The sequence below is a fragment of the Danio aesculapii genome, chromosome 4 (assembly GCF_903798145.1).
Source record: "Danio aesculapii chromosome 4, fDanAes4.1, whole genome shotgun sequence".
NCBI classification, from domain to species: domain Eukaryota; kingdom Metazoa; phylum Chordata; class Actinopteri; order Cypriniformes; family Danionidae; genus Danio; species Danio aesculapii.
The window spans coordinates 54,162,426-54,306,604 of NC_079438.1; the positions used below are offsets into that span (position 1 = coordinate 54,162,426).

The 144,179-nt window shown below is 35.5% G+C and overlaps 4 protein-coding genes across 4 annotated transcripts; 2 read left to right on the forward strand and 2 right to left on the reverse strand.

Moving 5' to 3' along the window:
* Nucleotides 1-278: 278 nt before the first annotated feature.
* On the reverse strand, nucleotides 279-62,281 carry ahcyl2b (adenosylhomocysteinase like 2b). Its single transcript, XM_056456105.1, has 17 exons — nucleotides 61,922-62,281; nucleotides 21,286-21,394; nucleotides 19,419-19,562; nucleotides 17,121-17,221; nucleotides 14,819-14,921; nucleotides 14,635-14,729; nucleotides 14,403-14,509; nucleotides 12,599-12,715; nucleotides 12,423-12,486; nucleotides 11,978-12,066; nucleotides 11,620-11,690; nucleotides 8,682-8,776; nucleotides 8,507-8,605; nucleotides 6,960-7,028; nucleotides 6,654-6,732; nucleotides 3,630-3,750; nucleotides 279-3,548 (listed from the first exon to the last, which is right to left on the reverse strand). The coding sequence occupies exons 1-17, from the start codon at nucleotides 62,225-62,227 to the stop codon at nucleotides 3,542-3,544; spliced, it is 1,776 nt and encodes a 591-aa protein (XP_056312080.1). The 5' UTR covers nucleotides 62,228-62,281; the 3' UTR covers nucleotides 279-3,541.
* A 1,304-nt stretch (nucleotides 62,282-63,585) lies between these two features.
* Nucleotides 63,586-75,880, reverse strand: tmem209 (transmembrane protein 209). Its single transcript, XM_056456106.1, has 15 exons — nucleotides 75,813-75,880; nucleotides 74,552-74,712; nucleotides 73,646-73,704; nucleotides 73,440-73,571; nucleotides 72,426-72,643; nucleotides 70,586-70,790; nucleotides 70,182-70,357; nucleotides 69,290-69,361; nucleotides 67,463-67,559; nucleotides 67,142-67,267; nucleotides 66,620-66,717; nucleotides 66,418-66,532; nucleotides 66,248-66,345; nucleotides 66,087-66,160; nucleotides 63,586-64,372 (listed from the first exon to the last, which is right to left on the reverse strand). The coding sequence occupies exons 2-15, from the start codon at nucleotides 74,686-74,688 to the stop codon at nucleotides 64,318-64,320; spliced, it is 1,662 nt and encodes a 553-aa protein (XP_056312081.1). The 5' UTR covers nucleotides 74,689-74,712; nucleotides 75,813-75,880; the 3' UTR covers nucleotides 63,586-64,317.
* Nucleotides 75,881-101,911: 26,031 nt separating this feature from the next.
* Nucleotides 101,912-118,201, forward strand: ccnd2b (cyclin D2, b). The gene is given in 7 exon segments (XM_056456129.1): nucleotides 101,912-102,126; nucleotides 102,129-102,359; nucleotides 103,261-103,476; nucleotides 104,173-104,175; nucleotides 107,146-107,302; nucleotides 113,416-113,564; nucleotides 117,571-118,201. Coding segments are annotated over 7 exon segments (1,002 nt in total). The 5' UTR covers nucleotides 101,912-102,051; the 3' UTR covers nucleotides 117,742-118,201.
* Nucleotides 118,202-122,674: 4,473 nt separating this feature from the next.
* Nucleotides 122,675-128,977, forward strand: tigarb (TP53 induced glycolysis regulatory phosphatase b). Its single transcript, XM_056456121.1, has 6 exons — nucleotides 122,675-122,807; nucleotides 125,546-125,583; nucleotides 125,658-125,779; nucleotides 126,056-126,133; nucleotides 126,221-126,331; nucleotides 128,321-128,977. Exons 1-6 carry the CDS (start codon nucleotides 122,776-122,778, stop codon nucleotides 128,711-128,713), a joined length of 774 nt encoding a protein of 257 aa, XP_056312096.1. The 5' UTR covers nucleotides 122,675-122,775; the 3' UTR covers nucleotides 128,714-128,977.
* The last annotated feature ends 15,202 nt before the right edge of the window (nucleotides 128,978-144,179 follow it).

Here is a 144,179-nt window from a genome sequence, read left to right on the forward strand (position 1 = left end):
AAGTTGAACATTACTCAGTTTGTTTAAATCCAACCTAACCCAAACCCATATACAACCTTTAAGTGTCCAGAAAAGCGCTAAATAAAGGTAAGGAATTACTATTAAAACATTTAAGTTGTCCAAATTAATGTCCAAGTAATTTGAACAAACAGCAAATGTCGTTTTTTATGAGTGTATGAGTCAATCAAGTCCAAACTAATAAATAAATAAATAAATAAATAAATAAAAAATCTGATTTCATGCAAAACAAAATTACTGCAGTCGGTAATACCTGCAAAAACTGTTTACACTGGTGGATTTTATTTGTATTTGTTCATCAAGATTACAGATTATTGCTCATCTACCATCACTTGCAATATTGAAACATCGTCGACAACTCATCATTGAAGACTTTCTTATTCGTAGTGAAGATTTACAACAATAAATATACACATGTTCTAGTTTCTTCATGTCCAGAGGTGCTGGTGTAGATCCCAATGCGCTCTATAAATCCATCCGGAAATATCCTCCACCCACTGTCGTCTGCTGCCACACAGCAGCAAACACACACTTTTCGTGTACAAGAGCCTCTTCAAACACACACAAACATACACCAAAAATTAAGACAATAAGTTGAACACATTTAAACAAGACGTACACAAACGGATGTGCTTCAGTACAGAGATCCTGCGTTCAACAGACACTGAATGAAGAATGTGATTACTGAGGAGATGTGGGGACTCAATACATTTACAGTTTTAATACTAATGTTGATGGATACCAAACTACGAGAGCAGGACAAACTAATAACAGAACCGTTTAACTCGCCTTGTGTTTGTAGGACGTCTGGGAGGAAATGTAACACTGTTATATGCCTTTAGGGGTTTTGCTATACACTGTTAAAAACACGCCACACAATTCCTTCATGTTGTCCCAACGCAAATCGATTAAGTTAATGCAACAAATTGAAGTGGATTGAACTTAAAACAATTAAGAACGGTGTTGAGTCAGCTCATTTTAAATCTTTTTTTGTGTAAGGGTGTACTCACACTAGGCACGGTTGTCTTGAACCGTGCCCAGCCGCAATTGTCCCCCCTGCCCTCTCCCCCTTGGCCCGCACTCACGTTGCATTTTTTGCCTTCCGAGCCCGAATATGTCATTAATAATGCGACTGTTCAGTTTAACAAAAGAGAAGCACTCTCGCTCAGTAGAATGGAGATTGCTTTAGTTATATTGTTTGGTATTATTTTAAGTGGTTTAATATGCAGTGACAGTCAAATCTTTTTCTGGACAGATCCACCACTTCTGACGCTCATAAATGTCCATGAAAGTCATGGTGCTGCATGTATTAGGAGGTTTGATGGTGGCAGCTGACGTGCAGTGAAGGGTTTGTATCTTTAGTCAACCATGACAGTTTGCGTTCATTGAAAAGTAAGAATGATTAATAAATACATATAAAACAGTCCCTTAAGAGACGTCTGGTCTTCAGTTTCGCGCTTTGCACTCACACTACAAATGTGTTAGTGAGGTCAGCAGGGAGGCGCTCAACCTGCGATCTGTGTGACATTACAGGTAGTGTTAGTGAGGCCAGCAGGGGGCGCTCAACCTGCGGTCTGTGTGACATTACAAGTGGTGTTAGTGAGGCCAACAGGGGGAGCTCAACCTGCGGTCTGTGTGACATTACAAGTGGTGTTAGTGAGGCCAGCAGGGGGAGCTCAACCTGCGGTCTGTGTGACATCACAAGTGGTGTTAGTGAGGCCAGCAGGGGGAGCTCAACCTGCGGTCTGTATGACACTACAAGTGTGTTAGTGAGGCCAGCAGGGGGCGCTCAACCTGCAGTCCGTGTGAGTCCTAATGCCCCAGTATAGTGAAAAAGACACTATACTATCAGTGAGTGTCATCTTTCGGATGTAACGCACCACGTCAAAGCCCAACCAAACCGCGTTCTGGCACACCTCTTCCAACCGGGCCAGGGCCAGCCAACTGAACCATGCCTGGGCCGGATTCAGAGTGCACACACTTGCCAAACGAACTGGAAAATGGAGGTCAAACGTGCGGATAGCCGGTTCGGATAGCCTAGTGTGAGTACACTCCAAGTAAAAGGAACTGCAATGATTGATTGTAAAATTTGACTTGTCACTAACTTACACCACACACACACACTTATCCATGTGAGACGGTCCTGAGGAAACGAAATGGACGCCACATTAAACAAGAAACGCACAGAGTCATTTTGATTCCCTTTATGACAAACACAGATGGCAAAGAGGAGATAAATATCTGCTTTTCAGAAGTATAGTAAAATAAAGGTCCCAATTTTATTAGATTTGAACATCCCAGTCACAAAGGCAGTTTTGCTCTACAGGCCTGCAAATAAAAACAAAACAAAAAGAAACTCCCCCAAAGCTTTCGATCCTCTGAAATAAGTACACACAGTTGGTCTTGACTTCAGTTTCAAGCCACATCTCTCACCCATTGTCTAAATCTGCAGAGGATCTGGAAAGAAACTCAGTACCGGATTAACTGTACATTTGGTATTTCATCGATATAGGCTCTACTTCACAGTATATAAAACAAGGGTTTCCTTAAAGTTCATATTATTACACTAGAGTATCTTAGAACATGTAATTGCTTATTTTCATAATGACAGAAGATGAGTTCATAGGAACAAAAGATGTCAGAAGAAACACATTTAAAAACAAAAAAGTTGTATAAATATCTTAATATACACCCCTGCGGTTACAGTTTCAGCGTGGATAGATTGGTAAAAATGCTCAACCGAGTTATTTCGATCTCAAACGGCAATACTTGCGTTTTTGGAAACTGTGGTTGTGAATCGGGGAATTTTTTTTAGATGCTAATGCCTCAGCCAATGAGCTTCCAGTCTGAGTGAACGAAGGGGATAAGCCCCGCCCCCCAAATCGTTCACAATCCAGTTCAATTTCAACAGCTTTTATTTGGAACCGAGAGAGAGAGTGTGTAAAGTGTTAAAATCTTTACTATAAAATTAATACAATAAAAAAACAACAATTAAAGAATAGTGTGATCAACTAAGAGCGATTTGAACCCAACCGTAATTCACTCCCACCCTTTTTTAATACATAAAACAAAATCACATGTAGAAAACAAGAGAACAGGACAACGTGGCATGTCCAAGACTAAATCATCAGGTATGATCAAACATTTCTCTTTTTTTTTGTTACTTTTTATCTTTCGATATTTTTTTTTTTAACTTAGAATAGTTAAACAATAAAAGTTCTCTAAATGGATTACGTACAACTAACACATGAAGCTAAGAAAAGATCATGGAAACGTCGCTAGGTTGCACCACTGGCAGTAGCAGCTCATAAAAAAATTAGCTATGTTATTCTAGCGTAAAATAAATAAACACTGCCGTAGCGCTGATTAGCCACGCCCCTTTTACCCTCGACCAATCAGATTAGGGATTCTCCCTCCTTTCCAATAGCAGGCTGCGACACACACACACACACAGCTCTGGCTCGCCTTAGTCTGTATGAAATATGGAGTCTTGGTGATTTCTTTAGTCTTCTTTAGTTTGGGTCTAGTACCTAAAACGAACACATTAATAAAGTATTAGTAAGATCGTTATTGATTTGAGGTCAAAATGCTCTGACTGAAAAGTGACTGACCTGTAGTAGTTTGGCTTAAAGGGTCCGTTTTTGTTGAGGCCGAGGTATTTGGCCTGTTCATCAGACAGTTCGGTCAGGTGTGCATCAAATGTAGGGAGATGAAGGCTGGCCACATATTCATCTGCAGAAATAAACATGAGACTGAGAACTAAGACAATTCTCATTATCTAGAAAAATGCACATTATTACTGCTCGGAAAAACAATTGGAGACTATTAGAAAGTTAGTTTCAGTTTTAAGGATTTTCTTTGGATTGAAACATTTAATTGTCTTTTATTTTATTTTATTTTAAGTTTTTGTATATTACAAGACTTTTTACTGCAATAATAATAATTCCTTACATTTATATAGCACTTTCCTGGACACTCAAAGTGCTTTACACATTTTTTGGGGGATCCTCATCCACATTTGCACATTTTTTAAGGGACTCTTCATCCACCACCAGTGTGCAGCATTCAACTGGTGACGGCAGCCATTTTGTGCCACAAACCAGCTCATTGGTGAAGAGGAGACAAAGTGATGAAGCCAATTATGATATGGGAATGGTTATGAGGCCATAATGGACATAAGGCAGTGGGCAAATTTGACCAGCATGCCAGGGTTAAACCCCTACCCTTTGTCAAAGACATCCTGGGATTTTTAATGACCACAGAGAATCAGGACCTCGATTTAACATCTCATCCATAAGACGGTGCTCACTGAGCAGAATAGAGACCCCCATCAATATACTGGGGCGTTAGGACCCACTCACACCGCAGGTTGAGTGCCCCCTGCTGGCCTCACTAACACCACTGGCAGCAACCTAGCTTTCGCATGTGGTCTCCCATCCAGGATTTGACTGCTTCGCTTCAGTGGGCGACCATGTGAGAGTAGCAGAGAGCTAGCTGCCGGCCAAAGTAAGGTTTAAGTAAAGTTTTTGAAAATGATTAGTTGTTTGGGACATCCTTTATACCAATGGATAATCGTTTATGCCAATTGAGTAAAAGCATATGTGTGATAAAACAAAAAGATGAGAAAATTGAGCCGCCGTCATGTGGCAAAACGTTCAAATAAAAAAAAAAAATTCACTGAAAATGGATCACTGACTGTTGAATAAAACTCAGACTATAGTGAGAATCTACATTTATATAATCTAGTTTCAAATTAACAGTGATATTTAGATATATATAACTAAAAAGTTATGTTCTTTGTTTTTTTTTATCTCATTTCATTCAAAAACTATAGCAGGCCAGGTGTTGAAGACATTTTATCCTATTGTCTTTGTGCACTTCCCGACTACCACGCAAGGTCTCAACAACTGTGCCTTTATCTATACTATACTAACTAACATGTCTAAATAAAGAAATTCTGTTTGTTTGAATCTCCTAGACTGGGTTCTCAATCATTTTTTCCAACACTATTCATGAAAAAGTAACAGATAATGGAGATATTTTAGTAATAAAATAACTGATGAAGTATAATAGAGTGAGACTTCATGATGACTGATCAACTAGTATCATCTTAGATAGATTTCAGGCTTCAGGCACGCAGAGTGAGATGATTTAAGCATTTTAACATATTCAAAATTAAATAAATACAAATTATTTGACAACGTTTTGTCCCAGCTTTGTCTGGATCCACTTTAGTTGAAAAATCTGCCAATATTTTGTCTAAATGACTGACTCAATGTTCGTTTCTCATTAGTTGAACTTAATAAATGAATAACCTCATTTACAATCACATAAACATAGTAATATTTGGAAAAATGTCTTAACTCATGAAAAATCACTTAATTTCATCATACTGTATTTTACAAATATGATATAAAGGAATTTCTCTGACTTTAATTATAAGGTCATTAAAGCTACACTGAAAAAAAAATCCATAAATTAACAAGTTTCTGTACATTGTGATGTTTTTATTATTATTTTTATTATTATTATCATTTATTTATGCATTTTAAATTCCATTGTGGGACCTCGATCTTTCATCGAACAACTTTTGACATTGAAAAGTCTGAAAAGTGATAGTTTTCATATATTGTACAGTTTGGTGTTGTAAATTTGGATACAAAAATTTGGTATTGAAGTACCAGTGTAAATTAGAAAGTTAGAAAGACTAACTTCAAGTAAATTAGAAAGACTGAATTCTCTATTATTTAGTATACAAAATATTGTTTCAATCCACTAAAACATTAGTAATAGTCACTTTGATATAACACACAGTTGGATGTTCATCATCAAAAGTCGACATCCCATAATACAACTCACAACCATGACTAAACAGAAACAAAAACAGAACACCGTGAAATATGGATGATCTTAATTAACAGATACATTTTTTACAGTGTACATTCCAATAGATTCCCAGTACTGGGTTGCACCTGGAAGGGCATCCGCTGTGTAAATATGCTGGATAAGTTTGCAGTTCATTCTGCTGTGGCGCCCTTAGATTAATAAAGGGACTGAGCCAAAAAGAAAATGAATGAATGAATAAATGAATGAATGAATATTCCAATAGGCTTCATCAAATCTGATTTAAATGACCAAAGACACCCTCTGTCCAATCAGAAAAGTGACAGGCCATTATTTACCTCTCTATGATAAGCTTCCATCTCTCCAGTCAGTCTTCTATTTGTACTGCATGTGTCTATGAGTGTGGCATGAACAGAAGAACGGCAGTGGAGCGGATGAGTGTTTGTGGAGGGAGCGGAGCAGAATGCTGCAGAGTCTGCAGTGAAAAGTGGCAGCCGTTTGTGACAGCGTGACCTATTTTCAGCTGTCTCCTGCTCTTCAGGCTCAATGCACGATCCCACATGGCTAAACTCACCACAACAGGCTGAAAACATCCGTGCATGGAGCAAACCAAACATATTGCGGCGATTAAACCCATAGGCGGCCACAATATTTACACATTTGAAGATCTAACTGCATTTGATGCTTGCTTAAGCTGAACATACGCAACTGCGGATCATGCAGAACCATTCATTTCGCTGGGTTTACACATAGCGTTTTAGTGTGTATGCATTTATAAGAAAATATCCCACCCATTTTCTTCGGCAACAGGTAGACGTCCTGTTTGTAGCGGCCCTCAGGAGCATTGTAGAGCTCTATCAGAGCCAGAGCCTGGGGAAAAAGGAGCAAGAAATCAGTCACCATGACAACAGCAGGACTGTGAGACACACATTAAAAGCCTGGGGTTCATACTCTCACACAGCAAATAGACTGGGAAAGCTATTCTCTGATTGAACTGTGAAGTCCAATTCTCTTGCATGCACACAAAAGCACATTAATAACTCGTTTAATAAAAGCTTTTGGTTTAGTTTTTCCATCATTTGTTCCTCTCTTCTCACCTGGGTTGTAGCAGTGATAGACAGCACAAAGGTAGGAACAGTGGAGCAGCTCAGGTTTAAGAGGCGACCCTGGAAATATATACAAATAAGTGATTAAAATGATTAAGAAATCGTATAAATTTGTTATTTTAGCATTAGACTGCTATTTTCATGACAAATCTAACAATATACATGTTAATAATTATAATAATGATAATAACTTAGCTAACCGTATACAATATTGATCAATAATATATAATAAAAAAGACACATAGCAGCAATAATGATGGCAATAACATCAATAACAATCAAAACAAGTCAGTAAATGATTAATTAGGCGACGCAGTGGCGCAGTAGGTAGTGCTGTCGGCTCACAGCAAGAAGGTCGCTGGTTTGAGCCTCGGCTGGGTCAGTTGGCGTTTCTGTGTGGAGTTTGCATGTTCTCCCAGCGTTCGCGTGGGTTTCCTCCGGGTGCTCCGGTTTCCCCCACAGTCCAAAGACATGCGGTACAGGTGAATTGGGTAGGCTAAATTGTCCGTAGTGTATGTGTGAGAATGAGTGTGTGTGTATGTTTCCCAGAGATGGGTTGCGGCTTGAAGGGCATCTGCTGCGTAAAAAAAAAAAACGTGCTGGATAAGTTGGCGGTTCATTCCACTGTGGCGACCACGGATTAATAAAGGGACTGAGCCGAAAAGAAAATGAATGAATGATTAATTGTAATAATTAATTGATTATAATGTGTGATAAGCACATTAACAAAATCTATCTTTCAATAAAATAGTACTTTTTGAAGAATTACATTTTGTACTGTCATCAGAAATGCCTTTTATATCATTTTAGTTGTTAAATAACAATAATAATAATAATAATAATAATAATAATAATAATAGTCAAAGTAACTCAGCAATACCATGTTTGTGTTATTGCATATATGGTGAATTAAGTATGCGCGAGCAGAATTTCGCAGATTTTTAGCCCATCATTGATTCATGATTGATGTGTGTAAATTCATATTTATTCAGTTTTTAAATTAATTTCAGTAGTATTATTGACTAATATGAAAATATTCATATAATTTATTTACAATCTAGCTTGTAAAGTAAAATTATCTGACTTTTAGTAGATATATTATATGAGAGACTTGCTTTGTTTACCAAATAAAGTGGACCTAACTGGATTTGCATTGTAAACATTAAATAAAAGTTAAAAAGGTATTACTTTTTATTTCATATTTTAAGGTTTTAGTTATGATACTACTGAAATCATTCCGCATAAATCTGCAGATTTTTACCAAAATTCTGCGCAGAAATATCAAAAAACGTCCGCAGATTCCGTCTGGGCCAAGCCATAACCCACGACACCGTACACACATATTTCATTACAACATTTTATGACCCAATATATAATCACACCCTTACAATACATCTAAAATTACACTTGTAGCCTTTAATAATAAGCTCTGGTTTCTTCATTAGCCTTTCTTTATTATTAACAAGAAGAAATGTATCTTTGGCTTCACAGCGTAATTACATCAACATCACATTTGCCACAAAAAAATCCCCTCAAACCTCTGCCAGCAGCACTATTCTCTTTCCGTCCGGCCAGATCACATGGTCCACCTGCGACCGTACACGCTCCCAGGTCAGTTCAGGAGTTCTCAGACTGGCCTGAAACATTTAAAGATGAATAACCCTGTAGAACACTTATTGATTTATGGATTACAGATGTTTTTTTTCCCCTCACCACATCAATCTCAGTGTTGGAGTGGCCCATGTTGCAGACGATACAGCCGTTCTTCATACGGTCCATGTACTCTCTTACTACCACATTTTTATTGCCTGCGGACAAAGAGTGAAAGGAATGCCAATGAGAAACTCTCAAAGAGTCTCGAAGGGAGCTTTGGGATTGATATTGATCTGAAGAGACTCAAAGTGCCTCGTCCTTTACCTGTTTTTCCCCAGAGAAAAACTCAATTGGCTAAAAATACAGTCAGAATCAGTGTTTGGTGTAATTACTTACAAAGTAACTGGTTACTTTAATTAAATTACTTTTCCACTGTAAAAAATAAGCGATTACTTTTCAGTTTTGGGTCATTTTACTTAGTTACTTGTAATATACCAGTCTTAAATGCAGTATATAAATTCAACAGTTCTACATAACTCAATTTAGAGAAGCACACATTACAAGAGAGTTTATCAAAGTAACTAGTTACTGTAATTAGATTACTTTTCTGCTAAAAAAGTAAGGGATTACTTTTCATTTTAAAAGAATTTACTTGGGTAATTTTAATTTACCAGCCGTAAATAGTGTAAATAAATGTAACAGTCTGGTATAAATACATTCAGAGAAGCAGAGGAATTGTGTTTTTTGTTATACATTATATAAGGGTGAGAAGAGATTACTTTTAACTTATACTTGGTTACTTTTGCTGTACCTGCTTGAAATACAGTAAATAAATTCAACAGTTCGGTATAAACACATTCAGAGAAGCAGAGAAATGGTGTTTTATTTTGTTATACATTTATATTTAGCTGAAAATGTTCAACTAAAGAGGTCACAATTACTAGGATTTATCCAAGTAACAAGTTCCTCTAATTAGATTACTTTTCTATGGAAAAAGTAAAGAGATTTTCTTTTTTAGGTAATTTAACTTAGTTACTTGGAATATACCGGCCTTAAATACTGTAAATAAATTCAACAGTTCTATATAGTCAATTCAGAGAAGCAGAAGAATAGTGTTTTTTGTTATACATTTATATATTGCTATAGAAGGTCACATTTATCAAGACAATTCATCAAGGTAACTAGTTACTGTAATCAGATTACTTTTCTGCTGAAAAAGTAGGGGATTACTTTTAATTTTTAATTAATTTTTTCTTAGTTACTTGTAATATACCAGTTTTAATTACTGTAAATAAAATCAACAGTTTTGGATAAATCAGTTCAGAGAAGCAGAGAAATTGTGGCGTTTTTTTGTTTTACATTTATATTTTACATAAAAAAATTTACTAAAGAAGATCATATGTATCATGACAATTAAAAAAATTAACTAGTTATTCTAATTAGATTACTTTAAAAATGTAGGTCATTTTACTTAGATGCTTGTAATATTAAACAGTTCTGTATATATCAATTCATAAAAGCAGAGGAATTGTTTTTTGTTATACATTTATATTTAACTAAATAAGTAACTTATCAAAGTAACTAGTTACCCTAATTAGATTATTTTTCTGCTGAAAATATAAAGTAATGGACTACTTTTTTATTTTCAGGTAATATACTTAGTTACTTTTACAGTACCTGTCTTTAATCCTGTAAATAAATTCAAGAGTTCTGTATAAATAATTCCAAGCAGGGGAATTGTGTTTTTCTGCTATACGTTTATATTTATATTAACTTTTATACATTTATATTTAACTAAAGAAGGTCACATTTATCAACAAAATTCATAAAAGTAACTAGTTACTCTAATTAGATTACTTTTCTGCTGAAACGGGATTAATTTTTTAGGTAATTTACTTAGTTACTTGTACTGTACTTGCCTTTAATACAGTAAATGAATTCAACAGTTTAGCATAAATCAACTGAGAGAAGCAGAGGAATTGTGTTTTTGTTTTGTAATTGTACATATACAAATATATTTAGCAGAACAAAAAATAAATTACTAAATAAGGCCACACTTATAAAGACGATTCAACATGTTTAAGGAACAATTATTTTAGTCAGAAATGTACACATCATCGAAATTGGCTCAAATGTACAAAATTAAGTATCATTTCTAATGTCTATGCACTGAGATTCATATGGATTATAGTGTTGAATAAAGTATTAAATAACTTTTCAGACATGGTAATTAAAAAAGAAATTAAAATACAATTTTAATGATGAAATTAGCAATTAATTACTTTTTTTTTAAGAGACTTACCCAACACTGGTCAGAATAAATAAATTATTTGTGTGTGGCATGTTAAACTGAATCAGGTTTGACTCTGGACCTGTTCATAATACAGTATGTCTTACAGATGTGGTTTAAATCCAGTCTATAATCAAAGCTGTTGTCAAAGCATGTTTAATTGAAATTCGAGACTTATTGCGACTAAGGCATAATTAGCTCAGGTGCATACGGGTCTCAGATGTAATTACCATTAGGAAGAGCAATCTATAACACAATCACTGAACTAATGACAAGTCCATTTGCATAGTGCTGTGCAGTTATACAGGCAATAAACTGTGCTCTGCTCATAACAGTCTATTAAAAAGTAGGAGACAACTTATACCAGCTGATAACTCAAAGAATTACCATTATATTGTTATTATTTACCATTAGGACTTCTGAATAAAATCCTAAACAAGTTATTACTTGCCATAAGCAAGATTGTTGGCGTGGGTTTCCTCCATGTGCGGTTTCCCCCACAGTCCAAAGACGTGCACTATAGGTGAACTGAATACACTAAATTGGCCGTAGTGTATGAGTGTGAATTAGTGTGTATGGGTGTTTCCCAGTACTGGGTTTCAGCTGGAAGAGCATCCGCTGTGTAAAACTTATGCTGGATAAGTTGGCGTTCATTCAGCTGTGGCGACATTTCTATCAGTTTTTTCCTCAGTAATAAGCCTGTAGCTAGCAGCATACATGCAGACTTAAGCATCTTCTAAATAACTCTCTAACAAACTTTAAAATGACCTGTGCAGGTGATGACGATGTCAACTTGTCGGATGACTTCACTGAGTTTTACCAGCCTGAATCCATCCATGCTGTGTGATGAAAAACACATTAGAGAGTAAAACAACAACAGATATCAAGCAGAATATGATGCAAGAACAATCAAGACCACTCATCATTTAGCATAGGAAACTAACTTGTGTGGCACTGATGTTATGAAAGCACTTTGCTAATCTGAATCAGTTGTGTCAAACTGCTGAAGGCACCATCTCTGAGAGCCATTCACAAATCAAACACTCAAATTAACTCCTGGCAGTTCAAGTAATTTGATGGCAGCGATAGCAAAGAGCTGATTCAGAGAAAGTGTCTGCGCGCTTACCAGGCCTGGAGGGCACAGATGGGGTCGATTTCGGTGACGTATACGATAGATCCCATCGCTTTGAGAGCAGCACAACAGCCTTTTCCCACCTAATATTGCACACAGAGAGATATATAGTAACTATTCAGAAATAAAATGCTAAATGTATCTGTGCAAAACACACAATGTGCACACAAACAGGGTATGATCGACAAAAAAATCTAGATGTGCTAATATTTCCTAGCGTGTTCTGCCCTCTAGTGGTCTCATCTGGTATTCGTTTCATAATATAGTAATGCAGCAATGCAGTGGATGTGGATTGACAGAGGAAATAAAAAAGAAGACCACTTCAAGTTTATTACACATTAAATAAATATGAAAGTGTAAAAAGCGTAATAAGACCCCTTCTGAGGATCTCATAGGAAAATATTATAAGCTTGCAACATTGACCACTAAATGATCTCACCTCTCCATATCCACACACCACCACCTGCTTCCCTCCAAACATCACATCTGTGGTCCTCTTTAGACTTGAACACAAAACACAAACATGCTTCGTGAAACCACAGGCCACGATAAAACACAATTCAGAAGCCTATAAACTGAAAAGACGTGTACTTTAAGCGCTTATAAGACACATACCCGTCCAAGATGGACTCCCGGCAGCAGTACAGGTTGTCAAACTTCTGCTTGGTCACTGAATCGTTCACATTCATCGCAGGCACACACAACTTGCCAGCTTTTGACAGCTGGTATAGCCTAGAAAAGTGTAAAAAATTATGATAATATGTGAATATATTTAAATGAATTCTAGATCTATAATAAAAATAAAAATAATATAAATTTAGATCTATAATACAACTTCTTAAACTTGTTTTACATTGATGCCATTTTATTTTATTTCTTATTATTTTGGTTTTCAATGTCTTTATTTTGTTTTATTATGCATTTACAGAATTAATTATGCATTTTTTAATGCATTTACTGCAGGGGTTCTCAACCTTTTTCACTTCGGGGCCACACTGCTTCTCCAAAAATGTTTTGAAGGCCCACGTCTGACATTTTTTCTTAAACTGATTGTCTAGAGAAAATGCTTATTTTAAACCTTTATTTATTAGCAAAACATTTCTTTTGCTTATACTTTTACTATCTTCTTTTTTTACAGCATTTTATAAAAAAAAAATAAATAAAAAAAATAAAAACGAAACGATATATATATATATATATATATATATATATATATATATATATATATATATATATATATATATATATATATATATATATATATATTTTTTTTTTTTTTTTTCACTCACAGATCTCTTGAATTCTTCAGGTATTTTTTACAGCTGCAGAATATTTGGGCCTTTTCTTTAATAAATGAACCTGTACAGGACACCAGACAACAAAAGCTGCTGCTTTGAATTGGACTGACCACTATTCATCTTTTGATTGATCCAATAAAAAAATAAAAAAGCTAGTAAAATACAGTAAAAACCCTCTGTCTGTTGAAACGCATCGATCAGAAGGTGGCTGGGTTTTTAGGATATTATTGGATTTCACTGACAGTAGTGAACAGCTGTTCACTCAAACACCACCAAGTCTCTCTAGATCCTCCTCTATGGGCGCAAGTCTGTTATAAAAGACTCGCACTCGCTTTATAAAACACTAATTTGGACAACTATGCTGATATTTTAAAGAGTTCACACAAAGAGAGCTCGAATAGTTTGTGAATCAACGGAGATGTGCGACTCTGATACGAGTCGAAGACGTGAGGAACGCGCAAACTAGTTATGACTCTAATCACCGTTACCTTTACATTTGCGTGACGGTTTGCTTAATACAGCTGATCATGTAGTCCTAGTTGACGTGCAGCGGCTGGAAGTGCAGCCATGGTTAATATGTTAAGTTTGTATTTTACAGTGAGGCTCTTTGCCAAAGTAATCAATAACATGTCATTACACCAATCATTTTTATATAAAACATATTTAATAACAAAATCAAATAATTAGAGTAAAATATTTAAGCTATCTCGCGGCCCACCTGCAGGATCGCTGAGGTCCATTAGTCGGCTGCGGCCCACTGGTTGAGAATCCCTGATTTACTGTGTACATTTCACATAACCCTTTACGATTAAGATGACATATTACCGATATTATCATTTATATAAGATGCTGCCTGGATTGAGCCAACAATGATTTCATTTTAATTTTGTTACAAAGACAACAAAAAACCTGATCAAACAACAGAGTTTTCTCTAAAGCCTGACATCTATCAGCATCACATATAACAGTTCCAAACCTTGCCACTAGATGGAGACAAAACCATTTGATATGAAAAGGTTTCCACGTTGTCGGGTCCTGCTTTATTAAAGCCAAAAGTTGACTTCATCCACACGAAATACCCCAAAATGGACTATTTTAATGCATTTAACAAAGTAAATCACCTGTGAACTCCGGTCACGCTCTCCTCTACAATGCCTTTGATCTTTTTGAACATGTTGGGATATTTCTTATAGATCCAGTGGGTCAAATCCCCTCCGTCATCTAAAATCTACAAGACATAAACTAATTAGACACCGTACAGTCGTAATATTTCAATGATTTAACTATATATATATATATATATATATATATATATATATATATATATATATATATATATATAGTAATACTCACCATATTGGGCTGCCAACCCTCAACGTTAACACAGCGATCGATACACCACCAGAAATCATCCTCTGATTCCCCCTTCCAAGCGAACACTGAGAAACCTGCCATAGAGCACACACAGCAGCACATCAGGACAGAAGAATGTAAGATAACACGATGGAAATGAGGATACGAAAGGGGAAATATTTACCTCCCTCTGCTAGAGCGGCTGCTACCTCGTTTTGGGTGGAGTAAATGTTACAGGCAGCCCACCGGCACTGAGCCCCCAGAGCAGAGAGAGTCTCCATTAACACCTACAAACACACACACAAAAGTTAAAGGAGTAGTTCATCCAAAACTAAAAATTCCGTCATTTACTTATCATTCACTTGTTTACTTGATCTTCTTTCTTCTGCTGAACACAAAAGAAGATACTTTGAAAAATGCTGAAAACCTGTAACCATTGACTTCCATACGCAAAACCTAATTCATACATTTAATCCAGAGTTTTCTTTAAAAACATCCTGCCGTTATCAGTGCACAATGAATCTTGGGATATTTGAGGCCACAATGAATCCTCCGGTTGTGTCCTTCATTATCTGGGAAACAAAAAACGCATTTTGATGCTACATTTGAAGGAGCATTTGAATTTTTTGGAAACGAGACAGCCTTCATCACGCCATGATGATGCAGCGCCCTTCGCATGCATCCTTCGGAGGATGCAGCCTCTGAAATAAGACACCGCTATAGTGTGAAAAACAAATACTATAGAAGTCAATGGTTACAAGCTTAGAACATTTTTCAAAATAGCTTCTTTTGTGATCAATAGAAGAAAAACACTCAAACTGGTCTGGAACTACATGAAGGTAAATAAATGTTTGGGTGAACAATGCCTTTAATTACAGTAATTAAAACTGATTTCAGTGATGTGAAAAACAGAATCAAGGACAAAAAGTGACACTTAATTTACAGTTTTACAAACTATGTCACCGAATCTGAATAAACTAAATGTTTTTATAAACATTTATCAATGCAGAAAATAAAGACTGCTACTTAAAATGTGTTTAAGACAAAAAAACATGAAGATTAAGCAGAATGTTTGATTAAAAAAAAGAAATGTCACTTTTTATTTTCATGTGGTAACATTTAATAATTCAATTGTTAATGTTTTATGTCTTTATTTGATTAACAATAGCAATTAAATTATGTTACAAATAATTATTAATAATAAAGTAATAAACATTATATCATATATTTTTATTTAACTCCATGTCAACAACTAAGGCTATTTTCATGCTATTTCATTAACGATATAAAATTAAAACCACAAACAAATGAATACATAATTTAGATAAGATTTTTAATGTTAATATTTTTATTTATTATTATTATTATTATTTACTTAATAGTATAGTATTATTTTTAAAAAAATGTAAGTTATTATAGGATAGAAAAAAAAACTTTTTCCTGGTGACACGTTGCTGAATATCTCCTAGAGTAAGTTTAATTATGTAATAAATAATAATAATAATAATAATAATAATAAGTAATAAAAAAAACACAGATTTCTAGAAAATAAAACCAAAACACAGATGTCAGTTTGTGGTTTAAAAAAAGAAACAGTTAATTGCAATCCAATTAAAATAGTTATTAATTAACCTCACATTGTATGCCTTCATTTGACTGAAAAGCATTGCAGGATGTCTGCATGCATTAAAAAAATAAGCAGTATTTCTGAAAACACCTTTAGTAAATACAGTACTATACTCATGTGGAGAACAAAAATGTTCCTAAATTGATCAAATAATGCCCCAAATGTAGGCCTGTCACTATGATAAATATATCGACTTATCGCACAACATATGGACATGAGCTCAATCATTTTTGGTGATGCAATATATATATATATATATATAAAAACATGTTCTAGCAACATTTAGGCTGATTTGGCAACCTCTTTATTAAAGCTGTCAGTGTCTGTACGGTTAATTTTTTTTACTATAAATTACTATAGTATATTTTCATGTGGGTGCCTGACAACTTAAAATAGATCTGGTGGCAGATATCACAGCCTCTGTTACTTTTAACCTTGCACTTTTTTTGTTAGCATTTATTATTATAATTTTATTTTAGGATGTGCGTTTCTCATTCTGATACCAATGACTAATTATTAAACTGTTAAAATGACTATAATTAAATAAAATATTCATTAGAATAAAATACGATGTGCTCTTTGGAAGAGTGTACTTGCATTGTGATGCTATTCTATTGTTATTCTGGCATTAACGAGTGGCATAAAATAGTCTTAAGATGACAATAATATAATTTAATCGCACTATATATTGGTGCAATATACCGTACAGCAAAAAAACAGATATTGTGACAGGCCTACCCAAATGGTGTTAAAATTATCGGGTAGGTGGAACTGCAGGGATAAAATGGTTGTAATTGCATTTAACTAGTTTAATCTAAAACACAACGGTGTATTTCTGTGCGTGTGTGCAGAAACTCACAGCGGTCTGTGCTGTGATGTGGGTGCAACCGACAATTTTGGCTCCAGCCAATGGCTTCTCTCCCTGAGCTCTCTTCCTCAAAGCCATGAGCGCAGGCATCTCTACAGTGCAAAACAAACACAACAAACATGAACAGATGCCCTAATTATTACAATGTTTTCACTCTAGCATCTCTGATTTATGCACTGGGGTAGTGTTCGACTAATACACCTATGGAATAAAATTGAGCCCACCTGGAAATTCTCTGTATTTATGATCTATAGTTATGCATCGAAGTCATTTTTGTTTTATTTTGTAAACTGCTGATGTCACTTCATCTCAATACTGTAATGCTTTAATCGCACATTGTGTTCATTTTTAGACCACACCGAAGCAATGTTTTAACTTGTAACTCCACATTTAAAAGAAATCCTTTCAGAGCTTTAGAGAATTAGACAAAGATGAAAATTATACTCAAACTCATTCCTAACAGATACAGTAAATCCAAGAAACTTGATTTCTTCCATAACCATATATTAGAGAAATTTGCCAGTAGTTTGCATTGCAGAATAAGCTTTTGTTACTTAGATTTTGTGTTGTTTTAGTCCAAATATATCAAAATTCTTAAATCAAGAAGCATTTTCTAGACGAGCAAAAATATGGACAAAAGAAAAATGTCAAAATTAAGTCAGTTTTTCCTCAAAACAAGCTAAATAATCTTATGTCAAATAAAAAACTGGATTATTTTGCTTACCCCATTGGCAGATTTGTTTGTTTGTTTATATCTGGGATAGAAACAACACAAAAAATCTAAGCAAGTAAAGCAATTTGCAGTGTGATAAGCTTTCTGTTTAGCATTTAAGGATCTAAAAGAGACTTTTATTTTGACAGCATGTAAAACGCAGCTTAATTTGCTTACTAACAGTAATACATTTGAAAACGAATTTATAGATACAAATGACAAAATTAAAGGTTTTATTTTCTCTGCCATTTTCAGCTGTTGTTTGATTACTATTATTACTATTAAAGTGAAAGTTTTTAAATGTTGTGATTCACTTTATAGTTTAAATAACTTTATTTGTCTCTTCAGAGTTATTTAATGAACCAGTGCTGCTTAAAAATACAAACATACATATACACATATTATTCTTATTCTTATTATTATTAGGCATTAGTCATTATTATTGGCCTATTATTAGGAATAATTATTGGGCATTATTATTATTATTATTATTATTATTAGGCAATAGCCATTATTATTGGGCCATTATAATAATAATAATAATACTACCACTAATAATAATAATAATAATAATAATAATAATAATTATTATTATTATTATTAGGCAATAGCCATTATTATTGGGCATTATTATTATTATTATTATTATTATTATTAGGCAATAGCCATTATTTTGGGCATTATAATAATAATTATTATAAATTTTATTACTATTATTATGCAATAGCCATTATTATTAGGCTTTTTTCTTCTTCTTCTTCTTCTTCTTCTTCTTCTTATTATTATTATTATTATTATTATGCAATAGCCATTATTATTATTATTATTATTATTAAGTAGCCATTATTATTGGGCATTATTATTATTATTATTATTAAATAGCCATTATTATTGGGCATTATTATTATTATTATTATTAAATAGCCATTAATATTGGGTATTTTTATTATTATTATTAGGTATTAGCAATAATATTGGGCTATTATTAGCCATTATTATTGGGCATTATTACTATTATTATGTTTATTATTAGCCATTATTATTGGGCATTATTACTATTATTATGCTTATTATTAGCCATTATTATTGGGCATTATTACTATTATTATGTTTATTATTAGCCATTTTTATTGGGTATTATTATTATTATGTTTATTATTATTATTATTATTATTAGGCATTAGCCATTATTAATGGGCATAATGCACTTTATGGAATTGAAAACTGTGTGCATATACAGCTTTACATTGTGCATCAGATACCCTGCTCTCTAATATATTGTCATCAGCAATTAAACTCTAGCAGAAACAGTTTTTAAGACCTCAGAAAGAGACAGTATGGCCATGTGGTAATGAGGGTCTGAAGGGGGCTTCCTGCTGTCTCTGAGCACACACTGAACATATGGCCCCTCAGCAGCACAGGAAAACACCAAAAACACACAAGCACACTTAAATGTCACACATAAACAAATGCTAACGGCTTGTTTTCTGGCCTGCGGGAAACACAAAGAGTTTGCGCAATCACTGTCACACTTGTAAAACCGTTATATAGCTTGCCGACACAAGGGCCTTTCCCACCTTGTTCTGCAATCTCGATCTCCCGGCGCCCGAAGTCGGCCTGTTTGATGTTCTTGATGCAGAAGTCGCCACTGCCTTTGGAGTTTTTCTGCTGCTTGTCGCGAGGAGAAGTTTCGTCATCCGAGCTGTCAGTGTATGAGGCGGCTGGAGAGGGGAATAATAAAGAAACAAGTCAGAATTATTAGTCCACCTGTATATTATTTCTGTTTAATGGAAAGAAACTTAATAATTTTAATAACTTTAATTTTCTAATAACTGATTTCTTTTATCTTTGCCATGATGACAGTACATAATATTTGACTAGACATTTTTTTAAGAGACTAGTATTCAGCTTAAAGTGACATTTAAAGGTTTAACTAGGTTAATTAGGTAAGTCAAAGTAATTAGGGAAGTCACTGTATAAAGCCTGGGTTATACTCGACGCATCCGCTAGTTCGCTTGAGTGCGTGCGGCGAATGTGACGTCATCGATGTCTTTGCAGAGGTTCGCTTTGGGTGCACGCGACATGATTTTGGCTGGAGAAGCGCATGATTTTTTTTTTTGAGTCTCGAGTGAACACTGTGCACAGCGACACATTTGATTTGAGCTGAACTTGACTGTACGGACACCTTTATGATGCGTGATCGTAGAGATAACCAGATGATCAATAATTCTTGGCAAAAATTGCAACAGCCGTGGGAAAGGAAGAACGTTTTGAAAAACCCGAGGGATAAGTTTGTTAAAGTCAAAAGAGGCCATGGCAAAAGAGACCCAGGTTCACAATTAGGTTAAAATAAAATATCCCAAGAACAACTATAAGTCGTTCAAAATGTTTTTTAGGTCTTTAGAAAAAAAATACAAGTATGTTTTCTCAAAATTCTTGCAATTTAGGACACAATTATATCAAGTGGGTTGGGGATCCTTCTGCTGTTTTACACCAGTTACAGAATGGAGAAACCTGAGGGAAAATCTTATGCAGTGTCTGCTTAGATAACTATAACCTATGCTGGGTTTAAAATTGAAATAAATTATGTCTTAGGTTAATTAAACATGCATGTACAGTTGAAGTCAGAATTATTAGCCCCTTTTGAATTCTTTTTTCATTTTTAAATATTTCCCAAATGATGTTTAACAGAGCAAGAACATTTTCACAGTATGTCTGATAATATTTTTTCTTCTAGAGAAAGTCTTATTTGTTTTATTTCGGCTAGATTAAAAGCAGTTTTAAATTTTTTAAAAGCCATTTTAAGGTCTAAATTATTAGCCTCTTTAAGCTATATTTGTTTTCGATAGTCTACAGAACAAACCATCGTTATACAATAATTTGCCTAATTCCCCTAACCTGCCTAGTTAACCTAATTAACCTAGTTAAGCCTTTAAATGTCACTTTAAGCTGTATAGAAGTGTCTTGAAAAATATCTAGTCAAATATTATTTACTGTCATCATAGCAAAGATAAAATTAATCAGTTATTAGAAATGAGTTATTAAAACTATTATGTTTAGAAATGTCTTGAATAAATCTTCTCTCCGTTAAACAGAAATTGGAGAAAAAATAAACAGGGAGGCTAATAATTCTGACTTCAACTGTATATTCTAAAGGCCTTCTTCCCAACTCACCGAATCTCTCTTTCTTGCTCTGTTAAACATAATTTGGGAAATGTATGAAAAAGAAAAAAAAACTCACAGGAGGGGACCTCAATTAATATAGTATCCTGTGAGAGCAACGTAGATTTTACTTCCCCTCCTGAAATCTGCTCTGCTTTATCAGTGTAATCCTCTTTAAAATCCTGCCACACAGGAAAGCCTTTGTTCACATGACTCCGCTGACACTCTACACCAGACCCCTGATGTATAGAAAAATGGTAGCATGTATGTATAATGGCATACCTGAGCTGTAACTGTCTGTTGAAGACTGTGAGATGGAGCGAGACAAAGACCTGCGGCCGATCTTGGTGGGACGTTTGTTGAACTCTTGCTTCTGGTCTGCAAACTGGATCTGTTGTGGAAAAAAAGAGAGAAAGTTTAGGGTGAGACTTCTTGAAGTGGCTAAATTTATTCATTAATTTTTTATTTTTCTTTGGCTTAGTCTCTGATTTAGGTCGCTACAGCGGAATGAACTGCCAACTATTCCAGCATATGTTTTACACAGCGGACGCCCTTCCAGCTGCAATAATATTATGATTCAAATCAAGGGCAGCACAGTGGCTCAGTGGTCAGCACTGTCGCCGCAGCGCAAGAAGGTCGCTGGTTTGAGTCCCAGCAGGGCAAGTTGGTATTTCTGTGTGGAGTTTGCATGTTCTCCCCATAGTCCAAACACATGCGCTAGAGGTGAATTGAGTAAACTAAATTGGCCGTAGTGTGTGTGTGTGTGTGTGTGAGAGAATGCGAGTGTATGGGTGTTTCCCAGTACTGGGTTGTGGATGGAAAAGCATCCGCTGCGTAAAAAATATGCTGGAATAGTTGGCGGTTCATTCCGCTGTGGCGACCCCTGATAAATAAGGGACTAAAGGCTGATTTATACTTCTGCATCGAGTGATCGGGGTGACCCACGGCGCCCGCCTTGCGGTTAGCGATGCAGTTACACATCTGCATGCTGTTTGTGTTGCTCTGCAATAACACTCGCGAAACGCTAGCTGGCAGTGAGGTATTTATGCTCCTTTGTTTCCTGTTTCTGTGCAGATGTTTTGTTTTTTTCTCAGTGCTATCTCAATGTACAACTAAAACACGCTCAGAGGCCGGAACTTGCAGGCGTACAACAACAAGGTGAACACAAAACCACAGGTTTGCGCGCCGTTTCCATTTAGAGCTACATTAGGAGACTTGACACTTGTAAACACTCACTCCAACAGGTTTGCGCGGCTCTCGGCCCTGCCCACATTGGTCACAGCTACCAAGCTGACCAATCACAGAGCTTGCGCTATACGTCGTTGCGACGTGCAGTTACATTTGAGAGGTGTGCGTCAGCCATGGCGAGGGATATGAGACCGTGTGAAGGCTGCGCCCGAGTATACACATGCGCTTGACGCAGAAGTATAAATCAGCCTTAAGCCAAAGGAAACAAATGATACTGATCACAATATTGTTACAATTGCATATTTTTTCAATGATTTTAAATTAAAACATGAATATTTCGCACCATTAGAAATGCTACTTTCACTGCCGAATAACTTTTAGCATTTAATTAATAAATAAAAAAAGTACAATAATATTGCTGTCATTTTGTTTTTACATTGTTTGAGACCTGTTTACATTCATTTTTAGACAGCAAAATATCAAGTTTCAATCACAACAAATGTGATTTTAAGAATAAAACAAATTCTCTAAAATAAAAACCTTTTTATTAGAAAATATGAATGAAACGTCACAGAAAAAAAACAAACAATAATTAACATTCTACCAAAACAGATACCTAATAAATCCAGAGAAACTTTGGAAACTTCAAGTGGTGTCTTGACACAGGCACACATACATGAAATAAAAACTGGCAATATATTTTAACAAGTTGTATTTTAAACCCCAAATGATCTTTGAACTGTTTTCGTGTACTACTCCGAGATAATGCTTAACAGTGTGCCTATGACCACAGGAAGTGTTAAACGAGTATGCAAACAATGACAAATCCCAACACAATGCTGCAATTCAAACATTAAGCTGAATTAGCCTTTACTCAGAAAGTGAGAAGGAAATCACTTAAACCAAGATCACGTACTAATCTTTAACAAAACCTGATCGGCCAGGGAGGCACTTCCTGTTTCATCCCAGTTGTGCGGGTTTAGTGTAATATTTCATTACCATAACCTCAACAGCACCAGCATAAGCGTACTTTAAAACCACTAAGCTTCATTGAAAGTCTGAAGAGTACCGATCATAGATTGTGTCGGTAAAATGCGCTACTATTAATGTCGCGGCAGCTGTTGCCTAGAGAGAAGAGCGCGCTGTGAGAAGCGTGAGAGGATTACGCCGCGGTGCAGTCATCCCCTGCTGACGTTATTATCTGAGTCAACAGCAAGGCTCAAATCCCCCCCGCTCCATCAGAGATTTTTTTAAAAGCATGACTATTACATAACCCTGTGCCATATCAGTGTGCAAATCAAGCATGTAGTGAGAGATCGCAGTGATTAATCTTTAAGTTAAAGCTATAAGAGGTGCTGTTTTCAGGATGGATGGATGGCTTTTGGACCATGAGTAAAACACGCAGTTGCACAGACGAGTGTGAGGCGGCCTGATTTACAGACCTTTACTCACACAGACTTATCATTGTGTCTGAAAGCACTTTAAAGGAGAAAAATAATCCCTTTTTTTAAGGTTGTGTGGCGATGGTGTGTGAATATAGCCAGCCTCTAATGGTAAATGTTTATTAATTCTGTTTTTTATAATCACACTTGATAAAAACAGTCTGCAGAAACACTTTGATTGACATTCTGCCTTTGTATGTGTCATCAGAGAGGGAAAGCACCGCCCATTAGTGATGATCTCAACCTCATTAGCATAAACAGCCCTGAGTGAGAAGCAGCCGGCCACCATTATGGCCCGTTTCCACTGAGTGGTACGATACGGTACAGTTCGGTACCCCTTTTATGGCCGTTTCCACTGTCAAATGGTATGTAAAAGCGAACCATACCATACCACTTTTTGGTCACCCTTTGCAAAGGGCAAAGCCTTCGTACCCTTTATTTCGGTATTCATTTTGTTCTGTTTATGTTACTGCAAATGGAAGATGATGTCGCTACCCTTCAACAAAAGGCTAAGAAACTGGAACAAACTGTTGAGACGTTAACCAACAAAATCAAAGATCTAGACGACATCGTTCAAATTTAAAGATGGTTGTGCAACCTGAAAAGGCAGAAGGAACAGACACCTGCACTTTTCTTGAGGACTGGCTCCCCAGATTGCTTTCCTACAACACTAAAGCTACATTTTCAGCATTTATGCCAAAGCCAAAGTTTAAAACTTGGTGAGCATTAAAGGTATAGTTCACCCAAAAAAAAACAACCACTCACTATGTACTCTCCCTCGAGTGGTTCCAAACTTTCATGAGTCTTTCTTCTGTTGAACACTAAAGAAGATATTTTGAAGCAAGCTAAAAAACTGTAATACACATTCCCCTGGTTTCACAAACAAGGTTTAAGGCTAGTCAAGATTAAATTGCATGTTTGAGCTGTCTCAACTCAAAATAACCTGCAGTGAGATGTCTTAAAATACATCAGTGTCATTTTTTTATCTTCAGGTGCATCCCAGTAACATATTTTTCTAAGGGCATTTTTATAAATTTGGCTTAAATAGCCTAATTTAACTAAGGCCTAGTCCTGGCTTAATCTAAGCCCCGTTTGTGAAACTGGGCCATTGAATTCCATAGTAGGCAAAACAAATACTATAGAGGTCAATGGTTCCGGGTTTTCTGGATGTTAAAAAACATCCTTTTTTGTGTTCAACAGAAGAAAGAAATGACCTTGTATTTTTGGGTGAACCATCCCATTAGGAAAAGAGCAATTCTGTGGAGAATTGATTCAGAATTCATATAAAAGAAAACTGCAGACCATTGCTTTAACGCAGGGACTTAAACAGCCGGAATGCTGCAGTTTTGTCGATGTTCAGTTTCTCAGAAAACATTTCAAAGCATGCCTGAAATGTGACACTAATGGATGTTTTTTGTTTACATGTTTCTTGAATGGTGCATGAGCGTGATCAAAAATATTACATTGCTTTCATAGTTGTACAGTTCAACTAACAAGTTAATACTGAACAATAAAAAAAACCCTCAAAACCATGCCAAGACAACATCTGAACGTCTCAGAACAACACTGTGGCATTTCATTCGCAAATGAATCTGCTTTTGAACTAATCATCTGAGTCAGTGGTTCAAGAATACATTCATGAAGACTGTCATTTGCTTTGTCTCTAAATGAATCATCGGTTTTGAATGAATCGCTTGAATGTCTGATTCATTGAATCATTAATTCAAGATAGCACCTTGCTGCCATTTATTGCTTGTTTAAGTGTCAATTATATTCATCCATACAAGAACACACATCAAAACATTGTTTAATATCACAAAGTCTAGAACAATATTAAAATTTGAGATTTTAAAATGAGCCGAGACACACACTGACATTATTTTAAATCAAATATTTCCCATTATAGATTGATGCAACTTGGACCGTTTTCTCGCCACAATCAAGCTGCGCCACAGTTTGGTGTCAGACTAATTATTTTCACCATCCATTTCTAAAGAAACCAAGCTATGAGAGAAAATGACATCCAAAATAAATGATCTGAATTTGCATTAGCCCAAAGCTGAAAGATCAAGTCCAACAGTAGTCAACGATGCTGGGAAGAGATTGCGCCGGACCCCCTCTTGCTCTGCAGAAGCCCCATGCTGTGCACACAGATGGCTTTGGACTATTTTCATTCCAGAAGGGTAAGCTTGCATCCCAAAGACCACCCTGTTGCTTTCTCCCCTCTTACCTTCCGAACCAAGGGCTCGGCGATCTCACCGTCCTTTTTTTTCTTCAGCATGACAGAGTAGCCAACAAAAGAAACTGAACACTAAAAGGAAAAACTGGTGTAGAGCACTTGCATGCTACCGTTACGCGCCACCAGCCTGAACTGATCCAATGGCTTGCGCCACACAATGCTAGACTGTTCCCTTTGTGCATCTCTCTTTTAATTGTTAATTGTTTCAAGGCTGGAAGAATTCTGGCTAGAAAACAAAAAAGTGTGTATCTGTGTGTTTGTGAAGGCTTTCGGGGTGGAGTTTTAGAAGGTGATTACTTTGTCTAATGCTCAGGATAATGAGACATGCCAAGGACACACATACTGCCACCGTATACCATTACAATCCACTCTGTGTTTTTTCCTGAGAAGACATGGGACAGAACGGATGTAACTTAGGGACACTTACACTGGAATGTTCTTCAGTTCTTTTACCCTTACCTTTAGAGCTAGAGTCAGTCTCATAATCTATACTTCAATCCAAAGATGCGAGTTACTGTGCGTTCACATTGAAAGCAGCGAGAGCACCAAGGTAGCTAGAAATCATAAATTTTCATATCATTTTTGCTGCAAAAGGAAAAGACACTGTGGGCCTTTTTTAGTAGATTATTTGAAGACAAAGTACAAAACACAATGAATGTGTGCTGTTTTTGAAGGAATGAGTTGCATTTTGGGAGCGCAGATGCTCAAGACAGTTCTGAAGGCAATAAAACTAGTCCACTTTGATGACAGACTTTGACTAAGGGATTTTAGATTGATCAAAACTACATTTCAGATGTTTTACAACGTACTCGCTCCATTGGTTTGTTCATTAACGCCATCCCATTGGCCCATTTTTGTAATCGCATGATCTGTTTAAACAAAATCCCATGACTTTTTGATGCTCATACAGGATTTTTCTAGGAAATGGGTTTCCTTCATAGTTTATGCACACAATTTCATACTACATCCATTTTTATTGTATCCTACCAAGTTGTGTGCATACGTTTAATTCGTAATTTCACTATTCCATAAAAATGGGTGGATGAAAACACAGCAGTCGCATTTATAGCTTGTTGATGATCAACTGCTCAATAGTTTTCAATTCATCTTTATTTCTATAGCGCTTTTACAATGTAGATGGTGTCAAAGCAGCTTAACATAGAAGTTCTAGTAAATTGAAACCGTGTCAATCTAGTGTTCAGATTTGAAATTCAGTTCAGTTCAGTGTGGTTTAATTTTCACTACTGAAAGTCCAAACAGCGAAAAGCGAATCCATCGATGCGCAGCTCCACAAGTCCCAAACCAAGCAAGCCAGTGGCGACAGTGGCAAGAAACAAAACTTCACCAATTGACAAATGTGAAGGAAAAAAAACTAGAGAGAAGCCAGGCTCAGTTGGGTATAACCATTTCTCCTATGTCCAAACGGCTTGTGCAGAGCTGCAGTTTAGGCACCAGAGGCTGGAGAACTGTTGACCTCTAACAAGTCAAATGTGCCAAGACTTTATAAACATTTCAATACTGGAAAGTAGGGATGTCAAAATTAATCGTTTCTTCGGTGCACCACGATGCAGATGGGGACAATTCGGTATCGGTTAAGTAATAGATCATAACTGTTATTACGTATCGACGTCATTTATCTCTTATGCGCGATGTCACAGTAGAACACTGTGGCGAAGGAGGCGAGAGAGAGTAAATAAATGCTCCTACTACTTAAAAGGTAGATAATTATGACAGTTCAACTGCTTGTGAGTTTGCTGGAAAGTTTTTCACTGACACTGAAGATGGCACATGAGATGCTATTTCACTACTAGGGAGAAATGCTGTAAAACTCCCATCTTTACCTCTCTCTCTCTCACTTTGGACATTTGACCCGCTGGCGTGTTCGTGAGGTAACTTTCCTCTCTTCTTGGCTGTTAAATCGATACTTGTGGATCCAGACACGAGTAGGCATGGGATGATAACCGTTTTTAAGGTATACCGCAGTTCTGTAAAATCGTACATAAGGTATGTGTAATATTTTTTATTTACATTTTTTGGGGTTTTTTAGGACAACAGTAACTTCAGCAGAAAAAAAATATCCAAAGATACTGTTTTAAATTGTAAACAAATCTGTGTTTTTTAAACAAATGAAGACAGCAGAAGTCAATGATTCATATGAATTATCTAGCCTGACATGTTTACTGCTCCAAAATATCTTAAATCTTTCAAAAATTAAAAAAATATTGTTTTCAAATGGGAAAAAAGTTACCCAGACACTTAAAAATAACTTATTGTAGAGCAGTGAGCACAATACTGTGATCCCGTGAAACAGTGATATTTTTATCCAAGGTTATCATACCGTCAGAATCTTATACCGGCCCAACATGAGTGCCTGAGGTGCAAAAAGAGTGTTTTTTTTAAACAGGTAAAATTGAAGGTACAGTACATATATCTTACTGCTTGCATTAAAGGACACAATTGTATTACAAATAATATATAAATATTAATATATTTATAGATTTTAATCCAAAAAATTCTTGTGTTGAAGTAAAAAAAAAATCAAATTATGTATGAAAAGCATCGTCAATGCACTGTGAAGCACCGATATATCAAATTGAACCGAATCGATGGCATGATAACCAAACTGAGACCAGTGTAGGTTCACATCTCTACTGGAAAGTATGACAGCTTCTTGATAGGTGTTTACTTTTAATGAGGACTCATTCATCCACAAGAAATCATTTGAAGACTGTTCTGTATTTATTCAGTGGTCCACATCCCATATTTCCTTATTTGTGAATTATTAGAGGTGTGGTTTACACCCTTTTTTTCCCAGTATGACTTCACACCTTTCCCATAGACCTGAATCACAGATCACTTTATCAAGGGAGTTTAGAAAGTCAAATATTTGAGAACTATTAGCTTTTGTGGGCTGCTGCACAGGATGAAAAATTTGCACAAGACTAATACTCTTATTAAAACCTAAACGGAGCTCAAACAGGAGACAAGTTACGTCAAGGTCATGGGTTTGATTCCCACGAAACTCTGATAACAACTGGTGAAATATTACAGTAAGGTTATTTTGGGTTCTTTATTCTCGCAGTGTGATCTGGAGCACAAGCAAATGTTGAGAAAATGAGAGTGAATCAGAAATGGGTTACATGATTTTCAAAATAAAAATGCTTATATATAGGCGTCAACATCATATATGTAGCATTCATACATTGCATCATCAATCATTTGATTGGTGTTTACTGATAATAAGTAACTATATTTCAACTTGTTCTTCTAACTAAGCCCTAACCAACCTTATTTCTCACTGGACAGTTGTTTTAATTCAACTAAATGTCTAAAGGGATCAAATAGAAAACTGTAAAAACATACTTCAAGGTTGATTTGGATCAAAAGCGGCTGTCAAATTCACTAATGTAAATGTCTATACTGTACGTTACACAAAACGCACTCAAGCACCCAAACACAGATGCAAATGTTTGACCTGCTTTGCAAATGTGTGGTTGAGTGAGTTTTACAAATGAAGCGTGTTACTTTTAAAATGTTTGTGGCGCTAAATTAAATGCGACTATTATTCAAGCAACTTGAGTCAATGTTAAAAGATGTTATTGTTAACATTAGTTTATGTGCTAATGTATTGCATTATACTGCTGTCCAAGACAATTTAAGCATACAAATAAACTCAGAATATATGTTTCACATTATTTTTGTTCCCATTCGGACACTGTATGCATTCATTTTAAAAGCTGCTTGTTTATAAAGGAGAACAAGTAAAAAGAAATTAGTAAAAAGTTTATAAACATTAAAGAAAAATCATCTAGAAGCTTACACAATATATCCAAAAAACAGGGACAATCATATCCTAAAACAAAGCCTTACAGTCCTCTTTAAATGACGCCAAACTGCCCCACACGAAAAACAAAAAAAAAGAGGTATTTAATATCTTTTAGAGGTTAATATGAATGGATTTATGTATTAAACCAGATGCAAAAAAAAAGCTTCATTTCAGAGTATGACAACACAAAAGCCGTATGTTACCGGAGGAGGGAATCAGGCCACATGAGCAGCACTTCCATGAAAAAAAGATCACTTATGTAAGAACGAGGAAAAAAGGACTACTAGACCCTCGCATCGCGTTAACGCTACATTTCAGACACACTGCGGCTGAGAGCTGATGATTAAAGAACAGGGCAGGGGAAAACGCTCATGTTTCCTGTAAACGGATGTCCGAGTGTTCGCAGCCCAGCTAAAGCATGTTTTTCACTGTGAGAGCTTCCGCAATGAACGCAAACACACAGCCGCTGAATCACTTTCCAATGTTACTCCAGGATAATCATTAGACCACAGCTCTGAACAAAACCCCAGTGAGCCGCCACAATGGTCATGATTAGGGCCAGACGAAATCTGCGGACGTTTTTTGCTATTTCTGCGGAGAATTTTGGTAAAAATCTGCGGATTTCTGCAGAATTATTTTGGGAGTATTACTAAAACCTTAATAACCTTAATAAAAAGTAATATCTTTTTAACTTTTATTTAATGTTTAAAATGCAAATCCAATTAGATCCTCATATAATATATCTACTAAAAGTCAGAAAATTTTACTTTACAAACTGTATTGTGAGTAAATCATATAAATATTTCCACATTAGTCAATAATATTACTGGAATTAATTTAAAAACTGAATAAATATAGATTTACACACATTTACACAACTAAATAAACAGAATTAATGATAGGCTAAAAATCTGCGGAAATCTGTACGCGCAGATTCTGTGTGGGCCTAGTCATGACTTGTGATGAAATGTTAACATTGCTGATACACTTCTGTCCATTGAACTTGCATCTTGTATAATCTGTGATTAATATACCATTGTTTTGATACCTTTATATTGCATGTACATGCATTTGTTTATTTATATACTTGTAATTATTACTTTTTTTTAAAATAATAATTTTGTGTTTAGTTTTCTTTAGTACACGTTTATAAAACGTTCTTAAAAATTAGTGAAAGACGTCGGCGCAATAGCCTAGTGGTTAGCACACCGACATATGGTGCCGTAGCACTTCAGGGCGTCCAGAGTTCGAATCCCAGCTCGAGGACATTTCCCTACCCCCTCTCTCTCTCTCCCATATCGCTTCCTGTCTGACTACTGTCCTATCTAATAAAAGGCAAAAGGACCAAAAATAAATCTTAAATTTTTTCTTTTTTTAATTAATGAAAGACAAATATGAAAAACAAATATGCTAGAAAAGAAAGACTTTTATTATGTATAGTCCAAATCAGATCATATGTATACATGATTGTAATCAAAGCTAAATGTTCCGATCTGATGTGTGTCCTTTAGTTTTACAGAATATCTGCTTTGGTTTCTATAAATATGACAGTGTGCTCAGGCAAAAACACAGCAACATGTTTTTTTAATATTGATGTTATTTTTTTATAACATTACATGTTGTCGTGTGATTACTAAATGCCAAATGATTCCATCTTGTCAGACAGTGGCAGATATGTTGAGGAAGCTGAAATATTTCAAACCAACCACACCAGACTAACAGAGTGACCTGCACTTCGCAACAACACAACTGTTTCTGGAAAAACCGTCTGCGTGTTTAATACAAAAACAGGTTCACTCTTTTGCGGCACGAGACTGTGACATAAGCAAAAAATAATCCTGTAAAAAAAAAATCTCATCAGAGTAGTCAGAATAAAATGAGCATAGCTTGACAGTGATTTACAAATAAAAGCGTGTTGTTTTGTTCCTTTCTTGTTTTGTTTTTTTGACATTCACATGTACATTAAGATCCCGGACCAAATTCCAATTGAATGTAGACAACTCACAAATTGAATAAGAGTTTATATATTGTGATATAGTATGTGACATTTTACCTAAATTACAATTAAAATATAATTTAAGAGCATTTTTGGTATATTTTATCAAATATTGGTGCAATTTCTGTCATTTTATATACATTTTTGCCAATATTTTAGCATCATTAGTGTCAATAGTCAACAACAAATTAAAACCTTTATTAAAATTTGTCAATTTCTGATAAATAAAATACAATATTTCTATGTTACTGTTGGAATAGATGGCACCAGACCTCCAATTCACCTTTACTTTTCAGTGTCACATGATGCATTAGCAGCTCAACAAAGTTCTTATAATCAATTATTACTTAACATTTTTAAGCACACCATAATCCATTTATTTCCTGCAGGTTCCAAAGAAAAGCATTTGATAGAAATAATGTCTTCACTGTCTAATCATTTGAATGGATTCTTGCTGAATAAAAGTACTTTTTTTTAATAGTAGTTTATGTAGGCAGCTTACTAAGCTTTGGAACAGAGCCGACAATTGAATACTGTCTGACTACGAGGCACAAAATCAATCAGAAATTACGTCCACATTTACCACAAATCACACTGAAAAATCTACCGCATATAGCAGAGATACTGATGATCATAAATGGGTATTATGGACTTAAAATGTATATTTTATTGTGATAATATTATTGGCAACAAATCATGTCCACTGAGAGACCAAAAAAGTCAAATATCTAAAGAGGAAAGTGTTCATTTTCATATTATACACAAAAAAATATCTTCAGTTCTGTTCCTGGATGCCTGCAGAGCTCAACCACATTAAAACCTATTAAAGCAGCATGATTTCTTCTTCACTCTGTTACATTAAAACATGTCTGGTCTCAAAAATGAGTACTTTTAAAAGGGTGGTCCACTATGATATCATATTTGAAACTTGACTTTAAATTTGATGTGTAATGTAGCCGTGCGAACATGAACAACATCTCTGAATGTAATGCGCTCCAAGTTTGATGCAAAGAGAAACTTTGGCTTTTACAGAGCTTAAAACTAAAAAGCCTACATCGACTGAAGTTTGGGGACTACAAAAAAATACATCCAGGTTAATGATATTATAAACCCTCCAGGTTATCCGCATACTAGGCATGGGACGATAACCGTTTTCAAGGTTTACCACAATTTGGAAAAGTCAAGTTTTAAAACCGTCAAAATTTTCTGCAATACCGTTCCTAAGGTATGTGTACGATTTTTTATCCACTTTTTCTTTTGCTTTTTAGGACAACAGTATCTCCAGCAGAAATGATATCAAAAGATGCCGTTTTACATTGTAAAAAAAATCTGTTATCATACCATCAGAATCTTATATCGGCCCATGTGTAACGCATACCCCCTGTGAAGGGGGATGGCCAGAGGCACTGTAACGTTATGGTAGAGAAAGCTAAAATGCCATCCAAGTGCTGCTATTTCCACAGAGCTGTTTCTGTATCTGGGCATCCAAAGGACATGACACAAAGGCTGCATTTACACTGCAGATCTTGATGGTCAATTCCGATTTTGTGACTGTATCCGATTATTTTGATGACCGGCTTACATCATCTTCTAAAAGTGACTCGTATCTGATCGTCTGCATTTACACAGCACACGGCAAAGGTGCAATGACCAGGAATGAAAAGAGCGGGCGCTGACTAACAGCTGATAATAAAAGAACGCTCTTTTCTCTATTCCTGTATGCAATCTGTTTGCAGCTTTTGACAATAATCTTTTGATATATAGGCTTTTTCAAACCAGTAGGCATCTTAATATCATGTCCATAGCATGATTTATGCATGTGGTGTATGCACAAGTTTTATATTAGTTTATATTGGTTGCGTGGAGGACATTGCGCTCTCTCGCTCTCGATAACATGCTTAAATGCCTGTGCTATAATGACAATATAAAAGTTTTACAAATTTTTGTCGTCGTGTATGAGATTTAAGGTTTGCGACACAGCTGAAGTCTTGTTCTGAAAAAAAAGTGTCAGACTTGATGTCATTCTCTATGGTTTTTAATGACGCGCGACTCGCATTGACAGGTGAAAATCCGATCTACCTGCTAGCACTGCAGACACACGGGCACAGATCCGATTCATATCGGCTAAATTTCCACATATGAACAAGGACTGAATCTGATTTGAGTAAATCGGAATCCATGTGATTTGTTCCTGCTTACACGTACATCTGATCGGTGCCACATGGGAGAAAAAAACTAATTCGGAATTGGGTCACTTGAACAGTGCAGTGTAAATGCGGCCAAAGAAAGAAGTGCTTACAATTTAGTTTTAAATTGATTCGCAAATCACAACACATTATGTTAGCTGACCAATCAGAGCCTGTTGAGGGCGGGCCTTTTGGAGAAACTAGGAAATATGATATTCGTTTTCATGTCAGCAGAGTAGCTGTATATAGTCAAAGATATATGAAAAATGATGTGATTTTCTACAAGTGTAGCATGATCAAACATTGCTTTGCATCTTATGAACAAAATCAAGCCTTAAAAATACACTCTGGACCACCCCTTTAAAAACTTGACTGGTGTTATAGAGTGAATTTCAGAAAGTTTGTCAGTAAATCGGTCTTCTAAACAGCCTCAAACACCCAAAAGTAATCGCACAGGTGTGTTTAGTGAAATATTAATGCATTTAGTGTGCTACTGAAATCATTGCACAGACAAATTCTAGGATTTATGGATATTACAATAAGATTTTTTTTACATGTATATTGGAAATGATAAAATATCACCCATCCCTAATCAGAATAGGTATAAACCTCTCTTCAGCCCCCATCCACATCATCTTACTGCTCTATACATTATGGATGTGTGCTAATTTAAGCAAATAAAAACTGAATAATGAATGCAAAGCGACAAGCAGTGATGGTTCATGTCGTCACCTAATTTAATGAAGTGTGGATGAGGAACAGAAGCCAAAATAGTCGCTGGCTCTCCCACAACCTCGCAGCGATTCCTGTCACAATGATGAAAGACATGACTGGTGTGCCAAGATATTGTTTAGACTTCAATTTGGTAATTGCGCTGGCAAAATAATGGCATTTACTTGGCGATGTTGACAGTGATGGTACAGGCACAGCAAGGCAAGAGGACGATAATAAGTTGGAGTAAATCTCAAAGACATCAAACGCTCAACTCTCAGCAGGATAGAGCTGCAAACAACAGTTCAAAAAGCTCCTATCGTCACGCCGAGTGCTGAGACAATAAACAAGGACACTTGTAATGGAAATTTTATGAGACATGATAGTCTGGAATTTACTCCAGGACAAAAGGTTGCACATGCGCATGCATTCTTACATAATCACACTACGAAGCAAGGACGTTTATCATGTCAGAACCGACGTAGTTCGACACAGAAACTGGTTTTACTGTTAAGTGGAAAACAACGTATGGGAAAAGAAAAACAATCAACTGTACAACACATAAATATTCTAATAACTACATCATGTGTAGTGGAAAATGTAAATACCTGACGTACTTCAATTCTGAGGACAAAATAATCTAAATTAACTCTTTTTTTTTTTTATAATTAAAAGACTTTTTTTTCCTCACAGCCTGAGCTTCTCATTACAGCAACATCAGCCTGAGGTCCAGAACATCTCCAGAGAATCATTCATTTGCTCTCTGGGGAAAGATGAGTTCCGTCAAACACCTGCATTGAGTGGTGCAGCAATAGAAAGCATTATAACATGCACAAACTAAAGCAATATAATGCAAAATAACACCATAATATTCATGAACTTAAAGAATGAACTACAAACTGCTTCTATAAACATGTTTGCATGCATAGTTATAATGATTTAGAAGTGTTTTTCTGACATGAATATGACAAATTGATGATGTCAACATTATATGCACTATAACAACTCAAACTCAGAAAGCAAAAATGGCATCACAGGATAGCAAAAAAAAAAAGTCAATACATTTTAGTTCAAACATACACTAGAGAGACTATGCTAATCAGTACTAAAATTATTTCTGAAGTATCATGTGGCAATAAAAACCGGGGTAATAATGCTGAAAATTCAGCTTTGCATCATAGGAATACATACATTTTTGCTAAACCTATTCAATCCAAGAACAGATATTTCTATATGTAACACTATATTACCGTGTTTTACTGTATTTTGAATGATAAATGCAACTTTCAAAACCTTTTAAAAAATCTTAAAATGCCAAAATGTTCATACACCTTTTCAAAGTGTTATTGCTTGCTAATAAAAAAAATTACTAGAAAATGGCTGGACGACAATCCTCCTACCAAAGAAGAGTGGATGGTAATTGTAAAAGATCGATTTGATACGTAGAAAACGACTTTTCGCTTAGACACACTATGGATAAATTCTATAAAACTTGGTCGAAATCATTATTGCATAAATGGCTAGTGTATAAGCAACCATTGAGTGTTTTGCAACGAGTAAGCCATGTTTCTTGTTTTCCTATATGTACAATATGTGAGGTATTCACTGAGCGTTTTGGACCCATATTTGCAGGTCCTGCTGGTCCTAGGCTGTTTCTCAATTCTAAGAACACAGAGAACGGACTTGCGTTCTTGTGAAGCTCGGTCTTGCCAAGTAACCTCGAAAGAACGAACTCGAGAGACCATGAAACTAGTCCTGTGAGAAATGAGATGCTGCGTTCCTCCCTGGCTCTTCCTGATGGTCACATGACCTTCACACGTTTGAATGGAAAATTATTGAAACTTTACAGCATTCATACAATGATTTATTGTTTTTCCCCTTTTCACAATATACAAAGACCTTACATATATACGTTACACAATACAAATAAAACTAATTTTAACAGGAATTTCAGCAAATAAACACCCTCAATGTGTTTATGCCTTTATTAACATTTTCTTGGTAACGTTTACTTTCACCGTCTCATTTAGGGAAACTCCAGAGATAAAGAAGTTATATCTCTGAACTTTAATAATAAATCTAAATAAAATGCTGTGCATCCCACCTCCTTTATTCAGCCGCAATGACTTCTGGGACTTCTCAAGCAAGTTTTGAGCTCAAGTCTGCATCGATGCATCCTCGATATCAAGAACGCATCCGGGAACTTTTACGCGTCCTCTGTTCTTGAGGTCTTGAGTTTTGGAACTGAACTTTGGCTGTCGATTATGACATTACACAAGAACAGTACACTGAAAAAAGTGCTGCATGCAAAACGGTTGCAAACAATTTATTTGTGTTGAATTTAAACAAACAAATTAAATTGAGCAATGTTCAACTTAATTTGTTCGTTTAAATTCAGCCTAAATAAATTGTTACAACCACTTAACATAAAAAAATGAGTAAATCCAAGGAATCATCTTTGAATCATTTTTTTCAGTGTAGGACGCTGAAGACACATATTGAGAAACAGCCCTATTTATTATACTTCCTTTATAAGCAGAAGAAAAAGATAAAAAATAAGAAAAATAATGCTTTTATCTAAAGATACATTATACTGTTATACTCATTTCTGAAGGAGAGGTGAGCAAAGGTATTGTAAATCCTATAAAGAACTATCATTAAACAACATAATAAACACTTGCTTCTGTTGTCCTGTTCTTTATTTATTTAACTTCTTGCTGTAAATTGTATTTTTTAGCGTACACTGAAAAAAGTGTTGCATGCAAAACTTTAGCAAACAATTTATTTGTGTTGAATTTAAACAAACAATTTAAAATTTAATAATGTTCAACTTAATTTGTTTGTTTAAATTCAGCCCAAATAAATTGTTTACAACCACTTAACGTAAAAAAAATTGAGTAAATCCAAGGAATCATCTTTGAATATTTTTTTCAGTGTATGTTAAAATAAATACAAAATAAAAGTCAAAAAATATATAAACAAAAATAACTTTTGACCGGCAATGCATGCTGGTAAATGTGTGCGTTTACAAATAAACATTGACATACTGGTGCAATTGAGAACATGTTTAAATAAAATAAACAAGTTTAAATACAATTTATATAAGCCGGATATTGATTTATTAAACATTACACACTAATGCACCCAAGATTACCTCTTGAAAAAGACCTATTAGCTTAGTGTATTGCTAACAAAAACAAATCTTGACTAACATTTGATGCCGTCACGCACCACCACACCATAACAAAAAAAGGTCTTAAGATGACACTCAATCTTTTATACATGCTTCAATTGTTTAGAGCCTGTTGCCTTTGGTGTGAGACAGATCTGCGGCTCTGTGCTTTTTTCTCTACAGGGAAGTTTTATGACTTCATAGATAGTCTCCGTCCTGACATTTTCACTCTTAAGCCACAAGCTTTACAAGCCATAAAGTGACTCAACTAGACTTTACAGTCAGAACAGAGAGGGTTTGGGTATGATGGGTATAGAGTGAGTAACGTGATACAACACGGCGGGTCGCTCTGACTAATGACGGCACCAGAAATGAGAGCGCTTCGGTGCAATAGACACCGAGGATCATCTCAGGGCACTTAACCGGAGAAAGAGCTTCTGCGACGGCCATTCACATGACTCGGATAATAAATCAAACGAATTAGCTCCTGGCTAAAGACAAAACACGATCCGCCCAGACAGTTGGGAATACTCTTCCATATATGTGTTTTCATTAACACACACTGTTAAAGGTAGAGCTCACTCAAACTGTTAGTCAGCATGTGACAGTGGATTAAAGGTAATGATAACAGGGATCCCATTCTACACTAAAAACTAATGATGGATATACTACATTTCTGTTAAGTTTAATGGTTGTAAACAATTTATATGGGTTGAATTTAAACAAAATAAGTTGAACATTACTAAACTGAATTCGTTTGTTTAATTCAGCCCATATAAATTGTTTGCAACCACCTTAAAAGAAATGTGGCTTACACAAAAAATGATTAGTTGGATATACTACATGTCAAATTCCTTCCAAATGACTTTTTCCATATTTTCACAGACTAAAAAGTTGAATTTCCATAACATATCCACTATATTTTTATATAAGTGTGATGTAGTGTTTGTTATTAAACGTCAAGACTTCTAGTCTCATTCACTTCCATTCACTGTAAAACAAAAAACCCAAAACAAAACAACTTATGCTGCTTGATCATGTAAAAAACGTGTATCAGGGCTGCATGATACTGGAAAAATTGCACATTGCAATATATATTGCGAAATGAACACAATTTTACTAGATGAGTTGAAAAAATGATTGTAAAGAATCTATCATTTTTGATTGATCTAGAAGATTCTGTAGGGGTTTCCAGCAGCTAGCTCTCTGCAACTCTCACATGTTCGTCCAGTGAAGCTAAACAGGGCTGCGCCTGGTCAGTATCTAGATGGGAGAGCACATGAGAAAGCTAGTTTGCTGCCGGAAGTGATGTTAGTGAGGCCAACAGGTGGCGCTCAACCTGCGTTCTGTGTGGATCCTAACAGCCCAGTACAGTGAAGTGGACTCTATACTGCCCAGTGAGTGCCATCTTTCAGATGAGACGTTAAACTGAGGTCCCGACTCTCTGTGGTCGTGGAAAAATCCCAGGATGTCCTTCAAAAAAAAAAAGTAGGAGTTTAACCCCGGCATCCAAATCTGCCCACTGGCCTCTGTCCATTATGTTCTCTTAACCGTCCACATTTCATAATTGGCTTCATCACTATCTCCTCTCCCCCAATCAGCCGATGAGTAATGTGCGGTCTGGCGCAATATGGCTGCTGTCGCGCCATCCAGGTGGATGCTACACAATGGAGGTGGATGACAAGATTCCACCCCAATGTGTAAAACTTTTAAGTGCCTGGAAAAACGCTATATAAATGTAAGGAATTATTATTACTATTATTACATTTATTGTATAGCACTTAAGCACAATAAGTCTTTTATAATAAGGATAATATTTAATATTTAAGGATAATATGCTTTTAAAACACTCACAGGCCTCAAAAAATACTTGCGAAATCATCAATTATAATCCAGACTCAACACTGCATATAATTGCGATGTGACTATTGTGAATGATCACATTGCAATATCGATGCTGAAACAATATATCGTGCAGCCCTGGTATATAATACATTATTAATATTTTAGTATATTTGATGGCAGGTTGACAAGCAAGAAAGGAATAAAATGGCACCAAAAAATTAAAACAACACTGTAAAAAACACTGTACAGTAAAATAAAATTTTAATAAAATGACAAACAAATATCCATGATATCCCATGATTTGGGCCAAATAAATATATATATATATATATATATATATATATATATATATATATATATATATATATATATATAAAAAACTCCCTGACATTCAATGTCTGGACTTAACCTTTTAAAAATTCCATGACCCATTTCAATTCACCACAGTTTAAGGGTATTCATTTTGTTTCGCCTTTATGCGTTTTTTGGACTATAAAAGTGCCATCGACTTGCATTTAATTAATAATATTCGTTTTAGCTTCTTTAATGTTCTGCTGAAGGACAAAAAGTCACCTCTGATAGTATGTCTGTGACAGCAAACTCATCTTTGGATGAACCACCACATTACATGCAGACCATCAATAATTCAAACACATTTCAAAGGGACGATCCAATGCTAGCAACTGTGTGCTGGAGAACACTGGAAGGTGTGACAGGCAATTTGCTTCTTTCTCGCATGACGGATCACATTGTGGTACATGCGCTCCAGTGTTTGGCGTCCAACACGTAACGCACCTGACAGATTTGATTACCATTTCTTGAAATTCAGCCCTTCCTTTTTTTCTTCGTATCCTTAAGTCAGAAAAATAATAGGATTGTATTCCTACAAGGGCAATATATCACTGGGCTTGGCAGGGAGTTCGACCTTTTTCTACAACAAAGTGTTGAAAAGCACTCGAGCGGTGCAAAGCGTCTGAACTTTGATGTGGATTTTTCCGCTCTGCAGAACAGAGGCTAGGCTTAGACGAAGGGTCTGTTCAAACTTTGCTAGTATTGGTAAACAAGTCAGTGGAAATCCAGCTTCAGACTATAAGATGTTTTCTGTCAGATGCAATTTGACTGCTTGATTTCAGTCTAATCTTTCTTTGTCACCTTCAGTTAATAGTGTATGGATTCCTTCGCCACGTATATTTACATCACAACATGCGTTCATTCTGTTTATTACTAGTCTTGACACTCTGCATTTGTTCTGGGAATGTATAAAAGCAATCCACCCACGCTGAGAGCTCAGCTGCGATGAGTTATTATGGGGTGGTCAGTCACCCCATAGCCAAATTCAGATTCTTCCTGGATTCAACATCACACCAACATGCTATAAAAAAAGATTTCTAAGTCAATAACCTTTGGGTATGAAGATTCAGAAGCACTAGAAAAGGAGAGAAAAAAAAGAGGGGAAAATTTCAGAAATGTCAATACTAGCCGACTAGATGTTCTCATGCCCTCTGCGATAGCCTAGATTCTTGAACACACACAAGCACCCACAGAGTGAAAGTTGTGGTTGTAATCGCAAACCTAAAAATGTGGCTGAGTGAACACACCCTGACAGACATGCGAAGGTAACGTAAACCCCAAGACACATGAAGATTGAAAACAATTTACAGACAACATTCTCACATTATTTGACAAATATTTTGAAAGTGGGAATATTTCATGCCAAAAATCAGACCAGTATAAATGACAATTAAGCAGATACAACTAGGGGGTATGCACACACGGATACTGTTTTTGGTGCATTATGAGGACTCTCATAAATCTTATAAATACCTTATTATCTCATTTAAACCCTTATTATATTCAACCTAACCATAACCCTCAAAGCAAACACGGGGCAAATTTTGAATGTGAAAAGCCCCTTTAAGCACGACTGGACCTTGTCTTCGTAAACCACCCCAATATTGTAATACCCATGTCATTATACATTACACATACACACAAACCAACACGCTAGTACACTACTTGACAAAAGTCTTGTCGCCTATTTAAGTTTTATAGGAACAACAAATATTAACTTGATTTCTAGTTGATCATTTGGAATCAGAAGTGGATCATATGAAAGGCAAAGGCCTCTACGCTTATTTTACCAAAATAAAATATGATCATGCCTCGATTTTTAATTATTTAATTAGGACAGTAAAGTCTGACTTTGCTTAGACAAAAGTCTTGTCACTGAACAGAAATAATGTCCAGTATAGAATATAAAGTAATGGTGCAGTGGAAACAGAATGAATATTGTGTCTGACTCCATCATGAGCTTTGAGGACTACATCCATACATCTCTGCAATGACTCCTCCATTTAACTCCAGACATGCTCAATAATGTTCATGTCTGGTGACTGGGATGGCCAATCCTGGAGCACCTTAACCTTCTTTGCTTTCGGGAACTTTAATGTGGAGGCTGAAGTATGAGAGTGCTATCTTGCTGAAGAATTTTCCCTCTCCTGTGGGTTAGAATATTGACTAATTTGTATTCATGTACTGTTTATATATCTGTAGAACTGTAACAGACTATTAGCTCTTAAAGGACTAATTATAATTTATGTCCAGTTTCAATATGCAAACGCATAAAAGTTGACAGCAAAACAGGGTCTATTAGTACTAGAACAAGGAAGAAGATAAAAGAGAATCATATCAAAAGCTCAGACTGGCCACTTGAAATACTCGCATTCAGGCGCATCCGACAGAGGCGATCCATTGGACTTTAAATGAAGCAGTCGCTTTCCCACCAGTATAAACCTGTTCATGCAGGCCCACTCTGGAAATTTCACTGTTCCACGAGCAGTGATGAGCAGCAATCATTGTCTAGAGGTCCTTGGATAAAAGGCTGCTATTTATGTGCCAGATGGTGTTCTTCTGACGAAGCACAAACAGAGAGAGCGAGTGCAATGTTCTCTCCGTTCTCTTCGTATTTGGGTTTAATGCTATACGTGCTCTTTCAGTGTGCTTCTTTTGAAGCAAAAAGAAAATCAACCCACATACTATACTAAAATGAAACTGCTGTGACTCTAGGTGGAAGGAGAAGGGTAGATCAAATCTCTAAATCTAAAGTGAGTTAGTTATGTTTCAATTACCAAGTTGTGATATTCAGTTTATTTGTGTATCTGTAAATCAACCCTAAAAAATCTAAAGCATCTATTGAAAATCAGGTCACCTCCAAGGCACTGTAAGAGTCCTCTAGAACATCTGGAATCTGGATGTTTACACTCAAACCAAGAGGTCAAGATCAGGCCAGCAATTTTCACCCCTTGCTGGGCATTTTTAAACACCATCATCTGGTTAATACACTACTCCAATGGGCTTGGATTTAGAAGAAATACTTTTTAAAGCAACACAAGTGACTAAATCATGTTATCTGAGGTCAGCAGCAAGGATGGCAGATATCAAATATTTGGAATATTTGTAACATTGCTGTTCTCCAGCCAAGCAACAACGAAGTGAACGGCAATGCCAAACTTCTCTAAGCAGCACAGTCCTGCTAGCTACAAATGTGTAACACTGAGAAAACCCAAACACACTTTATCTGTTATCCCTTATTTTGATTTTGCTGGTGCGGTATACCCTTGTAGCCCAAACACAGAATGTATATCAAGATATTTAACCATCCACAAACATAAACCACTATATTAATGCTATATCCTAAACATTATTAAAATTATTAGTGATGGAGATCAGTATTTTTGCTATCCACACTAACAGTAATGAATTCAATAAATAAAGGTTGCCTAGTCTACCATCAGCACACCCTTCAGAAGTCAATGGAAACAGTTTGGTGAACACAAACACAGATGCTCAAATCCTCTCTGAGCTTGTTGGATATTCCAGTTATCCTGTTAAACTTATCCTAAATCGAGTGCATCATTAACTACAGCGCAGGAGCAAGGAAAACCACCGCTCCACGACTGACTAGACACACATGATTGTGCAATATGATAATAAACTGAAATGGTTTATGGAATATATGCAGTCAACGCTGTAACATTAGATGCACAAAACCCTTATAAGGCCATGGCTTTTATCAGGAGAGCGGATATATAATAGCCAAGGCCAAACAGCAAAGGGTTTGAGTGACTTTTTCCATGAGCACATGGAATATTAGACATAACATATGATAATGGGGAAGAATAATGGGTGAAGAATGGCTTGAACATCAAAAGGATATACACCTAAAAACATTAAGACCACATCTACTTCAAACTTTAGGACAAAACAAGCTTAAAGATGTAATTTACTCACTGTTTACTTGATACTCACTGTTTTCATGAGTATCCATTTACTGCTAAGAACAAAGGAAGATATTCTGATGTAAGCTAAAAACCTGTAACCATTGACTTTCATACAAATACTTTGGAAGTCAATGGTTACAGGTTTTCTGAATATTTTAAAACATCCTCCGTGTATGTTTTCTTTACATGATTTATTATTTATTGATACAGTTCGAACTGCACTCTTGACCACAATCAAGCTGCTCCAGAGTTTGATGTCTGAAATGTTAGAAACCTGTAACCATTGACTTCAATCATAGGGAGAAAGCACTACTACAGAAGTCAATGGTTACAGGTTGCCAGAATGTTTCAAAATAACTTTGCTTGTGTTAAAAACAAAAAAGAAACTCAAACAGGTTTGAAACAAGAAAATGGAGAGTAATCAGGACCGACTTCTCAGTTTTGGGTGAACTATCCCTTTAATCGTGTCTATCAGCCAAAAGGAATTCAATATATTCCGATAAAGCTCATAGCAGTGTATCAGGGCACTCATCTTGCTAATTTTGGCTTGAGAGCAGATGGTAGCAGCCTTTTTAGAATCATCAATGTGCCCGACTCTCAATCATTCCCGTTGCTCCGCATGAGGAACAAACAGCAGCTCGCCATACAGAGACATGAGAATGAAAATAAGAAGGATCTTGTTACTCCAGCCGGTCACCAATCCCTAATTCATAAGAGGCAAGATTTAAAGAGAGAGCAAGACAACCCAAAGAAGGCCTCATCTCTCATCTTCAAATCCAAAATAGCAACATCAAAAATAAGCACTGAGACGTATGGTTAGTTTCATCACGAATGTTTACGCAAGCGTGCATTTCATTCAGACCCATTCATTTCATTATCTAATCTTGTCCTCTTGAAGAGGAAGAACACGTCTGATCTCCAGTGATGCAGAAGAGGAAGAAACTTCATTCAGTTTTATGTTGGCCAATGGATGAGCATGAAAACGCGACAAGAGCCTCAAGCAGAAATACTAGGAAAGCAATGGCCTGATTTATCAACTCTGGCATATGAGCAGTGCAAAAATTATAGGTCTTTGCTAACTGCTAACACTGGCATTTGACACGCAATAAAAACAAAAGTCTTGGTTCAGCATTAAAGAAATAGTTCTCCAATAAATAATACAATTCTTGTTCATTTGCTCAGGATTTTAAAGATGTAGGTGACTTGTTAGCTGAAATTGTGGTATTTGGTGATTTATACAATACAATTATATGGGTGGCAGCACGGTGGCTCAGTGGTTAGCACTGTTGCCTCACATTAAGAAGGTCGCTGGTTCGAGTCCCGGCTGTGTCAGTTGGCATTTCTGTGTAGAATTTCCATGTTTTTTCCATGTTGTCGTGGGCTTCCTCCGGGTGCTCCGGTTTCCCCCATATGGTCATGCGCTATAGGTGAATTGAATAAACTAAATTGGCTGTAGTGTATGTGTGTGAATGTGAGTGTATGGGTGTTTCCCGATACTGGGTTGCAACTGTAAAAAAATATGCTGGATAAGTTGGCAGTTTATTCCACTAAAATATGTGCTGGAATAGTTGGCGGTTCATTCTACTGTGGCGACCCCTGATGAATAAAGGGACTAAGCTGAAGGAAAATGAATGAATAAACGAATGAAATATACGGGTATTGGCACTTTAAAAGGTTATTTCACCCTAAAATTCATATGAAGTGTGAAGGTGAAAATAAAGAAAAATAAAATTCTGTAGAAGTTAAAGACTGCTGCTATCCAACATTCTTTAAACTATCTTCCTTTGTGTTCATCTGAAGAAAGAAACACAAACAGGTTATAATGACAATATTAATTTTAGCGTGAACTATCCCTTTAAGACACAGGCAAAGCTAAGTCAGTACCAGTGGCTCCTGATAATACACAGAGGTTTTTCTAAAGCGACAATCAGCCGAAAAGTAAAAGAGAAGCGTCTTAAAGGGGGCGGGGCATCTCAGACAATAGAGAGCATTTAATTGGTCGGAAGATTTGATGAGGAACTGAAGCATGAGGTAATGTAAAAACAATCGTTGATCCATTAATATGCAAGTGACAAACTGCAATTTTTTGATGATTATATTGTCTAAATGCTAATTTTGTCACTCTTTTGGTGCTTGTTAGCTTATAGATATCCTTAATACTGATGTTAACATCTAAAAAACTTTATTTTTATTTTACGACACCTTTAAAATAAATTGTTATGCTTCATTAGACCACGAATTAACAACCTCGTAATTCACATATTGGTCATATCATCAAAAATTTATTTCTCTATGGAGAAAATGAGTGATGTTTCAACCTCTGGAACCAAAACGTTGCACCCTCAGTGTGTGGAGCAGCGAAAAAGATGACAATATTCATTGTGATGGTCATTGAAAGGTCACCAAATCAACTACTCAATCGAGCCACACACTCAGCTCAGGAGAACTGTTCTGGGTCATGAGCCGATTGAAACGGTCTGCTCAAGCACATTCAGGCCAACAGTCACATGGACACACTGTGCAATCAGACGGAGCGCTCTGTCCCGTATTGTCAGGGATGTTCAGGAACACAAGTGTGACCTTGAAGAAAAGTATTTTCAACCCCACACAAGATCAGAAGAATTAAATACAAAAATCGGACTCCACTTGTTTGATCTGCAGAGGTGATTGTGGTCTGAAAGAAAACCGATGGCCTGCAATTTAGGAAAACATAGCCACTACAAAGACAGTCTAGGGTTTCCTGAAATTATAGGTTTATGTGGACCGGCTGCTGCAAATAGACATTTCACCCAACCAAATATGTAATTAAGAACACAACCCAATGCCATAAAGGTCGTTTTTAGGTTTGCCTTATTTCTGGCTCACTTTGAATTATTAAGAGAAAGAACAATTCCTTCACACTTAAGTTTTCAAAGACATTTAACTCCCCACTTTGTTCAAACTACTCATTTAAATTGAGCTGAAACAACACAATTCTTTGTGTTTGAGTTTTTTTTGGGGGGACAACTTAATTATTTTATGTTCAATTCACTTAAATTCGCAAAAGTTAACTTAATTCCTTCATGTTGTCCTAACACAAATCGATTGTGTGGAACCCAGCACTTCTTACAGTGCAATTTGAGAGACAGGGTTCATACACATTTTTACTACTAAAATTCTATGAGTTTTCCAGGACTTTCAAGTATATTCTCATGACCTAATGTTTCATGTAATGTCTACGTATACGTGGTAAATAACAAGAAAAACAATGCATGTTCACAGTTATTACAGCATATCATAAAACATGCAACAATCTATTTCAGGGTTTCAGCAGGTATCATTAAGTCAAATTTAAGACTTTTTGAGACCCGTATGAATGAAATTGTAGACTTACACAAGGCTAAACAATAATGATTATTTCTAATGGCCCAGTTGGGCCAATTGATTTTTTTTTTTTGCTGGCCACCAAACGTAATTATTTATTAGCACCATACTTTAATGTGTCAAAACAAGAAAACTCTCATTGTATACACATTTTTCAACATAATATTTTGTTTTGATAAAAAAAAATGACAAGTTTAACATTGTTAAAAGTATATTTATTGTGGAGACCATTACAAAAATAATCAAAAATATATATATTTGTTGGCTTTTGGTCCAAATTGATTTGACTACAACTTCCATTCAACTTAATGTGTTTCTGTGATAAATCCTTAAGTGTTATGTCTATTTATAAATATTAGGTCTACTCCCCCTTACTTCTGTGAAGAGTTTTTGTATGAATGGAAAATAATGTGAATGGATAAATTGCTCAGTTATTTTCATGAGGAACTGTGTTATTGTTTTTAGATGTTTTCCCTGGGAATTGGGGAATTCATTTGGAGGAATTACTGTGAAATATTTCTAACAGCTACTGTAAATTGCATCTCTTTGCAATAAACATAAATATAAACTTAAAAAATTTTTTAAAGGTTTTATTAAGATGGATTGTTGGTGATAGGAGGGATGTCGACCTGATTGTGTAGCTTTACTTGGGCAGAGGAAAATTAAAAACTAAAAAGTGCTTTAAGACACATAACACAATATTTCAGTGAATTTAAGACTTTAAGACCCTGCGGACAACCTGTCACTTAGTTTAAATTAATCTTTATATATACAGAATTTTTTTTTAGATAATGCTAACGCAGTACTAATAATGTGAGAGCATGAGTTTGGCCATGGACAAAAAAGAAGTAAAGACAACTAACCCATATTTAAGTATCGAAATATTTTAAGCTAATTTCCATGACTTTTCCAAACCTTTGTGAGTTTTTCAGATTTTCCAAAACTTTTCCAGGCCTGGAAAATACCATGTCTAAATTCCATGACTTTTCCAGGTTTTTCTTGACCGTATAAACCCTGGAGAGACTAAAAAGGCACGTTTTAAGCAAGTGTTCAAGTAAATCTGCAAAGTTAAAAGGAAAAAATATCCAAACTGATGACTGAATTGCAAGAACAAAAAGGTAATTGCTGCATCAGTCCATTCCATCTTGTTTTTTAAATTTCGATGCTTAAACGATATCTAAAAAGCACAGACTGACTACACAAACTAGCGAAAAGCACTAAATTCAAGGTAATGTGTACTAAAATGCACCAATGCATGTCCACAGCTGTGGTCTGGGGTCTGTAGTAGGTATTTTTGTGCTAGCAGAAAGAAAAAGGAAGAGAAATGATGGTGGCTTTTCTTACCCCTTTGTGGGAGTCTTTTGTGATGCAGCAGTTTTTGAACACAATGAAGGTTCTTTGTGAGGGGCTGATTCAGGGGTCTATAGTACATTCCTCAGCCGTGGAGTCCAGGTCAGGGTTAACTCATTTAAAACCCGAAACCCTTCACACGGCAGGCTGACATGAACGGCATCAGAAATCATCCACTTCATATCAAGCAGCATAAATCCATTGACTTCTCACTTTTTGTCAATGGAAAAGCTTGTTTCATTCAGTCAGCAGCACAGTTCTGGCTAACGTTTGACCAGGGGTTTAATCTTTCGCTTGCACAATTGATGCGAATTCACTCCTTCATTCAACAACTTCTCAAATATGAATTTATTCAGTGAGCAAATGCATAAACCAATGGGATTAACATGTTCTCTTGGGATTTTATTTCACAATCTCTCTAAAGCCAAAGAGCAAGAATAAATAACCGACTGCCATGTAGAGAGCTTGGACTTGGTGTTCCTGTTTCATACGTCCACCCATACAATCCGATAATAGCTGGCTGTCTCAACAGATTTGCATCTGGGATGCCTATTTTGACTTTTCTAGCCCTGACATTAAAAAGCTTACTCGTGAAAAAAAAAACAGGACATGCAAGTAACAGATTGCTCTCCGCCAGCTTATCAAATGATTGTACGGAAACATCTCTTGCGCAGGTTTTTGGAAAATGGAAGCAACATATGGCAACACATCCTGTCGAAATGAAAGAAATCAAATTTGATGTCAAATAAAACTGTAGCCTAACATGTGAAGAACAAAAACAATATTGAAAGTTTGAGTAGAGCCAGGCTTCTGAAATCAAGGTTGAACTCACAAACAAGCCATGCATTTCAACAGCTGTGTTCTACAAGCACAAACTGTAAATCTACTATTTTCTAACTGAAACCAATACTGACACAGTTTTGCATGCATAAAACAATCTGCCCTATAAATGTAATAGAAATAAAATGTAACTTAATTAACTGGAATGCCAAACTGCAGTGCTTATGGATGCGTAAACATATCTGCATAACTATGATCAGATACTTTCATTCTATTCATTCACGCCAAAGTGGTTCCTCACCTTCATGAGTTTCTTTTGCCAAATGGAAATTCTTCCATCATTTACTCCCTCTTTACTTCGCCCAAACCGGTTTGATTTTCTTTATTTCTGTTTGACAATGAATTAGAAATTGGTAGCCATTGATATCCATAGTTAGTTTAGTTTTAGTTCAATTCATAGAGCATACAAGTAGCCTTTAGTGAAATTTACAAATACATACATATATTCAATTCAATTCACCTTTATTTGTATAGCGCTTATACAATGTAGATTGTGTCAAAGCAGCTTCACATAAAAGGTCACAGTAAATAGGAACAGTGTAGTTAAGTTTGTAGTGTTTAAGTTCAGTTCAGTTGAGCTCAGTTCAGTGTGGTTTAATAATCACTACTGAGAGTCCAAATATTGAGGGCAAATCCAACGATGCGCAGCTCTACAGATCCCGAACCATGCAAGCCAGTGGCGACAGCGGAGAGGGAAAAAAAAAAACTTCACTAATGGCGGAAGTGAAGAAAAAAAAAACCTTGAGAGAAACCAGGCTCAGTTGGGCACGATCATTTTAATTTCTCCGCTGGCCAAACGTCTTGTGCAGAGCTGCAGTCTCAGTGGCGGAGGCTGGAAGCTGGCCTCAGCGAAGACTCGTCTGTATATATACACATTTACACACATATACATATGTAAACCTCTGCATACGTATACATATGTACAATATGTTAGAAACAACATATTCTGGATGTCAATGGCTACCAGTTTCTAACGTTACACAAAATAATTCCCTCTTTTTCTTTTTGGGGAAAGTGGAAGGTGAGCAAGTTATGACCGAAATCTCATTTCTGTTTGAACTATGCGTTTAATTTTAGTTTTCTCACTGATGTACTTTAAATTGTAAGTTGAATTTGCTTATTGAGAGAAAAGAAACACTCGGAAACACAATATTTGCTAATGCTAAAGGGATAGTTCATCCAAAATTGAAAATACCATCCTCATTTACTCTCTCATTACTTGTTTTTAAACCTTTGAGTACGAGTCTCTTTCTTCTGTTGAACACAAAAGAAGTTATTTTGACTTGGAACCATTGACTTCCATAGAATTTAATTACCTACTAAGACAATGGACACAGGTTTTCAGAAATGTATTAAGGTTTGAAACCACTTGAGAGCAAGTACATTTTCATTTTTGGGTGAACTATCCCTTTAAGACAATATGAAGGAGTGGTCTGTCGCACATCCACTTGACTGAACAGCAGTGAGCTGGCACATTTGTGTTTGTTTGGCTGGCTTGCTATTAAGCCGCTGGAAAAGAAGACTCTGGGTGATTTCAGGTGAGCGAGTCCTGCCGCCTGTGGGAAAGAGAAATCTCAGCTGTGCCCTTTAAAGTGTTAGCTGGTCCCGGTTGAAGTGCACCATTAGGGTTGCTGCCAAGGACACGGAGTCATGAATGAGTGTTTGAGAGCAAGTGAAGATGATTCAGAAAGCGTACTGCTATCGGTTGGTGGCTATAAAGTACAAAATGTGCAGTTCAGTGTAGAGCGATATGACAAAAATACATCATGGTACAAGTCATGTCATATCCTGATATAATGATATACACTCAATGGCCACTTTATTAGGTACACCTTACTAGTACCAGGTTGGACCCCCTCTGCCATCAGACTACCTTAAATCGCTTTGTGGCGTAGATTCAACAAGGTACTGGAAAAATTCCTCAGAGATTTTGCTCCATATTGACATGATAGCATCACGCAGTTGCTGCAGATTTGTCGGCTGCACATCCATGATGCGAATCTCCCGTTCCACCACATCCCAAAGGTGCTCTATTGGATTGAGTTCTGGTGACTGTGGAGGCCATTTGAATACAGTAAACTCATTGTCATGTTCAAGAAACTAGTCTGAGATGAATCACGCTTTATGACATGGTGTGTTATCCTGCTGGAAGTAGTCATCAGAAGATGAGTACACTGTGGTTATAAAGGGATGGACATGGTCAGCTAACAATACTCAGGTAGGCTGTGGCGTTGACACAATGCTCAATTGGTACTAATGGGCCCAAAGTGTGCTAAGAAAATACCCCTCACACCATTACAGCACCATCACCACCAACCTGAACCGTTGATACAAGGCAGGATGGATCCGAGCTTTCATGTTGTTGATGCCAAATTCTGACCCTACCATCTGAATGTTGATCCCAGTAGATCAGTGAAATACTCAGATCAGCCTGTGTGTCACCAACAACCATTCTACATTCAAAGTCACTTAAATTGCCTTTCTTCCCCATTCTGATGCTCGGTTTGAACTGCAGCAGATCGTCTTGACCATGTCTACATGCCTAAATGCATTGATTTGCTGCCATGTGATTGGCTGATTAGAAGTTAAACAGGTGTACCTAATAAAGTGGCCGATGAGTGTATATATCATAATATAGTAGCATTTAACGTCAATCAATTTTTAAAATATATATTGCCCACACGTAAAAGGACTATTTAAAGAAAATTTAGTAACTTATGTGATCATATTTCTCATTTCATTTTAAATTTCCAGGTAAATCTGTGCAAAAAAAAAAAAAAAAATTGAGAAGAATTATTACAGGTCCACAATAAAAATAAACCAGGTTAAATGAAAAGCAAAATGTTGTTTAAATATGTTATGCCAACCCTTATCTCCTTTACAAAATGTTGTTGTTTTAGTTTACTTTGTTTATATACATTATAATTATTATGTTTACATTTAGTCATTTAACAGACGCTTTTGTCCAAAGCGACTTACAATTGAAGACGCATTCAGCGATTCAACAATAAGAGGCAATATATTCAAGAAGTGCTATTTATTCAAATTAACTTGTTTGTGCTCAGAGAATTTAGTGCTAGAGTAAGAGTTTTTATTTTTTTAGAGAGAGAGAAAGAGAGCTCAATAGGTGGTTTTGCTATTATTCACCAGGGTGTGTGTGTGTTCTCGGAAGAGATGGGTTTTTAGTTGTTGTTTGAAAGATACCAGTGTATCCACAATTCGAGAGGGAATGAGAGGTTCATTCCATCAGCATGGAACATTAGGATTTATTTAAATGTCCATTTTAATGCTTCTTAGTTATGCTTGGTTAATTGTATATTTGTTGTATTGTTTTTAGGGTGACGATTTTAATATCCGTCTAGCAAAGCTAATTAATGTAGACTGTCCCTGCCACATAAACAGATAAATAAAACTAAATTAAATTTGTATTTTCAACATTGGATATTTCTGATGATGCTATTTTTCATGTATCTGTAACATCCTCATATTGGTGTGTAACTGCACTCATCCAAAAGAAAGAATTACCTAAACAACTTTATGACACCATGAAATAAAAGTCAGCTATTAACATGGAACAATACTTTTTTTTTTCATATGATACATCACCAGATTGCACCACCCTAGCTCACTCAGTGCTTTAGTCTCCAAAAGTGCCACTTACCCAAGAGCATGTCTAGTTCTGTTTACTGCACATGTGTGGTCCTTTTTCTTAAGCTCTTAAGACAATAAGTGGCACAAAAAATATGGTGACAGAGGAATTCTCTGAGGTTTGCTATCATTTACGCACAGAAGTGCAGATAAACTCAAGCAGGTTCAATGTATAGGTCAGTCTCTCTGGTTTCGTTCCACATTAATCAAAGTCTTCAAACTTCACACCAAGGTGAGAAATATTTCCCTGTCAACTGCTCTCTGAAATCAGCACACGTCACGCGAGTAATGAGGAACTTGGTCTGGAGGAAGCTGGAATGGAGACACGTACCAAACGTACTGCAGGTCTCCTTAACCCCGATCTCAGTTCTCTCACAAGAGAGGAGTAAACATCATTATAGACTAAAAATATTAAGGAGCCAAACAAGCTTGCTCAATAGTTGGCGGTATGTTTGACAACATGATATCATCAAACAGGTTTAATTGCACAGTTGTTTGTGTGCTTTGTGGGGACTGTTTATTTAGGTTAAGTTGAAGTTGAGTCCAATCAAATAGAATTATTTAAACGATAAAATGCAAGAATGATTTAATACAATGAACCCAAATTAATAGAAGCTTTAGTCTGTGATGATTTCATATTCCTGAAGATCCACACAAGAGTTTGTTTGAAAATGGACTGGGAGATTTTTCCAGTGGTCTCAGTCTGAATATTTGATGTGCATCTACTGTGGGTTCCAACACTTTTGTTCAAGCAAACTCAAGTTTTATTTTATTTATTTATTTATTTATTTATTTATTAGCCTACCTAGCATAAACACCATTAGGTACTAATACAAAAAAAAATTGTCAAATTTATTTAATAAGTTATAATAATAATAATAATAATAATAATAATAATAACAATAATAATAATAATAATAATAATAATAATACATGTAATCATTTTTAATTAAATAAAACAACCCAACTAGCTGGGTCAGGTTAGCCAAATATGACTTCTGTCCTAAACTGACCCTACTGCTTGGCTAAAAACAGATTGTGTTGTTTTTAACCCAGCATTTTTGTTACTCCAAAATCAGTAGTAAAGCATTCCAACGACAGTTGTACAAGATTGCTACTTAAGTCCAACTGCAATGAGTGAAACCAAACAACACACTACCCATCCACAAAACCATTTTGATTTATATTGATTTGTATTTATTGTCAATGAAAAGAAAACTGCAATCGTTTTATTTAACAATAACTGCTTGCTTCAGGCAAAAGAAGCAGCTGCGAGTAAGAGCTGCTGGTTTTCACAGGTCTCATCAAGACCACTAAGCTATTTATGATAAACATGAGGCCTACTTTCTGTGAAAGCGCACAGGTCAGTTGGGAAATAGCCTACATTGAATCGCTCCAAAAACAACTTTTCCTTAACTCATAGTTCGGAATCCTCTAAAGACTGGTATATAACAAGCGACGGCAAACAACTAGCAGCGACAAAACCCAACTGTTCTGTTGGCTCACGTCTGGATCAAAACGCTGTACATGAACACACCAAACAGACAATAGCTGACTGAAATGACAGAGCAAGTTGTGCGCCTGCATGGAAGAACGTGTCTTTCTGCACTCTCTGAAGGCAATAACAGTTTTCACAATCACAATGAGAGACCGGAACTTCTGACCAAAGTGTAAACAAAGCAGCGTTCAGTCACTCACCATGGTGGGATTGGCACCTGCAAATATGGCTGATAATCTAATAATTCATATTCTTCACAAATATTTGAGAAACGTAACAAAATTACAGTCAGCCTCTTTGTGTTCCTTCTTGACTTGAATTGTTCATTTGCTACGTCACACCAACATCCCCTTTAAGGAAAGTCATTTCAATTGGTGGCCATCTTTGAAAGGCCTCTCAGGCATTCTGTTTAAATGGGGAAACATCAAATTCTCAAAAATTCCTTCTGAGTAACTTTATATTAGGAACCATCAATAAATTTACACAAGAACTGTGAAATCAGTGAAAAAAAAATCAGTGTTTTTGAAACTAATGAAGAGAGCAGAAGTCAATGATTGTTTTAAATTATTTAACCTGACATGTTTACTGCTCCAAAATACTTTAAATGTTTCTCAAAATAAAATTTATTGTGCTCAAAAGGGAATGGATTTAAAAAGAATATATTCTAGAGCAGTAATCACATCACCGTGATACCATGATGTTTTTATTTAAGGTTATCATACCGTCAGAATCCTATACCGGCCCATGCCTAGTCTATAGTGATTGATGATTGGCTCCAGTTCTACATTCGCCATATTGACCGTTACACTTTTCCCCATTCAGAACTCATGAGTGACATGTCTTGTGTATTCTATAGTCTTTGGTCACACTCGCACTCTGATTCGTTGCTGAATAACCAGTCAGAGTGCTCTCTCCGATGGCCAACACCAATTCAACATGCTGAATCGGGCCAATCAGCTTTAATATTAACTCAACGTGGACCAACAAAGCCCAATAGCCGCACTATTGTAAATGTAAATAATACTAAATACTATACTATGTGATGTATATTTATTCAATGTCATGTCAGCAACAAAGGCTATTTTCATTAAAAAAACAAATTTCATTAATAAATATACAATAAAAAAAAAACAACAAACAAATGAACACATTAATCAGATACGATAATACAGGGGTGTCCAAACTCGGTCCTGGAGGGCCGGTGTCCAGGAGAGTTTAGCTCCAACTAGGGGTGTCACCGGTGTGACATTGCGCCACGACATGGATTTTCTAATACCGTCAATACAGTAATAAGCCAATTATGCACCGTAAACGGCTGCATTTACATCAATAATAGCTAATTCTAAATAATAAGGCATTCAATTTTCTTCAAACATTCAGTTGTGGTCTGAATACATGTCCTTATACTACAGGGCTCGAAATTGCAACCATTTTGGTCGCATGAGCGCCCGAAATGTAATCTATGCGCCCTCATAATATATTTGGGAGCATTTGTGTGTCTGAATATAATGGTTGTAGTGCAATCTGATTTGATTTTCTCTAAAAACTTGCTGAATCGCTCTACCCTGCTGAAGTATTGGTTCATATTAGCTGTCAATCAGTCAACGCTTCGCGCTGTCAGATAACAGGGAGCTTTTGGTACTGCAGGAAATACAAACGGCTGAAGAGTGAAAAGTGCACAGGTTTGCAAACCTCACCTAAAGTTATAAAAATAATAATGGCGCAGATGACAGCGATCATGACATGAGGTAAATGTTGATCCGCCAGCTGAGATCAATCGAGTGTTTTCGGAGAAGGTGCCTGAATCTTGATGCGTTGCGTTCACCGCGTGTTCAGCGCAAATGTCCGCTAAATATAAAGTCTAATACTGTACACATCATCGCCAAAGAAACTCACCTTTACTAAGTTTACACTGAAACTACAGCTCATAACAAAGAGCGGAATTGCGCTGGTGGTCATCATGAGAATCCTGCTCTGTCTGCTTATAAATTGGTGCGGCTGACTTGCCTGCTTTATTCCACCCACCACAGAGAAATGAAGATCAGCTCATACCGAGACTGAGCATTTACAATGACCCAAACCAAAACTTTTAAAGAGTGATAGAAGTGAGACTTTTTTTTGTCCGTTCTTCCTTGAGATGTATATTATTTTGCTATTTAAAGTAATACCATGATATTATACCGTCACCGTTCAAAAGATGAAAAATACTGTGATATTAATTTTAGGTCATATCGCCCACCTCTAGCTCCAACCCTGATCAAACACACCTGAACCAGCTAATCAAGCTCTTACTAGATACACCAGAACTTCCTGCAGGTGTGTTGAAGCAAGTTGGAGCTAAACTCAGCAGGACACCGGCCCTCCAGGACCAACTTTGGACAACCCTGCGATAATACATCATAAACAAGTTTTTCCTGGTGACACTTTGCTGAATACTGCTGAATATCTGCTCAATACTGCTGCATATCTCCTTAAATGAGTTTATTCAATTAAAAAAAGCCTTTTGCAGTCATTAAAAGCAGGACAGTCCAGTAGTTTTACAGGAATTGTGCAGAACAAACACCGAGTGGGGTCTTCACCTTTAGGAAAAGAACCATGAGTTATACTTGCATGTCCAATATGACATTAAATACTACAGATATAATAATATATTCCAAATAAACCAGTCTATATGTAACTCCCTGAACGATTCCTCCATAGGTAAAGGTCACATACAGGGCTTCCCCCACATTATCTGCACCACAGCATAAGCCATTTAGGTCTAAGCATCCTGGGAACCATAGCTTAGTGACGTAACATCACAACAGTGCAAGGTATGCACAAACTCGTGCCAACATCGGTCCACTGGAGCGTGAACGCTTCGATGAGCATCCTGTTTCCCTTCAAATCCGGCCATGCGAATTTTCACTGAGGTCATAAAAATCCTTAGCTAAACTACAGGCCATTTGCACCTTCGTGATGTGATGACATGGATTAGAGATCCCACTGTGTGACATGGCTCTGCCCTCCCCTTCCTCTCACCACTTTATACAAGCAATGGTGGCGTGATGTAACACTTTTACAGAGGAACAGCCAGCATGACTGTTTTTTTTCCCTCTTAGAAACAGGGCAGATAAAAAGTCACAGTGCTTCGAAAACATGTCTGTGCTAAAAGAATTTCTGAGACATCGCCAACCCCGCTTCAGATCATCCGAACCCACTACAGTCGCTGTCCACAGAAGATGACCAGAGTTTTAGTGCCAACAGCCTAGTGATACTAACAAACATGGTAGACACTTAAATAAGCTTACAATCTTGCATTTCATTGATGCAAAGAGTGATACGATGATCAGATATTTCTGTTTTTGGAACTCTTTTTTTTTTCCTGATGTTTACATTGTTGAAATGAGGGATTCTAGATTTTGGTTGAACCATTATAGTGTGAGGAATAATCCCGGTTTCACGATAATTATGCATTCATTCATTTCAAATCCATACTAGTAAAGCTGCAGGATTAATAGAAAAAAGATCGCGTTCTCGATTCGACCCTACACACGATCTTAATTCTGCTTTTCTACCATTCAGACTATTATATTTTCAAGGTCAGGAGAGAAGACGGTCGCCAAGTCTTCACATTGTTTCAGCTTATATAATTTGCTCAGCAACATGAACACCTCCGAATGGTGTTAAAAGAGTCACATACTGTATTTATAAGATATATTTCACCCAAAAATGTCATTTCTATCTTAATGTAATGATGTATTCGCGGTCGCGAAATCAGGCATAAGCTGACGCACTGTTTGTTTACCTTAAAGCGGACGCGCACGTGCTCCCCGTGTCTGCTTTAATTTACAGAACCTGCATAGGCTGTGAATAACATGTAATAAAGTTGTAAATAACGGTCTGTTTGTTGCACAGAGCGATCGTTTGGGAGCCGTGCAGGATGGATGATTTGCATGAATGGTTTTTTTCTCAAAGTGACGGCAGTCATGACATGAACACACATCATTTAAACAATTATAGAGCATTTCAGAGTTATGATTACAACAAGCATTTGATATGTTTTTTCTTTCATAGCGAACACACAGTGTTGTGCATGAGAAGAAATGTTTAACAGTGTCAGTATAACTACTCTAGCCTGTATAATGTCGAATATAATGCAGGAGGGAATCTTATGATTACAAATGCCTCATTTTGTTTTACCATATGTTTGAGAATAATAATAATAATAATAATAATGATAATAATAGCCTACTCATATTAACTTTTATTTTACATCTACAGAATTGTGAGAAATCATGATCTTGATTAAGCAAAAATTATTTAAATAGGATAAGCCAGAATCGTGCAGCCCTAACTACTAGTGTAGAAAATCCCATCAAAACCCCTTATATTTTAAAGTGTTATTAATTGCTGATATATATATATATATATATATATATATATATATATATATATATATATATATATATATATATATATATATATATATATATATATATCAGATCAGCAGAAATGATTGGGACATGTCCACTTGTTGTACGATAAGTCAATATATTGATTATTGTGACAGGCCTAATTGCATTCGAATTGCAATAGATATCGCAGAAGATAAAATATTGCCAATTTTTTGTGCAGGCCTGAAGACAAACATCACTGCAACACTGATCAGGGGTCTCATTTATAAAGGTAACGAATGGGGTGGAAACTTGCGTATGCCACTTCATACACAAAGTTATGATCTACAAAACATAAACTTTAAAGGAGAATGCCCACATCTGCAAGTAAACTCAATGTAAACATATTTAACTTAAATATTGACTTAATTTGACCACTTTAAAATCATCATGTGAGCAATTATCCTTAATATATACATTAAAATTGATTCTGGCATACGTTCACTTTTAGGAAGGTTTATACGCAAAGCTTTATAAGCGAAAACCCTCAAGCCTCCCCAAATACACGCATAAACATGCAAAATACCACCAAAAGATGATTCGGGTTGTGAGAAAGACAATTCACTCATCTAATAAACATCATTTCCCCACTTCATATCTGGAGGAACACGATAAGTGCTAGGAGTTGAGCTTGAAATAAAAATAAGTGTCTTCTATGTCAAATCCCAATTTTGCTATTGGGAATAACGTCATGCTGTGGTTCACTCTGCGTCGAAACCTTGGCGAATAACAAAAAAGTCGATTTCCATATCAAAATGTTTTAGCCTTGAACTGTGCACCATCTTCTGTTTGTCGGCTAAGATAAGATAACGAAGATATTCTTTTCTTTACAGGAGATTTATTGAGAATACAGTCTGTGTTAAGTCTTTCCAAGGAATGGTCATGTCAGATAAGAGTCAAAGAGACGGTGTGAGGAGCGAAGCAGCAAATTCCCCTAATTACCTAATCTATCCGTGGACACACAAAGCTTACAATGGAGAGAGAGAGGTGTCACAGCCTTGGCAGGGTGTTATGCAAACTGACACTTCATTGAAAAGTGGAACAGGCTGACATTTTTGAAGTTATTATATCAAGAATTTGATCAAAACCAAGCAAAATACTCCAAAATTATAGCTACAAGCATCCAGTATTGCTGATTTACAAAAAAATCCATAATCAAATAATAAGTGAAATAAAAGCTAGATTTTGATGTGTTTGCAATGCTCATAAATATATATATAATATATAAAAATATAAGGGGAGAGGGGGGCAGTTATGGATTCTAAAGAGAGTAAGTGATTGGTTATTTTGGCTTGAATTTCTTTCTAGTACCTGATAAAAAATAAAATAATAAATATAGAAAAAAACAAAAAACTGTTCGCCCTGAAGTTGATATTTGTAATAGAAGTTAGTGAATTTTGTGTTACACTCATAAAGAATTGAATTATTGATAGTTCATTGTGAGTGCAGTGTTTATGATTGAGTAATGCCAATCTGATTATTAGACTGGAAACTTTGAAATCATGAAATAAACAGTGAATTATTTAGCTAAATATTAGAATTTTGTAATTTTTAATGGCTCATAAACTGAGAGAATAATTATAAATCATATTAATTTAATGAACCCTATAATCACTGCGATAGCAATTCATAGTTGATCATAATCTACATGATGCATCATAAAAAGTATGAAAAAAGTTAGAATTGCTGTTGTTTTTGAATGAAGTCTCATTTGCTCATCAAGGATGCATGTATTAGATTGTAAAAATACAATTAAAGCAATAATACGGTGAAATAAACACTGAATGATCGTGTCAGACAACTGGACTAAGAGCTGCTGAAAGTGCAGCTTGGAATAACAGGATGAACTACATTTAAATACACAAGCCTACTCAAATAGAAAGTTGACATTAGATTCACAATATTGATGTTTTTATATTGTATTTGTGATTAAATAAATTCTGCCTTGGAGACCACAAGAGAAAAAAACATAAACAAACATTGAAGCTTCCAAATGCGAGGTGGTTTTCAGGAAGCCTATTTTCATATCCAAACATGACACTTCAGCGCACTCTAATCATAAATTAACGAACTCATTGCAGCTGCCATTAATACTAATAACATCAATATGTGAAATTCTGATTTAGCACGAAAAACAGCACAAACAATGCAACAAAATCGACTTAAGCTGCTTGAATTTTAGTACGAACATAAATTATTTTTCCAAATCATCACATAACGTTTGCGTATTCTGATGTGACATTTGAAAATAAGAGTTATTTGTTTAGTGCAAGATATGTTTAGTGATTTAAAGCTGCTTTTATATTAGCACATTGGTTCATCTTTGAACAGGGACAACTTGACATGGTCACAATGTTGTTTACAATGCTTCTTTGAATATTCGGTCTAAAATAGCGAGTAATTATGACTTCAAAATAACATTAGCACCATTTAACTGACTGTGAACAATGTTGTATTTTGATAGTAATTGCCTGCTAATATGATTTCGCTATTTATAATATGCAAAAATACTTTTCTGAAATTATATTATTAAGGAGAAAGTCTGAATGTGCGAGGATAAACCCAACGTTACCTCAATGATATGTTTGGGAACAGTATGTTTTGTCCAATATAAACGCATACAGCGCCACGACACGCGCACTGCGGGTCTTTTAACCGTTAGAAACAGCCGCTTACGAGCTCGAGACCATCGCGATCAGATCAAAAACTCGGTGGAACTATTCAATATATCTACCACTGATCATCCGGTGTTAAACGGACGTGAATTTACAGCTGTTGCGGTACTACTAAAGGTCCCATAGGCCAGAATCATAGCCGCACAATGACACACGGCAGCGGATAAAGGTACAAAACGAGACGCAGATATTTCACGGATATCAACGAGTCGGTTCACGTTACCTTCTTCATTCTTGGTCCCTCGGCCACGGTGCCGTCACAGTTGACAAAAGCCTCGCCGCCGTTCTGCTGCGGGTCCGACCGCTTCATCGCGGACGCCTGCGGCATCTTCATGGGGCTCGGTGCGACGGTCACCGGGCTCGGCTCCACCGCCGCGGCCGCTGCCATGGATGTTGACGAAGAGTTTATTTCTGTCTTCTTCTCCTCTGCCTTGGGTGTCAGCGGAGATATCGCCGGGGGAGAGTCTTTACCGGCCACGTCTTTTAATTCGACCTCGGCCATTTTCGTTGCCACAGCCTGGACTGACATCGCTGCGATCCGCACGGTGCTTTTTTCCAATACAGAGAAGCGACACACGAACGGATACGCGGTGGAATGACGCGCTGCGCAAAGCAGCATGGAACATGTAGTTCCCGTGTACTAAGGTAGTTGCTAGAAGGGATACAGCTGCGGCTGGAAGTTAACGATAATTATTTATTAAATCATCAATAAATTTTACTTTATTAACGTCTACCCCTACAACAATCACGGAAATGTAAAAAACACTAATTATACAGAGTATTATTTATTAAAATACTCATTAAATTGTACTTTATTAACATCTACCACAACCTTAAACAAAACCCTCACAGTAATGTAAAAATCTTATTGTTGTACATTGTCACAAAAATTATGCTATATTGATGTGGGTCCGCAGCTGTATCCCTCCTAGACTTTACCGTTTATTGTTTTATGAAGACATCCTGTTGTTTATAATAGTAGTAAAAAGCAGGTGAAAACAAAAATATCATAATAACAGTCGACCTTTATACGTGATAAGTCAATTATAACATCCCATTTTGGTGATTTTATATACATAAAATTATATTAAATGCAAATAGTGTATTATTTTTATATAACTTAAAGTGAACATAAATATAATGAATAATAAAATCAAAATATGGGTTATGTTCAATAGATTCAATAGATATATTGAACGTACATATACTACATATAACAACAGTTATATTTCTGACATTTCTAACATTTCTGACCTTTACTTATTAACATATAACTAACATTTAATTAAATATTAGACAATTAAAATGTTTGTTAATTGGGATAAACCAAGTGAACAAAATATTTATAATTTAAAATTACAATTGAACAATAATTTGGCACTGTATTGTTGTCCTTAAAGACTCATTTAATGTCATGCCAGACATATTTACATTGTTTGTATACAAGCTATTTTTCCTAAATAAAGTCTAAAGGGTCCCTTCTATAAAGTCTTCAAGGAAATGTGTAATAGCCAAAAAAAACACATGAAACACAGACAAAAACATAAATACGCTACAAAAAAGGCTTATTAAAAGCGTCTTATATTCTCTCATACCTTATGCATGAATATTATATATCAGTTTCATATTGTATTTTTGCTGCTTGTTCAAATTACTTATTTAAAATAAGCTAAAACACAACTGAATTGTTTTATGTTCAATCCACTTAGTTACCTTCATCTATTTGTGCTGGTATAACATGAAAGAATTATGTGTTTTTTTACAGCTCCAGCAATTGTTGAAACCTTTGCACATACTGGTGTATTCCTACCATTTATAACCTTATGCAGGAACGCAGCACTACCATCCAGTGGTTAATACTGGAAACAGTTCACAACTTTCAAAAAATAAAACAACAATGCTGGTCATTTATTATGAAAAACAAAGACAAAAGTGGAAGCTCATTCCATTTCAAGTTTCACTGCAGACACACTACAAAATAGAAACAAAAACATTCTCCTCAATTATAATTCGACATTCAAGATCAGAATCACCCTTCGCTATATTGCTAAATGAATCGATATAGATGGACATAATGAGAAATTAATTTAGAGCAAAGACTGTAAAGTAATTCAAACTCATGCGGTTTCATAGATGCATGTCACTGCAAGTGTAACAGGGGTTCAATCTTTCAGGAAAAAAATTAAGAGTTGAAGTAAATCTATCAGTAACTGCTTTAAAAAAAAATGCAACCTGGCCATCATAACTTACAATCTAGCAGTGTCCACCCCAAAACCATAAAGAGCTTACATTCATGTATAACGACAATGTTTTCCTAAAATGAAGAGCTAAATGCAAAAAAAAAAAAGTTTGATACAAAAATCCTCTGGAACAAGGGCCATTTGGGCACTTTTTTCAAGTCATAAACATGTCAGCATTAAAGATTAAAACACTTTCTTCAGCTAAAATGACTTTCTGTACTCCATCTGTATTTGCATTCAAAGTCGCAAGTGATATGACAGTACGATGCATCTCAAAAGACATGCAACATCACAACAGTGTAAAGGTAAAAAACAGTCTTTATCACATCCCAGTGTTTGTGCAGTGTTTTCTTTGTGGCAAATACTGATGTTTCGCATCTTAGTCACCGAAGATCCAGAGTACATTCACACCCGAAAGACCTAGATTTACTCTCCTGTCGCACAAAAAGATAAGAGAGTGTTCATATATTCAATAATCAAAGAGCAGAAGAACAGTTATTCAAGTAATAAAAGTTCTGGTTTATCATACAGTACACAAACAAAATCCATTCATAAAAGCAGAATCCCAAATTTTCATCATTCCATGTTATATAGTAACATAGAATAATGTCATTTTTTAAGGATGCCACAAAAAAATCCGTTAAAAAATAAATAAAAATATAAATAATAAATATAAATAATATAAAATATAAATAAAAAAATCTATTATTTTTATCAATTAAATTAATTTATTAATTATTATTACATTTTCTGTTTTGTCCCAATATTTTCACTTCAGCGCATCCCTATACATTTTGAAATAGTTCAGAAGTAGTGCTGTAAACCTATGAAAAATTAATAAGTTGCATGTTTTTAATAGCTGGTGCTTTTTCAATAACTTTAACTTACCTTCAACTTTAGAATAAAAATATGAAACCAATACACTACATGACGAAAGTCTTGTTGTAAGAGCAACAAATAATAACTTGACTTCTAGTTGATAAATAGTTGACAAATACTGCAGAAGACCTATTGGAACCCGAATGGACCCAAGATTCTCACAGAAATCAGTCAAGTTTGGTGAAGGGGTTACATTTAGTATGAGGGAGATCTGTAGAGTGGATGACAACATCAACAGCCTGAGGTATCAAGACATTTGTGCTGCCCATTACATTACAAACCACAGGAGAGGGCAAATTCTACAGCAGGAGAGCGCTCCTTCTCATACTTCAGCCTCCACATCAAAGTTCCTGAAAGCAAAGGAGGTCAAGGGGATCTAGGATTGGCCAGCCCAGTCACCAGACATGAACATTATTAAGCATGTCTGGGGTAAGATGAAGGAGGAGGCATTGAAGATGAATCCAAAGGATCCTGATGAACTCTGGGAGTCCTGCAAGAACGCTTTCTTTGCCATTACAGATGACTTTATTAAGAAGTGATTTGAGTCATTGCAGAGATGTATGGATGCAGTCCTCCAAGCTCATTCAATTCAATTCACCTTTATTTGTATAGCGCTTATACAATGTAGATTGTGTCAAAGCAGCTTCACATAAAAGGTCACAGTAAATAGGAACAGTGTAGTTTAGTTTGTAGTGTTTAAGTTCAGTTCAGTTGAGCTCAGTTCAGTGTGGTTTAATAATCACTACTGGGAGTCCAAATACTGAAGAGCAAATCCAACGATGCGCAGCTCTACAGATCCCGAAACATGCAAGCCAGTGGCGACAGCGGAGAGGGAAAAAAAAACTTCACTAAAGGTGGAAGTGAAGAAAAAAAACCTTGAGAGAAACCAGGCTCAGTTGGGCACGACCATTTTAATTTCTCCGCTGGCCAAACGTGAAAGCTCATGATGGAGTCAGACACAATATTCATTCCGTTTCCACTGCACCATGACTTTATATTCTATACTGGACATTATTTCTGTTAAGTGACAAGTCTTTTGTCTAAGCAAAGTCAATTTATTCCTAATTAAATAATTAAAAATCAAGGCATGATCATATTTTATTTAGCTAAAATAAGCGTAATCTAGAGGCCTTTGCCTTTCATATAAGCCACTTCTGATACCAAGTGATCAACTAGAAGTCAAGTTAATATTTGTTTCCTTAAACTTGGATAGGTGACAACACTTTTAATCCCATAAAATCAAGATGGAAAAAACCCTCTTACACTCACCCCAACATGCCAGACTCCTTGGTTTTAATAATGTAGAGGAACATAAGGATTGTGTGAAACAAGTTATTTCTGCCCTGAAAAGTAAAACAAAACAAAAACTAGATTAGTCTCATGATCATCATTATTCCCTCAATAATACCAGTTGAACGGTATCTACTTACTTTGGGCAAGCTGTAAATGTGTCCCTGGTAGACGAGCTGATAATGAGGAGGATTTGTGCTACTTTGATGGATGCAGAACAGGTTCTCATTGGATACGTCTGTCAGAAATTCACACGTTAGACTCAATGATCAAACATGATTTACTTAAACGCACTGTCTGAAAAGCAAACCTGGTTTATTCGGCGTCTGCATAAAATGCTGGGATGTAAAGGTTTTTCCGTCGGGATACTTCGGGTGTGGAGGCAGCCGTGAGTCCAGGTATGTACACAGCACGTGCATCAGGATCTGACAACACAAGTGTTTGAGTAATGCATCAAATGACATTTACAATGACATCCTCTAAACTGCAATGCATTGGTAATATGAACACACAGCGGAGTCTGTGGGAAGGTCTGTGTCCCATTTCCGTTTTTTCAGATCTCCTCCTCCATTCCAGCGGAAAGAGCTCATGCAGCCGCTGTGGGCTAGTTCTACAAGACAAATGCATTGATATTTACTAAGTGCAATGCTACAGGACGATGATAAGTCTCTATATTCATTACAGTTCATGTGAAACAAAAGTTGCTGAGGTTTTTATATCAGTATGTTGATGTATTCCAACTAAAACTGAATATTAAGTAGGGGGCATGGCTTTCTTTTTGCATATCATTACCTTTTACCAAAGTAACGTTAAGAGAGGCATGGCTAAGAATATTTTGGGTGAAGTCATCAAACAGACATCATCACTAAAGGATCGCCACTCCAAATGAGCCAAAAAAATATCAGGCTTCAATTAAAGATCACCAAAACAAACTCTTTTTCTTCCCATTGGATTAACATGCATGGAATAATTGTTCAGCTAAATAAATACTATGCATTTTGATTTCACACAGGCGTTAAGTGCATTGTGCTCACCCTTGATTCTCTCCACTAGGTACTCTTGGTTTGGCGTGACGTCCAAATACTGTACGATGGCATTGAGGGTGGGGATTGCAGTGGCTTTGACTACCGCAGCTTGTTTGAGACTGCTGATACTGGCCTCTTCATGATACAAGGACAACAGAAGTTAGACATCCAGTAAGAGTGTTGTGAAAATTCAATGAAATACTTCTGAATGCATGAAAATAAAGCAGGCAAGGAAGAAATAAAATAAGTTAAGAAGGAAATAAGTAAGGTGGAATGTAAGTAAATAAGGAAGGAAGTAAAGAAGGAAGGAAGGAAGGAAGGAAAGATTACCTCCAATTTGGAGCTCAGGGCAGCCCATCCTCCTGAGCTGACTATTGATTGAGTCCATCTCTTTGACCAGATGAACGAGAATGGTGTCATTTATCCACTGGAATAATAAGAAAAATACCGACAGGTCACTTTACAGACTTTTTACAAACTTTGTGTCTCAAAACAAACTAATTCAATAATAATAACGCAGGGTTCATACACATTTTTACTACTAAAATTCCAAGACTTTTCCAGAACATTTTCATGACGTAATGTTTCATGTAATGTCTACATTTACCATGTAAATAATAAGACAAACAAAGATGTTCAAATTTATTACAGCATATCATAGGACACGCAACAAACTATTTAGTTTAAATTTGTTTTTGTGTCTATGTTAAATTGATTTTGATAATGCTTAAACAGCACTAACAACGTGAGAGCCAGTTTTTGGCCAAGGACAGAAAAGAAGTAAAGACAACTAACCTATATTCAAGTTAGGGCTGCACAATGTATCGTTTTAGCATCGATATCGCAACGTGTGCATCCGCAATAGTCACATCGCAGGATATGCAAGGTTAGGATTATAGAGTTTAATCATAAAGGAGTAAAAGTTTATCATCTGCATGCATTTTTAAAGAGATAGTTCAGCCAAAAATGACTCACCATTTTCATTACACCATTCACTTGTAAGAAAATAATTGAATAGCTTCTATAGTATTGAAACAAGTGTAAGTAAATAGTGAGAAAAGTTTAAATCTTTGAGTAAACTGTTCTTTTAAGGCCTGTGACTGTGTAAACATTTCAATAATTCACATTTTAAAACATACGGCCACAAGAAATTTATTTGTAACTCTAATAAAAATTAAATAACATAATGAAGACTCTGCAGTGTTGATTATTCAATATCTGTACCTGAATAGTGAATACCTGAAAACTAGAATTCACTGTTATCTTTGCTGTATTTTCTTGATCTATGCTTGTAATTTATTTGCTATATATTATTCTAGATTCACTCCTCTACAAAATCCCCTCAATCAATCCAAATAACCCTGTTAAATCATCTGGTGAAATTGTATTTACATCGCAATATACATCACAGAAATACAAAATATCGTAATGTCAGATTTTTCCAATATCGCGCAGCCTTAATTCAAGTATACTAATTTTCATGACTTTTACAAAACTTTGTGGGTTTTTCTGTTTTTCCAAAACTTTTCCAGGCCTGGAAAATGCCGTGTCAAAATTACATGACTTATAATAATAATAATAATAATAATAATAATAATAATAATAATAATAATAATAATGTATCCTATTTTTATTTCTATTTTTTCACAATATATTTATTTTTATATATATATTTAGGCACAGTATGTAATTTTCATCACTAGAGGGCGTGTATTCACAACAAACAAAGGCGTAGTTTGCTGACCCGGACACTGAAAGAGTCCGAGAGTCTGGAATCATGGGAAGTACATCCGAGGAGACTCTGGCAGAAATCTAATTCTTTGGCGTTTCCCTGTTTTTCTATAAAACCAAACCAGAATTGGATGCTGTGTGACGTGATCAGTATAAACATAGCATATTCTCCGACTAACTAGTTAAAATCTCTTATTTCCCAGGATCTGAACATTCTTCAAAACATTAAGGATAATGCAAGTATTAGTCAACAAAATACATCACACAGTTCTATTGGTTTTTGAATGTGTTAATGAAAATAAATCATACATAGTGTGCCTTTAATATTATATATCAAGAGGATAATAAATAATTAGATATTGATAATTAGATAAAAATGTAATCAATCAATATTAAAAAGAAGTAATTAGGCATAAATGGACTCACGTTTCTCAGTTTAGCAGTCCAGCTGTCAATACTATCCGTCACCAAACGACTCGTTGTGATTCTTGCCCAGACCTGTAATAAAACAGAAAAATTGCTTTACTTTATAACTCCTTAAAAAGAAACAACACTCAAAAAATATATTATTAAATGGACATAAAAACGGTTAGTTCACCAGAAGACTTGGACTAAACTGTCTATTTAGATTACAAACAGTTTGGAGTATCAAAATTTCAGGTGAATTGCTCACATGATACTGTCTATATTTGGAGTTTTGAATATGGATGAATTTCTCATTGGTTTGTAATGGTTTGACATAGTTAAGTAAATGATGACAATTTTCATTTTTGAGTAAGTTAACCGTTAAAGGGGACCTATTATGCTCCTTTTTACAAGATGTAAAATAAGTCTCTGATGTCCCTAGAGTGTGTATGTGAAGTTTCAGCTCAAAATAGCTTTTAAATAATGTTTTATAACTCTTTGAATCTGCCCTATTCAGGATTTGATCCTAATTGTGGCGTTTTGGTGACTGTCGCTTTAAATTCAAATGAGGCTGTGCTCTTTTCAAAAGAGGGCGGAGTTACAAATGCCTATGTGTCAGCATAGTGGCAGATTCAAAATACAAAACTAGCATCCTATGTTAATAAGGGAGAGATGATTACTAATGGGCGGGGCTTTCCCTCTCTGATGACATGAACAAAGGGAGACTGTCAATCAAGGTGTTTCTGCTGACTGTTTTTATCAGGTGTGATAATAAAAAAATAAACGTAATAAATTTGTATCATAAGAAGCTGGCTATATTCACCAACTGTTGCCACACAACTGTGTTTAAACCCCTTATGAAAGTGATTTTTGCTTAATAGGCCCCCTTTAAATAAAGTGTCCCCATCCTTACCTCTTCAGCAGCCTGTTTAGAGCCCAGCTCTGTGTCGTCTTTATGGGCTGAAGGTGCTTGTGATCGACAGGCCGGCTGATACTGGAACTTCCTCAGGCTCTGTGCATAATCACCCACCGTACGGTTGTAGTTCCAGAACGACGGACTGTGTCTTGGAGATGTTGACTCTGGACTTCCTGCATAAGGAAATATTGAAGCATTGACGACTTTGTAGTAGGGCTGCACAATAGTATCAATACACATTTTCCACATCTCCTTAACCAAACACACCTGATTCAGATCCTCAACCGAGACCGAAAGACCCGTAATGGGTGTGAGGCATTCAAAGGAGACATCCAAAACATGCAGTGCTGATAGTCCTCCACGAACGTGGTTGAGAAACACTGTAAAATAATATAACATACCTAATTGACTGCGGTGGCTTTTCTCCTCTTCTGAACGCAAAAACTTCTCCAAAGTCTTCAGGTCATCGATGCAGTCCTCTTTACCTCCAGGCGAATTAAAAACAGAAGGGGACGTGCGATAACGAGAGCGGAGGCTTGTGTTTTCTGCTGGACCGAGGCTGCTGGGGTATGGAGGAGAGCTTGGAGATGTACTGTAGTTCAACACCTGCGCAAATCAAAAGCACACGTGTAAGGGATCACAATAAAATATTTTGGGTGATGAGCTGGGTGATGTGACAAAACTCTCATATCACGATACAAGTCATCTTATATCCTGATAATCATATACAGTAGTAAACATTCAAAGTGAATCAAAAAATGTTTTTCAATATAGTCCCATCCGCGGCTGCATGATATTGGAAAAACCTGACTTTGCGATATTTTATTTTTCTGCGATAAATATTGTATGAATACAGCTTCACAAGACGGCGCTCTATTTGATGGTTTTCTGGGTAGTCTAACAGTATTCCGGTACAGAAATTGAATAATCACAATGCAATAAAACCTTTTCTTATTTTGTTTTGTCTCGTTTCTAGTCAAAAAATTCTTTCAACTTGAGAAAAAAGAAGTCAAAATTAAGAGTTTTTCCTTTAAAACAAGTAAAATAATCTTTTTTGCTTTGAAATGAAGATATTTATTCTAGAAACAAGACAAAAATTCTAAGCAAACAAAATAAACTTTTTTCTTGCATAAATTCTATACATTTCATATAAATACAGTAATTAAATGCAATTCTGTGGCTCCTGTTTAACTATAATCCAGACTCAACATTGCATATCTTGTGATATGACTATTGCGGATGCGCACATTGCGATATCGATGCTGAAATGATATATTGTGCAGCCCTAGTTTTATGACAAGAATGGGTGTTCAATAGTTTTCGGACAACTTTGATGAAAGGGGATGATACACTTTAAATGTTGACTACAGTACATCCCGATACAGTAGCATTTCTGTAAATATATATATATATATATATATATATATATATATATATATATATATATATATATATATATATATATATATATACATACACACACACACACACATACATACACATATATATATATATATATATATATATATATATATATATATATATATATATATATATACACATACATATATATACATACATATTTATATACACATACACACACACACACACATATCTATCTATATATATTTACCACATGTATATTGACCACATGTAAAGAACTATTTGTTTTTAATTTTACAATAGTCTATGTATGTACTCATTCATATGTGAGCATATTTATAACTTTATTTATACCTTCAGGGCAAATGTTTGATTAAAAATAAAAATATAAAGCAAATAAACTTTTCAAAAATTAATAATTGCAGGTGCAACATAAAAATAAAATGCAAAATGTAAACATTACTTACAACTTAATGCTGTTATTCTATAACAATGCTAATATAGCTTTTGTCTGCATATTACATTGCATGGCGTGTAATATTGTGCTCAAACATATTATGTAATATTGTGACACCACGGAATAAACGATAGAGCATACAGTAAAATGATAGACTTTTTATTTTGTCTGAGATATTTATTTTTATATATTGCACAGCCCTTTACTAGCATGTCATACATTTTTATTTAATGTCATATCAGGCTATTTTCATGGCAAAAACATTTCATTAATACACATACAATTAAAAACCACAAACAAATGAATACATAAATTAGATGATTTTAATGTTAATATATGATAAAAATGGAAAAAAAAATTTCATGGTGACACTTTTGCTGAATATCTTACTTATACTCTACCTTTCCAAATGACATGGAGGGGGAGAAGGGTCCGGCTGAGGATGGGCTGCTCAGAGGTGGACTGAATCCAGACACACAGCTGGGTGAAAACTTGGGGCTGGTGCTGGAAGGTCGAGCCGGGCTGAAACTGAGGACATTCTGACCCTGCAGAGGCGAGGACTGCACTGACACTGGAGCTTCTTTCTTCTCTTGTTTCTGAGGTGGAGAGGCTTGAATACCTATAAAAAATCCTTATTTCATTGATTCTTATTACCATAACATACCAACTATATTTTTACTCAACTCATAGCAGTGTTTTTGATTTCTTTTAAACGTCTTTTCTACTAATAGCTTAAATATTTTATTTTATTTTCACTAATATGAATCATTATTTTCTAATTATAAATAATAAAAAAAAATTATCAATAGTTTTTTTTAATCGAAAAATAAAACTATATTGTATATTAAACTATATTTAAAACAGAATTGTTTGAACTGTGTAACAAGGACTTAATCATATTTCTTTTACTGTCATTTTGTTTTTACATTGTAGTGCTAGTTTTTTTATACTCTATATATGAACTTGCAAAACAGTCTTAAAAGCCAACATGAAACAGAAAGAATCAGGGAGAATGTTTTGATCGTGATCCTCCCTGATCAATTCATTTATTCATGTGCAATAATTAAAGGGACAGTTCACCCAAAACTGAATATTCTGTCATCTTTTACTCACTCTCCAATTGACAAAAATCTGTTCAAGTTTCTGTCTTCTCAAGAACACAAGTTACTTTGGAAACCTGCAACCGCTGACTTCCATGGTATTTGTTTTCACTACTATGGAAGTCAATGGCTACATTTGATCAAAATATCCTCCTTTGTTAATCTTTTATTTTAATAGCTGGGAACCACTTGAGTGCAAGTTAATTGTGAATACATTTTTGTTCATCTTTTTGGGTGAACTCTAGCTTTAAATAAGACCTCTTATGGTAAATCAGATGAGTGAATACTTAGCCAAAACTCTTTCAGCTGACTCACCCGAGCCCTTGAGCCCAAGAAGTCGATGCTGGTCTGGGCTGACGACAATTGTGGACGGGGCCATCGTGTACTTGAAATACTTCCAGAAGTCAAAAAGTGCATTGAGACTGAACAGGGAAGCCAGGGCAAGTTCTGTCCAACATAACCACAGTGAGGTGAAAAGCTGTATAATAGTGTAGGTCACTTACTGTAGGATATTTACTTACCGATATACCAGATGGGCCAGTAAGTTATGTTGTAGTATCTGCTAAGAAGCTTTCCAGACCTAAAAGACAAGTTGACTTGGTTACCTGAGGTTCAGATACTCAAACATTTGAAATAGTTGTTCATTTACAACTGGGCATGGGAAAATAACCAGTTTAAGATTTACCACGGTTTGTAAAAGTCACTATTTTAAACCGTTAAAACTATCTTTTATACCATTCCCGCAGTATTTTTTACTTTTAAGTGTTGACAAAGACTTTAAGTCCAACAGTATCTCTAGCGGCAAAGAACAATCCAAATCAAACCCATGTTTCGTAAACATTCATGCATCTTGAAAAGAATTGTATTACTCTATTTACACCTGTGATTTTATTGTGCATAACTGTTTGGATGACCATGTTGTTGTTGTTTTTATTTTATTAATACTTTTATTTTACTTTTAATTTACTATGATTTAATTAATTAATTAATTATTTTAGTGTTTCTGTATTTTGTTTAGAGCATATGCATGTATATGTCATCAAACATTCATCATTCAGTTTTTTTCTCTCTATCAGTAATTGTATTTGTGAATTCTGCAGAGTTGGAGAAAATAAAAATAGTTGAGGAAAAAGTTTTTTAAAATAAATTATACTGTGTTCAATGGGGGAAAAGTGTTATTATTTTTATTATTGGGAGAATATACACAATTACAAAAAATGTTTACAAGTATATAAAGATCCTCCATGTTTTACTCATGCATACAAAATATTTCATTCCATAATTTAAAAGGTTTAATTTTTTAGCCAGACATTTAAAAAGTACATTTGTTTTTGGCACAGTAATCACAATATCGTTATACCGTGAAAACATTATATTTTTACCCAAGTTTATCATGCCATCAGAATCTTATTCTAATAAGAACTCACATTTCAGTGTAGATCATCCCAGCCAGAGACATATTGAGCACAGCCCAAGCCAGAACGACCTGCCGTGCCTGTTCCTCCTTCCTCAGCTTTATGGTCCTCTCAATAAGGGAGGTCATGCCTTCTTTTGAGGGGGTCATATCTGCAGTTGATCCTCTATCACACTAGAGTAAAAGAAACATATATTTAAACAAACAGACATTCACATTATGGTGAGATCTATTGCTGTGATCTCGAATAAAACCGAAAAGTACAATATAAACAACACCAGCAGCCTAAGTTAATGGATATAATTGAGGCAAAGCCGTCCTGAATTAATTAATTCATTTTTGAACATTGACAATACTCCCTATATTGTTTACGACGCTACTTTGAATATTTGGTCTGAAATCACATGCAAGTTTGACTATAAATCAACATTCGCACTTTTTATTTGCCTGTAACTAATGTTATGCTTTGATAGTCATTAGCTGCGGATATGATTTGCCTAATTAGAACTGCAATCATTTTCTGATATTATAATATTAGGGAGAAAGTCTGAATGTGTGAATATAAATCCAACTTCACCCTAATTTGGATATTTTACAGCATCAGAACTACAATAATACGATTAAAAGGCTTTGCATCTAATAGGAAATCAAGTTATGGAATATTATGTTGTAAATGTAATATATTATAAGGATTATAATCCATTTTAACCAGCAATCATCACCTGTTATGAGCTTGACCGTAAACAATGTTGTACTAGATAGTCATCGACTGCTAATATAAGTTCAATTCTTAGAATTGGCAAAGAAAATACTTTTCTGAAATTATATTATTTAAATTATGTTATATTTATTATATATATATTATAATTATTATTAATTTATTATTTAAATTAAATTATATTAAGGAGAAAGTCTAAATGTGCGAATATAAATCCAACTTTAATATGGATAACGTAATTACAGCATCAGAACTACATTAATACGAATAAAAGTCTTTCCTACATATTGTGTCTAATAGTAAATCAAGTTTTGGAATATTATGTTGTAAATATGATAAATAATGAGGATTATAATCCATTTTAACCAGCAATCATCTACAGTTATGAGCTTTACATACAATGTGCACTTGTGAAATACTTTACTGCCAAACTCTGCACTGCGACAGATGGAGAGCTCGCGCGACAGTAAATAAAAGACGAAATAATATATAAATTTTGATGTAAACAACAACTGGAGGATACACAAATATGATTCAAATGTGTTTTGATACATACTTCCTCTGCACCAGTCCTCCATGAACGCGGTAAAGTGTGAAGACGGAAGCCAGAGACGCTAACGAACAGCAACAGAGTGAAGACAGCCGTAAATAAATTACTGCTAAAAGACTTTTTTTCAAAATAAAAGTCTTTTTATTTCAGGTAACGTGCTTAAGTTACTTTCGGATATTTTTATTTTAATCTTAGGCAGAAGATTAAAAACCAGAGCCTGTAAAAAGATAGATAAAACAAGAGAGGTAAGAAAGGTTAGAGGCTGTATATTACATAAAATATTTTAGTTAAAGCTTCAGCTCGTCGTTTTCTAAATATAAAAGTCGATTTTCATTTATTTTTCAATCCTTTTATTGATTTTGATTTCGGAGATTGAATTTAACTAATTGATTTATTTATATAATCAGTGTGCGCCGATCAATTTGTTTTATAAAAACCTTTGTTGTTCTAAATAATAATATGATAATTATATTTAAAAATCTTACAGTTTTTCTCAGTGGCTTTGGTGCATTTCTCACAACACTGTTTACTTTTGCACAACAGTTTTGCATTTTTCAAACCAATTAGTTATTTGTCCACATCATAGTAGCAGTTTCTCATTCAACAAATTGCAAATGCTTATAGACATGCATCAACTGTTTCCTACAACTCTCTGCTGTTTTATAACTTCATTAATTTGCTTATGTCATATCAGTCAAAATTAATTAAACTTGTGAATGCTGAATAGTCATCCATATAAAACTAATAGTCCTCATTTCATTACTTGAGTCATTACATACAAAAATGTTGAACTAGTTGTCAAAATCTGTCAAGCTAATTTTATTTTTTAAAAATTAATCTTTTTTTCCTGAAAATGTCTTCTAAATTGAACAATTTCATGAATGATTTACAGACCTGTGAACAAATAGTATACAGTGCTGTCTTGAGCAATTTCAGGACATGTCACCAAAATCTGACTTTTTTTGCATTGGAAAAACATGTACAGAGTAAACTGTGATAATGAAAACATGACAAAGCCATTTGACTGTCTTGTTCATAAACAATGGTGTCAGGACTTTTCATCTTGAGGACACTGACACTTTCATTGACATGAATTCTTGCTTTTGAGGAATGAGCTCTCCATTTTGAGCAAGTGACACGCCTTTGCAGGTTATTGACTGTTTTGCAGTTTGTACTAACTGTTTTGAGAAATGCATGAACTGTTGTGCAAATGTAAATGTTGTGAGAAATGCACCAAAGCCACTGAGAAAAACTAAAAATCTTAATATAATTACAAACTTCCTGTAAGCCCCTTTAAAAGCAGCAGAGGTCAGCAAAACACTTAAATTTATGCCTACATACAGAGAATAATAGGAAGAAAAAATTCTAATAGCTAATAATAACTTTTAAATTCTAATAACTAATTGACAAAAAATGTCTTATTTTGATTTTGTTTAACTTGTGAACTAAAATAACTAAAACTAAAATAAAAAATACAAAAACATATACAGACTTAAAAAATCAACAAAATTAAGGCAAAAGAGCAAAACAAAAACAACACAATCAAAGTATGTGCATGTATGTTTGTAGAGAGAGAAAGAGAGAGTGATCATATCGGACAGACGGACAGGTAGGTAGATAGATAGATAGATAGATAGATAGATAGATAGATAGATAGATAGATAGATAGATAGATAGATAGATAGATAGATAGATAGATAGATAGATAGATAGATAGATAGATAGATAGATAGATACATGGATGGATGGATGGATGGATGGATGGATGGATGGATGGACGGACGGACGGATGGACGGACGGACAGGTAGATAGATAGATAGATAGATAGATAGATAGATAGATAGATAGATAGATAGATAGATAGATAGATAGATAGATAGATAGATAGATAGATAGATAGATAGATAGATAGATAGATAGATAGATAGATAGATAGATAGATAGATAGACAGATAGATAGATAGATATGGGCTGTGTGTGTTTGAATTAATAAATTAAATGAATTATAATAGTAATGAAGTTATAAACTGACACATTTTGTCTTCTTTTCAGTCTTCTTTCAGCCCTTAGGGAAACAGACATTATGCATTATGTAACCCAAAGTCCTCACTGGACATTGTCCTTCATCTCCTTTGATATGTGATGAGCTGCTGCTCACAGCCTGGAGCAGGAAAACCCATCAGTTGTTACACAGGACTGATCCATTGAAGGCATAGTTCACCCAAAAAATGAACATATATATAACTCTCCATCAGGTGCTCCCAATTCTGAATGAGTTTCTTTCTTTTGTTGAGCACAAAAGAAGATACTTTGAGAAATGCTGAAAACATTTAAGAGACTGAATAAGAGGATAATATGGAAGTCAGTGGTTACAGGTTTTCAGCATTTTTCTAAATATCTTCTTTCATGTTCAACTGAAGACAAAAAAACTGATTCGTAACAAGTAAACGATGAGTAAAATATGGCAGAATTGTTTTGGGTGAACTATCCCCTTTGATCCCATATTTTGTAGCAAGAAAACCTAAACATTGATTTCCATAAGAGGTCAAACAAATACTGTGGAAGTCAATGGTTACAGGTTTTCAGCTTTTTTTCTAAATATCATCTTTTATGATCAACAGAAGAAGAAAAAAGGACAAGGAAATAGTGTAAAATATAACATTATTTTCAGTTTTGGGTGAACTATCCCCTTTAATTCAGTATTTTGTGACAGGAAAACTCATCAGCCACTCTGAATGCACATGGAAGTTACAGACCTGATCCGCCTACCTAACCGCCTACAGACCTGATCCAATAAAGGGGTAGTTCACCCAAAAATGAATATTTACTGACTAATTACTCTCCCAAATCTGAATGAGTTTCTTACTTCACTTTTATTTCACAAAAGAAGATATTTTTATAAATTCTGAAAACCTATAACCATTGACTTCCATACGAGGAAAAACAAATACAATGGAAGTGAATGGTTACAGGTTTTCAGCATTATCCTAAATATCTTTTGACCCTATATCTATGTGTTTAGAAGACTAACTGATTTGGAAAAAGTTAATGGTAAGTAAAAGATGACAGAATTGTCAGTTCTGGGTGAACTATCCCCTTTAATTCAGTGTTTTAATAGCAGGAAAACATGTAATCATTGACTTCCATAAGAGGTGAAACAAATACTATAAAGGTCGATGGTTACAGGTTTAATTTTTGTCTAAGTATCATGTTTGGTGTTCAACAGAAGAAAAAAAAACAAACAAACTGCTGTGAAACAAGTCAATAGTGAGCAAAAGATGACAGAATGTTCAGTTTTGGGTGAACTATCACCTTTATTTCAGTATTTTGTGGCAGGAAAACCCATCAGCCACTCTGAATGCACATGGCCGCCAATACGAGATGGCTGCAGACTTGGTGCAGATGCAATCTAAGCTGCATCCAATGCTTTTTAATGCACTCACCTAACCCCACTTCTAACCCTACCCCTCACAGTGACGTCACTAGCTCCATTGAGTGCATTGTGCCTGACATTGCATCTCTGAGCGATGCAATCTCAGCTTGCATCACAAAGGCTGCATCCAGATACTATTGGAAAGTACAGGACTGATCCATTTAAGGGGTAGTTCACCCAAAATGTTACGTTTACTGACTGATCATTCTCACTCAGGTGCTTCCAATTCTGAATGAGTTTCTTTCTTCTGTTGAGCACAAAAGAAGATACTTTGAGAAATGCTGAAAAGATTCAAGAGGAAAAATAAGAGGAAAACGGTTACAGGTTTCCAGCTTATTTCTAAATATCTGTTGTCCCTATATCTATGTGTTTAATAGATGACTAACTGAGTTGGAACAAGTAAATGGTGAATAAAAGATGGCAGAATTGTCAGTTCTGGGTGAACTATCCTCTTTAATTCAGTATTTTGTTGCAGGAAAACCTGTAACCACTGACTTCCATAAGAGGTCAAACAAATACTATGGAAGTCAATGGTTACAGGTTTCCAACTTTATTTCTAAATATCAAAAAAAGACAAGTGCATGGTGTGTAAAGGATAGCAGAATCGTCAGTTGTGTGTGAACTATCCCTTTAATTCAGTATTTTGTTGCATGATCACGATCTGCAGTCTGTTTCGGCACAGTTAGAGGGCGTCTGTGTGCGATGACATCATACAGTCCTTGCCTCCGTAATTGGCTTGTTTCCTGCAGCGGCGCGGAACACACAAGTGGAGCCAGACACATGCTCACAGGGATTTTCCAGAAAGACGAGGGGCCCAGTTTTAGGGACGCTGAGAGCCTAGGCTGAAACCACTGTAAATGTCACAAATGAATGAAGGGCCTCAGCCCAAAATGCAATCTGATCCAGCGAGCCCCAGGGCTAGAGTCGTTTGATCTGCTCCACATTCCAGCCCTGAAAGACATTACAGCATCTCCATGTTATGACATTATCAATACTGTCCTCACATGTATGTTGTTAAGAGCTTTGCTTTTGTTTGTGTGTGAAGGTTTAACTGCTTCAGTTGATCGGCAGCCAAACGCTAATTTCACAATCAGAAGCTGATGCTTTTAGAAATAGACCTTTTTAAGTTCACTTATTTAACCCTTAAAGAGATAGCTCACCCTCATGAACAAATACTATAGTAGTTTGTAGTAAAAACTATAGAAGTATACTATAGTGCAGTGTATTTTGATGTATATATTATAGTATTTACAAGTCTTTGCTAATGAATTTTACAGCAGAATTTTTGCTGCATTTCATTATTTAGTTGAATTAAATGAACTTCAATGAAAATATTAAGTTAAACTTTGCATAACAAACTATTTAGTTAAAGTTGAATAAGTTAAAGCAACACAAAAACATTTGTTGTCTTGACTTTTTACAGTGTATATTCATTCAGTCATTCTTTTTCCTTTGGCTCTATTTCAGAGATCACCACCGCGGAATGAACCGCCAACTATTCCAGCATATGTTTTACGCAGAATGCAATGTTATATATTGTTTATAATTTATACTCACTATATACTAGATATTATATGGTGGCCCCCAGATTTCCTGGGGCCGCTTACCTTGCTTATTGGTTAAATCTGCCCCTGAACTATGGCCAATTTAGTTGATCCAGTTCACCTATAGCGCATGTGTTTGGACTGTGAGGGAAACCAGAGCACCCAAAGGAAACCCACACCAACACGGTGAGAACATGCAAACTCCACACAGAAATGCTAACTGACCCAGCCAGGACTCAGCCAACTTCTTGCTGTGAGGTATATAGTGTTTATAGTATTTTTATAGTGTAAAAATACTGTAGTATGTTATGCTACCGTCATGTTTTTACTACAACAAACTCTGGTATACTGTAATAAACTCTATAGTCGTAGAAAACTACTGTTGGTGAATTTGTTTATATTACAATAGTTGTTGTGTTACAATGGCTTCTAAAGAATCACCATTCATTCATTCATTTTACTTTCAGGTTAGTTCCTTTTAGAAAACTGGGGTCGCCACAGCGGAATGAACCGCCAACTTATCCAGCATATGTTTTACCCAGCGGAAGCCCTTCCAGCTGCAACTGGGAAACATCCATAGAATCACCACAATGGATTAATTCAAGTACGTCACTATATTATTATGGTTCAAAACTCTTTAGTATTTATTATAAATTACTATAGTATTTTAAATCAAATGTTCATTTAGCCTCAGCATGTCCTCCAAGACTTTTGTTTGATCATTTTTAGCTGAAACAGTTTCTTGGTAATTCTTAAAATGCAAACTTTAAAGTGCACTTTAAAGTACACATGAAATCAACAGCATATGATTTTGCGAGTTCACATTGCTAGTTTTGTGGTGAACAATTCAGCTGTGCATGCCATTAAGAAAATAAAATGGTTTGTCCTTGTAATCTAACATTTAAATCTGAAATTAAATCAATCAGTTTAGGTATGTCTGAGGTATTGGGCGTGGCTTACATGCTTAACCACGCCCCTCCAACTGCCAGTTTTGACAACAAACAGAAATGGTGAGCAGGAGGTGCGTGTTGGGTTGTAATAACTCTCCCCAAACCCTTTTCCCAACTGTTATAATATTATTTTGCCCTCTTCACTCTCAATTTCTTTTCTATTTTCTATTTATTTTCTCACCGGATGACCTAATGATATTTCTTTAATTTTTGTTTAATTCTTTCATTCTTTGATGGCACCATTGTAAATAATCTAATGATTATTACTGTAAATGGTGTGTATCTTTCTGTTATACAATAAATGTTCACAAAAAGAAAACACCTTTTCCCAGTCTTTCTGAATGAAATGCCTACTTTACTACATCAAATCAGCTCGCATCAGAAAAAACAACCCACGCCCACTGTTTTCTCATTTAGTATTATGTTTATTAAGGAACTGCATCACAATACGAAAATACCTGTGGCTCCTGATGATGCAGTCTGTGCAGAAAAACTGAACGTTATTTATAACATTTCTACTATTAATCTATAGTCTCAGCAAGCTGATCTACACAGACTGTTGTTAAAAATCAACCCATTCAAGCTGCAGGTATTATCCTGTATACATTGTTTGACTCTCTGAAGTTCAAGTAACCATTCACTTGCATTTTATGAATCTAAAAACCGTCTAAATCTAGAAGGATGCCCTGAGGGTGAGTAAACGAACTGCAGATCTTCATTTTTGGATGAACTATCGCTTTAAGATCTTTGACTTGAACAGCGAGAGTCTTTTGAGGGATGTTTTTTGCATGATTTTGGTATTATCCATATATTACTGCAGTATTTTAAATCAAATGTTAATTTATTCTCATACCAGACTTTAGTTTGATCATTTTTAGCTGAAACTGTTTCTTGCTAATTCTTAAAATGCAAGTCAGTGGCTACAGCCACTTTAAGGGTCAAAACACATGTTGGCAAAACAAAAGTAGTACCCGTGACTCCTGAGGATACAGTCTGTGTAAGTCTATGCAGGAAACTGAACGTTGTTTACAACATTATTACATCTATAGTCTCAGGAAGCAGATCTAGACGTTTATCGAATATACGGTAAGAAGCAGCAGGTAATAATGTAGTTGATCCTGTATATATTTTTAGACTTTCAAAGATCAAGTATCTATTTACTTGCATTTTATGAATCTAAAAATCGTCTGCTAAATCTAGAAGGATGGCCTGAGGGTGAGTAAACGAACAGCAGATCTTCAATTTTTTATGAACTATCGCTTTAAGATGTTTGGCTTGAACAGCGAGAGTCTTTCGAGGGATGTTTTTCGCAGACATATATTACTGCAGTATTTTAAATCAAATGTTAAATTATTCTCATCCCAGGCTTTAGTTTGATCATTTTTAGCTGAAACTGTTTCTTGCTAATTCTTAAAATGCAAGTCAGTGGCTACTGGTATGGTAAGGGTCACAAAACATGTAGGCAAAACAAAAGTAGTACCCGGGACTCCTGATGATACAGTCTGTGCAAGTCTATGCAGGAAACTGAACGTTGTTTACAACATTATTACTTTACATCTATAGTCTCAGCAAGCAGATCTACACAGACTTAGAATATACGATCAGAAGCAGCAGGTAATAATGTAGTTGATCCTTTATATATTTTTTGACTTTCAAAGATCAAGTATCCATTTACTTGCATTTTATGAATCTAAAAAACATCTGCTAAATCTAGAAGGATGGCCTGAAGGTGAGTAAACGAACAGCAGATCTTCATTTTTGGATGAACTATCGCTTTAAGTTCTTTGGCTTGAACAGCGAAAGTCTTTCGAGGGATGTTTTTCACAGACTAGAATGATCTGCATGATAGATTACTGAGGTCTAAACTGCGTTTTGATGGTCGTTTGTCTTTATAGAGCTGTCACTCTCTGACTGAAAGGCATCTGTGTGCTTTTTTTCCTCTTAAGATTAGTCTTGCATGCCAACACTGTGATGAAGGCAGTCAACGGAGATTGAAATAATTATCATGCCCAAAAGAGACGTGCGTAACTCTGACAGAGCTGCTAATGTTTGACTGTACTGAATCAATGTGCTATCGCGGCACCACATTACCTCACTGTAGCAACATTAGCCAGAGTTTCTATCTGCATCTGCGAGTTTGTTTAGCAGATGGACATTTGATGGGTCAGTGAGGTAATTCGGTTTACCATGGGAAAGAGCAAAATAAGCTTCGCAGATTTGCTCCTAAATATAAAACACTGCATTCGCAAAAGCGTGAAGATATCCTCTGAATATCCTTTTGTTCTATTGAATGATTTAAAAACATGCTCATTTATAAGGGAATGTGCTATGTTATCATTTTGCACCCTGTAAAAAATGTTGGTAACACTTTACAATAACAGTACAAGAAAAATGACGCTTTAATATGTAAGCTAAACATTACTGTATTATGAATTAATAATGCGTTAATGCATGCGCTAATCATGAACTAACTTTAACGTGAGTTCATGTGTGAAAAACGGCTACCTTAATTACTTGTTAGTACATGTTGTGTAATGAATATTTTAATTAGCATTTAAGTTTAAGCTAAATGTAAGCAACACGAACTCATGAGTTGTTAATGTACAATTATGTCATGACTTTACTTAGAGGGGCACAGCACCATTAGCTCATGCTTAACTACTCATGAACTCCTGTGTTTAGAGCGTTCATGTTGATGTTGACAGAACACTATTGTTATTCAGTGTAAACGCATAATCAGATGTCTATAAGGAGTTCATGAGTAGTTAATAATGGGTTAATGTTGTTTATATAGAGAGAAGAGTGTTTCTACAGGTGGTATTTGGGGGGATTGTAAGAAAGTGTTTTGCTCAAATGTGTCAAAAGTGAAAGAGTGTGTTTTTTACAGGTGGTTTGTCAAGCCCACTCACCTGTGTGAGGCACACTCACAATTGCATAATGTTTTGAGGATCCCGGTTTTGTCCACAGGGTTTAAAGTTGATCACAGAATAATTTTTTGACTCTGAATGAACATTGTAATAATGTTACTGATGAAATGTTTCTGAGAATGTTTCCTGCTGATATTAGATGCTACCGTTGATAACTTCTGCATACTGTCTCTTCAATCATGCCTCAGATTTCCACGAAGAGTTGTTAAACTGATGATTCGGTGAACACGTTTCCATGTAGGATCTTCAGTCAAACTTTGATCATAATCTAAATGAATGTACGATTAACCCTTATCCTAGAAAGAAATTGTCTGTCTGACGAATTCTGAATGGGAGCGAATATGCTGATGCTGCTGAACAGTAATGCAAACATGCATAAAATGTTGTTGATGCAAATATCTGTGACCGGTTTGTTAGCTGTAATGAATACTGTATGTGTTTATACATTAAACTTGCACTTTACCTGTTTTACACTGGTCATCTCTTGCTTGACTGGTATCTACACTGAAGAAAGTTACACTTTGAACCAACTTTACTGTAATTACTCAAAGTATAACTCAAGATTGGTTCATTCATTCATTTTCTTTAGACTTAATCCCTTAATTCATCTGGGGTCACCACAGTGGAATGAACCGCCAACTTATCCAGCATATGCTTTACACAGCAGATGCCCTTCCAGCTGCAACCCAGTACTGGGAAGCACCCATACACTCTCACATTCACACTCAAACACTATGGCCAATTTAGCTTATTCAATTCACCTATAGCGCATGTCTTTGGACTGTGTGTGAAACCGGAGCACCAGGAGGAAACCCACGCCAACATGGGGAGAAACATGCAAACTACACACAGAAATGCCAACTGACCCAGTCGGGGTCAGTCGAGTAGTAAAATAAACATTTTATAGTTTACAGTGCATGCATTATATGCAGCCTACAAACAATAGGCTATTATTTGCCATCATTAACCTCACTTTAATCTTCATTTGCTTACTATCTTCAATATTGCTAAAAACAATTTGACTGAATTTATGTTTCCATATTTTTACAGGAATAATCTGTAAATATTAACGTGAAATTAAGTGTTACTCTATTCGTTTAAAAAACTGAAAAATACCATAATACCAAAATACAAGCGATAACTGTATAATTTATGTTGAAAATATCTGTAAAACAACAGCTCTTGTTTTAAGTCAGGATTGCTAGCATAGCATAATGTTATTTTAGTTCAGTCTAAAGTACATCGTTACTTAGATTTAGATTTTGAGTCAAACTAAGTAATTCATTGTCAATAAAAATTCTCTTTGAGTCAATGTATATTTTCCCTTGGGTAGAATAAATATTTTAATTAATTAATAAAAATATATATATATTTAGTTTTCAACCAAGTCAATGCTATAATCATAGTTCAGGATCTGTAGAGCTGCGCATCGTTGGATTTGCTCTTCAGTATTTGGACTCTCAGTAGTGATTATTAAACCACACTGAACTGAGCTAAACTGAACTGAATTTAAACACTAAAATCTGAACTACACTGTTCCTATTTACTGTGACCTTTTATGTGAAGCTGCTTTGACACAATCTACATTGTATAAGCGCTATACAAATAAAGGTGAATTGAAAAAATTGAATAATCTGTATAATGAAAAAATGGAAATTTCTGTAAAATATAGACAATTACCTGTAAAATAATGTTTATATTTTACAGTGTGGTCAAGAAAAAAATTACGCTCACACAAAGTCAAAATATTGTTTAATATTGAGACACTAAATATATTTCTTTACTTCAGTACAGTCTTTATTAAACCTCAGATCAAGGTATAATCTTGCTTTGGACAGACCTAAAGATTTACTGTAATTTGTTATGGCTAAACTCATAAATGACCCTCAGATTATAGCATTGACTTGGCTGAAAATGGAAAACTTATTTTTTTATTAATTAAAATATTTATTCTACCCAAGGGAAAATATACATTGACTCAAAGAGAATTTGTTTATTGACGATGAATTACTTGAATTACTTAGTTTGACTCAAAATCTAAATCCAAGTAAAGATGTACTTCAGATTGTACTAAAATAACATTATGCTATGCTAGCAATCCTTACTTAAAACAATATTGCCTACAATAACTTTCCAACAACAGTCAGACTATGTGTACACTTCTTCTTCTTTTTTGACTGTACTTGTCTATCTGTGCCTACACAGTGTGTGTTTTTCTAAATGCATTTATTGTCTTTCACATATTTACTCTCTTGTACGTATTACTGTCAACAATACTAATTGAATACTGTTGTGTTTTTTGGAGTATGTTGTTGTATTCTGCACTGTCTGTATTTTGCAATGTCTGGAGCCAGCACCTAAGCTTTTCACTCATCATACACGTGCTGCTGCTGATGTGACAATAAAAGTGATTTGATTTTGCAAGTTATTCATTTCATTCATTAATTTTCCTTCGGTTTAGTCCCTTATTTATCAGGGATCGCCACCAATCAACCGCCAACTGTTCTGGCATATGGCATATGTCTGGCATAGGGGAACATGCAAACTCCACAGCTTCCCCACACAGTCCAAAGACGTGCTCTTTAGGTGAATTGGATTAACTAAATTGGCCGTAGTGTATGAGTGTGTGTGTGAATGTTTGTGTATGGGTGTTGTTGCTGGAAGGGCATCCGCTATGTAAAACATATGCTGAAATAGTTGCCGGTTCATTCCGCTGTGGCGAGCCCTCATAAATAAGGGACTTAACTGAAGGAAAACTAATGAATGAGATCTGATTTCCAATAAACATAACTGAATTTAATTTCCAGGCACTGTATATATTTGTTGTGAATATGATTATGTATTTCCTGATCCGGAACCGAAGGGAGAATTTGATCCCTGGAGAGGTGCTACAAGTGCTGGGAAGAGCTGTGTCAGGATCGGGGACATCTCAGTTTTTTTGCTGTATTTTGCTGTCCTTCTCTCTGTCATGTACAGTCTGATTAGCTCAGCACGGTCTGCTTTTCACAGACTTTCAAATAATCAGTGGTGGAAAGAGTACTGAAAGTTCATACTCATGTAAAAGTACCATTACTTGCCTAAAAATGTAGAGCAAGTAGAGTAAAAGTATCTGTTGTAAATATTACTCAAAGTATGAGTAAAAATAGGCCCTTTCAAAAGTACTCGAGAGTAATATGCTGTTAAAAGCTGATGTGTTTACATGTAATTTGTGGATGTGTGTAAACGTAACATTCTGTAGTGCATCTATGTGCATCTATGTGCATCATCATGAGACGTTAATATTAGGTTAGATTTAGGTTGTGATGTCAGGTGACCAAAATTCAAGGTCTAGTCACAAGGTCTAAGGACAATGTTATTTTGACGTCCAAAAATGACATCAAATTGATATTTGGTTGATTTTAGGTTCTTAGAAATTGACCAAAATCCTACGTCAAGCCAACATCTTAAACTAATGTCATGTTGACGTCAAATACTGACATTTATTCTAAAGGTATGGCAACTAAAATCTGATAGACGTCATAGCGGTAACGTCCACACAACGTCAAACTATAACATCATCAGACGTTGCTATTTGGTTGGTTTTAGGTTGGACATTGGACATTGATGTTGGCCTGATGTTGAGTTCTGACGTCAACCCGATTTTCATCTCCAAAATAAATGCAACGTCCATGACGTTAGGGTACAAAGTCAATCTGACGTCATGTTGATGTATTGTGCCTGTTGGGCTATTTTGGTCATCATACAGCAAACATCCATAATCTTCTTATCAGTGACATGCGTCTAAACCAGGCATGGGCAAACTTGATCCTCGAAGGCCGGTGTCCCTGCAGAGTTTTGCTCCAACACTAATCAAACACAGCTGAACACCCTAATTAGTGTCTTTAAGATCACTAGAAAGCTATAAGCAGGTGTGTTTGATTAGGGTTAGATACCGGCCCTCCAGGATTGAGTTTGCCCATCCCTGGTCTAAACAGTCTCTGTGTAAAGATTTTGGACATCTTCATGGACACTTTTAATGCTTCAAAACAATTTGCAAATGATAAATCGCCCATGTCTTGAGGTTGTTCATTATGATGCGATTTACCTTCTATGTGCGATTTGATTGGACAGGAATCACAGGACTGATTCTTCTAATCCCCATAGACAGGAAAAAATAAAGTAGTGACTACAGGTTGAAGGAAAGTAGTGGAGTAGTACAGTAGTAGTGGAGTAGGAAGTAGTACAGATACAGCACTAAAAATGTACTCAAGGGAAAGTAAAAGTGCACATTTTTAAAACTATTTAGTAAATTACAATTCCTGATAAAAGCTACTCAGTTACAGTAATTTGAGTATTTGTAATTAGTTACTTTACACCACTGCAAATAATGATATTTTTAACAATGAAAGAGCATCTCTGCTGCTCCTCACTGGTTTGCTGGGAAGGGTCAAGATCCTCCTCTGGCTTGACCTGCAGGAAAGGTCAAAAGAGATTTTCCAAGGGGCATGGGTTATTATTAGACTATCTGTGAAGATAAACTCTGTGTGGGAAATCATTATTTGGACCTGATGAGTCTTAGGAAACAGTCATCGGCCATATACTGCAGAAGTCACACTGTTTATGCAGATTTTTCTGAATATTACATGAATATGTTGCGGAGATGAATAACATTTTTGCTCCGTGCTCTATTCAATCATGAGAAAATCAGATCTGTCTATTTTAGTATGGGAAATCTATTCTTGGAGTGTGGGATCGGTACTGTGGAAACCACTTACTCTTCTGTTTTATGAGCTCTTGAAGTGAGACTTTTGGATTTTATTTTTTTTTTGCTGGTTATGGAGCACAATTAGTAGTGCACACTGTAAAAATATTTGTTAACAACAGATAGTGGCATGGTGGCTCAATGGTTAGCACTGTCACTTCACAGCAAGAAGGTTGCTAGTTTGAGCCCTGGCTGGGTCAGTTGGCGACTTTGTGTGGAGTTATGTTTTCCCCTTGTTGGTGTGGGTTTTCTCCGGGTGCTCCGGTTTCCCCCACAGTCCAGAGACATGTGCTATAGGTGAATTGGATTAACTAAATTGTCCGTAGTGTATGAGTGCATGTGAATGAGTGTGTTGGGTGTTTCCCAGTACTGGGTTGCAGCTGGAAGGGCATCTGCTGTGTTAAACCAGCCTGATCTCACGAGAAAACGTAAGTATTTTACGTTTTGTCAGTTAAGTGGCTAATTCAGTCATACGAAATTGTCGAGTTTAGTCGTACGAAATTGTACGATTTTAAAAAGGAGGCGTGGCACTTAACCCCACCCCTAAACCCAACCGTCAGTGGGTGATGAGCACATCGTACTAAACTGTATGAATTAGACCGTATGAAATCATACGAATTAGCCACTAAAGCAAAAAGTTATGAATTGCCGTGAGATTGTGTTGGTTAAACACATGCTGGAATAGTTAGTGGTTCATTCCGCAGTGGCAACGCCTGATAATCAGGGACTAAGCCAAAGAAAATTGAATGAATGAATAATTAACAGATTTCATATCTGTGATTCACAAGTGTTTTCTGTTTATTTACTGTGGTGAATTGCATTATAAGATGTTGACCTCGGCTCTGTCGACTTTTGATGTTGAAAATTCAACTCTACAGTTTAACAAAGTGACTTTATTGACATTTTAGTAGCTTAAAATAATGTAATGTATAAGAAATAATTCTGTAAAATAACAGTAAATGTGCAGGCAGTTTATTACAAGGGTATTGTAGCGTAATATACAACACCAAACCCAGACAATATATCACTTTACACTATTAAAAATGTTCATAACAGCCACTTATTTGAACTTTTCAAAGTTAAAAACTCCATAATGCAATTCAAAAGCAGAAATAAATGTGAAAAAAATAAAAACATGAATCACAGAATACGGGAAAACTGCTTATTTATGGGTAGTTTTTACAGTCTGTACATGCCCTTTCATTTTTCACCCTGCAAAACAAATGACCTATAAAACAAAGATCAAAGTGAACTGACAGGCTGAGGATATGCTCATCAACTTCTGCTGATCTTGTTCTTGTAATGCCATTTCCTGCTGATAAGGCAGGAATGTTTAAATAGGATGAAAGATTATGGTAATCTTTGACAAAGCATAGAGATGAACGGGAATGAATGCAGGCAGGTGACAGAAATCAACATGTAAAAGCGAATGTGAGTGCTCGGAATCCATAAAAAACACACATGCAATGTCAGTTTATTAACCTAAAGATGACATAATTGATTGTAGGACAACCCTGAACTAACACTGTCGCCTCACAGCAAGAAGGTCCCTTGTTTGAGTCCCGGCTGGCTCAGTTGGCAGTTCTGTGTGGAGTTTGCATGTTCTCCCTGTACTGGCGTGGGTTTCCTCTGGGTGCTCTCCTTTCCCCTACAGACATGTGCTATAAGTTGATTAAATTAGCTAAATTGGCCGTAGTTTATAGGTGTGAACGAGTGTGTATGGGTGTTTCCCAGTACTGGGTTGCAGCTGGAAGGGAATCTGCGTAAAACATATGCTGGATAAGTTGGTGGTTCGTTCCGCTGTGGCGACCCTTGATGAATAAAGGGACTAAGCTAAAGGAGAATGAATAAATGAATGAACAATTCTTTCACGTTCTCCCAACACAGATCGATTAAGTTAACCGAATTGTTTGTTACAGATTCAAGTGGATTGAACATAAAACTATTAAGTTGTCCCTCCAAAACACTCACAATTGTGTTGATTCAGCTCGTTTTAAATGTGTCGATTGAACAAGGAGTAGTGTGTAAATAAGCCTGACATTGTTTTTAGTATATACACTACTGTATTGTTCCAATGAATGACCTTTCTCTTCAGTCTTCAGTAAATGATGGTAAAATGCCTGCTAGTAATTACTTCTTCCTTGCAAAAGCTGCACAAGACACACTCTAATGCATGAGTAACGCTGTAATACGTGTTTAAAAGTAACACTGTCTTCCTTATTTGGTGAAAATAAGTCAGAATCTACTCTGCTGTGCTTTCATGTGAAGCTGGCAGGGATGACGGCTTCTTCTGGTTTTTGCGGCTGCCGTCAGCACAGTCCAGGGATTCTGCAGTAGAATTCAATAAAGCAATAAGCCAATCAGGAGAATTACTGTAGCATCTGAAGCTCTCGCTGGCTCACAGAGGACTCTTTATGTGGCAGCAGGCTGGATGAACCTCCTCACCACCACCACACAAAGAGCTGGACTGAGAAACATCTAGCCTCTCTATCAACCTCCGCTGTTTTGCATTGACTTGCTTGATGTCTGTGACTAATCAGAGGTCCGCTTTGATGCGAGCGCTGTTTAGAAAACAACTGCTGATTTCGGTCTTGCTGTTTGAATGTCAGCCTCATCCTGGCCATTTCCTTTTGTCCTTCAGTCAAGTGCTGTTTATTGTGAGGCTAAATTCCAAAGTGGTGCATTTGGCCAATCAGCTACTTCACAGAAATGGGACCACACCCACATTGAAGTCTGTGACTAATCAAATCTTTCCAGCTGTACTGTATCCTTCATGGACAGCCGTGCAGCCTCTGCTTTAAACAAGAGCTTTGCATGAGAGAACAATTCACAAGTATATGATTTGAAACAAATCATTCATTCATTCATTTTCCTTCGGCTTAGTCCCTTATTTATCAGGGGCCGCCACAATGGAATGAATCGCCAACTATTCCAGAATATGTTTTATACAGCGGATGCCCTTCCAGCTGCAACCTGGTACTGGGAAACACCCATACACATACACTATATGGCCAATTTAGTTCATTCAATTCACCTATACCGCATGTATTTGGACTGTATGGGAAACTGGAGCACCCGGAGGAAACCCACACCAACATGGGGAGAGCTTGCAAACTCCACACAGAAATAACAGCTGGCCCAGTTGGGACTCGAATCAGAGACCTTCTTGCCGTGAGGCGACAGCTGTTTCTTTTTTTCAAATTTAAGTGGATTGAACACAAAACAATTAAGTTGTCCCTCCAAAAAAACCAAGCCAGGATCATTATTGATACGTACCCCCAGTGCTTAATTTGTGAATTGTGAGGCCCCGGAACAGATCGGAGTAACAGATCCGGCATGTTACCCAAGGATGTAGAGGTGTAGAGGGTGATGGCGGAGGGGTTTCGATGACGAAAGCTAAGCGCAGGGCGGGGGTGTGGGGGGCGATGGCAGAGGGGTGTCACGTACAAAAGTAAAGAGCGGGTGGGGGCGGTTGTCGCAGACTTAAGAGAAGAGGGTTGGGGAGTTGCGGAAGAAAGTGAAAATGAACAGCGGATGGGAGAGAAGGGCAGTTGAAGAAGGGGAATCAGTAAAATGAGGTGACGGATCAGATTTAGAGGTGCCGGATCCGGCGTGTTCTGGTACAAATTAAGCCCTGCGTACCCCTGTATACATTTCTGGAGAGCGCCAAATACGTCCCAGGAGGTGCTTTTTTTGCAGTTTTTGCAGAATCCACTAGAGGGCGCTGTGTACTTGAGATCTCAAATTTCTCTCGCGAGCCATTCGTGCCTGCTGTTTTTGCGGAAATCCACCAGAGGTCGCTATCGATTGACTGACTGACCGTCCAATCCCCCCCACCCTCTTTTCTAAACCCAACCGATGGTGTTTTCAAGAGTTATCCAGAACAAGAAAATCCGATTTTTCCCATTCTTACCACATTCTCTACCTGTTATTTACTTGTTTATTTTATTTTTTGCCTTTTGCTTTTGTTTTTTCCTGCTTTCTGGAACCGTTCTTCCCTGTACGTACCTCTGGCTACATAATTTGTGCTCTCCAGAAATGTATACGGGGGTACATATTCACAATGAGCCTGTGTTGCCACAATCAGCTGAAGAATTGTGTTGATTCAGCTCATTTTTAATAAGCAGTTTGAAGAAGCACCAACTTTATTTGAGTGAATGCTGAGTTTGACAATTACTTAAATTTTTTACAGTAATAAAACAAACATGAACGCTAACATTCAGCACATTTCAATATCACATTAGCAACACTAATACATTTTCAGTTGCAGATTATATTCAGATATAATTCAGTTGTAATTGCAGATTATATTTAATAAAGAAATTTCCAGAATGCACATTATGAAAATTTAATCATGTTATAAGAACTTTTGGCAACACTTTACAATAAGGCTGTATTGCTAATGTTAGTTAATATATTTACTGAAATCAACAAACAATGAACAATAAATTTATTACAGTATTTAATCTTCGTTAAGTTCCATTATTTAATGGAAATAAAGTTGATTATTTTCAGTTAATGTTGACTAACGGTGCATTAAATAACTTCACCAAGCAAGAATTTGGATGTTAATGATGCATTAGTAAATGCTAAACTATAATTAATAAATGTAGTACAAGTATTGTTCATTATTGGTTTATATCAATAAATACATTAACTAATGAAACCTTATTGTAAAGTGTATCCGAACTTTCAATAAATAGATATTTTCCATAAATTAAGAGTAATTAAAATATCCCTGCTTTTATTTATTTGCACAAATCTTGTTTTTTATTGAGCATTCATGAGTTAATTATTAAAAACACAATAATAAATACACTTTTTGCAAATGAACACTTTAAATGTCTAATATTAGTGAAGTTGTGAGAACTTTGGTGTAACTTTGATTTGATGGTCTCTTTAACACTATTTTGTTGGTTTTAACTTACATTGCAACTGTTAGGGTTAGTGTAAGTATTGAACAAAATTATTATATCCAGAAGAATGTCTGGAGTAGTGTCAGCAGATATTAAGCAGACTAATAAGACACTAATGAAGTGTATGTAACTTGTTATGACCACTGAATCGGTTTGAGTTGGTTGAGTGAATAATTCAATGACTCACTGGTATGACCCTGGCACTCACTCATAAAACTGTAACCTACAAGGGTCAGTGTTGAAGATTATAAGTTGTTCTCAGGTTAATTGTTCTTACTAACTTGTTCTCAGTGTTACTGTAAGTATCGAACAAAATTATTATAGTTTGGAGAATATCAGGCAGTGTCAGCAGATATTAGGCAGTCTACTAATACTTTAATGAGATGTATGTATAGTTGTAATGTCAACAAAATGTGGGACCATCAAAATAAAGTGACACTAGAACTTTCTCTGCTTGCTGGATAGTTTAGTTCATTTAATATTTGTTTGGTCTGGCTGGAAAGTGAACACTTAAGACATTAAGTGTGCATTTAGAAAATGGCAGATGGCAAATGTACACACAGAAGTGCCGTCTCGTTCATGTTGTAGTGTTTTCTCATAACATACATGAGTTTTACGGATCTTCCTCTGTTTGGAGATGTGATTGAGGATGTGATCTCACTCTCCAGAAATCCAGCCTATGTGACTCTTTGCTTGTGACTGAAGCCAGGCTTCCCTTTATACTGGACACCCCACCCAGTTGCACTCTCTCACTCTTTCTCTTGCCTCTTATCTGAGGCATAAGCCAATATAGGCGTGTAAAGTCCATCCATACTCCAGATGGCATCCCGGTGTGGTTTTATCCCTTGAGTGATTATGAGAGCATCATCTCCAAACACAGAAACTCTTCTGTCCCTAAACATTGTTTTCATTGTTAACTTAAATCTACAGTTTCACTCATATATAGCAGAGTTTTGAATTCTTTTTATATAATTATTTTCAGATTTAGTGCTAACATCCATAAAATCACTGTTTTTCATTCATTCAATCATTCATTTTCCTTCATCTTAGTTCCTTATTTATATGGGGTTGCCACATCATAATGAACCGCCAACTATTCCGGCATATGTTGTATGCTGCGAATACCCTTCCAGCCACAACCCAGTACTGCGAAACACCCACACACTCTCACATTCACACACACATACTCGTACATTAAGGCCAATTTTTGTTAATCCAATTTACCTTTGGATTCTGGGGGAAACCGGAGCACCCGGAGGAAACCCACGCCAACACAGTGAGAACATGCAATCTCTACACAGAAATGTTCATTTGAACCAGCGACCTTCTTGCTGTGATGTGACAGTGCTAACCACTGAGCCACTGTGCTGCCCCAAAACACAATTTCTATGAAATAAATTAGTTTGAACAGCTCCGTTAAGTGAATGATTCAATGACTCCTTTTAAATCACTGTGTTTGACCGAATCAGATGCGTAAATAATTAAACGATTCATTCATGAAGATATACTTGATTTGATCCTCACTGAATCAGTCTGCTCAACCAAATCAGTTCAGAGTCACTCATGGAAACAGTCACTTGCATCAGTTCACATTGAATTATCGTGTTCGAAGAAGTCGAGTAAATATTTCAATGACTCACTCATGAATACTTGATTCAGTTCAGATTGAATCAGTGTATCCAAATGAATCAGTTCATTAAATAAATTAACAATTTACTTAGAGATGTTCAACTCAGTAGAATGAATAATTCAATGACTCACTCATGGATGGACGCATGTTTTAGTCTTTGTTGAATCAGTACTGGCAATTCATGCTGTGGCAATCCCTGATAAAGAATCAATAATGTGAATCACTATGTATAATTGAACAATTTGAGTGATTAAATCAATAAATCCCTCAGAGATCACTTATTATGTAACTATTGAATCAGTTTGAATAGGTTGAGTGAGTAATGCAATGGCTCACCCAGAGATTGTCACTTATTATATCATCATTGAATCAATTTGAATCGGTTGAGTGAATAATTCAATGACTCACTCATAAAGATGTAACCTGTTGAACATTATAAAGAATAACTGTTGTTTTAATTTATTAAATCTGTATGCTAATGCTAATTATATGCTATGCTAATATATTTCTCAGCACAGGTTTTTTAATTAAAAATCTGCGCATGAACAATGAACAATTTAATCATACACACGCTAGTAGCCATTTGAATTAGTTTAGTAGTCTGTCTCTATTGAGCTGTATAATCCACATTGCATAATCCACATGGTTTCTGTCTCCTTTTTTAGATTTCTTCCTTTAAAGCATCATCACACAGCGCATTGATTCAAGTTTGCCAGTTGTTGATTCAATAAATCCAAAAAGTAATGTCTATGTTAACCTGCCTCAGAAGAGACAAACAGTCTGTCTCTGTCTGTGCTCAGCTAGCAGTAGGTATGCAGAACCGGTATGCAGCAGGAATCTTTGGATCAAGGTAATTTCATGCTTCTACACATTTTCCCAGGCGGCTGAGCATTCCTTTACCTTTGTGCCACTTTGGAGTGTGATGTGGGCTGACATGTTTTCATAGGACCACCCCTGACCCACACACACACACAATACCTCTCCAACAAGGAACAGTGCATTTATCTCAGGATAAAATGTGGGTCATGTAAATATTTATGCTTTTAATCTGCAGTTTAAACCGGACTCAACAAGCTTTTAGATCCAAGATCCACACATTTTCAAACCTCTGATCTCTTGCCTTGTTCTTTGCAGCATTTAGAAAGAAGAAAAGAGAAGAATTCTTCCTTATTATGAGTCAGTATTATAGCATGCAGCATTCCTCTCCCTGCTGATGTCTTGCCGACTGCTACTGAATTAGCATCTCTAATTAATTCACAAGACGGATGCTTTTGGGTCTGAATGAAATTCCATTATGTGGTTAGACCCACTGCTTGGCCAAAACAATTTGTGATTCATTCAGTCGCCAGTTCCTGCCAGAGGAAAAACTTTTAGTCATGTATAAACTGCATATCCGTTTCAGCCAGTACAGATAAATACAAATAAATAAAAGCATTTTTTATATGCATGTATGTAAGTTTCCTATTACTGTGTACTTATTTTGTATACTTCAACTTAGACATATGTCAATAGTCAATAATTCTATATATTGTGATAAGTAACATGCACAATATTCATGCAAGGGCAACAAATAATAACTTGACTTCTAGTTGATCACTTGGACAAGTGGCAGAAGGTCGATTTTTCAGATGAATCATCTGTTGAACTGCACCCCAATCATCATGATTACTGCAGAAGACCTACTGGAACCCACATGGACCCAAAATTCTCACAGATTTCAGTCAAGTCTGGTGAAGGAAAAACCATGGTTTGGGGTAACATTCAGTATTGGGGTGTGCGAGAGATCTGCAGAGTAGATGGCAACATCAACAGCCTGAGGTATCAAGACATTTGTGCTGCCCATTACATTACAAACCACAGGAGAGGGCAAATTCTTCAGCAGGATAGCGCTCCTTCTCATACTTCAGCCTCCACATCAAAGTTCCTAAAAGCAAAGAAGGTCGATGTGCTCCAGGATTGGCCAGCCCAGTCACCAGACATGAACATTATTGAGCATGTCTTGGGTAAGATGAAGGAGCAGGCATTGAAGATGAACCCAAAGAATCTTGATGAACTCTGGGAGTCCTGCAAGAACGCTTTCTTTGCCATTCCAGATGACTTTATTAATAAGTGATTTGAGTCATTGCAGAGATGACTACGTCGAATAGTCGAATAGTTCGGACTGCTGAGCGAATCACTGGTACAACCCTTCCTACTCCCCAAGAACTGTACTTATCCAGAGCGAGCAGAAGGGCTGCCAAAATCACTCTGGACCCCTCACACCCAGCACACTGCCTCTTTGAACTTTTACCTTCTGGTCGACGCTACAGAGCACTGCGCACCAGAACAGCCCGACACAGAAACAGTTTCTTCTGCGAAACCAACATCACTACTTGCTATACACTTTTATACACATATACACTTATTTAACAACACACTTTACATGCCAATTTGCACATAACAGCTGCACATATAACGTTGTATATAGTAATAAACATGTACATACACTTGTCAATCTGTATATTTGCACTCACTACTTACTTCTATTTTTTTAAATATATTTATTATCTGTTTTTTGTCCTGTCTCTGTAATCCTGTTGCACTGTAGAAGCTCTGTCACGAAAACAAATTCCTAGTATGTGTGAACATACCTGGCAATAAAGCTCTTTCTGATTCTGATTCTGATTCTGAGATGTGTGGATGCAGTCCTCCAAGCTCATAGGAGTCAGACACAATATTCATTCTGTTTCCACTGCAGCATGACTTTATATTCTATACTGGACATTATTTCTGTAAGTGACAAGACTTAATTAAACAATACCTAATTAAACAATTAAAAATTAAGGCATGATCGTATTTTATTTTGGTAAAATAAGCGTAATCTAGAGGCCTTTGCCTTTCATATAAACCAGTTCTGATGCCAAATGATCAACTAGAAGTCAAGTTATTATTAGTTCCTAAAACTTGGAGACTTTTGTCAGGTAGTGTATAAAATTATAGATAATATGAGTTAATTATCCTAAACTCATAATGAAATCTACAAAAGCTTTTATTAATCTTAAATGATGTTAAATTAATGCATAATAACACATAATTGTAATCTGATTAATAATCACAATCATTTTATTACTAATAAAATTCTTTTATTTAACTAATATTACAGTAACTGTAATAAATAGACTTTCCTACTGTTGATTTTTATCCATTAGCTTACATTTACTAATGAGATTTATATTAAAGTGTTACCTCTTGTGCTTTATAATCCGTTTGCAATTCAATTTAGTTGAAACACTGGTTTACGCTGAACATTTATATACAATAAACCAAATCACCAAGCTTTTTTGTTATTATACCAGTAATAAATGTAATCTTTTGTTTGCAATTTTGTTTAAAGTCTTGATAATACTGTGATAAAAGCATCAGCAATTAAAAAAACCCTGTTAACAATTATTGTAGAATCTACAGTAACTTACCGGCAGAAATTCACCAGTAGCTTACTGTAACTCAGTTACAGCAATAATACTGTATTTACATTTACAGCCCCATATATCTTGCTGTATATGTGACTACAGAATTTAAGGTATATCTTTAATCTCATAAAAGGTATGTCTTTTGTACAGTAGTTTTGACAATGCAACTTTAAAATACAGTAACATACTGCATAAATTTCCAACAGTATAATTTAGGTCATATTACAGTTAAATAGTTAACAATACAACAAGAAAATAGTATATCATCATAAATTTACTTGAATCAACTACAAAAAGAGAGACTTTACATGAATCAATCATGTCAGACAAAAGCTATCTCCACATCTAGTGCACCATTATGTCCATTCTCAGTATAGTTGCGCTTCATTTCCAGCATATAGTTCAGACAAACTCTAAAATAAACACAAAAGACACGCTATTGATGTGAATAAAGAGGGTGTTCCTCAACAGACTTTCACCCTCATCATCTGTCACACACTCTCAAATAATTAATGCATATGTGTGTCGGTTTGTGGGTTGGCAGTCTATCATTTAATCCCTGTTTCATCTCTTGGAGCTGCAACACATGGTCAATTCATCAGTTATTTTAACTAACCAACATCTGCTGTATACTAAGAAAGACAGACAGGTGCAGGGAAACTTTTTTGGATGATGATTTCAGGTTGAAATCTTGTTTCTGTCATTTTTAGGCTAGGTATAATGACGTCATCTATATCCTATACAAGTGCTGTCTTATTGGCTATTCTTACACTGTTATGTAACCCGAAGCACAACCTGTCACTTCCTCTTTCGAAGGCTCTGTTTCATTAAACCTTGTGTGCGCACTTTGTCATTCACAGTCATTCACTTTGTCATTGAAGTTAATATGTTTTACGGGTATGTCCACCGTGCACACTGCAAAAGATTACATAAGTCAGGACAACATGTTTTCATGTTAAATATAACATAAAACTTAGAGAAACAGGATTAAAGGTTAATTATGTTCCAGTTTTAGCTTGATGTAGTTCAAATGACTCACGTTTAATTTAATTCATCATTAAAACTGAAGGAAATCGTGTTATTTTTGAATGTATGACTTAGAACTGTATAATGTATGAATTTTAATTCATTTTAATGTATGAATTAGAACTCTATAGTAAGTCAATATAGCTAATTATAACCAGATTTTGTCAGTAAACACTGAATACTAATACTTTTGCCAGGTAGTGTTTAAAATTATAGTTAATATTATTTAATTATCCTAAACTTACAATGAAAACTACAAAAGCTTTTATTAATCTTAAGGGATGTTAAGTTAATGCATAATAATAATCTGATTAAAAATCACAATACTTTTATTACTAATAAAACGATTTTATTTAACTAATATTACAGTAACTGTAATAAATACATTCTCTTACTGTTGATTTTTATCCATTAGCTTACATTTACTAATGAGATTTATATTAAAGTGTTACCTCTTGTGCTTTATAATCCGCTTGCAATTCAGTTTGGTTGAAACACTGGTTTACTCTGAACATTTATATACAATAAACCAATACACCAAGCTTTTTTGTTAATGTAATTGTAGGAAAAATGACTCACGTTTAATTCAGTTCTTCATTAAAAATGAAGGCAATCATGTAATTTTGAATGTATGACTTCGAACTGCATAATAAATAAATTTTAATACATTTTTAATGAATTAGAACTCTATAGTAAGTCAATAAAGCTATTTGTTACCAGATTTAGTCAGTAAACACTTAATACACTGAAAAAATGATTCAAAAATGATTCCTTGGATTTACTTATTTTTTTAAGTTTATTGGATGTAAACTGTTTATTTGTGCTGAATTTAAACCAACAAATTAGGTTGAACATTACTAAATTTAATTGGTTTGTTTAATTTCAGCTCATATAAATAGCTTGCAACAGTTTTGCAGATATTATTTGTTTCAGTGTACTAGTAACCAGTGTTTTTACTAAGTAATTACTAGTATTTATTACAAATAATGTCTTTGAAAGTTTATACTGCATTTACAACACTTGTATTAGATTTTACTACAGTAAGCTGTGCTGTATTGTAGTATCGAGTCATAGTTGTTGTATTACCACAGCAACAGATACATTCAAGTACTGTAATATAGAATTGTTCGAATTCATTTCTGTATTTGTGCATTAAATATGACTACTCAGTAACACAGAAAAGAATTACTAAAAGGAAAAATGGTTTCTCTGAACATGTGCATCTGCACGTGAGGGGAAATAATCAGAAAAAAAATCATATCATGTGTCATGTAGGCTATGTCATGCATGCATTTAAAAAATATATATAAAACGATCCCTTCCGAGACCTGTTTCATATATGTTCAATGTATTTTCAGGAGTGTTGAGTGGTGTTTTAATAAAAGATCCATGCAAATACATGTATGTAGCCTACCATGACTGGGCACAGGAAGAAGAGAATTTGAGCATTTTTGCAACGTGAATTGAGCAGGAGGAGGGACTGACAGAGCCTTTGGGTGGTCATGCAGTCAGAGGAGTTGATCTGCTTCATGTGTCTGTAGTTCAGAAAGAAGGACTCATGCTTGGGAGCCTGCAGCCTTCGTGATGTAAAAAGTGAAAGTTTTAATGGTGCAGATGAGTTTCCATTGATGCCTAAGGCAACGATCTCATCGTCCTTTTCGCATCTAGGCACGGCCACATGCAGCTGGTACTGTGAAGTGGTTATATTACACAGCCTATAACACCGAGAAAAAGCCCAAACATGGAACTTTTCTGTTTGGAAAAGGACACAGTCGTGCGAGCTCAAAAAGATCCCAACATCTTCTGCGATGAACGAGTATTGCAAAGTCTTCTAACAGTGGAAGACAGATACGTTCCGCAGGGACCTTATTTTAAATGTGTCCAGAAGGATATTCAACCTTTTATGAGGAAAATGGTTGCGACGTGGATGCTGGAGGTTTGTAGTTGTAGTTTTACACCTTTAAAATGTTTACTCGAACCGTATACTATTATGTAAAGTAGGCTATGCTAGCACGTTATTACCTATAGCACCGGACTCTGGCACGTTGAATTGTGATGCACACAGTTAAATATTATCCGCACCTCTGCGCATAGCATATACATGTTTAGCATGTTAATCGATAGGCAAAAATAGCTGCCTGAAGTTTGATCAGGAAATACAATGGCGGAAACCTCCACAGAATTGACTGTTAGTTTAGGTTAACTGCAAAGTTTTTACTCTGACCCTGCTTCAGTGGATAAATGAGGGTCTGTGCTTTATTTACATAAACATTTTAAATGGTTTCATGCATTTGTGTAATTTTGGCGAATTTATGAACGGACGCAGGCTTTGAGTTGAGGCGAAAGTGGAGCCATGTGAGAGTCGTTGAATTAAAAATGAATGACAGTTTATCAAAACAAAAACAATATCGAATATTGATTGATTAGAGCGATATGTATGTTTGTTATATGTTGTCATTTAAATTACTGAGTGTTTAATCATATATTTTTTTAACGTGACGAATCACCAAAGCACTCATGTGTGGGCGTCACGGTTTCACAGCACACCCTGCTTGAAATGAATGAGATCTCAATCAGTTCCTCTTTCTCATTAAAAAGGTTACAGTAAGAACCTATTGCACATATTGTAAAAGTAATATGTAGCTTACAATAAGCACAGTAGTATGTAGCTTTGGGGGGGGGGGGGGGGGACAATAATAATCCTATGTATATGGTGAAACATAAATTGAGTATAAAAGAACTTGAATGGCTGCTTGACTTGCATAAAGGATGACATTACAACAGCATACAGCAACACACTTAGCACTTGTCAATTAATTCTGTCTTTGTCCTCTTAGGTTTGTGAGGAGGAGAAATGTGAAGACGACATTTTTCCGTTGGCTATGAACTACCTGGACAGATTTTTAGCTGCAGTTCCTACGAGAAAATGTTATTTGCAGCTCTTAGGAGCTGTTTGTCTCTTCCTGGCTTCAAAATTAAAAGCATGCCAGCCGCTGTCGGCCAGAAAGCTCTGCATGTACACAGACAACTCCATTACATCTCAACAACTGCTGGTAAGATGACAGCAGGACATCTTCTATATATCTAATTATATATTATTCAACTGCTGATTCGTTATATTTTTATTATGTTTTCCAATTAAGATTGAATTGTTTGAGAAGTGAATTAAGAGATGTTTAGAAGTGCTTTGCCCCCTAATGGCTGTTAGATGTTGAACCATTTTTTGGGTTGAGCATAGATGAAATGTTCTGGTGATTTTGCCCTCTGTGGCTGGACTGAAGGATATCTGATCATTGATATTGAACAGTTCCCAATAAGCTTTCCAATTGGTATCTGTGATTTTATTATGAGCCTTCATAGTTCTATGGTCTTCATAAAACCCATCTATAGACCCCTCCATTGCACAAAAAGGTATTTATAGTGGAAAAGGCTTTTTCTATACAATAAAAATTTAATTATTCTTGTATGAACTGTTCACAGAATGTACTTTTGGGAACCAACCTATTGGATCAGTACAAAAAACACATCTTTGTTTCTAAGAGTGTACTTGCACTCTTGTCCTATATCACTGTTTATATATTAATCACATATGAGCTGAGTTGCTTAAAACCTATTGATGCCTCAAGTGAAGTGATCGCATGAAGGTTTTAGAGAGCTGGAAAGAAGATATCTTTAGACCACTGGGTCAAAATAAACCTTAAATTGCATTAGCGATTTTAGAATAAAACAGATGTATCAGCATCAGTGAGGAGGTCGAGGAGTCTTAACATTGGTGATTTGGTGATGGTTTGTCAGGGACTCTCCATTAGTGGAGTATTCGAGAGCTTTTATGCAGATGTAGCGCTTGTCACTTTTTGCTGTTTTTCCGCTCACGTCTCAGAGGGTTTCTCAGAAAGCAACTTCAGCAGACGAAACAAAGCCGGTCGGGCATGTGTGAGGAAGGAAGCTGAGCGTGTGCATTGAATGCTGCATCTGGTTGGTGGAGATCAAAGGCAAGGGGCGGAGCTAAACAGGATCACCTGATTCCTTTCTATCATCTATGATGTCACTTTGACAAGAAACATGCATATTTAAAGAGCAGATTGAGTCATTTCGAAAGCTAGAGAATGTGTCACAATAACCAGACTAGACTATTTAAATGCCTGGGCTTGGTGATTTATGTCATAACTCATGGAAGTACTTTGCATTTTTTTACATTGTTCAATTTAGAGTTAAGTGTGGCGTATAATTATATTTTACCACTGGAGATTGCTGGTGTATATTTGAAACATTAGGGTGCAGTAAAACCAACAGCAGTCAAGAATTTAGGTCAAAATCTGCAGCAAATGTTGGATACTATGATGCTGAATGACTACAATATTCATGCACCATGGAGTATATATGATATAACATATGAAATCTTATTAAACATAGGACACAATCAGCTGAGATATATTGCCGTTTACTCCTAGTATTAACATCACACTCTACATCACTTTCTCGGATGTGATTTATTAAATGAATGAAACATGTTTTGAGATTTATGAGCAAATGAATAATAAGGATGTTGATGGATTTTAGGACAGCCATTTGTTTTTTGTACAAAACAGCAAAGTATGAATACCATGTTGTGGTGCACGTTCATATGTGTGACTTATGGTTCTGCATAATGATCACATATTAGGTTAGTAGTGGGTGAGTAATTCCTAGTTGACGCTAATTTGCATTTGCTTGACGCTCAGTGGTCTTTATATGCGAACTACTGAATGACGCATCAAACAGACTCACTGACTTGTTGCCGACATCTTGCAAACAGACAATCCATGAATGAGGCTTTACAGTGTCATATTTTGGCTGTGTATTTAAAAATGGCACTTTCTGTGTTGTTGGTCCCCCAGCTTGTTGTATACGCTAGTGATTAATTCTCTGTTAACCAACCAGTGGCACAAAATAGTAGTAGTTGACATTGTTTGACAGTAAAAAGGGAAATAATTGCTTACCATACTGTACTGTATTCTACTAAACCATACTGCTCAGTGGAAGTTTACAGTGAACACTAAACCAGACTGTTTACATGATGAGCAAGCAATCTCATTGGCCAGCAGAATCTAATGTGATCGCTAGTAAGATTGCATTTATATAAAAGACTATTCCCAGCCTTGAGATAACCAAAGCCATCAGCACCCAGGTTATTCAATAATTAATTAAAGGCATAATATGTATGATTTGTTTCATTAAAATGTTCAAAATCCAGTAGAACAGGGTTACATATGTCGCTGGCATATGTACTTACATAATCCCAAATGTTTAGAAGAATGCCTAATCCAGCCATTTTAACTATAGCGAGATGGACAGTGTGCTGTGTGTTCATGGTAATGACATCACATATTTTCTCAAAGCCTAAAATGTGTTTAGTAAGATAAAACAATGCCGCTTCATTAGATTTTAACTGATTAGCAATTGCTTCAGTGTTTTGTTTCGCTTTGACAGCTCTCAGTCTTACTCTGCATCATGCTACCAGGATAATAAGTGTTGAATAGTGCTCATCATAAACATGATCTCTGCTGGAGTCCATAGGATGTAATGGAGACTACAACTTCCTCGATTCCACACTAGGCTTGTGCCGGTATTCGGTAATGCGATAATTCACGGTAATGAATATGCACGATATTGTTATCGCAGGCACTTCAAAATACCGTGAAAAATAATAGATCCGAATTTATATTCTTAGAACGCGCCTTAGCTTATTTTCCATCAACTTCTTGAAGAAACACTGCGTATATGCTGCGCAGAACTGATGCGCACTCTGATGTAAACAATCCCCACATGTAGAAGCACTGTGTGCGCGCCGCCGCTGCCACCGCACTATAATCCTCACACGAAGAAGAAGCATGGCGGAAGGAGGAACGCTGCCGACAATTTATCCCCCTTCAGCTTATTTTCCATCAACCGCTTGAAGAAACACTGCGTATATGCTGCGCAGAACTGATGCGCACTCTGATGTAAACAATCCCCGCATGTACTGTGTGCACGCAGGGCGCGCCGCCGCTGCCACCGCACTATAATCCTCACACGAAGAAGCAGCATGGCGGAAGGAGGAACGCTGCCGACAATTTATCCCCCTTCAAAAAGGGTAAAGTCAGAGGTTTGGAAATATTTTGGGTTCCAAAAAAATGCAGAGGGATTGCTGATCGAAGACGGTTTCCCTTTGCACATTCACTTTGATATAATTGCTCAAGTTTACTTTTATATTGTGTATTGTTTTATTTATATTTATTTGTATTTAAATGTTTGAAGTACCTTTAGTTAATTAAAAAGTTATTAAAGTTACTAAGTTGACGAAACTGAAGTTTTTTGTGTTTTTTTACCTGTTTCTCTAGTAAAATTACAATATCGTGATAATACCGTATACCGTGATAAAAGCTCAATCAATTAATCGCAGCATGAAAATGTGATACCGGCACATGCCTATTCCACACTCAATCATAGGGTCTTCAAACTACGCCTTTGTTTGTTGTGAATACTCGCCCTCTAGTGGCGAAAATTACACACTAGGGCTGCACAATGTATTGTTTCATTCATACAGACCTTAGTGCTGCGATTTTGTAACAGCATACAGTTCACCAGACTGAAAATTAAAAGTCTTTCTGCATATACCCTATTACACACTGGGCATTTAATTCATTCATTCATATTCATTGATATTCATTATCTGTTGTTGTGTTTCTGTCTCTCTGTTGGAGTGGGAGTTGGTGGTGCTCAGTAAATTGAAATGGAACCTGGCTGCCATCACTCCTCTGGACTTTATCGAACACATCCTGCACAAACTGCCCTTTCACGAAGACAGACTGACGCTGATCCGTAAACACACGCAAACCTTCATCGCCCTCTGCGCAACAGGTAAGAGCTAAGCGAATGAGAAAAGCATGATGTGAACGTGTTATGATGCTGCTCTGCCTTGTTATTTGCGTCTATATAAAAGCGTGGTATATTTAACTGGGTGTGTTTCTGCGGCCCCACATCTGTTCAAGAGGCTGAGGCCTGAACCCAAGCCAGGCAAACATGAGAAGAGCTTTTTTGAGCTTTTGCAAATGTTTTTTGCTGTTTAACAATTTTCTCAAGTTAGGAATGTCGGTTTAGCGCACAGCTGCTGCGCCGATGCAGTCACTCAAGTGTAGGCTGTTTATTCAAGGATGACTGTAGCGTCTGAAAACAGCAGCACACTGCCCACAATGAAATCTGATATATGGCCATATATGATAATGACAAATATGACATACAAGTTCATATATAGGTTTGGATTTTCACATATATATGCAACATATATTTATATATATTGCAAAAATTCCCTTTCAAATATGTATATACATTTGATGTCAGAATTATTAGCCCCCTCTGTATTTTTCTTTCCCAGATTTCTGTTTAATGGAAAGAAGATTTTTTTCAACACATTTCTAAACATAATAATTTTAATAACTAATTACTATTAACTTTCTTTAACTTTGCCATGATGACAGTACATAATATTTGACTAGATATTTCATTCAGTTTAAAGTGACATTCAAAGGCTTAACTAGGTTAGTGTTGCTCTTGCAGGCTGCTGGAGAACATTCACATTTCACTGCGCTACACATCCCATCATGCACTTCACACACACACCAGTTCCAGTTTTCTCACTGATTGCACACACATACCTGGAAGCTAATCATAGACTCATTACAAGGACTATATAAACACCTCATTCACACACACACTCTTTGTTGAGTCTTGTTGTTATCCTGTAGCATCACAATGCGTTAATCCTGTCTAGTCTTTATATGTTTTGATCGCTGCCTTGTTCTCCCGTTATTGATTCTTTACCGCCCGTACTGACCATTCGCCTGTGATCTTGGATTACCTTTATGCTCCTGTTTGCTAGTGGTGGGCAAAGCGAGTCTTCATTAAACAATAAAACAGTCAAAGCAAATGTGTCGAAGCTTCGAAACGTTTTAAAACCCGTCTCTACAGTGACACCTAGTGGATTTTTAACGTATTGCTCTGGAAGACCAGTTAAGCAAATTGAAGTAATAAACCCTACGTTATAGATTACAAGTGATTCAGTGAAGCGGTGAGACTTCCTGACTAGCATGCAGAGATAATGGGTTCGAATCCAGGTAGCTACAGATGTTAGTCTTTAAATGCTCTGTTCTTGTAACATGTTTTAACATTAGTCTAATATCCGAATGAAAACTTTGGAAATAAGTATGTCTTGTTTTGGTCATTAACAGTTACATTAAAATACATCAAGTCATAATTTCAGAGAATTTGTACCAGTTGGGATTTGAGCCCGGGCCATTTGCAGCACAGTAACTTTGTGAACACACACGGTCCACTAGGCTACACAAATTTTTTTCCTACCCTGTCAGTCAAACGTGAATTCGCCAGGTCTCGAAACACTACTGAAATGATTGATGCTTTGAATCGGTTTATTCACGTGACCTGGGTGTTTCAAAACACTTCAGTCATGTGACCTGGGTGTTTTGAAATGTTTTAGTCAAGTGACTGTTTGTTTCGAATCACCTGAGTCACGTGGCCTGGGTGTTTCGAAACACTTTAGTCACGTGACTTCTGTGTTTCGAAACATTTTAGTCATGTGACCTGTGTGTTTCGAATCACCTCAGTCATGTGACCTGTGTGTTTCAAATCACCTTAGTCACATGACCTGCGTGTTTCAAACCACCTTAGTCAAGTGACCTGAGTGTTTTGGATCATGCTTGTAGTGTTTTGAATAACTTGTGCTTCAGGATCTCAACACTGTCGAAACGTTTGTTTCACGTCAGCCGTCCCTACTGTTTGCTACCTGTTTGACCATTGCCTGCCTGACTACTCTTATTAATAAACTGTGTGTGGATCCTCAACTCTGTTGTCAAGCATTCAACTTTTACAGTAGGTCAATTAGGCAAGTTAGGGTAATTAGGAAAATCGTTGTACATTATAACAGTGGCTTATTCTGTAGACGATGGAAAGCAAATATTGCTTAAAAGGGCTAATAATATTGACCTTAAAACGGATTTAAATAAATTAAGAACTACTGTATTCTAGCCGAAATAAAACAAATAAGACTTCCTCCAGGAGGAATAATATTATAGGAAATACTGTGAAAATTTCCTTGCTCTGTTGAACATCATTTGGGAAATATTTGATTCACAGGAGGGCAAATAATTTTGACTTCAGCTCTATATATTTAAATTATATGTTGCATATATGACATATATTTTGTGAAATATAATTTGCATAAATTTACATGCATCAGATTTCTATATGGGTAAACCAAAAAAAGCAGATGAAACGAAGGACATCCAGTGCAGAATAGCAGTGGCTTTCCTCACTCAGGCCTCGTTCTCATGGTCTGGAGGCAGAGGAAGAGGGGGAGTAAGTTCCTGGAAACCTCAAAGCCCTTTGAGAGATGAAGGGAGGGAGGAAGGAGGAGTGGGAGGAGAAGGAAGAGTCTCCTCACTTTCCATTCACAGCTGCAGGAGGATTTAAGGGAGGTAGTGATGTTAAAACAGGTCTGAAACGAGAGAGCGTGTGAACGGCAGGTTAAGGTTTGTGTTGGAATGCAAAACAGATGTAAGATCTCCTCATTCAGACACCGCAGATTGCCTTGTTTCCTGGGAAGTTGTTTGTTTTTTTTCCCAGGTGAGAAACGTCTTGGGGGAATAAGGGCTGAACAATATGACAAAAATCTCATATCACGATTTAAGTCATCTTACATGATGATATATATCACAATATAGCAGCATTTCTCTAAATTCAATCAATTAATAGAGATGATGAACACATACACTTAGTACGCAAATACACTTCATTGAACTTCACCTACAGTGCATATTAGAGCTGCATGTAATTGGAAAAATTTAGCATTGCGATATTTGTTTATTTTGAGATATATATATATATATATATATAGGTTGCAGCTGGAAGAGCATCCGCTGCGTAAAAACATGTGCTGGATAAGTTGGCGGTTCATTCCACTGTGGCGACCCCGGATTAATAAAGGGCCAAAAAGAAAATGAATAAATGATTGAATATATATATATATATATATATATATATATATATATATATATATATATATATATATATATATATATATATATATTGCAATATGAATACAATTTCACCAGATGACTTAATGCAGGGGTGTCCAAACTCAGTCCTGGAGGGCCGGTGTACTGCAAAGTTTAGTTCCATCCCCAATTGGACACACCTGTGTTAGCTAATCAAGCTCTTAAGCTGCAGTCATACTGCACTTTTCTCCCCATAGACTTCCATTCATACGCACGCAAATGCATCAGACCGGAAACGCAGGTTCGTGCGTCAAGTTTCGCAGTTCACTGCATTGCAAAGTTTAAGCTTGGTGAACTCTGACCTGCGAAATCACATCACATGACTGTGTGAGACCAATCGAAGATCAAAACATGATCTCTCTGGACAGAAATTTAAAACATGGACCAATCACTTGCTTTTTTAAATGGCTAATCGTCTTGTTTAATCCCGCACCTTTTCGCAGAGCCGTACGACAGAATTTCGTTTGCTCAAACTCTAGTGTGACCGCAGCTTTACTTGGCTTTCTAGAAACATCCCTGCAGGTGTGTTGGGGCAAGTTAGAGCTAAATTTGCAGGACACAGGCCCTTCAGGACAGAGTTTGGACAACCCTGACTTAATATCTCTATTTAGAAAGAATTTATTATGTTAGATCGATTGGGATGATTCTGCAGTGGGTGTGCATCTCCATTAAATCTAACAGACAGTCTATAAACTTTATGGGGTCTCCCGACACATTTTCGTTGTGGTCTGTGCTATTTGCAGGGCATTTCTGTATATTGTATGTAAGTATTATTGTGCATACAAAAAGATAAAATTGAAATAAATTGTTTAATCGTTTTCCGAGTCTAAGTTAAGGATAAAAATAAAAGTAATTCAATAAAATTAATCATAGTTAAGATTTTTTTAAAATTTTAAAATCATTATACAATCACAAGCATCAAAAACACATGCAAATGATGAATTAGTATACAAACTCAACATTGCATATCCTGTGATGTGACTATTGCGAATGATCACATTGCGATATCGATGCTGAAACGATATATTGTGCAGCCCTAGTATATACTATATAACTGCAGGTTAACTATGTTTATATATAATAATTTTAACTGTTAAAAGCTGTGAGTTAATAGTTAATTAGTTAAAGTTATTATAAAGCTATGGAAACTAATAACCTTAACTTTTCCCAATTTGATTGTAATGCAATAATGTTCACCTTTTGTAAAGCTGCTTTACAAAAGCACTATACAAATAGAAAACTTAAAAGTGTATATATATTGACCACATGTAAAGGAATATTTCTTTTGTATAATTCAAAGTATAGACTCACAAATACACTTATTTATGTGATCATATTTTTCACTTTATTTATGTAGAAATATTAAATAAATACTAATAAAATATTTTAAAAAACTATTGATTACAGGTTACATAAAAATAAAAGATATTACTAAACAAAATGCAAAATGAAGCCAAAGGAAAATTGATGAATAAAAATGTAAATATTAATTTCAATACAGCAAATTGTGCTCTTTTTGTAAAACATAAAAAACTTTAATTTTTCGTTTTTTGTGATGCCATGATATAAATGATAGGGTGGATTTTTTTGTGTCTATAATATAAATTTTTACACAATTTAGATAATTTTTAAAACCTTTTTTAAACATAATAGATTTAATTCATTTAGTATTTTCTATGATGGCAGTAAATAATGTGTTTCTCGTTATTTTGAAGGACCTAGTATTCACCTTAAAGTGCAATTTAAAGGCTTAACTAGGTTAATTATGTTAACAAGGCAAGTTAGGTTAATTACGCAAGTCAGTTGGAAAACAATGGTTTGTTCTTTAGCCAATCAAAAAGAGATCTGTCTGAAAGCTAGCTAATAATATTGACCTTAAAAATTGTTGCAAAAAAATCGAAAAACCAAACCAAAACTTAAAGAAACAAGACTTTATTTAGAAGAAAAAAGGAAAATTTCCTTGCTTTATTAAACAGCACTTGTAAAACAGGCGGGCTAATAATAGGGCTGGGCAATTATTAAAAAAATAATTGAGTTTGACATTCAGCACCTATAGTCGATCTAATTTTTCTATGTCAATTTTTTCTAGGACTTTCCCTACGGTGTACGGATTCATGTGACCTTGCTCTGTTAACACTGATTTATACTTATGCACTCGTATGGTCCGCAGCCTTCTGCTGTTGCATACCTGCGCACCTGTCAAAAAATGTAACGACACAATGTGCAATGCTTGCACTACGTTGACAATGATTGGAAGCTGTGCCAGAGATGCCTTGAGACGGCATATTTTCCATCACAATAAAATTATTATTTACATTAAAACATTTGTTTACAGAAGATTCAAGAAATGCACCGTTTAAAATGGTGTTTACAGGATATGCAGGAGTTATTTTATTTAGAAAAGATGCTGCTTATTTTCTACTTTTAATATGAAAATCATTGACCAAAATTCATTTTGTTTCCAAAAGTGCAAGTTATTTATTTTCACTCTTTACAGGAAAAAAGTGCCTGTTTGTTTTAGGCAGTGTGTGTTTTAATTTCACTTGTTCAGCGTTGATGTTCAATAAATAATCATGGATAGTAGTTTCTCTCAATTATATTAAAATCAAGTGTTGCACCCTTCATTCAAAAGTCTCTCACTTTGCAATATGTGTGCATATTTTCTATCCAAAACTTGTCTGTGAACTATAAGGGCCAAAAAAATCAAATAAATAAATAAAATAATCGTTCATTAGTCGTAATCGAGTTAAAATATCCAATTAATTAAGATTTTGATTTTAGGCCAAATCACCCGGCCCTAGCTAATATAGCTGCATATTGTGATTTTGCACAGCTCTACTGGGGAACATGCTGACCAGGTCACTGATGTTTCGGGATGTGTGTGTGTGTTTGTTTTTTCCTCAGATCATAGCTTTACCATCTACCCTCCCTCCATGATCGCCACAGGATGTGTGGGGGCAGCAGTGTGTGGCCTGCAGTCCAGCCAGAGCAACCAAAGCCTGTGGGGGGACAATCTGATGGAGCTGCTGGCTAAAATCACCAACACTGAGCTGGTGAGTGTCCCACTGTAAAAGGACTACACAGCAAACTCACATTCAATATACAGTGAAGTCAGAATTATAAGCTCCCCTGTGTATTTCTCTCCAATTTATGTTTAACGAAGGAAAGAATTTTGTTCTAAACATGATAGTTTTAATAATTCATTTCTAATAACTGATTTATTTAATCTTTGCCATGATGAAAGTAAATAATATTTGACTTGATATTTTTCTAGTATTTAGCCTAAAGTGACATTTAAAGGCTTAACTAGGTTAATTAGGTTAAAGTTAAGGTAATTAGGCAAGTCATTGTATAATGATGGTTTGTTCTGTAGCCTATCGAAAACAAATAATGCTTAAGGGGGCTAATAATATTGACCTTAAAATTGTTTATAAAAAAATTAAAAACTGCTTTTATTCTAGCCGAAATAAAACAAATAAGATTTTCTCCATAAGAAAAAATATGATCAGACATACTGTGAAAATTTCCTCGCTCTGTTAAACATCATTTGGCTGACAACAATTTTCAAAGGCACTTAAAATATACTGGGGCATCACGGTGGCGCAGAGGGTAGCACGATCGCCTCACAGCAGGAAGATCGCTGGTTCGAGCCCCGCTTGGGCCAGTTGGCATTTCTGTGTGGAGTTTGCATGTTCTCCCCGTATTCGTGTGGGTTTCCTCTGGATGCTCCAGTTTCCCCCAATGTCCAAAGACATGCACCATAGGTTAATTGAATAAGCTAAATTGGCGTAGTGTGTGTGTGTGTGTGAATGCAAGAGTGTATGGGTGTTTCCCAGTGTTGGGTTGCGGCTGGAAGGGCATCCGCTGCATAAAACATATGCTGGATAAGTTGGCGGTTCATTCCGAAAAGAAAATGGATGACTGAACTTCAAATATACTGTAGATATTTCTGGTAATTCTGTTTTAATTACAGCAAAGCTAAATGTTGTCAAATGTTTATATTAAGTCAAAAGATAAAAGATATATTCAATACAAATATTTGTATATCATCACTATTTTCTGATTCCAGTCGTGACGTTTTCATGTTTGTCTTGATTTTCATTTGATTTTGAGATTTGTGTAATTTAGACTTTTTCAACTGATCAAAATTTTATTGATAATTAATTGCATTCATTAAGAGCATTTATTAACTAATAAACACAATTATCTCTGTCGGTTTTGTCCATAAAACAACAGTGGACGTGCCGTACAAGTGTGTGTGTGCGCAGGAGATTCATGCATGACTGTATGGAAATGGAGAAATGTGTGATTTTATGAATGAGTGTTTGTGTGTGTTCACTGCAGCGATGGTGGTGTTTTCAGAGCTGCATACTTGTGGCGAGACACAGGCCTTTCTACCACATCTGTGGATTAAAGCGCACTGCTACACACACACACACACACACATCTTGCCTTCAGGCTGTTATGAAAGTCTCACTGTAAAAGGTTTTTGAGTTAGACCCAGAAAGTGAACGCCCCATTTAAACTCCTCACATATACTCATAAGCTTTAACACATTCTTTGTTTCTCCTCAATATAATGTGTCAAGTTTTTCTTTCTCTCCATCTTAAGTTCTGGAAAAAACAGCACATGCCTAAGTTAGCAATCGTTCCTTCCTGTGCCTGTGGTAGTCAGGACAACAGGGCTTGTTGTGGCCGAATGGTTGTGTTTAAAGAGAGAAGCGTCTGTCAGGTTTCAATTATCCCAAGAAAGATGAGAGCTTGATATGGGATTATTTTGTCAGACCCCCCACATTACTGCTGAAAGTCACACACAAGAAGTCAATGACGTTTTGCTTTCATGCCACATATTTCTGCTTGCCGTTTTTATAATTATGAAGTTTACTAAGAGTTTCTGAGCTAAAATGTTTTCAGAGTAAATCCTACATCATTTTTTTAGCACATTGAGGGACACGGTGATGGAAATGTGTGATGGAAAGGAATAACATTTGCATTCTCTTGTGAAAATATTTTGATCCTCTAATAAATGTTGCATGCTCTCCACAAAGTTATTGTGTTGTTGATTTGTGCTCGCTCACTAATCATTTACATTCTCATGCAAATCTTTCACAAAAGTATAGTATTCCTGCAATAATCTTTAAAACACATGTATTGTGTTTATGCAAAAACATGCTCGCTTATTCATAAAACATTATTGCTTTCTTCCAGAGTATTTTTACTCATTCTCATGCAAAAGTGTTGTGTTTCCACACAAAAAAGACTCGCTCACTCATAAAACGTTCTTGGGTTCTTTTGCAAAGTATCAAGCACTTCAAATTAGCAATCGCATAGTAAATATTAGCAATCTCTTGCAAAACTTACCACCTCCCCCTTTAAAAAAAACCTTTGTTACTACTTTTTGTATCACAGACATTTTGTTCAATTACAAATTTGGCTTCTTTTGCAAAAGTTTTCAAGCAAAATTGTTGCATTTACCCCCAAAAATTACTCACTTATAAAACATTCTTGCATTTTTGCTAAATATTGTGTGCTCAAAATGATTGTATCAATATTACCATTCTCTTGCAAAAGTCCCCAAAGAAACTTATAGTGGGTCGAACAATATTGTGTTAAAAAAAAAACTTCACTCAAAAGCACCTTTTACAAACACACACATATGTACACAGAGAGAGAGAGAGAGAGAGAGAGAGAGAGAGAGAGAGAGAGAAAGACGTTATATATATGTACTGATGACAAATTAAACTCAGTTAAACATTAGCATATATATATATATATATATATATATATATATATATATATATATATATATATATATATATATATATATATTAGTTAAATTATAATATAGTATAATATAGAAGTCAGATTTAGTAGCCCCCCTGAATTATTAGCCCCCCTGTTTATTTTTTCCCCAATTTCTGTTTAATTGAGAGAAGATTTTTTTCACCACATTTCTAAACATAATAGTTTTAATAACTCATCTCTAATAACTGATTTATTTTATCTTTGCCATGATGACAGTAAATAATATTTGACTAGATATTTTTCAAGACACTTCTATACAGCTTAAAGTGACATTTAAAGGCTTAACTAAGTTAATTAGGGTAACTAGGCAGGTTAGAGTAATTAGGCAAGTTATTGTATAACGATGGTTTGTTCTGTAGACTATCGAAAACAAATATAGCTTAAAGGGGCTAATAATATTGACCTTAAAGTGGTGGAGCCGAAATAAAACAAGTTTATTCCATTTAGTGGCTAATTCATATGAATTCATATGAATTCTTATGATCTCATTCCTCCAGTTTAATATAATTTGCTGGGTGGGTTTAGGGGAGGGGTTTGGTGCCATTCCTCCTTTTAAAAATGGTACATTTTGGTACAACTGAACTGGTATAAATTTGCATAAATTAGCCACTGAATTGACAAAATGTAAAATAGTTATGTTTCCTTATGATATCAGGCTGTATATATAAATACATACAGCTCAAGTCTAAATAATTTACCCTCCTCTGAATGTTTTTATATATATATATATATATATATATATATATATATATATATATATATATATATATATATATATATATATATATATATATATATATATATATATATATATTCCAAATGATGTTTAACAGAGCAAGGAATTTTTCACAGTATTACCTATAATATTTTTCCTTCTGGAGAAAGTCTTATTTGTTATATTTCGGCTAGAATAAAAGCAGTTTTAAGGTCAATATTATTAGCCCCCTAAGTAATATTTGTTTTCAATTGTCTACAGAACAAACCATCATTATATGGTTATTATATGGTTATTTGTCTAATTATTATCATTATTATTCGTCTAATTACCCTTACTTGCCTAATTAACCCAGTTAAGCCTTTAAATGTCACTTTAAGCTGTATAGAAGTGTCTTGAAAAATATCTAGTCAAATATTATTTACTGTCATCATGACAAAGATAAAATAAATCAGTTATTAGAGATGAGTTATTATAACTATCATGTTTAGAAATGTGTTATGTTTAGACTTCAACTATATCTCTCTCTCTTTCCTCCAGGACTGCCTGAAATCTTGTCAAGAACAGATCGAACAGTTACTGACCAACAGCTTGAAAGAAACCCAACAGCAGCATCAGCAACAGCAGCAGGACGGCAGAGCCAGCAGCAAAGGGACGCAATCTCAAAACCTGTCCTGCACCCCCACAGACGTCCGGGACGTTAACTTATGATGTCACTTCCTGTTCCTATCCAACAGATGCTTCAGTTATTAATATATTACTGTATTTAAGCAATTCCACACGACTGTCACGATCAAATAAAACACACACGCATGATATTTTTGTAAAGGCGCAAACCAGCTGCTGTCCCCGTCTGGTATCTACAGGCGGTGGTGTTTTACATACTTGAACTTCAATTGAATCAGCCTCAAATTATAACTCGATCAGTAATGCGGTAATAATTTATATTAATTAAAGAACATAGCAGCTATGTTGGCTATCATATGCAACAGTATCAATTATTGATATTATTTAACAGTTAGAAGAACAACACACTATTGTTGTTGTTAAGAATATTAGCCTTTTTATCTAGTGCTGGGCAAAAATTAATCGCATACAAAATAAAAGTCTGTTTTGACATACTAAATGTGTGTGTACTGTGCATGCATAAATACACACATGCATGCATATATTTCAGAAAATGTTTATTTATATTTAGATATAAAATATATATGCATATGTTACAAATTATTAATTTTAATACCTTTTGTGTAACAATTTATGTGTGTGTATTACATATATGTATATATTTAATACACGCACACACACATATATATATATATATATATATATATGTATATATATATGTCAAAACAATTATTTTGGATGCGATTAATCACAATTAATCTCTATTTTTGTTATATAAAATGTATTAGTACTTCCATATTTAAATATAATACTAGGATAATTCAATAGTCAGATCAAGAGTTTATCATAGAGATATTACAGTAACACAGTGATCTAATGTGTGATATCAGATAGCATAGAAACTATTTTCCAGACGAATGTTATCGCATGCATACGCATATATAAATATATTAAGTCGTTTCTATCCATGCATGGTGACCATTTCAGCTTAATGAGCACACCAATTTCAGATGGACACTAAGTATGTAGTGTAGGTGGAGTAAAGGTGAAGTAGACGAGGGAGGAAAGCGGTAACTTAACGAATGCAGAAAGATTTTGCACGTGATTTAGATAGAGTAGATGGTTCCTGGATAGATTTAGTCTTTAAAGATAGTTATAATGATTAAGTGGTGCTGTTTGCTCATGTGACCTGTTTAAACACCATCATATTTGGGTCAGAGACAGTCTATGTATGTATGCTGGAGGGATTTATTCATTTGGGAGACTTAAATTCCTTTTCAGCAAATGCACTTTCAGATATCACCTCTCGCTGGCTATCCGTGGTATATTGATGACAACTTATTTCTAAGGGTTTTTTTGTTTTTAAGTTATTTTTGTTTTGGGGGCTGGTTTCCCATGTTAGGAGTGCTTGCGGGTTATAGTCAATTAATATTACACCAATACACATAGACCAAAAAGCTGATCTAACTGTCAGCTGCAGTAGATATGGGTTGATATGCTTAGATAATTATTATTAATTTTTTTTAGTTGTGTTGAATTCATGTCAGCATTATGGAAGCTTGTTGCCAGTTTCGATTTTTTAATATGAACAAATTCCCCTTTTTTTGTTAATATCTTAATTGCAAGTTAAAATCTGTAACTTTATAATAACTACACACTATAAATCCTTTATTAAGCATTAGCAAATAGTGTATTCATTATCTGTTAAGCATTAACTCTATGTTAACAGATGTGAGTAAGCAGTTTATAACTGCAGATACAAGTTCTTTATTCTTGACTTATAAGTACTTACATAATCTGCTTAATGATTGTCTTTTCATACTTTGTTAACTATTAATTATGACTAAATTAAGTATTGCATCATTTATAAACAAGTTATTTGAGAGTAGCTGCAGGTTTTTGAAGATTATTTAAAGATTAATGCATAAGTAAATGATTAATAAACTATTCAAATGAACATTTATATATCTTATTATTCAGGCATATATTAATAGTTAATTTGTATGTTAATAAATGCTTTCTAATCCAAAATCAGGCTTATTTATGCTTTTTAAATCCATAATAGTTGACAATTAAAAGCTCAGTTATATTCTAAAAAGGAAAAAAAAGAAAATAAATTATTTTATTCATTTCTATTTATTTGAAGATGCACAAATGAAACAAAAAGTTAATCTTTACAATCTTATCTAAAATAAAACTGAGTAGTTTAAGCATCGCTGAGTAACATTAAAATGTTGTATCATATTAAATTGTTAAATTATTATATTGTTGTTGTTTTATTCAATTTTATTTTATATTTTGACACTCCTCTTATTCGGAAATGTTTAAACTTTACAGTAATTTTACTTTTTAGATAAGATTTCACAGATGCGTTATTCATTTGATACTGAGCCTTTAATTGTCATCTATTAGGGATTTATACAGCATAGTCCTCATTTTAGATTAGGTTAAGTTGCGTTAATAAAGCATTTATTAACATACAAATTATCTATTAATATATGCCTGAATAATAAGATATATAAATGCTCATTTGAATAGTTTATTAATCATTTACTTACGCATCAATCTTTAAATAATCTTTAAAAACCTGCAGCTACTCTCAAATAACTTGTTTATAAATGATGCAATACTTAATTTAGTCATGAGAAATAGTAATTAACAAAGTATGAAAATACAATCATTAAGCACATTATGAATGCACATAAATGTGATAAAAGATATAAATGTTGATTTGAATGTTTATTAATCATTTACTAACTCGTTCTGAATGATCCCCAATTACTCTTAAATACAAATGTTTTGTAAGTGATGCGATAAAAAATAAGCAGTAACAAAGTATGGAAGAACAATTATTCTAAGTCAAGAATAGAGCATTTGTATCTGCTTACTAACGTCTGTTAATGTAGAGATAACGCTTAACAAATAACGAAGTCACTATTTGCTGATGCTTATTAGATGATTCACAGTGCGTAGTTATTATAAAGTGTTACCTTAAAATCTAATTTTGCTTTTAAAAATGCAACTTTGTATCTTGCAGCTGTGTCTGTTTCTCACACTTGTGAGAAAGTAAGTCACAATTCCATCAATTAAATGAAGAGATATCACTTTAAAATGCATATACATTGATCACAATTCCAAGGTTATATTTAGGACGCTTTTCTTCTCATAACTATAAACTAAAAATACAGAATTTAGAAATATAGGATTTCCTGCAATTCTGACTTTATTTCTTGCGATTTCTGAGTTTATATTTAGCTATTTTGACTTTTTTTTTAATTCTCAGAAGTGTTTCTGTCTTGCACTTCTATCTTTATATCTCTCAATTCAGATATTTCATCTTGCAATTCTCTAAAAAGTCTCTAAAAAATGTGTAGTTTCATTTTTTTATCCTGTGGCAAAAACTGGCTTCCATACAGCAAAGATAGGACATCAAATTTCCTTAAATCTCTTTATTTTATTAGTCTGTTTTATTTAAATACCAGTCATCTACTTGAACCTTTCGTATATAAAAGAAAAATATACTTTGAAACATGATGGCTAATTTCCATACTCATTGTTAGTTTGTTCTTGCACTTTTGATAATTGAATTCTTAAGTCAGTTCTCTCTATATCACTTGACCTAAAATAACTCATAGGTCTGAGATATCTGAGATGTTTACTTCAAATATAAGGTGCCATTGTGACACATCTATGCAAATGAACTCCATGTTGTGCTCAAAGTTTGACGATGAGTGTTTGTTCATTATTAGTGCGACGTTCACGCTTTTTTCGTTTCCAGTGTGTTTCGTGTGCTATCATATATCTTCATGTACCTTTATTTCTGTGTAAATGTTTAAAGTTTTGTTCCAGTGCTGCTAAAAAGAAAAAGAAAAACAAAAAAAGAGCTATTGCGTTCGGTTTCCATGTTGCTGCTATTATCAAAGAAACGTTGAGCTTGTTTTTTTAATGGTGGCTGCATGTCTGTTGTCTGTTTTGCATTTGTCATTGATTTTCCAGGCCTTTATCCCAACAAAGTGTCTGTCTCGCAGATATTTGCATGAACAGTCTTGCCTCGTTTATATTTAATGTCGTCTTAACTGTCGTCTGACCTCTTTTTCTAGCTATTACAGTATATTAATGTGTGTTATGAAACGCTTTCGTTGTTTCCTGCCCACAGTCACAATACCTCACAATACTTAAATCAGGAAGTTTTTTTTTTAAGAGTATAGTTTAATACCCCACAGGTTATGCCTCTAGGTTTGTTCTTTTATTAGCTTGTCAAATACACACTCGCCAATCAGATATATAAGTAGATTATTATGAGGGTGGGGCAACTTTTAGATTTTTAATATTATTTTTATTTCAGTTTGAATTGTGTCTTAGCAGCCACCTGTTGTTTAAAGTTTCACCACGGGATCAAAATGGCATTTCAGAATTGTTTATTATTGTCACACATTGACTGTAAGTTCGAACACTTACCTCATTTTGGCCTATCACAGAATCAATTCAATAAATTTCAATTTGAATACATCTGTGAGTTCACGTTTTTCCTGATATGTAAACAAAGTGTGTGAACCAGACTATTCAGTTGGCGTTTCTGTGTGGAGTTTGCATGTTCTCCCTGCGTACGCGTGGGTTTCCTCCGGGTGCTCCGGTTTCCCCCACAGTCCAAAGACATGCGGTACAGGTGAATTGGGTAGACTAAATTTTCCGTAGTGTATGAGTGTGAATGAGAGTGTATGGATGTTTCCCAGAGATGGGTTGCAGCTAAAAGGGCATACGCTGTGTAAAACATATGCTGGATAAGTTGGCGGTTCATTTCGCTGTGGCGACCCTGGATTAATAAAGGGACTAAGGCGGAAAAAAAATTCATGAATGAATAATATAATATAATATAATATAATATAATATAATATAATATAATATAATATAATATAATATAATATAATATAATATAATATAATTTTTTTGTCAGGATTTTGACTGAACACCGTCCTCCTGTGGTGACTTTTAATAACTACAATTGCAGAAATCTCCACAGGAGGGAGACAGACTTCAGTGACGTCATATATCTGCAACACACGTTGACTCGTGAACCAGGAAGAGCGGTCATACATTCATCTACTGTAACATAGTATTATGCTCACATTTGCATTAACGATCGTTCGACAGTAAGTGAACGATTATGTATTTCCGTCTGTTTTGCTTTTACTTGTATAGAAATGTTGACGCATCGTTACTACTATGAAACGTTATTAGTGTTATTGTAGCGATAGAGAGGACATGCACTTTATTTGCATCTGCTCATAGTCATAACCACATGTCAGCTGATACATTTAATGTTTATAGGCACGCGCCTCACACAATATTGAATTCGCAGGATTTGACTGTACTTGAAAACAACCAGTGACCTCTACATTACTATGTGCAATTTTGTTACTTTGACTTTTAGAAATGGAATATTGTTGAACCACATTCACATTTCAAATTAAATTTAAATCAAAATGATGTCATATTGTTAAATGTCTTTTTAATTTTCTATAGCCTATATAGAAGTCTATATTAGGGCTGCACGATTTTGGAAAAATCAAGCATTGCAATATTTGTTTATTTTGCGATATATATTGCGATATGAAAACAATTTCACCAGATGACTTAATATCTCTATTTGGAAAGAATTTATAATGTTTCATCAATTTGGATGATTCTGCAGTGGGAGTGCATTTCCATAAAATCTAATAATCTATAAACTTCCCTGACACGTTTTCGTTGTGGTGCATTTCTCTATTTGCATGTGTTGTATTTTCATGCACGTTTAGTCAATGATTGATGACTTGATGTTCATCTTCGTGAAATTTAGTAAACAATCTATTAACCTTTTGGGGTCCCCCTTCACATTTTCATTTTTGGTCTCTGCTATTTGCAGTGCATTTCTGTATTTGCATGTATTGTGAGTATTTTCATGCATAACAATCTATAAATACAATCAAGAAAAAGATACAACACAAATAAAGTGTTTATCATTTCCTGAGTCTAACAGTAATTGAATGATCAAAACAAAAAAATATATTGAAATGAATCAGTGTTAAAGTGACAAGTAGTACAATTTCTTTGCCTGAATGCTTTTAAAATCATTATACAACCACAAGCATCAAAAACACATGCAAATGATAATTTATAATACAAACTCAACATTGCATATATTCTGCGATCTGTCTATTGTGAATGATCACATTTCGATATCCATGCTGAATCGATATATTGTGCAGCCCTAGTCTATATTATTATTTTAAGCATTATTATTATTATTTACATTATTATTTCTGTAAATATGACTTATGTAAAAAAATGTCTTATTGATTAAAATTATCTCATAAAATTCATCAATCTCTTTTCAAATTGATTTATTATTGTAATTTTTTCAAAAGCCTATATATGATTATGAAATATCTTTCTAATTTTCTATAGCCTATATATAAGTATAAATTATTATTATTATTATTATTATTATTTACAATTTTGTAAATGTGACTTCTGTAAAAAAAAGTGTCTTTTTATTGAATCATATTCAAATTTCAAATCCAATTAAAAATCAAAATGATCGATTCGAATTGTCTCTTTTCAAACTGATTTATGATTACGTCTTTTTTTTCTATAGCCTTTATTTCTTTATTGTGCTGGGCAAAGGTTAACTACATCCAAAATAAAAGTTTGTTTTGATATAATATATGTTTGTGAAGTGTGTATATTTTTATGTATATAATTATATATATATATATACACAAAAAATAAAATACACACACACACATATATATATATATATATATATATATATATATATATATATATATATATATATATATATATATATATATATATATATATATATATATATATATATATATACTGTATATGACACAAATTGTATATCTATTTAAATCTATCTGGAACAAATTTGTTTTTTATATACTTTTGTTTTTATGTATGTGCTTGCATCACGTATACATAATAAATATATATAATACACAAATATTTTATGTCAAAACAAACGTTTATTTTGGATGTGATTGATTGCACAGTTTTTTATTATAATTTGTTTGGTTAAAAAAAAAATCATATAGTCTATATTATTATTATTTATAATTTGGTTATGGGATATACAGTATGCACACTGACTTTTAATTTCTGCCTGCCAGCCTCAGTGCTTTCGAGTGAACTGTCTTTCACTCAATTTTAAAATTGCCACGTTTAAAATTTGATTTCTTTAAAAATCAGTGATCTTCACTGCCTGATAGATATCCAATATAAAGCGGGTCTCAGACCGGACAAGAAGCACTGCATTAAACTCTATTTTCCCTGCCAAGTCTTTCAAATATGACAGTTTATTTTACCGCAGTATTGGAGTTTCTGCACTAGCCTGCTGGCGGCGCTAGCATTTGAACGGTCTTTCATGTCGTTTTACGATTGAACAAATAAATGAATGCTTAAGTCTATTTAACTGATTGCATTTTAAGTGCATTACAACACTGATGCTGTAAAAGCAACCTTATGAAATTGAAAATAGTCACTTTAACCTTTATAAATTTATAAAATTGCCTAAAAAACACTAGCTGTGCATATAAGCTGTGCACTCCTCTGTAAAGAGTGTTGTTACTGAACCCCATTCAAATTTCAAATGAAGTTTAAAATCAAATTGATGTCATAGAATTTGAACTTCGAATACTTCTAAATGAACTTCTTTGATTTCTATTTAAAATATATATAATATTTGTTCTGTAAATTGCTTTAGTTTGTACCCCTTGCCTAACATTTTTTTTAATAATTCAAATCGCATTTCAAATCAAATTGACTTGAATGTGAACAGTCCCTTTTGAAGTCATTCATTATTATTGTATGTTCTTTTTCCTAGTGGAGAAACACAATACAACAGAGATAAATTGCTGCAAGGTAAGAAAACACACACCATGCTTTAACTCTAAAGACCTTTTCAGTGTCTAAATGTAAGTTGTTATGATGTGTAGGTCAGGGTATTGACACACCGTTGTCAGACACGGGACATCAGCAGGCGGCGGCTGCTGGACGCTACCTAAAAGATCTGCATTTCACCAATGTCTTCGTCAGTAATCTACAAAGAGCTATCCAGGTGTGTTTACAATGATGACTTGCCTAATTAGCCTAGTTGAGCCTTTAAATGTCACGTTAAGCTGTTTAGAAGTGTCTTGAAAAATATTTAGAAAAATATTATGTGCTGTCATCATGACAAAGATAAAATGGTTATTAAAACTATTATGTTTAGAGATGTATTGGAAAAAATCTTCTCTCTGTTAAACAGAAATTGGGCACAAAAATATATAGGAGGGCTAATAATTCAGGAGGGCTAATAATTCTGACTTCAACTGCATGTAACTTCTCATTTAAGACAGCTGAGATCATTTTAGGAAACAATGTTCATTCTTCTGCGACTGAGATGATATTGGATCCTTTACTCAGAGAGAGGGTGAGTGTTTGCCAAGCGATCAAGCTTTGCCAAGCTTCAGATTCATTGGTCAAGATTTTTATTTGCCACGTTGTATTTTTTAAACAGGGTTTTGGGGTTGCAGAAGGAAGACCAAAGGAACATTTAAAGAACATGGCGAATGCAGCAGGTCAGGCCTGTAGAGATTACACACCACCCGGGGGAGAAACACTGGAACAGGTAAAAACTGAGCTTTCCCTCGAGCCTTAAATGTAGCAACATATCCAACATAGGCTCTTTCTGAAAATGTAGCCCTATATACATTTCTGGAGATCGTGAATTATGTAGCCAGAAGTATGTATGGCTGCATTTCGTCTTTAAAACAAATGCTACAGGGCAGTATGAGGCCATTCCTTATCACGCTTACCAGCTGACCACTTACCTCCATATATACAGCTTTCTTGCTGTTACCAGTTTATCCAGTAGTCTACGTTAACCGGATTCGACTCTGGCGAAGAACAGAAAGTGTTCCAGATAGCGGGTAAGACAAAAATAGAAGCCACTAATAAAATAAACAAGTAAATAACAGGGTGAGAATGTGGTATAATCTGAAAACGTGATAAAAATCAGGCGAGAGCTTTTCTTTGTTTGGACTGCTTTTTAAAACTGGCTGGGGAGAGGGTGACCGGGTCAGTCGGTGCTTTTGAAAACACTATTGGTTGGGTTTAGGGAAAGAGGAGGGTGGGTCAGTCAATCAGTCAGTCATTCAGTCAGTCAAACAGTCAGTCGACAATGGCCTCTGGTGGATTTACCTGGAAGAAAAGGCGCGAATGGCACTTGTGAGAGAAATTTGAGCAAAAGCATACATAGTGGCCTCTGGTGGAGTCGCGAAAACAAAAACTGTAAAAAAAAAAAAACGTTGCTACTGTGAAGTATTTGGCGCTCTCCAGAAATGTATATAGCGGTACGTTTTCAGAATGAGCCTGGGTTAAACTATCATCGCACTTCATTTCAGATGGAAACATGAAGTCGATTTTACATCAAAATCAGTGCAGCTGGATGCCGTGGCAGAAATTTGTCAAATACATTACTAATTGAATGTTTAACATAATAGTAATGTGAAATATTATAGGATTTCTATTTTAAAATGTAACCTAACTTTATTTAATCTTGCCACTTAATATTTTTGGGAAAATCACGAGACATGCTTTTATTTTAAATGTGTTTTCTAACATGGTCTTAAAAGTTTTGTAAAAGTTCTTAATTTTCAGTGCATCACAGTTGCATGTGTTTTTATCTTTGATTATGATACAAAAAACGACTGTAATCATATTATACATAGTATAATAACATTTTAGAATGATTTAGAAAGAATTTCTTAAACATAATAGTTAAAGACTTTAATAAATAATTCTTTTTGTCTTTGCCATGATGACAGTACATAATATTTTACTAGTTATTTTGCAACAGACTAGTATTCTGCTTAAACTGACATTTAAAAGCTTAACTAGATTAACTAGGCAAGCCATTAGACAACAGTGCTTTGTTCTGTAACAATTAAAAATAATAATATTTTATATTTCTTAAAGGGGCTAATAATATCAACCTGCGCAGTTTTAAATTAAAACTAAAGACTAAAACTAAAAGAAATAAGACTTTCTCCAAAGAATATAAAAGGAAATACTACAAAAAGTCTAATAATAATTTATCTTCAACTGTATTAAAGTAATAATGTGATTGCAGCTATATCATGATAATATTATATCATCTCTCTCTGGCATTTCTATGTGAAGTTTGCATGTTCTCCCCGCATTGTTGTGGGTTTCTTCCGGGTGCTCCGGTTTCCCCCACAGTCCAAAGACCCCACAGTCCTATAAGTGAATTGGATAAGCTAAATTGGCCGTAGTGTATGAGTGTGTGTTTGTGAATGAGTGTGTGTGGGTGCACCAGTACTAGGTTGTGGCTGGAAGGGCATCCGCTGGTGTAAAACATATGCTGGACAAGTTGGCGGTTCATTCCGCTATGGCGACCGCTGATAAATAAGCGACTAAGCCAAGGAAAATGAATGAACGAATATTTGCTGATTTTAATTGGTCAGCATAAGAGATTTCTTCTGAAAACATTTAAAAGCAGCTTCTGACCTATAAAATAGCTTGTTTAGTCAGTTTAGTATTATTTTCTAACATCATACAAATGCTCACATGGAAGATCCTGCCTCTGTCTCTCCAGGTAAAGACTCGCTTCAAGAAGTTCCTCAAATCCTTGTTTCAGCGCATGTTAGAAGAGCACGGCTCTGCGTTGAGCTCTGCACCATCAGAAGCAGATCAGTCTGTGATCGCTGGACTGGCAGACGATGGAGCCCAGAATGTACCCATCCATGCTCTGATGGTCAGTCATGGGGCGTTTATCCGCGTATCTGTGCGTCATCTGGTGGAGGATCTGCAGTGCTGTCTGCCTGCAGGTCTTAAGATGAACCAGGTGTTTTCTCCATGTCCAAACACTGGCATCAGCAGGTTCATCTTCACCATCCATAGGGAAGAGAGCGTCCCGCGGGCCAAACGCATACAGGGGGTCTTTATCAACAGAAAAGACCACCTGGAGGAAGTCAAAAACTCTGACTGACAGGAGTCACTGCTTGATCTGACAGTTTGTATTTATTGCAAACCCAGCAACTGAAGCACATTACAAATCTGTGTGTTTGATTTTATCATGTATGTTATTTAAATGCAGTTTTGTGAGCTGGCTGACCGTAAACACTCATAAGACGTCTTTTTGATGTCGTCCATTATTTAAGCACTTTAAAATTGCAGTTTTGGCCGCTATATTCACACATAGTGTGTACATGTATTCGTTTTCATGCAATAAAAGAAATTCTGAAACTTGAAATCAAGGAAGTTTGATTGGTTTTTTGGATTTGTAAGTTAGTAGTAAGTATTTATAGTTTTTCCCCTCCTAAATATATACTTTGTGTGCAGAGAAAATGTCAGAATGTATTGAAAAATGTATTGAAATGAATCAAATTATGCTTGAAAGAACAAATATTGGACAGTGAAGTCAGGAAATGATGTAGCTTATTTCTCACAGTTAAATTAATCATTTTAATTTCTTCTATTGTTAACTATAGTTTTTAAAAGTGAAACTTAAGCAATGATTTTAATGTGAGGTTACAATTACTTGATGAAAATGATGAAAAATAAATAACAATATTGTTCATAAACTACTAACATTAGCACTTGCAAAAGCAAAAGCAATTCATTTGTAATTTAGTTATTTTGCGTCTCTACTAAATTTATCTAGATTTAAGAATGTTCAGTGTTTACCAATGGTGTTTACATGTCTGTGGTATAACATAATAGCCTAAAGTAGGCCTAATTGAAACAAAAAAACAAAATATTGAATCAAAAAACCTTACCTTGGTCATGTTGTTCTGCTGGTATTCATTCACCATACTATTAGCGTAGCAATTCACTCCAACTCGCTGAGAAAATGAAGATTAAAAACAATACGTCATAAAAAAAACAATCTATGACGTAAATAAACACTTCATTTGCTGAAAAAGTTATCACGTCAGCAGTTTGAGTGCGTGAACGCGCAAGACAAATTTAACGGTCGACGCGTTCAGTTCAGGATTTTCGCTAATAATACATCAAATTACATTTTGTTTTTTACCAAACACAATAATATACCCTCAGAACACTTTAAATTAATAGATTGTGTCGTATATGGCCATCATTTAAATCTTTGAAACGTTTTATTAAAACTATAGTCGTGGACGAGAGCGAGCACGACGTTTTAAACGAATTTTTAAACATGTAGCCTAGATAGTGTGCTTTGTCTGCTGTTTTTGTCGTCCACAGAACACAGAAGGACATAACTTGTCTTGAAGAACACCAAGGTAAGTTAAATAATGACTGCATTTTATATATTTTTGGGTGCTGTTCATTCATTCATTCATTCAAACTTTATTTATAAAGCACTTAACAACCACCAAAGGGCTGTACAGTCAAACGAGTTCACAAAACAACACAAGACTTATAAAACATACCCAAAACACACATATATGTTCACATTATTTAAAACAAGTATAATATCAATTGCCAAAGGCCAAGAGAAAATATTTTAAGAGGTTTTGAGATGGGATATAAACAAAAACAACGAAGTAGCCTGCCTAATGTAAATGTGACGTAATGCAGATTAGACTACAATTTACTATTTCATATTTTATTGGATTAAATCGATTATGCAATGGTATGAGTAAACCTATTAGTGATCAGAAGATGGATAAAATAATAAACGTCCTTCATAAAAACAGCCATTTGAAGATTGCGTTTATATTGATCGTCAGATTCTCTGATTTTAGGCTAATTGAATTGTGTCAACTCCTCCAATAGATGGCGCTGTGCTACTGACCTCTGGAGGACAGATGTGCCAACCTGCTGATGGGCAGAAGAATGGGACACGTCTCCTCTGCCGCCCACTCTAACAGGAAACATGCACCATCTTTGGTCCCTCATTTTCTCCGGCGAGGGAAACTTAGCGATCTTCTAAGGCTTGTCATTTTCCTTCCGGTAAGTGGGCAGCAGTTTGGTTGAGTTGGTCACGCAGGGGACCTGGACGACTCAAAAGCACTGACTGACGTCCTGCAATCCAAGCAGACGGTAGACTAGTCTGTGGCCGCACATTCTTTAACTCCTCCAGACGATCCTAAAATATCTGCTCAGACAAATCACATTTCTTACATGCACATGCGCTCATGCTGAAGCTGCCAATGTGCTCATCATCAAAGCTCTGCTGCTGCAGCATCAGGTATGTTATTGTCCAATTTGTTTGTACACTCAAACAGCTGTTGCGTCCATAGACAGGAAAAATGCCACTTCTATATAAAACCCTGCAGTTTTATTTAGTTTCCACACATTTTAGACACCCAAACAAAGCCACGTGCCCACAATGTTTTGTTCTGCTGCAGTTCCACTTAACTGTTTGGTTTGTTTTTCCCAGCGGGTCAGTCTGATCCTCCAAACCCAACAATCAAACCAGACAAGTGTAGACCAGATAAGAACATCAAACATTCATTCATTCATTTTCTTTTCAACTTAGACTTAGTTCTTTTCAACTTATTAATCAGGGTCGCCACAGCGGAATGAACCACCAACTTATCTACATATGTTTTACGCAGCAGCAATTGCCCTTCCAGCCGCAACCCCAACACTGGGAAACATCCATACACTCTTGCATTCACATACACTATGGTCAATTTAGTTTATTCAATTCCCCTGTAGCGCATGTCTTTGGACTATGGGGGAAACCCACACGAACACAAGGAGAACATGCAAACTCCACACAGAAATGCCAACTTGAACCAGCGACCTTCTTCCTGTGAGGCGATCGTGCTACCCACTGCGCCACCATGACGCCACCACCAAACAATATTAGATTTTTATTTTTTTTTGTTGGAAAACCTAAAATTGCATAAATTAATTTTTGACTGAAAAACTTTTGTTCAATCTAAAAGAGTTTTTTATTACTATTTTTAATCAAAATAGTCTAACTAATGGTTTACTTTTTGAAGGTTTTGATCAAGTGAAAACAAAAAACATCAAATTGATTAAAAAAAGATTCAAATGTCCTGAAAAATGGTCTCAAATTTGTTGTTCAAGGTAAAAAAAAATAGCAATTTGGAAATTGCATGGCATGGTGGCTCAGTGGTTAGCACTTTCACCTCACAGCAAGAAAGTCGCTGGTTCGAGTCCTGGCTGGGATAGTTGCCATTTCTGTGTGGAGTTTGCATGTTCTCCCCCATGTTGGCGTGGGTGCTCGGGTTCCCCCACAGTCCAAAGACATGCGCTATAGGTAAATTGAATGAACTTAATTGGCCGTAGTGTGTGTGAATGAGTGTGTATGGGTGTTTCCCAGAACTGGGTTACAGCTGGAAGAGTATCCGCTGCGTAAAACAAATGTTGGAACAGTTGGCGGTTCATTCCGCTGTGGCAACCCCAGAAATAGACATTAAGCCGAATGAAAGCGAATGAATGAATTAATTTGGAAATGAATGCAAAACTAATTTCAACAAATGGAAATGTTTAGTACACTGTATCAAACCAATACTTACACAAAGCTCAGCTTTTGAGATTTCACCCTCAAATTTGAAACACAACATGTTTAGATTTACAACTTGCTTTTATTAAAAGGTTACAACTTACATTTTTGCACTTCAGTGGATAATCTGCATAAAAATAGTGTCTTCTTTAATTGAAGTATGTGCTCCAAAGCTATTAGGATTAAAAACAGTATAAATTATGCTCAAAAAGTATCTTATTACAATTTTAAAATCACATCAATCCTAAAAAATATTATATAAATCATCATCATTGATCGACTCTAACTGCAATGGAAAGCTCTATATGGTTAATTAGTATTTTCGTTTTCATTTACAAATGAATCAATGTACATTTACTTGGTTTTCTCAACTGGGCAAAGCTACCATTTACATCATTTTATGCCTTTTTTTACCATGAATAGGATTGCATCACCACTCATTTTCATTGACAATAATCTAATGAATGTATAAACCCAAGGCAAGGAAAGCATCTGTTAGTTGGTGCTTTCGTGCTTTAATTAAATTAACAGAATTTTATCAATTTTTTTGGCAAAAAACATTTACTTTTCCAGTAAATGTATCATGGTTTAAGATTGTTTAGTAATTTGTAGTGCTGTGCAAAGATTTATCACGATTATTCGCATCCAAAATAAAAGTTTGTTGTGACAAAATATGTGTGTGTGTGTGTGTGTGTGTGTGTGTGTGTTTTATATATTTATTATGCATATGTGATACAAACACATACATAAAAAGCTTTGTTATCACATATATATTTAAACTTTAATATTATTTATATCATATATGTTTATATCTAAATATAAATAAACATTTTCTCAAATAGATGTATGCATGTTTGTATTTATATATACAAAATAAATATACAAAGCACACACACACACACACACACACACACACACACACACACACATTTATTATGTAAAAAGAATTTTGGATGCATTTAATTGCGATTAATAGTTATTTGTATTCCAAAAAATACTACAAAACCTATTTTTGCAGTGTACCCAACCAAGTCATTATAATTTCAAAAAGCAGCATAAAAAAATGTGCATTAATATTCCAAATTGAGGGGCGGCATAGTGGCTTAGTGGTTAGCACTGTCACCTCACAGCAAGAAGGTTGCTGGTTCAAGTCCCGTCTGCGCAAGTTGACATTTCTGTGTGGGTTGCCTCCGGGTGCTCCGGTTTCCCCCGCTATAGGTGAATTGGGTAAGCTAAATTGTCCATAGTGTATGAGTGTTTCCCAGGACAAGGTTGAAGCTGGAAGGGCATCCGCTGCATTAAACATATGCTGGAATAATTGGCGGTTCCTTCCACTGTGGCGACCTTTGAAATAGAGACTAACCTGAGGTAAAATGAATGAATGAATTGCAAATTGACTTTCTTTATCTTCAAACTACTTGGGTAAATTAGATCACTGGCTCGACATGATGACAATTTCACTGAATAGCTTCAACAAATATGGCTGAGGAAGTTTTAATCACCCTATCGCTATTAATCCAATCTTTGTGGATAAAACTCCTCCATTATCACCTCTGAAAGCAGTTTGTAGTTCTTAATTTGTGCTATTAATGCTGTATAGTCCATAGTGAAAGTCATGTCCCGGAGGAGCGGAATTTGATGACACAGCGACCTGTGAGATGAACAGATCAATACCTTACGCTTTAGCACCAACATTAATCACACTGAAAGACTAGCGGAGCGTAAAGAAAGCACATCATCCTACTGCTAATTATATCAGAATCCAATTTTCACTGGAATATGAATTCAAGCATGTCGTTTATGATGCAAAGAAGTTGCTTTTTTGTTATTTCCAGAAGTGTGTGAGCGGTGTTTGTCTTGAAATATCAAGGTAACATCCTGTCTGATGGCCACGATGGAGGACGTGGTGGAGAACAGCTGTATTTATAGAGAGTTTGGAAGCGTGCGTGTGCTAATGCTGATCTCTCTTCTACATTTTCAGCTCATAATTAGAGGTGTTTAATTTGCGGGTACTGATTGTACTTCCTGTGCATGCGCTCTATAAAAGGCCTGTTTGGATATCCGCTTTTTGAGGGCTGCGGAACGCTCCAGTGCTCCTGTAACCCAGGAATGGCTGGAGGTCAGTTTTCCCCCAGAAACCAACCGCGCTGTGACCACACTGGATTGTGCCACAGAGCTTTGGTGGAGGCACTGTGGGTAGAGAAAGCTAGTGGTGCATTGTGTTCCGGAGTTTATTTTCCCTCGATGTCTGTAAACTGTCGCTTCTGAAGGGCTTTTTTTCATGCAGAACACGCACTGCGGGCCGGCCAGTCTGATAATTGCCTTGATAGCAGTGCGAGGTTGTGGATTTATGGATGTGTGAAGCTGTTTGAGCATGTGAATACTTTTAAACAAGTGGTTTCTGAATGCACCTTAATACAAAAACTAAAATTGCTTCAGTTACTAAGCCTCATATTGTAAACATGGAGATGTCCAGATTCTGATGAATGTAAACGTTGAATTTTAAACTGATGAGATATTTGTATTTTAAGTTTGTGTCAAGCAGCAGAAAGAAATGAAATAAATAATTAAAGAATATTTTTTTTTATGATATATTCTTTTTGCATGAATTTTTTTTAAACATATAAAGATTAGCAATGACATAACAGTGGTGTAGGTGTTATCATATACAATAATATAGCCATTTGTTATACAATCGTCCATCGGCTAGTAATTCAAGTTTTTTGTGAAGGGTAAAATTAACAACAACAAAAAAGATACAAGATACAGTCTCCAAAATGGATTCCAGATAGACGCAAGTCATAAGTAAGTTTTTCTAAGGGTAAGAAAATGGCAATCTGATTTATCCACGTATTGACTGAAGGAATGTTAGGAGAAGACCGCAACAAAAGAGTGCATTTTCATGCTAGATAAGTACAAAGGTGTAACACAGATTCTAGTCTATGACTAAGGTGTAGAGCAGCTTTACAATTCAGAAGATAAATAGCTAAAATAGGGCAAAAGGTCTACCAATAATCTTCTGAAATCATTTGTAGATTTCCTCCCATTATGTATTAATCATGTCACGGTCCCTACATGCACACAGTAGCAACATTGGATTTCCATTTAAAACAACATTGGGAAACATTAGGGAATATCTTGCATGGAATTTTAAATGCAAACTGTAAAACCAAAGAAAACTAACAAAAATAGGTTCTTTAGAAAAGTAAACCTGTTATTTTATGAAATGGAATGAATGTGATTGCATTAAGAACAATGGAAAAAAATATATTTAGTCTTAGTTGGTCTTGTTTCCCTTTACAATAGTTACAGCTTTACAACTTTACAATAAGTGCAGAGGCCAAAAACTATTAATAATAAAGGGATATAATAGTCTTCACACTCTCAAAAAATAAAAAGGACAAATGATTTGCTCACATGCTGAACATTGAGTCAAAAAGTAGCACCTTTGAAACTTTACAAATATTAAAAAATGTACTTGACAATTTAATAAATAAATGAATGCAACTTAATTATGAACAAAATAATTTCATGATTGTTTGAAGAGTTCTCATGAGGTAGCCAAAAATGTATTTTTAAGTGAACTATCCCTTTAAGAAGTGTCATTTATATTCTGAAATTGGACTATTGCTCTGCACATGTCTCTAGCATTCACATTTATTTTCAATTAACATGAAACGAAGAGTTTGGAGGCAAAAGCCTCGATGTGCCATCTGAAATTAGTATTTTTTTCAGCCTCCTATAAGTTTATGTTCAGTTATTTCACTTTAAAGGCAAAGAAAATAACATATTCATCACCATAAAAGTGAAATAACAGGTCATAAACACAGAATCCTGAACAAAAAGGCTCATTTTAAAAGAAAATTTCAGATGGCTCTTTTGCATCTAAACTCTTCATTGTATGTCAATACAATATAAATGTGAATGCAAGAGACATATCCAGAGCAATAGTCAAACTTCAGAATATAAAAATGACACTTCTTAAAGGCATAGTTCACCCAAAAATAATTTTTTGCAGTTGTAAATGCACTCTGTTTAATAATTCTGTGGATTGAAGATTAAATTGTTCAGTTTCTTGTAAACATAACAAATCATTTTCTGTAAGATCTCAATGTATCATCATAAACCATGTAGCCTGTATGGGTTTATGCCTCTAAAAGTGGCAGTAGCCATTTCAGTTTTACTGAAGACAAAAAATGCATCTTTTCATTTTCACCAAATTGACCACAGGCTGTACTAAATTAATAATTAAAAATAATAAAACAACTATTTCTGTGTGAATTAAGCTAACAGTAGGAGCTCCATAGCACTGCAGATTAGATTCAATAATCTAATTTTAATAATGCATCTATACCTTAATTTAATTATCCACGTTTCCTGTGCTTTACATTTCCTGACTCAGTTTACTTGGCAGGGAAACAAGAAAGAAAGATGGAAATATGCTCTTTTACTTGACAAACTTATTAATGGAATATTGATTTTCCAAGAATCTCTGAAGTTTTCTGTTAGCCTTCTGAAAGTTACATATTTGATCATGTTAAATGTATGCATAGGACGAATAGGACAAGCTTTTCCCATCTTTCTGCTGGTTGTGATTTGTGCAGACTGCACGACAGAATGAGTGACAACGTCCCAGTGCTGCAATGCAGTAAATTAATAGCTGTTCAGCTGGACTGATGCTTTCCACATTTACACCAGCAGAGGGCAATACCAGTGATGAAAGAGACCTAAATCATTCCTAATATACTGGAAGAAATATTTCTATTAAAGCACATCTTCACATCGACAGTCTGCTCAAGCTCAGGCACCTGCAATTTTAGTGACAGTGAATTATTATTCAGATTTCTGCATGTTTATTTAATTGTGGTATAATTGAAGACAATAAGTACACTGAAATATAGTATTTTTGTTATGAATGTGAATAATAATATTATAATTATTATTTAGTCAATAATTAAAATGAATTGGCAAGTTAAAACGTGAATATTTGAAGTAGAAAATAGTAATTGTAAAACCCTAAACATTTTTCTTTTAATTTTTAAACTGAGAGTTGTTTGTTTAATATTTTATTAACCATATTAAAACATACCAAGGATATTACATGTGCTGTAGTTCGTATATGTTAAACTATTATTTAATATAACTACATTGTATTTAATATGTGATATTACTTAACTTAGTATTATTAATTAGTATAATGCAGTGTTTCCCAACCCTGTTCCTAAAGGCACACCAACAGTACACATTTCAACCTCTCCCCAATCAAACACACCTGAATCAACTCATCAGAACACAAAAAGAGACCCCAACACCTGAAGTTAATGGGTCAGATATGGGAGACATCCAATATATTTACTGTTGCTGTGCCTCCAGGAACAGAGTTGGGAAACACTGGTTTGATTTAAGTTATGCATGTAATTGTGCTGAATTTACTATAGTAAGTTTCTGAATAAGAAATTTGTAAACATGATTAAAGGAAAAAGAAAAGACTTTTAAATGTGATTCTATAAATTCTTCAGTATAGCCCAAATAAAAAACACACCAGAGAAAAATATAAACTGACCCAATGTTTCTTTAATAGTGTGTTTTTCTCTCCGGAGTGACACTGGCTGTTTTATTATGGCTGTGTGAAATACACTAAACTTCACAAGGGCTGTTTTGCTTTGGAAAATCTACTGAACATACAGTATAAAGAGAGTTATTTCTTCAGAGGAACATCATGTTTCTCTGCTTCTCTGCTTGCTTTAATTATGATTAATGAATGCATGCTTCTGAAATGAGGTATTTATTATGTAAATGAGTGCTACCGCAGTGCTTATTGGCAGAAAGACAGAATTCAGGGACAGTTTCATGCATGAATCACTCCTCTCGCACCCTGTGGATGAGTGTGTGCGTCTATCAAGCTAATTTCTGCCGTTCCCCTCATAGTTTTTCCATCAAAGCCCCAAACACTCTGAAAAAATTCATTTGGATTTACTAAATCATTTTAAGTTGTTGCAAACAATTTATATGGGCTGAATTTAAACAAACAAATGAATTTTAGTAATGTTTAACTTTATTTGTTTGTTTACATTTTGCCCATATAAATTGTTTACAACCACTTAACTTAAAAAAAAATCCAATGAATCAATTTTTAGTACAATTGTCCTCTGGTGCAGTTGGTTCCTCCACTGCTGAAGTGACAAAATGGAAAGAGGTGGATACACCCACCTTACACCCGCATCAGAGTCGGCAACACCATTCTCGCCTGTAGGGAGTGAGAATGTGTAAAGTGGCGCAAGGATGTCTAACAGAATGCCAGTCATTCCAGGGCTGGGCAGAGGGAGTCGGGGCTGGTGTAGAGTTCAATGGAATTCTGGGGGATCGCTTGGCTCCGGTCCTGCTGACTCAGCCCAAAGCCTCCGTTGACGTCATGCTGCTTTCCCTTCATCCGCCGAAATCCTCCAAAACAAAACTGCCTTCATACACACAAAAAAAATTAAATAAAAATGATTATTTGGATTTACTACATTTTTTAAGGTAAGTGGTTGCAAATAATTTATATGGGCTGAATTTAAACAAACATTTGTAGAAAAAGATCCAAAGAAAATCGGCACACTGCCACTTTAAGCTTTGAGCTTTCACTTTAGCTTTCAAATGACCTGATGAAGACCATGTTGGTCAAAACATTGTGACATTAAAAATTTCTTTGAGAGCTAAAGTGGCAGTGTGCCGATTTTCTTTGGATCTTTTTCTACAAATGTTTGTTTTTGATCGAGCACCTGTCTTTGAGATTTTCTGATGTGCGCACATTTCTGTTTTTTGCTGAATTTAAACAAACACATGAATTACGACATTGTATTTGTTTGTTTCAATTCAGCCCATCTTAATTGTTTGCAACCACTTACCTTAAAATAATGCTGTCTGGCCACTTTCGTGATGGCAGTTGCATGTTTTGTAGTATACTTTGATTATAGATGTCTATCTAAAAGGGAATAAGGGTTCTAGCAACATTATGAACAAACTTCATAACTTTCAGTTTTCACAACATTCTCATGTACTGAAACAAAAGATTCATTAGATTTACTATGTTTTTTAAGGTAAGTGGTTGCAAACAATTTATATGAGCTGAATTTATTCAAACAAGTTTAATTTAGTATTGTTCAACCTAATTTGTTTGTTTAAATTCAGCTCATATAAATTGTTTGTATTCACGTACCTTAAAAATGTAGTATGGGGGTTTCCAAATACTAGGTTGCAGCTAGAAGCACTCAAAAATATATATATATATATATTTTGCTTGTTCAAACTACTTATTTAAAATAGGCTGAAACAACACAATTCTTGAGATTTCATTGGGACAACTTAATTTTTTATGTTCCATCCACATCAATTTGTTAAAAGTGTTAATCAATTTGTGTTGGGACAACATGAATGAAGTGTGTGAAACCCTGCATTTTTTACAGTGTGGGCATCCGCTGAGTAAAACATATTGGAATAGTTGGCGGTTCATTCCGCTGTGGTGACCCCTAAAATAGAGTCTAAGCTGAATGAAATAAATGAATAAATAAAGTTTAAATATAACCTGTAAGTTTTAACATCTAAGTACACTCAAAACATTCAAGTTTCATTTAATAAATATATTTTTTATGGAGTCTTTGCATTAGTTCTGTGCAAACAAGTCTGTAAATGGAGTAGCAGCAGTGCTGGTTTAGATGATGGAGTGTGTGGTAGATTGAGTCTGTATACATTTATAACACAGAATGTATCTTGATTATATGAGTCTATAACGAGATCAGAGTGCATATGAGGACGATCCATACTCAACGCCTGATGTCACACTGAGAAAGTGACTCACATAATGAGCGTTGAGAGGTGAGATTTAATTTAAAATGACTGCGCACTTTTCAGCTCACGACCAGCAAATGTAGTACAGTAGACGGCATCAGGCTGTTCTCAAACAATGGCACAAAAAAGGCTTAATTGCTGGAAAATCATCAGGATTCGAAACTCCATCAGCAAAAGTAAAGTGACCTCTGTTTTTAAGGTGGACAGATTTTTTACCTGAGTCATTGTGCTGTGAGTTTCAGCTGTGCTAATAGCGAGCGCAGAGTTCCTGCTCTCTGCAGGGGTCAGATGTTCTCTCTTGAGTTCTTGTCAGCTCATGAACACACTGTGCTTTTAGTGCTGTTCTTGCAGCTCGGCCTGGCACACAAAATCCCTGCCACAACAGGAGCTTCACTGCAGAAACCACTTTATATCTCACTAGTGGTGATATAATGTGTGAGTGTGTCTATGTACTGGTTTTGGTAGTTTATGAAGACATAATTCAAAACAGTTTTCATAATGTTCAGAATTTGTCGCATGATTTCTTTAAATTGATTTAGTGTGTAGAATAAGACAATATTAGTGGTGTTTACAGTAAAATACATGATGGAGTGTCATCATAAACCACCAACACCAAATTGTGTGTACTGTTTTTGGTGGTTTACAAGGACAGACATTTGTATAATGAGTATGATCTACACTACCTAACAAAAGTCTTGTTGCCTATCCAAGTTTTAGGAACAACAAATAATAACTTGACTTCTAGTTGATCATTTGGTATCGGAAGTGGCTTATATGAAAGGCAAAGTCCTCTAGTTACGCTTATTTTACCAAAATAAGATATGATCATGCCTTGATTTTTAATTATTTAATTAGGACAGTAAGGTCTGACTTTGCTAAGACAAAAGTCTTGTCACTAAACAAAAATATTGTCCAGTATAGAATATAAAGTCATGCTGCAGTGGAAACAGAATGAATATTGTGTCTGACTCCATCATGAGCTTGGAGGACTGCATCCATACATCTCTGCAATGACTCAAATCACTTATTAATAAAATCATCAGCAATGGCAAAGAAAGTGTTCATGCAGGACTCCCAGAGTTCATCAAGATTTTTTGGATTCATCTTCAATGCCTCCTCCATCTTACCCCAGACATGCTCAATAATGTTCATGTCTGGTGACTGGGCTGGCCAATCCTGGAGCACCTTGACCTCCTTTGCTTTCAGCAACAAATGTGTTGATACCTTAGGCTGTTGAAGTTGCCATCCACTCTGCAGATCTTCCACAGGCCCCCATACTGAATGTAACCCCAAACCAGGATTTTTCCTTCACCAAACTTGACTGATTTATGTGAAAATCTTGCGGGTTCTAATAGGTCTTTCCAATGATTGGGATGCAGTTCAACAGATGATTCATCTGAAAAATCTGAAAAAACTTTTCCAAATGATCAACTAGAAATCAAGTTATTTTTTGTTGCTTTTACAACTCATATTTCAAAACAGGATCTTTTGACATTTAAAATATGCCTCATATTTCCTGTAAGAGTTGGTTTAGGGTTAGAGTAAAGCAATACAAGCCGTTTTTACAGTGTAAAATATATTACATCTTTGGAGAGTCATCATAAACCACCAACGTGTGTGTATGTGTGAATTGTAGTTCATTATTGATTGCAAATTGCGTAATGAAAATTGCATTAGTAACATAATCTGCATTACACACTTCAGGTAATGTAATATGACTACACTTTTGGATTGCTTTTACATTACAGTGATTACATTATTTTGAACCACATTATTCTTAAATGATGCAAAGAGAAACCATATTCATTTGATACTTTGTGATCTACAAGATGAAGTCTGTTAAACATTCGCATCACATCAGGTTTTCCCAAATTGGACATTTGTGTAGGTACAGTGCTGAGTATTTGATTACAGTACAAGTCATTGGACTGATTAATTGTTCTTGTCACAGTTTTCACAAAAATGCCAAACTGCTGCAATTATTGATAAGAAATATAATAAGACTATTTTAATTTCTGCAGGATTGTGTGACATTACTCCTCATATAGGAGTAGATTATATATTCTAATGAATAGGCTATGTTTTTATATTAAAATAATTTCTCAATTGCATTAATGTGTGCGTGTATGTATTTTTAATCAAATGGATTTGACATAAGAGACTTAAAAATGTTATAATTATTACAAATTTTGACCATATCTGCTCATTTTTATAATATGCGATTTTGTCATATAATTTATACAAACATTCCTCGATTTATTCATTTGTAATACGCTCTGGTGTTCAGCAGTTTAGTTTTGGGCACATCCTTTTATGCTTTTTAAGAAAAATAAAAGGTGAACTGAAGGCAGTCGGGCCACTTTTCAGTCTTGAATTATTGATCAGCTGTGTCAGCAAGATCACAGGCCTGACTCATATCCATCTCTGCCATTCCACTGGACACTTTCGCACCCCAAACAGCAGCTTTACTTTCAACAAAGTGCCATCATGCAGATTGTACAAGTCCTTGAACTCACTTGGATGAGTATATATGTTGTTGTATTCATTAAGACTTGGATGGTGCAGCTGCTTGCCTGTATGAATGCCATTTGTGTGCTGTTAAATGTTAAACGTCCACTGATGCTCCTGATGTCATGTGTGAGTAATTCACTCCTGGATCTCAGCAGCTCTCCTCAGCTGTCGCCTCTATAGCGCCTAAACCCGCCTTATTAAAAATCTAATTGAAAGGGTTTGAAACTGCGGTATATCCAGTTACGTGGTTTGTCACAACCCCGCCTCACACAAAGCCCCATGGAATGACTATATTACTGAAAACAATGATATTCATGTGTAAATGTTCTGGTTCTAACCCCAAAAATTTTATTATTTGGCCACACACTGACATTGCTCTGCTTAATGAAAGCTGTCAGTCCTAAATGATTATATTAAATAGGAATATTGTAAAAATTACTTGTTTGAATTAAGAGTTCTTTTGATTTGTATTATCTCATAGAGCATAGCAGTCGAGTTCTGGAAGTAAAAGCTATTTTATTTAGCAATAATAACTGATCAATTGTTAAAGATATCACAAATTAAGCCATTTTATTATATTTTTTAGATATTTAGTAAATTATCACATAAATGTTTTAGCTTTTTTAGATTGATGTAGGGAAAAATATATTTAAATCTGTTCAACATAAGGGTGAAAAACAATAAAATGAAATGGATAGAGGGTGAATATCTTCTCCTGGTATTGTATGTAGATTCTAAAAATCAGCATAGGCTCATTATGAAAACGTATTTCTGGAGATCACGAATTATGTAGCCAGAAATATGTATAGCTGCATTTTATCTTTAAAACAAACGCTACCGTGTGGTATGATGCCGTTCTTTTTCGCGCTTACCAGCTGACCGCTTACCTCTATATGGATGGCTTTTCAACACTTACCAGTTTGTCCAGTTGGCTCACTATGTACGTAGACGGACTTGAGATGCAGAGAAGTGTTGACCGCGACTACGGGGTTCGAGTCTGGTAAAGAACGGTTCCAGAAAGCGGGTTAGACAAAAATAGAATCCAAAAAATAAAATGAACAAGTAAATAACAGGGTGAGAATGTGGTAAAATCTGAAAACGTGGTAAAAATCAGGCGAGGGCTTTTCTTTTTCTGGATTGCTTTTTAAAACTGTCGGTTGGGTTTAGGGAAGTGGGTGGGCGGGTCAATCTGTGCTTTTGAAAACCCTATTGGTTGGGTTGGGTGAAGTTTTCTCCTCGCTGTTGTCGCCACTGGCTTGCATAGTTCGGGACTTGTAGAGTTGCGCATCGATGGGTTACTCTTCAGTGTTTGGACTCTCAGGAGTGAATATTAAACCACACAGAACTGAACTTAAACTCTAAACTGACACTGTTTCAATTTCAGTCCTTCAGTCGACAATTATAAAAGTGCTATACAAATAAAGATGAATTGAATTGAAAGTTTAGAGAAGGAGGAGGTTGGGTCAGTCGATCGGTCAGTCAGTCATTTAGTCAGTCCAACAGTCAGTCGACAGTGGGCTCTGGTGGATTTACGCGAGAACAGCGATGCGAATAGCACTAGCAAGAGAAATCCGAGATCTGAAAAAGTGACACAGCGGCCTCTGGTGGAGTCGCGAAAACAAAAAATAAGAAAAACGTAGTTGCTGGGACGTAT

What these genes read in the sequence shown, in the direction of transcription:
- ahcyl2b (XM_056456105.1), bottom strand. Translation starts at nt 62,227, where the DNA reads ATGTCAGTCCAGGCTGTGGCAACGAAAATGGCCGAGGTCGAATTAAAA. An exon ending in TGGTGTGTGGATATGGAGAG is followed by an intron (nt 12,067 to 12,422) that starts GTGAGATCATTT and finishes GTGCAATATTAG; the next exon opens with GTGGGAAAAGGCTGTTGTGC. An exon ending in CCTGTTGCCGAAGAAAATGG is followed by an intron (nt 3,751 to 6,653) that starts GTGGGATATTTT and finishes TTATTTCTGCAG; the next exon opens with ATGAATATGTGGCCAGCCTT.
- tigarb (XM_056456121.1), top strand. Translation starts at nt 122,776, where the DNA reads ATGCTCACATTTGCATTAACGATCGTTCGACA. An exon ending in ATCCTTTACTCAGAGAGAGG is followed by an intron (nt 126,134 to 126,220) that starts GTGAGTGTTTGC and finishes TTTTTTAAACAG; the next exon opens with GGTTTTGGGGTTGCAGAAGG. An exon ending in GGGGAGAAACACTGGAACAG is followed by an intron (nt 126,332 to 128,320) that starts GTAAAAACTGAG and finishes CTGTCTCTCCAG; the next exon opens with GTAAAGACTCGCTTCAAGAA.
- tmem209 (XM_056456106.1), bottom strand. Translation starts at nt 74,688, where the DNA reads ATGACCCCCTCAAAAGAAGGCATGACCTCCCTTATTGAGAGGACCATA. An exon ending in AAGCCACCGCAGTCAATTAG is followed by an intron (nt 70,358 to 70,585) that starts GTATGTTATATT and finishes TTCCTTATGCAG; the next exon opens with GAAGTCCAGAGTCAACATCT. An exon ending in CTAAACAGGCTGCTGAAGAG is followed by an intron (nt 69,362 to 70,181) that starts GTAAGGATGGGG and finishes GTTTTATTACAG; the next exon opens with GTCTGGGCAAGAATCACAAC.